General features: G+C 49.9%; 2 protein-coding genes across 3 annotated transcripts; one reads left to right on the top strand and one right to left on the bottom strand.

Moving 5' to 3' along the window:
* Positions 1-2,691: 2,691 nt before the first annotated feature.
* On the bottom strand, positions 2,692-60,042 carry Rnft2 (ring finger protein, transmembrane 2). Of its 2 annotated transcripts, none has more exons than XM_075981987.1 (11): positions 59,771-60,042; positions 57,610-57,781; positions 57,086-57,144; positions 51,868-52,337; positions 48,270-48,346; positions 45,825-45,925; positions 40,331-40,484; positions 13,305-13,454; positions 12,060-12,125; positions 11,851-11,952; positions 2,692-5,610 (listed from the first exon to the last, which is right to left on the bottom strand). In XM_075981987.1, the coding sequence occupies exons 2-11, from the start codon at positions 57,631-57,633 to the stop codon at positions 5,476-5,478; spliced, it is 1,338 nt and encodes a 445-aa protein (XP_075838102.1). In that variant the 5' UTR covers positions 57,634-57,781; positions 59,771-60,042; the 3' UTR covers positions 2,692-5,475. The 2 variants fall into 2 exon arrangements, with proteins under 2 accessions (XP_075838102.1, XP_075838108.1); XM_075981993.1 differs by having other exon boundaries at positions 59,611-59,790.
* Positions 60,043-60,124: 82 nt separating this feature from the next.
* Spring1 (SREBF pathway regulator in golgi 1) lies at positions 60,125-82,961 on the top strand. The gene is made up of 5 exons (XM_075981997.1): positions 60,125-60,257; positions 71,767-71,923; positions 75,229-75,380; positions 75,615-75,728; positions 77,933-82,961. Exons 1-5 carry the CDS (start codon positions 60,147-60,149, stop codon positions 78,014-78,016), a joined length of 618 nt encoding a protein of 205 aa, XP_075838112.1. The 5' UTR covers positions 60,125-60,146; the 3' UTR covers positions 78,017-82,961.
* The last annotated feature ends 60,072 nt before the right edge of the window (positions 82,962-143,033 follow it).

The following is a 143,033-nucleotide window of genomic DNA, read 5'->3' on the forward strand; positions in this document are numbered from 1 at the left end:
GTGGGCCACTACACCTGGCTTATGCTGGACTGTTTGAATGTCCACAGTGAACTGTTAGAAACTGCAGTGACCGGAACACAGACACTCTGCTGTGTTCATACTATTTTCTTTTCTGAGCCTGAAGTCAAATTGGGGGAGCCCAGGTGGTCAGAAGTTGGTTGAGGATTTGGGGAGTAGGAGAGGAGCAGACTATTCCTGCGTGAGCTGATCCAAAGGCCCACAAAGGGGGTACGCTGACATCACAGTGTCTTTTGAAACCGTTAGCCAAAAGTTTATCTTTTTAAAGATTTTGATCAATCGTTCGATACCTATTTACTGAGCATCTAGAGTGTGCCAGCTGGAGACCTCCACCTCGGAACGAACTTAGTTATGGTACAGCAACGGTCCTTTTGGAGACCAGATGCTGTGAAATGTCCCTTTGCAGTCTGGCTCACAATTTGTAACAGATCTGCCAGATCACCATGGTGACCTCACGCGTTGCTGGCAGATTGCTATATAGTATTTTTTTTTTGCATGCCATGCTCTGGGCTGAATACAATTAAAAAGCTTGCTGTATTGTCTCCTCAGTGGGAAGATTGGTCCCTTTGTACATAATCAAAGACCCCTTCACAGAACGAGTACTGCCCACCGTGGAGTACTGCACGAGGTGCTTCCTGAGGCTTCGCCCGAGAGATCCTCACCCTAGTGGTAGTGCCACTGAGCCCATTTTACAGATGAAGAAGCTGAAGGCCCAACAGTCAGTGGCTGATCTAAGGTTTGCATTTGAATCCGTGTGACGCAGGGAGGCACTGGCATTAGATCAAGGGGCTCTGGTGTTGTTCATTTGAAAGCAAGCATTGTGTTTCCTTGATCGTGGGCAGACAGTGCTAGTCCAGAGGCAAGGATGCACCAGTGGGCCAGCAGGGCGTGTCTACGTTTGCTCAATGGAAAGAATGCCTTATCTGCAGGCACTTGAGGGCAGGCTGAATGGTTTCAGGAGGTTGCTCCCAGCTTCAATAAAGTCCAGGGTGAAGGGTGTCTAATGTGCAAATGGCTTGTCCCACTCATCTCCTTGGCTCTGGGAAGTTTTTCTTACCTCTCTTATCTATCTTCTCCCCCAATCCCAGACTCCCCCAAAGTCTTTGCACTGTAAGAGTCAAGGAGCCCATGTACATGGCAGAGATGGTTGTGAAGGGCATTTGGAACCTGGGGGACATTCTGTCTGGGTCCTGACATTGTTGCCTTGTGCTCTTTTCTAAGTGGAATTTCCTACCTGGACGCTTTGTACATATTTGTTACACTTTTAATAAAAAATTGATTGTGCACCTCTAGTGAAGACCTGTGCGTGTTCATTTCCCTTGGGAAGGTCGGTCCTCGGGGACCACAGGGACCACGGGATGAGCATAGCTGCACGGTGACAGGTGACTCCTCTCTGCACAGGCAGTGCTAGCACATAGAGGTCAGAGGTCAACCTCAGGAACTGTCACTTTTTGTTGACAGGATCTCACAGGGCTTCACAGCCCTGGCTAGCTGGAACTCAGTAAGTTGACCAGGTACTCAGAGGTCCACTTGCCTCTGCTCCTAAGTGTTGGGATTACAAAAAAAGTATGTGCCACTATGCCCAGCTCCACCTTGTCTTTTGAAACTGGGTTTCTTCATTGACCTGCAGCTCACTGAGGCAGCTAGACTAGGTGCCTAGCAAGCCCCATAGGGGCACGATTGTCACCTGAGACTACTAATTTGTACTTTGTTAGATCCCTGGCAAGTTCTGGGTTTATTTTTTTAGATTATTATGGTTTTTGAGATAGAGGTTATGATACAGTCAGGGACCTGCCTCGAACTCTCAATCCTACCCTCAGTCTCATTAGAGTTGTGAACCATGACATCTAGACGAATGAGTCACTCTCCCCGCTACCTACCAGTGCTGTTATGGGACCTGGAGCCCTGTGCATCCGCAGCCAGCATTCTCCCACTGAATTACGTCCGCCCTCACTGGCAGAATGTAAGCAGATTCTCTGCTGATGAGCAGAGCCCTGGCCAAGCAAGTGTTTCCTGATCACCACCAATTCCACACCCCCAGTCAGCAGTGGGGTGTGCTGCGCGGGCACCCAAACAGCAGTGAGATGTGGGGCTTCCAGGGCACACAGACTAAAGTGCTCTGATGATATCTCTCAATTCAGAGTCAAGGACACCCTTGTGTGTTTTTGTAGGCACTAGAGTCAGAGTGTGGTAGTCTCAGATGCAGCCTATGCCAGCAGCCTCTTTTGGGATGTCCCTAAAGACTGTCTCCCCAGAAGTCACTGTCCAACATGGCTCCCTCTCTCCTCTTTTGTGTGTCTATGCTAGTGCGTATGTGCATACATGTCTGTCTATGTAAGGCCAGAGGTCAACAATCAGTGTCTTCATCTGTCCCTCTCCTCTTCATTTTTGGAGGCAGCATCTTGGACTGAATTTGGAGCTAGGCTGGCCAGCCCCAGGAATCCGTGTCTTCCCTGCCCCCACAGATTTGCTGCCACACCCCATGGGTTACATGGGTTCTAGGGATCCAAACTCAGCTCCTCATGCTTGTGCGGCAAGCATTCCACCTACAGAGGCACCTGCGCAGCCAATCCACTTTCTATTTCTTTCTCGGCTTCTCTAGGGAGAAGCATCCGCTGTGTCTCCACAGGCGCTGCACCTCAAAACACGTCTATTTGACTTCAGGAGGCGGACTGACCGACAAATATAACAGAGAAGGTTTATTGGCAGAAGGTTCTCAAAGACACCGAAGACAGCCATGTGCCAAAGGAAAGCACCACAGACCTCAGGCCTGCTCCTGTTTCATCCTTAGCATCAGGATGGATGGTCCCAATGCTCCATACCTGTATGTCATTCCCTTTGGAAAATGCTGGCCCTGTCGAGCTCAGTCCAAAGCAGGCCTTTCTTCTTCCCACACACTTCTTGAAGATTTATTTTGTTTTAAATTATGTGTGTGCATGTGCCCCCCCATATACCCTTCGTGTATGTGTAGGTACCTGCGGAGGTCAGAAGAGAGCCCCCAATTCCCTGGAGCTGGAGTCAACAGTAGTGAGCCCCTTGATGTGAGTGCTGGGAATTGCACTCTTAACTGCTCTGGCTTCTCTCCAGTCTCCCTGTAATGTTATTCTCAGGTTCTTATGCACAAACAAGACTCTGAGGATTCAGTGCAATTTGAGTCTCTGTCTCACAGTTACTGGGCATCAGACACAGAACCTGATGGATGCTCCACTGATCCCCTCTCCAGGGGACACTTCTCCATAGCCCGGTTTTTGGGAAACTCTGCCCTAGCTAGGACAGAAGCAGAGTCATCTAAGCTGGGAGAAAGCCCCTGATGAGATGTCCCCCTCACAGCGTGGAAAATGAACAAGATCCTAGGCTGTCTATCATCTCACTAGGGAACGCCCCCACCTGTGCATTCTTTATATGGCAGGGGGACAGTTTACAGTTCCACAATGTTAGAGAAGTAATGGGGGTGGTAAAACCCCTGCAGCATCCGCCAGTAACCCACACTGCTTTCCTCTTCTCTCCCTTTCAAAATGGAGTCTCAGGTAGCCCAGGCTATCCTGGAACTTGCTTTGTAGCCAAGGAATACCCTTGAACTTCTGATCCTCCTGCCTCTACCTCCCAGTCTGGCATTACATGCATGCACAGCCATGTCTAGTTTATGTGGCACTGGGCACGGAACTTGGGGCTTCCTGCATGCTAAGCAAGCACACTACTCGTTGGGCTACACCTGCAGGCCTGCTAGTTTTCTCGGTCCCAGTAAGTAACACAACATGCTATGTTTTGTAACCCCACTGATGGCTACAGGGTATAGGGATGTCACATCATCATGCAGAGCTTGGGGTCAGGTTTTCAAGCCCCACTCCCAATAGCTGCCTCTGCTCCACCCCATGCTCCACTTCTGTGAGTCTCCCCCAGCTCCAATCCCTCCAAAATGCTGACAGATGTTTCCAGACAAAGTGATCTCTGATGAAAACCAGCTGCAGGCAGCCCCACTGCTCTTCCTAGTTACCCTTTGGGCCAAAGAGAACAGAGGAGCCCATCCTCCCTTTCCTCTTAGAACATCCAGACAGCAGGATTGTTTAACATCATGACCATTGCCATAGTAACCGAGCTTGAAGGATGCTATGGTCTCCTGGAAAGGGTGTCTTGCTGGTACCAGGGAAGAGCCGAGGAGAAAGGAAGAAATCCAGGCGACGGGTTACCCAGGAGCATGAGTCCTGGACCTCCTGGGGGAGGGAGATGGCAGTGAGGCCCCCATTTCCCCCAGGGCATGAATGCTGCTAATCTGCCCACTAGCTATGCAGAGTTTTCTCAAACTTGGCTGGGGCCAGCCTGTTGTGGGGACATCAACAATGAGAAAACAGAGTTGGAAGAGGGTGAAGGCAGGCAGGCAGGCTTCTGGAGGCTTCTGCGTGGTCACCTGTGCTATCTCAACCCAGGTTTCCAAGCAGAGTTTCCCAACGGAAGCAGCAGCTGTGTCCTGGGGACTGGCATGTGAAGTGCACCTGCGAGCCTGCTCCCAGTGCTCCCTGTGGCCCCTCTCCAGCATTTGGTTAAAGATATAAAGCAGTCTTTTTAGAGGCTCTGGAAGGGCTGTTGTTTCTCTGAGCTAATTACCTCACTAGAGAGAGGGAGGGGAAAATGAATTGATAGTTCCTGAGCCGTGCGCCATCTAGGACAGGGATTGAACTGTTAGCTTCGAAGGCTCCCAGGAGAGGCAGCCATGTCCACCAGAGCTCTGCACAGGCCTGAGCTGTCAGCGAGGGAGTTACAGAAGAGGATGAGGAGAGAAGAAATGACAGAGGCCCAGTAGCATGCACCCAGGAAAAAAAGAAATCAGGACGGTCAAGTCTTTCCATGGCTCCCACTGCTTGACCTCAGGAGGCAGCATCCCCAGCCTGTGTGCTCAGTGCAGGCCGCCTCTGCCGTGCCAGACACTTAGGCCACTGATCCTTGGCTACTGAGGGACAGGGACATGAGCCCGGCCTCTGCACTCCTGACAAGCTAGCTCTGCTGGCGTCTGCACGGGAGGCTCATCAGCCTGTGTTAGATGGGACCACATCCAGCTTCTCACCTCAGTCTCCTCGTGTGGTGGGTGAAGCCTGGTGTTCGCACGCTAAACATTCTCCCCAGACCTGGGTCACGTCCTGAGAGGCTGTACTCTTTCAGCTTATACCGGTCTGTAGCATGGAGTGCCAGCAGCAGGAAGCAGGTTAAATGGGGGGAGATTGAGGGGACGGACCACCTACCTGCAGGAAGCTAAGCCTTAATGAGGAGGGCTCCCCTATCTGGTGGGGCAGAATGCACAAACTGTACCAGGGCGATGAGGAATGTGTTGGTGGGGAGACCCTGGGCCATCAGGTAGAGGTGGTGGAAGGCAGGAGAAAGCGCTGGAGGTTGTTTCCCAGGAATCATCAGGGCTGGGCTCAGCAGTGCTGGGCCCTCTGGCATCTCCAGACACTTGTGTTCCCCTCAGTACACCTGCAAGTGTGCAGATGTGGCCCCATCCTTCCAGCAGCGCAGGGTATCCACGGCAACTGAGCGGCAGAGCGGGCAGGTGCGCTCGCGGTCCAGCCACAGGCAGAGGCACTCCTCGCAGAACACGTGCTGTGGGCACAGCGGTAGGAATGAGTGTGATCCGTGAGTTTGGGGACTGGGTCATCCATGCCCTCCAGGAGGGGAGACAATAGGTCCCGACACATCTAAAACAGCAGTATCAGTGGTTGGTGTTCTGGCTGGAAGGCAGAGGTTGGGGCCTGGGGAAACATCCCTGGGAAAGCAGCACCTTCCGTGGGAGGGTGGAATTGGCTGGGGATAAGAAGCACACCTGAAGAGCACGTGCAAAGGTCCTGAGGCCAGGATGTGTGGCTGGGTCGGAGGGGCAAGGGGATGCTGAGGCAGACAGGCACACAGAGCAAACGAACATGAGGTCAGAGGACTGATGGGGCACAGACTGTGTGGACCCTGTGAACCATGTGAGAACTTGGACAATTTTCTTTTTGGTCTCTTTCTCTAGTCTAGACTGACCAGAACTCACTGGAAAAGCCAAAGCTGGCCTTGAACTGTTGACCGTCCTGCCTGTAGCTCCTCAGTGCTGGGGTGAGTCTCCAGTACTGAATAAACCCGTGTCCCCTTGCCGGGTTTATTCAGTACTGGAGACTGACGCCAGCGCTTCGTACCCGCCAGGCGAGAACTCTGCCAACTGAGCTCATTCCCAGCAGACAGCTGATAATTTTATAAACGTAAAAGACCCATTTGCTTGTTAGGTTGAGAACATGCTGGTCCACGCAAGTCCCCACACAGGTCACACAAGCTGGGTGAGTGACAACCTCCTCGCAACTCACTTTCTTCATCTGCAAAATGGGGGTAGTAACCCTGTCTGAGCACGCTCAGCAGGCATGTGAAAACGGCTCAGACAAACAGACAAACACAGGGGTTTTCCATTGGCTTCTGGATGGCATATCGGATGTCTGTGTCCATGAGGGCACAGCCTTGATTAGCTCTGTCGCTGTGTCTGAGAAATGTGGGTCAGGGCAGAGACTCATGGGGCTCTACGGCGAGGAAGACCCTGAGTCTGCCTCCTCAGGGGAGAAGCGACAGAGTCCAGGGCCAAGTGCAGGAATTCAAGGAACCAGGTCTGCCTAGAGTCCTAGCTGAGGAGTTCACGAGCCTTAGCCTGCCTCTGTCCATCTCTGCAGAGGGAGGAGGTATATGGAGAACAAGATGAATCTGAACCCCTCCCCAGCCACACTACCCTTACCCACCACCGTGGACGACCTGAGGGTGGCCGGTAAGATCATCACACTCTTCAGGAGAGTCCTGTTCTTCACCAGTGTAAGTGCCTGGCCCAGGGCCATCTGCCTGCCCAGTCTTCCTTTCCCTCCTCCTCTCCTTCCTTCTCCTCTTCCACTCCCTCTCTCTCTCCTCTCTTTGAAACAGCTTTGTGTAGCTCTGGCTGTCCTGAAATTCACTCTGTAGACATAGACCAGGCTGTCCTTGAACTCACAGAGATCTGCTTGCCTCTGCCTCCTGTGCTGCAATAAAAGGCGTGTGACACTAATGCCCAGCTAGATACAGACTCTAAAGCAACAAGCACGAGCGGTTTTTAAGCCCCAGTGGGCGTCACAGTTCTCCTGACTTCTTGGCTGTTCATACATTCAGCCAGGCTCACAGTGGTCAAGAATGTTCACACTCAGCCAGGTTCACAATTTTCAAGAATGTTCACACTCAGCCAGGCTCACAGGGGTCAAGAATGTTCACACTCAGCCAGGCTTACAATTGTCAAGAATGTTCACACTCAGCCAGGCTCACAGGGGTCAAGAGTGTTCACACTAGCCAGGCTCACAGGGGCCAAGAATGTTCACACTCAGCCAAGCTCACGGGGGTCAAGAATGTTCACACTAGCTAGGCTCACAGGGGTCAAGAATGTTCACACTCAGTCAAGCTCACAGGGGTCAAAAATGTTCACACTAGCCAGGCTCACAGGGGTCAAGAGTGTTCACACTAGCCAGGCTCACAGGGGCCAAGAATGTTCACACTCAGCCAGGCTTACAATTGTCAAGAATGTTCACACTCAGCCAGGCTCACAGGGGTCAAGAATGTTCACACTCAGTCAAGCTCACAGGGGTCAAGAATGTTCACACTAAGCCAGGCTCACAGGGGTCAAGAATGTTCACACTCAGCCAGGCTCACAGGGGTCAAGAATCAGGAGAGTGCTTTGTTATCTGACAGCTCTCTGCTCTTTGGCAAAGGAGTCCTTTAGAAGTCCAGGTGTGTGCTGAGCACCTCTGTTTCCTGAGTTTCTGTGGGTCTTGATGGGCAGCACACCATGAGCACATGAAAGGCTAGATGGACCAACATGGGAACAGAGCTGTAGCCTCTGTGGACACTCACTGTCCAATGACCTTATATCCACAATCTGTTTCTGGGGCACTACCTCAAGGGGGGCACTGAGGGCAGAGGAAGTAATGTGCTGAGGTTCACCCTATAATTCTTTGAAAGGGAGACAGGTGGGTTCTCCACCCACCCATCCATCCTTCCATCCATCCATCCATCCATCCATCCATCCATCCATCCATCAATTTATCCATCCATCCACCCATCTACAGAACTATTTATATCCATTCACTCATCTTCATCCATATCCATATCCACCCACCCACCATCCATCCCATCTATCCACCCATACAACACTCACTGTGCCAGCACTATGTCTCTGCAAATACAAGACAGTAATAACTTCCACTCTCAAGGTTCTTGCAGTCTGGCCAAGGGAAGACAGACCTTACATAATCATTAACTCCATAAATGATCATGCTGACAACTGGGAAGGGATCTGTGGTGAAAGTCCACAGTGTCTAAGACCATGGTGTGTAAGACCACAGTGTCTAAGACCACAGTAGCCAGGAACATGGCTAGTCCGGGGACAAACGAATGGGGAACATTTCTTAAGTGGTGTCTGAGCTCGCTCATTCATTTGTTCGTTCGTTCGTTCGTTCGTTCGTTCAGTATAGAAAGGCACTTTCACCTGCATGGGTCTCCTCTGCCCTTGCAGGCCCAGCACACAGCAGACGAGAAAGGTGGAGATGTGAACTCAGTCAGCCACTATATGTGGCTGCCACTCATAGATCTAAGACAATGGTGTCTTGTTCCCCCCCTCCCAAGAAGTCTTCATCCACCTTTGGGAAGATGTGGTACCAGGAGAATGGAAGAGACAGACAGATTGAGGCACGGAGAGGCTGCCAGGAGAATGATTTCCCCTCGCCATCATGTTCAGATAATCCTCGTCACGGAGAAGGAAATACAGATGGCTCCAAAGCACGAGCAGAGATGCCCAGCCACACTCATAATTAGGGAAATGCAAATGAAAGAGAGCTGAGACAGCACTGTCACCTGTCAGTCTGGCAAAGCAAGGGGTCTGGTGACGCTGTGTGCAAGCGAGGGTAGGGGCAAGAAGCTGGCCACACTCCATATGAAGAACAGGCACACAGTCACTCCAAAGAGGGCAATTTAGCAAGATCCACCAAAATGGAGGACCCTCTGACCCCAGTAATTATACCACTAGGAATTCACGCTACCATCCGAGACAGAATGCCTGCTGGGAACCCCAATCACAGGCCATGTGGGGCTTCAGAGGCTCTCTCTACCTGAGTGAACTCCTTTAATCAACCATGGCTCAGGTGGGCATGATCAATCTATTTCAGTCACCTTTGCAGCAACATACGATGCTACGAGATGGGGTCTCAGTGGGGAAATAGCTAAACAAATGATTGTCTGTCCCCATAATGTCAGATCTGCGGCTGGAACACAGAATAAGGATGGACCTCTAAGCGCTGGCCACAGGTTACAAAGGTGCAGAGCAACACACAGCTCAGGGAAACTATGCCACAAGTTCAGTTTGTCTGCTTGTTTGTTTGGTTTTGGTTTTTCGAGACAGGGTTTCTCAGTAGCCATGGAGCCTGTCCTGGAACTCCCTCTGTAGACCAGGCTGGCCTCTGTTTCCCAAGTGCTGGGATTAAAGGCTTGCGCCACCACTGCCCAGCCGGTTCAGTTTGTTTTAAAAGATGTTTACGGGTGTGCATGTTAACACGTGCACATGCTGTGTTGGACAAGGCTGCGAATTCTATAAAATATCCATGGCAAGAAATAAAGGAACTGGCTACTGAGTTGCTTGTGAGGACAGGCACAGGACGAGAGCTGAGAATGAGGGCACGTGGCCTCTCACTACACTTTGCGTTTGTTTGTTTGCTGTGTGTGTCTGGGGCACATGTGGGAGTCAGAGGAGAATGCACAGGTTCCGAGGCCGGAACTCAGGCCCGGCAGGCTGTGCAGCAGGCTCCGTCACTGGCTCAGATACCTTGCCGCCTTACTACCTCCATCTTGGTGTATTTTGCAAAACATTTTTTTTCTTAAAAAATAAAGCATAACCCTTTGTTCTGGAAGAAGTTTAAACTAGTGGAAAAGTTCAATGATGGTCCCCACCCAGGCTCAGTTTCTCCTCGCATTATTCATGACTGGGAAGGGGATTTGTCAAAGCACAAAGAACTGGATTGACACGTGACTACTGAGGGATTCGAGGCTCAATTTAAATTTGATCAAACAGGCAGTTTTATCCTCCTCTGTCCCAGGATACAAATGCAGTTACAAATTGTATTTTGTTGTCATGTCTCCTTTCTGGAGTTTGACTCAGGTAAACTAAATGTCTTTTTTTGGGGGGAGGGGGCTTGCCTTGGAGCTCAGGCTGGCCTTGAACTTCTGGACAGAGATTCTTTTGCCTCTGCCTCTCAAGTGCTGGGATTAAAGATGTAAACCACTACACCTGGGTACACTATCAATTTAAAAACAAATAACATTAGGGGGATGAGGCTGTAGCTCAGTTAGTAGTTAGTTGCAGCTCACACGAGCTCTGGGCATGGCAGTGCGTACCTACAATCCCAGCATCTGAGAGGCAGAGGCAGAAGATCAGGTCAGTCATCCTTGGCTCCATAGTGAGTTTGAGACTATGAGATTAGTCTGAGCTACACGAGACCCAGTCTCACCAAAAAGAAAAAAACAAAACAACAACAACAAAACAACGGACATTAAAATTTCACTCAGAAACAAGCTCCTATGAAGTCTCTCAGGCAGCAATAACAAATTCCTTCTTGCTAATGCTAAAAGAGGACCCTAGCTCCAATCCCATCTTCTGAGGGTGTTAGGGGGACCATCTGCCTTTCTTCTCATTCCTTCTGGAAGCAGGCTTATGCAGAAAGCCTCCTCAGACTGGGGCATGTCACTCTGCCCCGTCCCCGGGGACTCTGCATGAATCTCTCTTACACAGCTCTTCTCACTGCCTGCCTTGCTTCATAGTTATTTATGACTATGTGTCTGCATCCCTGAGGAGGCCGAGAGCTTCCAGAGGAGGGACAGGCTCTGTGCATCTCCCTCCTCGCCTCTCAACTCTGATCATTGCTCAGACCCAGCTCACAATCACCGAATTGACACCTGGCCCCTAATGTCAGGAAGAGGGGAAGGGGCACATTAGGGAGTCAAAGCACTTATCACCACGGCTTAGGGACCCCCATAGCAATGGAAACAAAGGATACTGATAACTGCGCAGAAAATAACCAAGACAAGGCTGGCGACTGCTGTTGTTCAGCGATCCAGGTTTAGCGCTGCACAGATGACCTCATTTAAATGCAGCCAGAGCTGACGCAACAGGCAGTATTCGACTTTTTTTTTTTTTTTTTTGGTTTTTTTGAGACAGGGTTTCTCTGTGTAACAGTCCTAGCTGGCCTGGAATTAGCTGGCCTCAAACTCAGAGATCTGCTTTCCTCTGCCTCTCAAGTGCTGGGATTAAAGGTGTGCACCACCACTGTCTGGCAGTATTAGACTTATTGTAACTATGGTAGGACACATACGCAGTAGGCAGTATAGTGATCATTTTATACTTGTCATGGGGAGATGAATTTGTCCCCCTCCCACACACTGCACCAGGGATCAAAAACACACATGTGAGCCCAATGCTGGGAGGCGGAGGCAGGAGGATCCTGTGTTCAAAGATTCCTGAGCTAGTCCCGAGTTAAATCCACAGCATGGACACTTTTAAAGAACTGTGGCTGGAATTCGCACTCGCAATGCTCTAATTTCACACACCAAGATGGACATTTACCAATGACACCAAGGCTCAGAGAGAAACGCAGCCTGCCATTGGCTACCCAGCCAGTAGGGGCAGGGGTGGGATTCAAACCCTGGTCTAGCCACCTCTGGTCTTGACAGGTTGCCCCCATAGACCACACTAGAGCCCTGAGATGGGCTCCCAGGATGGGCATTCTGTGGAGCGGAGTCCCAGTGGACACTGCCACTCACCTGGCACAGGAGAATCATAGGGTCTCGGAACTCAGCCTGGCAGATGGCGCAGATAGCGCCCGCTTCTGTGCACTGCTGCCCCGTGGCTCGGACCCCATAATTCTGTGTGAGGAAGAGGGGGAGGGGAGACAGACAGCATGAGCCCTCAGAGGCAGTGCCTGTGGTTATGAGGACCGGCTACCCCTGCCTCGGGGCTGAGGCTCACTCACCTGTTTGGAGCAGAGGAGCTTCAGCGCTTTCCTGACTCCACCCACGCGACCACAGATGTCGAAAGACTGAAAGCAAAGCAGAGGGAAGGCTGAGCACCTTCGCCCGGAAGCCCCCATTTTTGCCTCTGATCATTTTCAGGAAACCTCTTTCCCTTTCTATCCGTGTTGCCTGACTTCTGTCCTGACGCAGATCAACAGTCCCCTCTGCTACCCTGATCAGATAAATAAACAGCATATAAACTGTCTTTCCCCTTGCCAAGCCCAGGGCAGGCACTACTAATCAATTACAGCACTTTTCCAGCACTAGAGCCGGCCACTGGTAGCAGATCACAGTGAGCAAGATCAAGCCCCAAGGCTGATTCTGCACGAATTGCCTGACTGGCCCTGCTGGAAGGAAGAAGACTGAATGCATTCACTGTCCCTAGAGCCTTTAAAGACAGAAAGAGAGAAGGAAGAGAGAAGGGAGGGACCAGTTGGACAGTTTAGTGAGTAGAGCACTTGCCATCAGCCTTACTTTCTGAGGATCCCTAGAACCCACCCGGGGTGGGGGGAGGAGAACCCGACTCTGGCAAGTTGTCCTCTGACCTCTATATGTACACTGTAGCCTGTGTATGCCTCATCTGTATAGCTAAATAAGTTCATTAAAAATAGTATTGGTATATACTATGATGCTATGATGTGGGTTAATCTCAAAACCATATGGTAAATCAAACAAGCCACATCCCAAAGGCTGCTGCACACACACACACACCCCACTGATATGTAACACCCAACACCAGCACATATGTAGGCACAGGACATGGGTTAGTGGCTGCCTGGTTCTGGGAGGGGAGGAACGGAGAATGGCTGCTGCCCAGGAAGGCTTGGTATAGCAAATGCCACTGACTGCACCTGACATGAGGTTAGCAGCCACCAGGCCTGGTGATGCAGGCTTGTAATCCTTCCCGGCTTCTCCACAGGCTGAGGCAGGAGGATTGGGAGTTCAAGGATGGCTTGGGAGCTTGGTGAGAGCCTGTGTCGGAGTTTTAAAGGGACACGGCAGAAGGGCAGAATGCCCGCCCACCATGAGCAAAGTCAGGGGTTCAGGTCCCAGCATGAGAGAAAGAAGGAAGAGATAGATTGACTGATGGCTAATTCTATGCTATATGAAAGTATTTTGATTTGAAAACCAGAAGATGTCAGTGGCTGGCCCTAGCTCCTCAGCAGTCCCTCAAGTCAGTCCCAGCATGCCCTGGGCCAGCTCACCTTGCACAGACTGTAGAGAATGATCAGGACCCCTCCCAGGAAGTAGCTGTTGGAGGAGTCGTCCCCCATGATGTATTTGTACCACAGCTGGATGGGAACAAGTGACCTGAACAGCTGGCTCAGCTCCTCGATGACCAGATAAAACTTACCCTGCAGCCACACAAAAAGCATCAATTAGTGTTAGCAGCCAAGACCCAGAGGACAGAGCTGGGGCCCAGGCACGGCCATAATGACAGTCCAGGTCACAGGCAGGCCATTAATCAGCTTTGGAAAGCACTCAAGCTGGCTCTAATGGGGACCGATGGATGTGGCCAGGGAGACATGGCTCCTGCCTGAAGTCCTTGTCCACCGCCCACTGCCCACTGTTCACCAGATCAAAGTGCCAGGATCAGGTGTCAGGGATGGAGAAACAGAACACTTTGGACATGGGGCGGGTGTGATCACTGTCTGACTGAGTACAGTATGAAGGGTGGAGGACAGTCGCTGCCTCCTCCACGCTACCACAGAGAGCCGACTCTGGTACCACAGGGTAGGAGCAACAAAAGCCAGGCTGGGAGCCAAGGGCAGGCACCCACTTCTGCACTTCTACCTCCTGTGGCCCCCAAAGCGGCCAGATGTTATCTTGTGAAGGATCTCGACATGGGGCCTCACTCTTTCTGGGTTGACTCTCATCCTGACAAGCCCCAGAATGAGATTCCCATTTTTCACTCCGCGGAGTTACTCTAAAGACAATGAGTAGGAAGAGGACCAGTTCAGTGCCGGGCCACAGGGTTAGGGTCCTTCTTCCCTTTGGCTGTGAACAAGTCTCATGAGGGCCTGAGCTGGCAGAGGGGCAGAAGTGAATCCCCTCCTCATGGAATCCAATGAACGCGAACACTCGCTTGATGGGAGACCCTTGGCACCCCTCCAAGGAGGTTCCCTGGGAGAAATGGACATGGGCCCATTTGAAGGAAATGTTCTTGGCTGCTGTAGTCACAAGACCCACTAGCTGAAAACTGCCCAAATGTTTCACCCATAGCTGAACACATAACACAAATTCAGACAATATTTATAAAATAGGCGAGTACTTGGCTATTGAAGCTAACAATAACAGATGACTGGTATGTCTACCAACAAGGCTGGATTTCACAGGCATCATGGTATTTCAAAGGCTATAAAAGACTCCATACTGGGCTGGACAAATGCTCTAGTGGAGAAAGTGTTTGCCAAACAAACATGAGGACTGGAGTTCAGATCCCTACCACCTGCATTAAAGCCAGGCAGGAGAGGCAGCCCACTATAATCCCAGAGTTTGGGGATCAGGGACAAAGGATCCCAGGGAAAGCTGGCTAACTAGAGTAGCTGGATCAGTGGGTTCTAGGCTTCGTGAGGAATTCTTTTTTTTAAATATTTATTTATTTATTATGTATACATTATTCTCTCTGTGTGTATGCCTGCAGGCCAGAAGAGGGCACCAGACCCCATTACAGATGGTTGTGAGCCACCATGTGGTTGCTGGGAATTGAACTCAGGACCTTTGGAAGAGCAGGCAATGCTCTTAACCACTGAGCCATCTCTCCAGCCCCTTCGTGAGGAATTCTGCCTCAGTACATAGAGTAGAGAGTTAGAGGAAAACATTCAACATCAATTTGGAGCCACCACATACACACACACACACACACACACACACACACACACACACACACACCCCACACCACACCACACACACAAAGACTCTACATGATAATTCTTGTTTATAGAAAATCTAAGAATAGGTAACACTAAGCTATGGTGATAAAACCAGAGCCCTGATTGTCCAGGGTGAGGATGGGACTCTAAAGGGACACCAGGGAATTATGGGAAATAGCAGCAGGTTCTTCATTGATAGTGATGGTACTTATGTGGGCATGATCATGTGACCCGGCTCACAGAACTTTATAATAAGGAAATCACACCTGAATAAGACTGAGTCACATACACATAGCCTTCCTCAGTCTCCACAGACTGAGAAACCTGAGTGAGCTCAGTAGCTGCAACCCTTCTAACAAAACCACAGGGCTCCGCACAAAGATGTGCCATGGAGTGTCGCCAGGACGACCTCTGTAACGGCAGAAGGTCACAAAGGAAATACACACGCAGTGGGGTCTGACTGCCGGCACTCTAGGTGGACAACCGCACAGCTATGACAGATCATCCCGTGAAACAGCAACTGTGTGGTTAACCAAGCAACCAAGGTCAGCACCCCCAGGAATAACTCACCCCAACACCATGAACCGTAGGGTATGACACACTGGGAAGGAAAGTGTCACTTCTGTGGTCCCCAAAGAAACCATCAGAAAACAATAGTTGAATTTAAATAATTGAACCTACAGAATAACCGCCCAGAGCTTTTCAAAACAAAGATCAAGGACAGCGCCGCAGGAGAAGGCTAGGAGAGATTTGGTAAACTAGCGCGTGTGTAAGGCTGAATTCTTTAGAAAATGATCATATGTTATTTAGTTAGTGTACAAGTGCATGTGTGAGCCACAGCCGTGTGGAGGTCGGAGGACAACTTGCAGGAGTCGGTACTCTCCTCCCAACCATGTGGGCTCCAGGGGTCAAACCCAGGCTGTCAATCTTGGCAGCAAGCACTTTTGCCAGCTAAGTCATCTCCCCACCCAAAGGGAGACTTTGTATCCAATTCTTTGCATTGATCATGGCAGTAGGGCACAAGGCATCCAGGAGGTGACCCCTTGAAGCAGATGTACATAAGGACCAAGAATGATCATCCAGTCATCTGCTCCCCTTTATCCTCATGACTGGCTGAGTCCCTGTGTATGTATGGGTAGGTCACTGTTTTCTGAAGAGGCCTTCCTTTCCCTTCAATACTCCTTCCATACGGCCCAGAAATATCACCTGGAGGCAAATCTAGTTCCTACATCTCTACATAAAGTAGAGAGTTACTGAGGAAGACCCTTGACACCAATCTGTGGAATGTGGAGGACCACTGCCATGTGGCAATGCTACTGAGCCATGGATGACAAGGAAGGCTCCTGTCTGTCTCCCACAGCAGGTCCCACGCTCTGCAGAATCCCACTACTGTCCTGGTTTCCCAGACTCAGCTGTCCCATGCTCCCCTCACACCTCCCAACTGTTGTCAGTAACTTGTCTCACTGCTTGGGCCAAAACATCCTGGCAGAAACAGATAGAAATAAGAATTATCTTGGTGTCAGAAGGCTCAGCGCACGGGCACTTGGCTTGTGTTTCTAGGTATACTGAGAGGACCAATACCATGGTGGTTAGAGTGTGATGGAGTCGCTTCTTCATGGTGGACGGTAAACAGGCAAAAGGTGCCAGAGCGAGATGTATCCTCCAGGACGTGACCCAGTGACCTATTTCCCCCAGATGGGCCACACCCATACCTTTTACCACTTCCCAATAATGCCACACAATTATGTGTTCATGAAGAAATCTATCCATCCACCCATCCATCCATCCGTCCGTCTGCCCATCAGTCCGTCAGTCCATTCAACCACCCACCCACCCACCTACCCATTCATCCATCCACCCACCCACCCATTCATCCATCCATCCACCCATCAATCTATCCCTCCACTCACCCACACACTCACCCACCCATCCCTCCATCATGTGGGCCCCTCAGACATGTCTGGAGACATCCTTACAGACACCCCTGGAGGTGTGCCTCAGTCAGCCTCAGATTACTCGTGTGTGTGTGTATCCATGGGCACATGTGCACATATGTATGCAGGTGCACACAGGTTTTTGTGCATGTGTGGAGGCCAGAGACTGAAGCTGCGTGGGTGTCTTCCTCAATCATGTCCACCTTATTTTCCGAGGCGAGTTCTCTCACTGAATCTAGGCTTTGCCTGCTATGCTGGCTCACCACCTTCTTGTTGCCATGGGCCCACGTTGGAATTATGGGTGCACTGACTGCCCTGACCAATGCATGTATCTGAGTGTGGAGCCGGAGAAGGAATGCAAATCCTCATGCATTCATGGCAGGCCGTTAGCAACGGAGCTGCTTCCAAAGCCCCTGCTCACAGTTCTTGATCCAGTCTGGGTGATAATCTGCTCACATGCTAGAGCATGTCCCTTGTCTACCTCTAGTCTCCCAACTTCTAACAGTGCTTTTCTACTTCTTCCTGAATTCAGCTTTCCTCAGAGAACTCCCCTCTCTTCCCTCCCATGTATCTCACCATCCCACAATCCTCCTTTCCCTTTTTAGGAAAATGTGTATGTGTGGTATATGTATAGCTGCATGTGTGTTCATGTGGATTCATATAGAAGACAGAGGTTGACATCGTGTGTCTTCTACAGTCTTTCCTCTCTTCATTACTGAGGCAGGGTCTCTTGCTGAACCCAGAGCTTGTCCAGCCAGTCAGTGTGCCCTTGACATCATCTGTCCCCCTCCTCCAAGTTCTGAGGTTAATGGGCTCCAAGCCCGCCTGGCTTCTATGTGACTAGCTGGGAATCTGACTCAGGCGCTCATGCTTGTGTTGTGTCCCAAGTGTTTATCCACTGAGCCCTCTCTCCAGACCCCTTTATCACTTATTGTCCTTCCTATGCGTCAATCCACCTACATTTCTTTCCTTTATATCCTTTCCCCCTCCTCTCTCCCAACCTCAGCCCCCTGCTCTCCCACTGGGCTCTGACCCCATCAGAGGAGATCCGTGGGCATCCATCCTGCATCTTCAACTCAGGGCATATCCTTACACATGGTGGGACAGGGGTCTCTAAGGCTGAAAGTTCCACCCTGGCTACTCCTGGCGCCTTCTTCGAGTTTGCTGACAGCGAAGTGGAGTGGGAACATGGAAAAGAATCCACTTCATCAGCAAACTCTTGTGTCACGGAAAATGAAACCAAGGGAGAGAGTGCCTGGCGGCACCATCTTAAAAGTAGCAATTAGCCGCCGGGCTGGGTGGCCACCGGGAGCTGTGCACATCCAGGGAGAGCATCCTCCCTAATTAAGCAGTTTCCTAATTCCAGGTTTCTCGAGCTTGTTACTTCTGACGACCACCGAACAGAAGGCGGGTTTCTATGGCACGTCCAACAATGAGAGGGGCGATGGATGTGGGCACCTCTTCTTCCTGTCACCAGGAAAGAGGCACGTGGAGATTGCCTGAAGGCTTGTGGGGCAAGGGGTGGGATGGTGAGAGGGGTGGTTCTGGGCTTGGATTGTGATGGGGCGGTACCAGGCGAGCTACAGTCTGCCTTCCGGCTGTCAGGATGATCGGGACAGTGAAAGCAGGGAAACAACAAAGGCTTGGAGACAACCTGGGGCTGAGGAGGAGGCTGGGACCCTGAGACGACCTGGGGCTGAGGAGCAGGCTGGGACCCTGAGACGACCTGGGGCTGGGGAGGAGGAGGCTGGGACCCTGAGACGACCTGGGGCTGGGGAGCAGGCTGGGACCCTGAGACGACCTGGGGCTGGGGAGGAGGAGGCTGGGACCCTGAGACGACCTGGGGCTGGGGAGGAGGCTGGGACCCTGAGACGACCTGGGGCTGAGGAGCAGGCTGGGACCCTGAGACGACCTGGGGCTGGGGAGCAGGCTGGGATACTGAGGAAGAAGATGAACAGATCAGTTCATCTGAGAAGCGGGGAGGACAGAGGGGAAGTACCATCCAAGGAATCAGAATGGACATAGAACAGAGAGGAAGGGTTGGTTATTCATGTGTCCCTGGGAGTAATGAATATTCGTGAAGAGTATTCATCTATGAGGTAGGGCGGCAGGACACTCAGAGCTGAAGGTAGGAGACTTGCCATGGTCTGCCATCCACTAAACTGGGTGACTTTGGACAATAACACAACTCCTCTGAGCTTCAGTTCCTTCTTCTAAATACAAAGATATACATATTTACACACATACACACACATACACACCTACCTACCTTCAGTTACACACAATGTTCACTAGCACACTCCCGACACTCATACAGATACTTACAACACACATACATACGTGCACACATTCACACACACACACACACACACACACACTCACAACTGCATGCAGTGGCATTCTGGTAAACCAGGTCCCTGGGGGTAAACGGTCCCCGATTTGTGTGTTTGCCAATTTCTGTGGTATAAATATTCCCATAAGGTCCACTGCAAATATCCTGAAAGTTCAACCTTCGGCTCTCAGGAGCTCAGGTGATCTGGATCCACCACACCACAAATACCATGCAGATCCAAGGGAATAAAAGGTCTAAATACAGGTTCACAGCAAGAGTGCAGGCCAGGGCGGCAGCCAATGCTCAGCCTCATGCTAACCCTGGCCTGGTAGTGTGACATAAGGTGCCACATTGGGTAGAGGCACAGGTTAAAGGAGGTTCAAAGGAAATAAGGGGTGAGGGGCTCAGTGGTACAGTCTGGGCTTTACATATGAAACTGTGGGTCCCGGGATCCCTAACATCACAGAGTGGGAAGAAGAAAGCGGGGGTGTGGAGAAAGGGGGAAAGAAAAGAAAGCAAGCAGGTTAGAACTGAGGCAGAGAGATGTCTGGACTGTCCAAGCCCAGGCCTGTAGAGATGAGACAGTTTTCCCTTCCCTGCTCTTGCTGTCTGTGAGACTGGCTGAGGGAGGGAGCAAGAGAACAGGCTGTGTGGAGGGTGAGGACCTGGACCCTGGGCTGGTCACTTCTGTTTCTTCAGCTGAGATAGCAGGTTTAAGAGACAAAGCCCGTATGGTCTGCCCAGCCCCAGAGGACATCATATGGCAGAGAGATGAGCTGTCCGCAGCATACCCCAAATGAAGCTAGGATCACAGAACAAAGAGGGTTAAAGGATTGCAATTTCAAGCCAAGGACAAAAAGGAAGAAGAGAAGGGGCAGGAAGAGAAAGACCAGGAGGAGGCCACAACAGCATTCAGGTAAGGGTGTCTGGCTGCCTCTGGAGTGCACTACTTCTCCTCAAACTCATGCACCAAAGCCCTAATCCCCACCGGTCAGTATCCAGGGCAAGATTCCAGAATTCTCCAAACAAAACCTGGTCAAATCTGCAACCCTCAAGTCTCTCACATAAAGCAATAGAATATCTGCATAGACGCAACACCCTGTAGCCTGCAGTGGCTTCTACTGTGGATACAATGTAAATACTATGTAAATAGACTCTGTTGCTTAGGAAACTGCAACAAAAAGTCCGCCCACTTCAGGATAGCAGCAACTCCCCCTCCCCCAAGTTATGTGGCACCACAGAGGGTCTAAATGGCCAATATGGAACCTGGAGACATAGCCAGCTGCGCTGAGACACAAGACCCCTGGGAGGTGATGTGGATGGGAGGGTAGCACCATGGGCTGGAGAGGTGGCCCAGCAGTTAAGAAAGAGGACTGGGGTTTGGTTCCTAGCACCCACATGAGGAGACTCACAACCACCTGCACTCCGGCTCCAGAATATCTGACATGCTTTTCTGGGTACCCATATACACTCAAGCAAACACATATATAAAAATAATAAACCTTTTTTTTTTTTTTTGGTTTTTCGAGACAGGGTTTCTCTGTGGCTTTGGAGCCTGTCCTGGAACTAGCTCTGTAGACCAGGCTGGTCTCGAACTCACAGAGATCCGCCTGCCTCTGCCTCCCGAGTGCTGGGATTAAAGGCGTGCGCCACCATCGCCCGGCAATAAACCTTTTTTTTTTTAAGTTGCTAGGTTCAGCTCTGTAATTTCAACCTCATCCTCTTGAGGTTCGTGGGGCTGAGACAGGGGGATTGCCGTGAGTTTGAGGCCATCCTGTCCTACACAGAGAGAAGGATGCTCAAAAGCCAGATGAGGGGTCTCACTGGGAACAGAATCATTCAGGAATTTGATCATGGGTTCTGCAGCCTTTAGCACTGTGAAAAATCAGCCTCCATTGAAGCCATCCAGTTTCAGGTTGGTTGCCATAGCAACTTAAACAGATGACTTCTGGCCAAGAAGTGGACCTGTGACTCAAGCTTAGGTCTCTGTGTGTTCCTATTGGCTGGACTCAACTCCTAACTCTGCCCTTTCCCGGCTGGCACCTTTGGTGAAGTAAGTCCCCTCCCTCTCTGTGATCAAACCCCTCCCATGCACTTGTTCCCCATGGCTCTCATGACCAACATTCATCTCACTTAGAGATCCTGCTGCACAGAGCTCCCCAATGGCTCTATGCTATAAATTCCTCACATGGCACCCAAAATAAGCATTCGAAACACAAGGCCAATCCTGGGTCCAAAACTGCGCCACACGCTGCTCAGATCAGGGTCTCCTGCCGCACTCTGAGAGGTGTCAGAAGCCCTTATAGTGTCTCCCATTTGCTGCAAAATGCACCATCTGCCCGCATCCTATGAGTCAGGCACAGTAGAAGCCCAGGGCCTTTGCACTGGCTCCCCCTACCTGCCCAGAGCACCTGTTCCCTGCCAGGCTGGCTCCCTGGCTTTCTGCAGCTTGGCTGAGAGCCTGGGTGATGCAGTGGTTAAAAGAGCTAGCCGGATTCCTATGGCCCCAGGCTTCAGAACCCTGATGCTGAAGATGCTACCAACAGGGATCTCTGCCCGTAAGGCGTTTTACAGAAAATGACTCTGAGAGCTTGTTTGGAGGGTCTAGCAGGAGACACAGCTACTCGCAGACCTTTGACCAAAGACCAGTCCTCGTCAGTTCAGAGAAGAATGTCCTCGTCTGCTGATCGAGGGCACAGTTTTACAAGGGACGCACAGGAGTGGTGAGGGAGAGATGGAACACCCACCCACCCAGCCAGCCAGCTCATTCCTATCACCCCTGGTGATCAATGGAGTGACAGAAGTCACAGCCAGACTGTCCTTGCATTCAAAAACGACTTTGAAATGAAACCTTTGAAGGTTTATTGGCTACTGATGAGCTGGACACAAAATTATCATGAAAAGGACACAGTGAATAAAGGAACAGGACTGAGGTGTAGGTGGGAGTCACCTGGGATAACTCCTGGTACCTGAGCAGGTTCAAGGCAAAGGTGTGGACTTACGGTCCTATACCCTGGGTTAGAGTTCTAACGCTCTCCTGTTGAGGCAAATATCAACAATGGAAGCTGCTGACGTTGGTAACACAGGGCCAATGAGAGCCCCCCTCTTAGGACTGATGGAGGCAGTGAGCTAGGGCCTGAGAGGTGAAGGGGCCATCCAGATACATGGAAGGACTCAACAAGGGTCAGCTGTGGCTATATGGGCAGTCTGCCAAGTACAAAATGCCCTGTGGTAAATGCACTATGCCTTCCCGATTGGAAGACAAGGGTGGGAAAGAAACGGCGTTCTTGCAACGACACCAGCAGCATGAGCTCAACATGAAATGTGTATAACTCTGAGTCCAAGAGCAGAGGGAGCATCCTTCACTGACTGGTACCCTGAGCGAATTGTTCTCTCTCTCTGCACCCCACTGTCCTGCTCTGTATGCTGGGGGTATTAACCTAGGTCTGACCTTCTGAGTCTTTAGTCACTGTTAATTCAAGTACTGCTGTCTCCTGGGATCACAAAGGTCAGAAAGCCAGCCAAGTAACTTGAGAAATAAAACCCTGGGGACAAGCTGGCTGGAGCTTCAGGTACAGGTGGATCCAGGAGCTCAAACGTGGACTCAAGACTCTGCCACTGTGTTTCCTCATTCACGTCCGCATTTACCAGCAGTGGCTGCCTGTAATCCTGTTTGGTGTCTTGGCCCCGGCAAGGCTATGTGCTGGTCACCACTGTACACACTGCACCAGGAGCAGGCACCACTGATGTTCTCGTTGTACAGAATGGGTAACGGAGGCAGGGTGAGCACTAGGGGGTCCTGCTCAAATGCTCTCCAAGTCACACACCTAGAAAATGCTAACCCTAGTACATCTATCAAGAGAAGCCAGTAGACAACAGTCTTGACAGCTTTAGTCCCCAGAGAAAGGACAGATTTTGTGTTTTTTCCCGAGTCCAGGCACCAAAGTAAGTAGCAAGTGTTAGGGTCCTGTTAGTGTCAAGCCTCCCTCTGGGAATGGAGGGCTGAGTCTACACTCAGCCACCTGCTTCTCTGAATGGCCACTGTGGGAAGGACCCATGCCAGATAACTCTTTCAAAGCTGCAGAGAGTCAAGTGGGTTCCCCTGGTGTGCCTAGGATCCAGCAAAGGTAGGCAGACAGCTCCACTGCCTGAGCCCACAGCCTGGCTGCACCCCAAAGCCTCCTTTAGTAAACAGACAATGTTGCAGCCTTGAGGACAGAGAGCTTTCCCAGCTTCAGTCCTTTTGCTTTTTCTTCCAAGCTGATATACAAAGGCTTCTGAGCTGAAAATAAAGGCTTGCTTTTCTTAGGTTGCTGGGATGCTGGGGACTTAGCTGCCAGCAACCCCAGGAAAACAGTCCCTGGCAGTCATCAGACGGGCAGAGCCAGGAGCAGAGGCACCCACCCCGACTTCTCCAAGAGAGGGGGTACCTAGCAAACCTCTGAGCCCTGGGAGAAGGCACTGGGAAGGCTGCTGGAGAGGAAGGCAGAAGAAAGAGGGAACTGCAACAGGCAGGAAAGACTGGGCCCAAGACATGAGAGAAACAACCCAGTCGGATACCTAACGGGAAAGGTCACTGGGAGTTAGTGGCTGAGCAGGTTGGCCTCAAGTTTAAAGTCCTCAAACTCATGATCACCGGCCTCAGTTTCCCAAGTGCTGGCCGCCACCAGCTGCCGCCTGGAAAATTAAACTTAGCCCATCCCAACAGGAACTGTACAGCCACAGCCCCTCTGAGCGGGAAGGTGGTTATGATCAATTCCAAACCTGAGATAAGACAACTTAAACACTGGGCTAACTAAGTCCTTGGGCAGAGAAAAACGGGACAGAAAAGGAGGAGGGCTACCTGTGGGGCCAGGAGAGGCTGTGGGAAACAGCACCCTCATGCTATCCCCAGGGCTGATCAGAGGCCTAGGTGCTATTTTTTTAATATTTATTTATTTATTAAGTATACAATATTCTGTCCGTGTGTATGTCTGAAGGCCAGAAGAGAGCGCCAGACCTCATTACAGATGGTTGTGAGCCACCATGTGGTTGCCGGGACTCGAACTCAGGACCTTTGGAAGAGCAGGCAATGCTCTTAACCGCTGAGCCATCTCTCCAGCCCCCTAGGTGCTATTCTTTTTTTTTTCTTTTTCTTTTCTTTTTTTTTTTTTTGGTTTTTCGAAACAGGGTTTCTTTGTGGCTTTGGAGCCTGTCCTGGAACTAGCTCTGTAGACCAGGCTGGTCTCGAACTCACAGAGATCCGCCTGCCTCTGCCTCCCGAGTGCTTGGATTAAAGGCGTGCACCACCACCGCCCGGCCCTAGGTGCTATTCTTATTAGCACCATTAGCAAGTGAGGAAAAGGGATCAGTTAGGACAGGAAGAGGAGCCAGGACTTAAAATTCTGTGGGCTGCTTCGGAAAACCGTGAGGAACACAGGAAAAAAAGAGCCTTGGAAATATAATGAGATGTGGGGAAAGGGAAGAGGAAGGGGAGAGGAAAAGAGGAGAAGGAAAGGGGAGAAGATGAAAGTAAGATAGGCAGAAGCAGGATTTATGAGGAAGGAGGAGGAAAAAGGGAAGGCGGGAAGGAGAGAACAACACAGGGCCTACGGAAGCTGGGGTGGGGCCAGCGTTGCCTGGCAATGGGCGCTGCAATGACGTCAGCGGCGGCTCAGTCTCTCCCGAGTGGATGAGATCATCATGGCCTCCCAAGCACCCCGCCACAGGCTCCTCGCCAGCGTCTGGAGAGCCCAAGGTCTGCGGGGCGGCGCCGACCGATGACGTCACTCAGCGCCTGACCGACTGGTCTCAGTGTTGTTTCAGACCTGCTGTGACGTTGGGCCCGCAGCAGGTCCCGGATTTAACGCCCCCCCCCCCCCGGGTTGTTCCAGTTCGCAGGCTGGGGCCAACCCCACTGCAGAGAAACCTGATCATTGTAGTTACAGCTCAAAGCCCCTCCCACTGACCCAAGCCAGGCCTCCAGGGCGGGGTTTTTGTGTATCCATGTGTGTATGTGTGTGCATTATGTATGCGCACCACATGTATGCCTGGTGCACACGGAGGCCTGAAGAGGGAATCAAGTCCCTTGAAACTGGAGTTGCAGATGGTTGTCAGCCTCCATATGGGTGCTGGGAGCCAAGGGAGCCAAATCCAGAGCCTCTGCAAGAGCAGCCTGTGCTCTTAGCCTCTGAGCCATCTCTCCAGCCCCAGTGTTTTAGTAGAGCTATCATCTCAGATCTCACATTTAATGCCCCGCCTCCTCGACTAAGTCCCTTTTATTCCGTCCCTGTGCCCACACTAGTGTCCATCAGATTGTGCATATTTTGGAGGTGAATGCAAAAAAAAAAATTGTTGGCTTGGGCAGTGTTGATATCCAAACTTAAGTCTGGCTGGGGGTAAAACTGGGAATATTCCATGCCTGCTCAACCCATGATCAATAAGTTGGCAAGAATGGAGACAGAAAATGTATAAAAGGCAGGCATGGAACGATTTCCTGTGGGCAAGGAAGGGAGTTTGATGGCTCCAAGAGGGAGCATGGGAGTTTCCAAAGCGTTATGCACTCTCTTTAAAATCTCCCTTTCTTCCCTCCCCTTTCTTTGGAGGCAGAGTTTTTACTGTGTAGCCCTAGCTGACCCGGACCTCACTCTGTAGACCAGGTTGGACCTCACTATCTAGACATTGACCTTGAACTCCAGAGATTCACCTGCCCCTGCTTCCCAAGTGATGAAGGCAGGAGACACCAAGCCTGGCTTAGAGCCCAGCTCTTTCCTACACCTTAGAGTCTCTGTGAACAGGCAAGAAAGTGGAGGCTCACACCAGTGGGCTCCTGGGCCAGCCTCAGCGCTGACTCCCTTTCTTGTACCAGGGAAGGAGGGTACATGGGGAAATGGGATCGAGGCCATGCCCTGGCCACAAGCTACTTTCAGCTGGAGGGCATTTGGATTCTCTCAGTAAGCCACACCTGGGAGTCGCCACCCTGTACCCACAGTGTGCGGGGCATGGTAGCACATAGTTGATTCCGGGAGCCCAGTCCTAAGTTCAGATTCATGACCGGCCTTCCCTGGTCACTGGATACTGTGATACCTGTGTGTGGAGTGAGAGCTCGGCAGACGTCATTGCTGGCAACGAGACTTCCTACTGTAATCCTGAAAATCACCCCCGTGCTGTGGCTGCTGGCTCCTCTCTGTGGTAGGCCCTTCTGGCCTCACATTCCACTTTGGCCCCATCCATTTCATTCCTCATATGGTGACACACACCTGTAATCTCAGCATTTGGTAGGCTGGGACAGGAGGCCTGCCAGGAGTCGAAGGCCAGCCTCGGCCACAGGGTAACACGAGGGAGGCCTTGTGGGTGGCAGTTTGAGAACACAGGCTTTCCTACCTGCCCCCTGCTGCTAAGGGTCCTTCTCCATCACAGGACCAGCTGACTACAGGGTGGAATCCAATCATAGCAGAAAGAGTGTGCCTGGGGGCGAGTCACGTGACCCATAGCTAGCCCGGTTTCCTTTCCAGGCTCTGAGTCTACGTCAGTGGACAAGAAAGCAAGTATAACACCACCTTTGCAGCGTGGGGAGGTCTGTGGGGTGAGCTCTTGGGGTGTCTATCAGCTTGGTTTGGCCTCACCAAGACCATGACTAACTAGGCCAAAGCCGTCTGCCTCGTTGCCCAGGGGCTCCTTCAGAGGTGCAGTCTCTTATAAGAACAGCCACCAGTCAAGGCCACCTCAGCAAAAGAGGGTTGTGAAGAATCAGGACCACAGAAGGCCCCACCAAGGCCACAGAAGGGTGGGTCCCAGATAGCTGGTCGGATGTAGAAGGTTTTTTCTTGCTCCTGTTGTTTGTTTTTGAGGAGCACGGGAGCCGAGCCGCTGTGGACTGCCTACTGATGCATCCGCAGGTTCCGGAGTTAAGGCATGCAGTTGGACTGTGCCCAGCTCCAGGTGTCCTGTCCTCTCCTTGGGACAGGGCACCAGGTGGGTCCTGCTTGCCAGTACTAAGGAGGAGCACTAAAGCAGGGACAGTAGCCCGGTCCGGGACTCTAGTCAATTCTCCATTGGGGCCACCCTTGGATGGGTGATGCAGTTGGGGCATAGGCAGGCCTCCCCTCTTGACAGCCACCATCCAAGCTGGAAGCCTATTTCCAAAGAAGATGGGGTGGGGTGTGGTAATTGGGGGTTGGGGGCCAAAGGAGCCAGGATTTCAACAGCAGCTGTGAGCCTGATTCTCCCCTAGGATTCCGGCCGCCCCTCCTCCGTGCTGAGTGTTTGCCATTAAAAACAAACAGTATCATTTGGTTCAATATAAAATGAATTAAAGGAAATTAAACTGCGGGGGCCATGTGGTCTGTCTTGTCTGCTGTTCTCTGAGGCTGTTTTTCATTTTTCCCAGCGGGGAACGACAGCTTGCGGGGTGTGGATTAGGGCAGGAGGGATAGATAAATAAATAAATAAGTAACCCCTCCCTTTCCCCCACACACTAGTGCAAACTGAGGTGTGAGAAGTCCCAGGTGTCCACTGCGCCCCGTCCTTGCTGTCTTCCTTGGTGGCTGACTGTAGTCTTTGGGAGTCTCCCAGAGGACAGAGTAAAGAGGCAGGGGGGGAACAAAACAAAACAAAAACAAACAAAAATGATAGGCAGGCCCTTGAGAAGAGGGTGCTGGGCAGCCGAGGGCTAGGCTGTGAGTCTGAGAGGACAGGATGAGGGTATGGGCCTGGGTCGACAGGGGGATTGCTATGACTATGTCCCCACTTCACAGAGTGGCGGCAGCTGCCACTGCCCTGTGATAGTTGGCATGTGTGTGGGCTGGAACGTGTGCATGTGCACAGGTACATGTATATATGTAATACTTGTAAGTGTATGTGTTTGACAGCATGTTGAAGCCCCGAGTTCCGAAACTAAAGAAACAGGATTCAAGTGTCTGACCTACCGCTCGCTAATCCTCAGTAAGCCTGTTAGTTCCCTTCTCTGTGTCAGGATCCCTGTCTGCCAAGTGGAGCACCTGATAATGCCTGCTCACAAGGTGTTCCAGGAATGCCTGGTGCTGTGAATGAGAATGGCCTCCATGGGCACAATGCTTGAATGCTTGGTCCCCAGTTAGTGGGACTGCTTGGGAAGGATTAGGAGGCGTGGCCTTGTTAGAGAATAATAATAAAGACCAGAGCGTGAAGAATCCAGACGTCTGCTGGAGGCCCTGACATCTTGGTGGTGGCACGCTCTCTGTGGGAATGTGGGATTTATAAAAAAAATCGTATGATTCCATCAAGCAGTGCTTCCCAGTCACAGAAGGACAAAAATGAGATGCTTTTCATCAAATTCAATGCTGATAATTGGAATGGGCACTTCCTGTATTTTTTGCCCTTTTTCCTATGGTTAGTTTTTCGAGGCAGGATCTCATTATGTAACCTAGACTTGTCTTAAACTCACGGCAATCCCCTGCCTCAGTTCCCCCTGGTAAAATGAATATGTACATCACCACCTTCTGATACTTTTTTTCTGAAAGGTTCTCTGTTGTTTGTTGGGCTGGGGAGAAGGCTCAGTTGGTAAAGCTTTTCCTTCATGTCCATGGAAAAAGTCAGGCGTAGAGACAAAGTACTCATAGTCCCAGTGAGTAGGAGGTGGGAGGCAGAGACAGGCAGACCCCAAGGCTCAAAGGCCAAGGTGCTGAGTTCCTGGCTGAGGAGAGAGAGATCTTGTTTCAAGAAAAGCTGGATGGTAGTTGAGACCTGACAGCGGTTGTCCTCTGAGTTCGCATCTGTGCCGTGCATGCATGCACGCACAGGTGGGCCCAAACCCCAACCACACATGAATAAAAATAATAAAAGTACTTTGCGTGTTTGTTTAAGCCCAGGCTGGCCTTGAACTGGAGACTTTCCTGCTGGGATGAGGAGTGCCCATTTGTGCTTCTGGACACTTCCCTGCTTAGGGAAAAGCATCACCTCAGCCCGAGGCTGTCACCTTGCATCCTCTTTGCTAATAAGGCCACAGTGTTCACTCCGTTGTTGAGTACTCTCCTAGGCATCACTGTGAGAAGCAGATGTGATTGACACTTCAGCCAGGAAGTGGCAGATTGTCGACTATCATGTGCGTGTGTCCTGTCTAACCCATGGAAAGGTCATAGGAGCAAGAGATGGCATTTCCTGGTGGCAGGAGGGACTCTTGCCCATGGCTACAGTGCCACCCCTGCCCAGGCTTCCAGGCTATTGTGTAGACTTCAGATATGCCCACCCTGCCACCACTGAGCCTCTTCCTTGCAATGAAACTCTCAAAGCACAAGTGTGCTACTGGCTCCATTTCTTTCTTTCGTTTGTTTTTAGAGACAGGGTTTCTCTGTAGCTTTTGGATCCTGTCCTGGAACTAGCTCTTGCCGAGGAGGCTGACCTTGAACTCACAGAGATCCCCGTGCCTCTTCCTACTGAGTACTGGGATTAAAGGCGTGCATTGCCACCACCACCACCCGGTGGCTCCATTTCTCTGGAAAGAGATCTATCTGTCTGATAGAGAATCCTTGACTGATTCCCACCAAAGTCGTGGAGACAAAACTTCCCACTGCACTCAGGCAAAAACGAAACAGCAAGAAGGGAGCTACTGGCCAATAGAGGCTGGGAGAGATGGGCAGACGAGAGTGATGCTCTGGATCCACATTTAAACCTCAACCTTTTCAAAAGACAGTGACTTAGCCTTCATTGGGATTGGCTCCTGGCCCACCCTGAAGACGAGGCACGTCACAGTCCTGCTAAAGCAGCAAGAAAGACATGGGAAAGTGCAGCTTGTATGCAGCCTTGGAGGCAATGCAAACCGCTATAATCAACTACGGGGGTGGGGGGCAACCCACTGGGATTCCATTAAGTGGAAGATACTCAATCCAACATTCCCATCTTGGCTGGCCACGTTAGAGAAACCTCGTGCGTGTCTGCAGGGATGCTGGACATTATATTTGTCTCGTTGGTAAAAGATGAAGAAACAGTTTTACCATCACAACTCAACTGTGTCAACTAACCCTGGGAATATTACACTGAAAAGGAATGAACTGTGCAGGCCAATGGTGTGTGCTCAGATCAGCCAGAGCGCTTGCTATGGTCCTGACAGCAGGGCACATCCCGAGGAAGGTGACTCAGGGTTGGAGGTAGAGCCCAAGGGTGTGTATTTCCTGCTGGTTGCCAGCAGAGCTAAGGCCAAGCACGCACATGTGTGGGAGTGTGTATGTTTGTGGTGTGGGTTTGTGTGTAAGCAGATACCTGAGGTCCACGTTAGGTGTCTTCTCCAGGTGTTCTCCACCTTATGTTTGGAGGCAGTCTCTCACTGAACACTCACCAATTGCCTAGACTGGACCAAATGAGATCTAGGGGTCTGCCTGTGCTGTGTACCCTTCTCCAGGGCTGAAGTTACAGGTGTGCACTGCCATGTCCAGCTTTTAGCTGGGTGCAGGGACCAGAACTCAGAGTCTCCTACTTGCAGAGCAACAACCTTCCTGACTGAGTCACCTCCCTAGACCCTGATGGCCGTCTTTGAAGCTGCTAAATCAGCAGCCATTTCCTGGGCAGTGACTGAAAGTGACCAGCAGGGGCTCTAGTTTACAGATATGACAAGGAAGGCGGGAGAGGCCACGCAGATGGTGAATGGCAGCAGGACTCTGACAGAAAATGCACAGCCTCTGGGTCCCATCTTTCAGTCTCCAGATCGTTTCCTGTGTGTGTTTAGTTGGAGCCATCTCCAGGGTCAGTGAGATAGATGGGAGCCAAGAAAAGCATGGTGGGCTGGAGAGATGGCTCAGAGGTTAAGAGCACTGGCTACTCTTCCAGAGGTCCTGAGTTCAATTCCCAGCAACCACATGGTGGCTCACAACCATCTGTACTGAGATCTGGCGCCCTGCTCGGGCATGCGGGCATACATCGAGGCAGAATGTTGTATACATAATAAATAAATAAATCTTTAGAAAAAAAAGAAAAGCATTGTAACCTGGAAGAACGAACACACACACACACACACACCATTGCTTCTGTGTGCCCACAGCGGCTATAAAAAGACTCAAGGAGGGCTGGAGAGATGGCTCAGCGGTTAAGAGCACTGACTGCTCTTCCAGAGGACCTGGGTTCAATCCCCAGCAACCACATGGCAGCTCGCAACTGTCTGAAGATCCACTTCCAGGGGATCTGACACTTTCATACCAATGCACATAAAATAAAGTTAAATAAACCATAAAATACATTTTTTAAAAAAGATTCAAGGATGAGATTTTTACTTCCAGGAGGAAGAACTGGGTGTCCAGAAGAGGAAGGGATAAACACAAGTGAGCATGTATGTGTGTGAACATGTGAGCATGTATGTGTGTATATGTCTGTGTAGGTTTGTGTATCTATGTGTACATAAATGTAGACACTGTTTTGACCTTTAAACCCCATGATTCTATTAATAGTAACAAAATAATTCTATGGTAGTAAAAGGTAGACATCCAGATAGATACAAAAGATCTTGTAGGAGGAGCAAAGGGCTCTAGGAAGGCATGTCTGCAGGGTACGATTCTGTCTGTCACAAGGTCTCACAGAGTGGCTGGTTTCAAGACCAGAAACTACTTTCTTTTTAGAGACAGGATCTCACTATGTAGCCCTGGCTGGTGAAGAGCTCACTATATAGACCAGGCTAGCCTCAAACTCAGAGCTCCTCTCTGACTCCTGAGTGCCCAGATCAAAGGCCTGCACCATCATGCCCAGCTCAATAGCAGAATTCAGTTCCTCACAGTGCTGGGATCTGGGGGCCAAGTGTCTGGAGGGCTGGATCCTTTGGAGATCTGCCTCCCACCTCTACACCCATCGACATCCCAATTTCCTCTTGACATAAAATACTAATAATGATCACACTGGGTCAGGACCCTCCCTGTGACCTCCTGCTATATCTGAACCTTGCAACTGTGTATTTAAACACTCGGTCCCCATCTGAAGGTACTATTTTGGACAAGGAATGTGGGATGAAGCTTGATGTGGGGTGTGATCCCACTCTGTCTTTGCTCCCTTACTGCCTACATTATGTAACCTCAAGCTCTCTCTGCCCCATTCTGAAATGTTGAGTTCCATTCCCTGGGCCACATGTAGAAAGTTGTCCTTTCACCCCCACATGTGTGCTTCGGCATATGCACATATACACACTAAACAAAGAAATATAATTTAAAAAGTTAAAAGTGCAAATACACCCATATGCCGGGGGACACATTTCAGGCTGTCATGGTAGGGGCTGACCCAGGGGCGAGCACCTTGCTAAGTGGGGCTGGAGAGCTGCTGGCAGTGGCTTTCTCCTCCCTGACCTTCAGGGAGACAGCGGGCAGCCTATCAGTGGGTCCCCTGGAGCAGTCAGATTGGCAGAGCCCTTGCTCACCCTGCTGCAGCGTGCCCTGTTCTGCTGTCTTGTGCTGGCATCATAGATGCCTGGCTCTGTCTTCAGTGTCCAGTGGGATAAATGGTCCCACCAAGAGGAAGAAGCTGAGCACTAGGGGAGTAGCTAAGGTCGCCAGCAATGAACAAGGAAGCCAGGACTGAAGTTTAGCTCTGATGAGTCAAGACCTGAGTGGTATCTGACAAGTGGCCTGCAGAGCTCTGAAGACAGCTTTCTGTTTTGATGTGTTCTCCATCAGAGAAACTAGCAGAATGACCCCTGCCAGCTATATGTATGCAGGGATCACCTCCACAGGTGCTGTGACCAGTACCTGAGAGGAAGTATCTTAAGAGAAGAAAGATTTATTTCAGTTCACAGATGAAGATGCAGTCCACTGTGACAGGGAAGTCATGGCTACAGGGGCTTGAAGTGCTAGCCACATTGTATCCATGGTTAGGAGCCAGAGGTGAATGCTAGAACTCAGTGTGCTCTCTCTTTCTCTCTCCCGTTCCCACTTTGTCCAGGACCCCAGCCGACAGATGGAGCTGCCCACATTCAGAATAGGTCTTCACACCGTAATTAACCCAGTCTAGAAACTCCCACACAGGCATGCCCACATGATGTAGACTATTAGTTTAACCATGTAAAGATGCGTTGGGTTTGCTTGTGTTGCACCTTCTTACCTTGCCTGCCTAAGGCACATGACTGCTCTAATAAGAGGATGAACAGCCAATAGCTAGGCAGGCGATATGGGCAAGGCTCCTGAGCAAAGACAGTAAGTAGGAGGAAGAGGAATCTAGGCACAACAGAGACAGAGGGAGACGCCGGGGGCCAGTCAGCCAGACAGAAACGGACTAAGTGGGAAAGCAGGACATACAGAATGAAAGAAAGGTAAAACGAAGAAGAATAGAAACAGGTTAAGTTGTAAGAGCTAGTGGGATAAGCGTAAACTAAAGACCAAGCTTTCAGAATTACTAAGTCTCCATGTCATTAATTTGGGAGCTGGCTAAAAGGCCAGAAAAAGAGCTTGGATACATCCACAAATGTGTCTCTTAGGGGATTTTAGATCCGGTCAAAATGAAAATCACTATTAACCACCATAAGCCCGCCCCTGTCAACTAGACACCCCTGAACATGTCACTTGTTCCCATAGGCTCATGGCTATCTCATAATGACAAACTCATTTACCGTATTAGTGGGAAGTTGAAGTAAACCCCATTCTAAGAATGTGCTAGAATGGTACTGTCCAGCAGGAATTTTGGCAGTGGTGGTAGGGATAGAACTCAGAGTACCACAAACATTGGACCAGCTCTCTGCCACTGAGCTCCGGCCTCAGCCCTGGAGACATTGTATCTATGTTGGCCGCACAGGGATAAGCTGCATGTGGCTGCTGAGCTAATGTGGCTGGTGCAGAGAGGAACATCTAGGATTCAGCTACTTCACATGCAGAGAGCACACGTGACCTGTATCTGCCACATGGGGCCAGCACAGCTCTAAATCCTGGGTCAAGAGGCATCCATTTATTCCTAAGAACAGTAGGGGGTGGGGAGATGGTGTTGTGTGAATTCAGGTTATTTCAGCCTCTTAATTAGGACAGGGTGGGCGTGGGTGTGAGGAGTGATGTCCTTGGTCATAGAACTCAGAAGGCTGAGGTGGGAGGACTGAGAGGCCCAGACTAGCCTAGACTACATAGCGCTACCCTGTCTCAGGACCAGAAACAAGGCTGGTCAGATGGCTCAGTGGGTAAAAGGGCTCATGTCTAAGCCTGATGTCCCGAGTTCAACCAGGGACCCACATGATGGAAGGAGAGCAGTGACTCCTGCAACAGTTTTCTGACAGCCCAGTGTCCTCCGTGGGCGCATGCGCCCTCCCGTAAATACATGTAGTACAAAACTAGAACAAAAAAAAAAAAGCACAAACAAACGAGAAACCACAGAATGGCATGCTGCGTGTGTTGGCAGAGGAGTGAGCAAGCAGACAATGGCTTGGAAGGCGTCTGCTCAGCTTTCAGCTTCCGGTTGCAGCATGGCCCTATAAGCAGACACCTTCGAACCCTCAGTGAACTGGAACCAGACAGGACTATGGGGAGGGAGAGGCTGGTCCAGCCTCAACCCTGACAAGCGTCTTCTTCTCAACTCACAGCAACTATACTGTGCTCGGGACAGAAACTTCTAAGACACAAGGTTTCTGGGCATGGAAGCTCACACTTCAGTGGAGGTGATGCAGGGCAGAGCAGAGCAGGGCAGGGCAGGGCAGGGCAGGGCAGGGCAGGGCAGGGCAGGGCAGGGCAGGGCAGGGCAGGGCAGGGGTGGCGGACAATCAATGTAGACAGAGCAGTCTGATACATATGAGGAGAAAGTTCATGATGCTGACAGGGCAGGTCACCATGGGAAGGATACAGCCGTGGGACCAGCAGGGTGATGCTACCACAGACAGAGGGGACAAGAAGTATGAAGGGCTGGTCTAGGTGGAGGGAGGGAAGAAGGATGGTGAGGAGAGAGGTGGAGGAGAAGCCAGATCTGACAGGCCCAAGATACATGAGCTGTATATATTACACGTGGCTAACTAATTGATTAATCTGATGTGGACAAGCGCTCTACCAGCTTACACCCCAGCCCATTATACGGCCTTCTGATGACACATGATGGTTCAGCTCAGGGCCAGCACTCAAGAGGCTGAGGCAGGAGGATCAGGAATTCAAAGCCAGCCCAGGATACACACTGAAACTCTTTCTAAGAAACAAATAAATAAAAGCAAATGGCAGCTCAGGACCCAGGCCTGACGCTGAGGGGCAGTGGCCGCCATCTTTGACTTATTTGAACCACTATTTTTAACCCAAGGAGCCTGACTCACGAAGGGGCTCCTCTGTGAGGGTTCCTGACAGATCCTCTCATGCTAGGAGGCATGAGGGAATTTGGGAATTGGTCACAGCAGAAGGATGATTACGAAAAGGAAGAAAATGAAGACACTCCCCAAGTCCCCAGGCAAGGTGTCTCACTCAGCCTCACGTCAGGCCATCAAACGGGGCCAAATACCAGAGGCCTCCAATATCATAATTGCAATATTCCACCAGCCCGCTCTCTCAGTGGATGGCATGGAGGCCAGCACAGGAGCATCTGTGCGGAGGGCCATTAGGGGTCCCTGACAGATGTGTCTCCCCCCACCCACCCCACCCCAGCTGCAGAGGAACACCCGTGGCTTTCTTCCTCCCAGACAAGGATTGATGAGGATTCTCCAGAGCTCTCAGACAGGCAAGGAGAGGCTGCGGACCTTTTCCCAGCCTGCAATTTATCTTGGGAGGGCCATTCACATCACTTGTTACAGGCCGGATTATGCTCTGACCCGGCACATTAATCTCTCCGAATAAAATAATAATCATCAAGGAAGGAGCTGGACAGTTGCCAGGGAGGCATTAATAACTGTCACCATACCTCAGAGGTATGGGAAAGGGTGTCAGGGCCCACATCCACCCCCTGGTCCAAACAGTGCCATCTGAAGGGGAGGTAAGACCCTCTAGCCTGGATTGGGGGTAGACAAGGATTTTGTATCCATGAACCTGACTCTTAACTAGTTCAGAAGAGCTCACTAAAAAATCTAGGACATTAAAATCACTCAGGAAAACCATATTTGCATTCCTACATGCTAGAGACTCCAAGTAACATCACTTACACTAGTCAGAAGTTGGGATGCAGCTCAAGTCTCTCAAAGAGCAAATGGCTAAATGAACATGTGGGATGGGAAATAGTCACGGAAAGAATGAAGGTTGAGCCATGCTACTGTGTGACGGTGGTGTGTTTTCTTGTGTGTGAGTGAATATGCATGCATGCATACGTGTGTGCCTCTCTGTGGGTGCGCATGTGTGTGAAGGGTGTGTGTAATGCACTAATATGTGGGGTACTCTGCCAGAGAGGGCAGGAGGGTCTTAGGAGTTATCCTCTATCGCTCTCTTTTTTTTCTGCCTGACAGAGTCTCTCACTGAACTGGAAACTCGCTGTTTTGGGATCTGTCTATGCCCTGCAATGTTGGGGTTACAGGCACCTCAGTTCTGCCTGGTGTTCCTGTGGTGCTAGGATTTGAACCCAGGACCTATTACCTACTGAGCCATCTCTTAGTCCTATTTTGCTTTGTTTCTTTTGAGTAAGGTTTTACTGTTCCCAGGCTGGCCCTGAGCTTTCGATCCTCCTGCCTCTGCCTCTCAAAGGCTAGGATTCCAAGTGTGTGGGCTGTGTCAGCCTATGCTACAATGCAGATGAACTCGAAGACGTGAATGTTGGTTAACAGCTAGGACAAGATTCTGCATGTAGGAAGTACACAGAGTGGGCAAATCCACAGACAGAAGGACTGGTGGGAGGAGCCTGGGGTGGCTGCTTCATGAATACAGGCTTCCCTCCAGGGTGATGGCAACATTCTGGAACTACACAGGGGTGCTGGTTGCACTGTCACCGTACAAAACGTCACAGAATTAATGACACCCTTTGAAATGGTTAGTGGTTAATTTTATGGGAATTTTACCTCAAATAAAATACTTTAAAGGTCTAAGACAACTAACTGCCCTTGCCTTAAGAGACCTCTGTGCACAAGGACATCTGAGAGAAGGGCCCTGCTCGTGGAGGGCTGAGCCACACCCCCTCTTCTGTGACTGACCTGTGGTCATGACAAGGTCTATAGTCTTTGCTACATGACTTAGTTCAGTCTGTGTGATGAGAGGTCAGAGCCCCTCCTCCCTGGGGACTGAAGACCGAAGACGACAATGTGCTGGGAGTCTCTAACTGCCATCAAGAAGGGCTTTGTCCCTGTTTGCCTGAGATGTCCCCTGTGCCTTAGACACAGCCCACCCCAGCAGCCTCTCTGTAGAGTTCTTGAACAAACAGCCTGCCGGAGACACTGTCCAAGAGGACAAGGCATGTGACAGTGGACACTACTGTGTGTCACCACAAATGACGGTACATGAGCTGCAGGGAAGCCCCCTGCCTCTGGTGTCACACTCTGTCACTGCCTACTGTCGGAAGCAGGTGGGCACAGAGTTTATGTCCACCCACAGTAGAAAGTCACAGCGTTCAGACATGGGGGTAACATGGAGGAGGTGACTTCCAGTCACCCAGAAGTCACAGGAACAGTCCTGACTGCTCTTCAGTTTCTGACTGTAGTCCTGGGCAAGTCACTAACCCCCCTGTACCACCGTCACCAACCCCCCTCCCCGTATCACCGTCACCAAACCCCCCTGTACCACCATCACCAACCCCTCCGTATCACTATCACCAACCCCCACCATACCACCGTCACCAAACCCCCCTGTACCACCATCACCAAACCCCCCTGTACCACCATCACCAAACCCCCCTGTACCACCATCACCAACCCCCCTCCCCGTATCACCGTCACCAAACCCCCCTGTACCACCGTCACCAACCCCCCTCCCCGTACCACCATCACCAAACCCCCCTGTACCACCATCACCAACCCCTCCGTATCACTATCACCAACCCCCACCATACCACCATCACCAAACCCCCCTGTAGCACTATCACCAACCCCCCTGTACCACAATCATCAAATCCTGTGTACCACAGTCACCAAACCCTCCTGTACCACTGTCACTAATACCCCTGTACCACAGTCACCAAACCCCACGTACCACCATCACCAACCCCCCCCCCCCCGTACCACCGTCACCAACCCCCGTACCACTGTCACCAAATCCCTTGTACCACAGTCACCAAACCCTCCTGCACCACCGTCACCAAAGATATGAGAAGGGGTGAGAGTCATGACGAGATCAAGTCCACAAGCAGCAAATGCCAAGTGCCCTACAGGTGGTTGACAATAGTCACCAGGATGGGCAGGGAAAATGACCTCTACTGACAGTCTGTCCTCAGGGTCATTCAGCATCAGTTGCGAGCTCTGGTAGGGAGTCTGCCTCTCCCGCCTTCCAGGCTGACCCTGCAGACTGTATAGAGCCAGGAGGCTTCAGCAGTGATGGGTGCTCCAGTGAGGGGGGTGGTGGTAGCTGTGTCTGCTAGCTTCTGCCATAGTTCCTCCCTAGCCTGCACTGCTGTGCTCCAAGCCTGGCTGTGGGACAAGAGAAGAGTCCTGAAGGCAGAATGCCCTGTGCCTGCAGGTGGCTGGCCGAGGCCTGTATTCCTGTAGGAAGTGGCCTATGTTGTCCAAGCAGCTGATGGCTGCAAGCTATTCCTGGCTGAGGATATGGCCTCCGTGAGGAGACAGGAAAGTAGAAGCTTCCAAAGCCCTGGCTTTTCTAGTCTCGGAGTACAAAGCCACCATGCAGTAAACACGAAGCCTGAGAAACAGGCACTTGCCAGGACTCTGAACATAAGGAAAAGCCCCTGGATTAGGTGTCATGAAGATTAAGTCATATACCTGGTGCAGGTAGAACACCCCAACCCAAAACGACAGCATCCCAAAGGCCCCCAAATCTGCAACTGTTTGAGCTCAGACATGAAGACATACACAAGTAGGAAATTCCTGCACCACCCTAACCTCCCATGACACACCGCAAGGGAAAGCGGGTGTGCCAACAAGATTGTCTGGCGTGGGTGAGACAGGTGAATGCCATGTTTATGCCAACAAGAGTGTCTGGCGTGGGTGAGACAGGTGAATTCCATGTTTATGCCCAGATCACATTCCCAAATACCTCCTTATGAATATGCATATAGTCTAAAAACTGAAAAACAAAAAAACAAAACTGTGATCCAAGCATTTCTGATGGAGGACAATGAACCTGTGCCACGAAGCATTCCTTGTTCAGTTTCCCAGGCACCAGGCCCAGGCAACCGCTCCTACGAGGTCAGCACCATTTCCAGCAGTAGACAGGTGAGAAGCTCAGAGAGGTTTCATTATCTGACCAACCTACACAGACAGAGAAACCTAGCCAGGTCCAGACATAAATGTGCCTGAGGCTGGAGACCTTGTGTCTAACCACTGGCCATGCTAGTTTTGGGGGTCAAGTTCACGGTGTCTATAGGAATATGGCATGAACTAGACAGACAGAGGGTCATAGTTACTACGACTGGGCCAGTGTGGCGAGGCAGCGGCTCAGGGCTCCTAGTGCCGAGTGGTTCCTCTCCCTACTTCCCTCTCTCTCTGCTATGCTTCCTGACCCTGCTTTAGGGGACAAGGATGTGGCCTCACCTAAGAAAACCTCAAAGTCTTGCACTCACCCAAGTCAGTGCATGGTGGGGAACGGAAAGAAGCTGCTCAAAGTGTAACCCCTAGTAAGTTGGGTCAGTTGTCACTCAAGACTGAGGGCCAATTCAACCCGCTGTCCTCAGAGGTAGTGAGAGTGCCGGTCCTCTGAGCTCTAAGGTCATTCCTCGAGACCACTACGCCTAGAAGCATACCCCCCTCCCCCGTACCACAAAGCAGCACCACTCCCACTCCTGCTTCTGCCCGTGGCAGGCGTTACCCTCTGAGAAGCAGTCACTTTTACAGAACGAGTTCGTGGACTGTACGGAGTCAAATACTGTGACTATTACCCTTTTCTGAGAGATGCAGGACTCAGGAATGTGGACAGGCTTTGTGCTCCTCCCTCAGGTAAAATCAAAAGAAAACTGTCAAGGAAAGCTTTGAAGAGAAGGTACTGAGGGGTGTGGATGCAGGGGCATCATGGTGGGTGGAGGGCAGGCATTGCATTTGCTTTGCTTTAGTTCTCTCCTCCTCTGGGAGGTGCCTGGAGCCCCACACGTGCCTGCACAGTGACTAGGGCCTTGGGGTGGCAGCAGCCAGAGCTTACCTTGGACTTAACAGCCAGGATGATCTTCGGCAGGGCAACAACGAGGCACTTGAGGGCGATGGTGATATACTTCAGCACGAAGTCGGCGATCCCGACGATCCAGAGCAGGTCAAAGAAGTCCAGGGTCTCCAGGTTGGGCTTCAGAAATATGAGGCTGGGGGTGTGGTCAGAGATTAAGTCACTCGTTTAGACCCTGGTCCTATCAGCTTTCCCTCAGGAGGGGACCTTGGAAATATCACCAAGGAAAGCACACTGGCCTTGGCATCACACCTCTGCGGCTGCTTCTCTGCCACTGACCTGCTGTGTGACCTCTCTGAGCCTGAATTCCCTGGAGGATTAAATGACAATATTGACTTGGACCATCATACAGGTCTCCTCCATTTGCATTTTGTTATATGTATTCTTGTGTGTTCAGGTGCATGCGTGTGCAGATCAGTGCCTGTATGTATGTGGGTGTCAGAGGTCAACTTCAGGTGTTCCTCAGAAGCCATCCACTTTCTCTTTTCCTTTTTGTTGACACAGGATCACTCATTGACCTGGAACTCAGCAATCAGGCTAGGCTGGCTAGCTGGTGAGCCCCAGAGCAGTCAGTGCCCCTTCCTCCACCTCCTCAAGGCTCTGGAAATCAAACACAGGTCCTTGTGTTTGCCTACTGATGGCCACTCCCCCATCCTGTCACCCTCCCCTGTATTTTTTTTTTTTAAGAAATTTTATCTAGGGCTGGAGAGATGGCTCAGTGGTTAAGAGCGTTGCCTGCTCTTCCAAAGGTCCTGAGTTCAATTTCCGGCAACCACATGGTGGCTCACAACCATCTGTAATGACGTCTGATGCCCTCTTCTGGCCTGCAGACATACACACAGACAGAATATTGTATACATAATAAATAAATAAATATATAAAAAAAGAAATTTTATCTATTTTTTATGTATACAACATTCTGCCTCCATGTATGCCTGCAGGCCAGAAGAGGGGGCCAGATCTCATTACAGATGGTTGTGAGCCACCATATGGTTGCTGGGAATTGAATTCAGGTCCTCTGGAACAACAGCCAATGCTCTTAACCACTGAGCCATCTCTCCAGCCCTCCCCTTTAGTTTTATGTATCCAAGATAGTCTTCTTAGAAAGGATGGACAAGAGGAGGCGTGGCGGGGAAAGCCCTGTGCTCTGTGCTAAGGTCCTTACTTCATGTGTCTCATTAACCTCATACCATAAGGGGCTCTGCAGGGAGCATGGCTTAACTCCACTTAGACTGGATAACTCTACAAGGGCGTTCAGGACCAGACCTGCATTCACATCTAGGCTGGTCAAATTAACTCAGTGTCATCAGCAAATCAGGGCTCACTCCCTCTTCCCTAGCTTAGATGCCAGACCTGGATGATCACAGATGTACTACAGAAGACCCTGCCATACAGTGGTGATGGGAGGGGGGGCAACAGAACCCTGAGGCCTGTACTGTCATCTATTCCATTTTTCAGATAAGGAAACAGAGGCATATGGTCAAGTTGTCAGAACACAGTCAAAATGACGACCACAGGGAACTGTGAGGAAGGCTCCAGGAAAAAGGCTTTTACCTCAGGTGCATTTTGTTTCCTGGTTATTCTTAGATGTGATTTTATGCCTCTTGCAACAAAGGTTTACATTTAATTTATAAGACAAGTTTATTCCCGTTGGATGTCAGAGCATAGCTATAGAATCCCATCTGGCGAAAGGATAAGCGGAGTGCTGTCCTCGGTGTACCCCGAGTCCGGATACGGCCCTTTGCCTTGCTTCCCTGCTCTCCCAGATACAATCTATACTGTGTGCTGCAGGTGAACACGAATGGAGTAGTCCCCCACTAGCTCAGAACTGGGTATAACAGAGGATTCTTTATTTAGGGGGCAGATTCACAGATCACAGTCCTCTGTGCGAGTGGGGAACAGGAACCGAATCCAGCAGCCAACAGCGAGCGAGCGAGCTCAGATGTTTTTTGGGTACATGGCTATGTCCAACCTGGTCCAGCATCTCAAAGGCCATTGGCTGAAGGGGTTTCCCCAGCAATGTGCCAGCCGATTGTATTTAAATTGGTGTGTCCTGAGAAAGTTCTGGGAAAGGGCTGCCCTGTTACTATTTAGTAAGTGTTTACTGGTATTTGTTTACATACTTTTCTGAACCCAAACAACCTTCCTTGGATCATCGTCTTCTTTGTTACATTAGTGTGTATGAAGTACAATGAAACTGGAGTAAGGCTGTCTGCAGCATTAGACTGTATTAGACTGTTGTCTGCCTCATTATTTCAGATCCTAAAATCCCAGGTCCAGCAGATAAAAGATCTGCCTAGGTCACCTGAAAAGTAGACAGCAAGGGACAGAGGTGGATGCAGCCGGGCAACCTGGCTGTGAGGAATGCTGTCGATCAATTCACGCTGCACACTACAGCTACTCACTGTGCAAACCTGTGGCACCTGTGCATGTCCAGACACGATGTAGGCCCAGTGTACCTGTCTGTGCCAGGCAGGTCACAATTTCATTTGCCTGTATGTGGTCCTGTAAGCTACAAACCTATGTTGAGCATGCTGCAAACCCAGCGCGCTGTCTAGGACCCTGCATTTGGAATCTCATGCTCAGCTGCTATACTTATCTCACTGCAGGCACACAACTTCCAAACTGGTCCCTGTCCATGGCCCACACGTCGGCTCTGCTCTCCAGCGTCCCGTTCATAATTTCAACAGTAGTAAAGACATCTTGGCTCCTCTGTCATTCCAACCCTGATCTATTTACTTTGTTCATTTCACCTTCCCAAAGGTCCTAGGAAGGATGAGCAGGTACAAAGCTTATCCTGGTCCAAGCTAAGGGCACCTCGGCATAGAGAGGTGGAGTCACCTGCTCATGCTGCCTCAGCTAAAGTATGGCACTAGGATCAGAGTCAGGCTGGTGGGCACTGGCTTCTCTCCTCTCTTCTTGCTGGATTTGAGGCTCTGGGCAAGGGGCCAGCAAGGCTCCTACCTGCCTCCTCCATCACTGGGAAACTCACAGTACACACAGAGAGATGTTTTCTAAATGCCCAGCAAATCTAACGGGGCAGAGAGGGGTGCGGTGTAAGGCCCATACTCTAGTATCCTGAGAGTCCATGCTGGTAACACTTCCTGCTGACTTCTGCACCTCCCATCACAGCCCTGTCTCTGTGGGGCTTCTCGGTCCAGCTGCAGCGGCCATTCCTAGCCTCCAGGAACAAGTCTGAGGCACTGGCCTCACTCCCAGGATCTGCTCTCACCCTTTTCTGGGGACCTCAACCTCACTGGCTGATCTCCATCCACCTCAGGTAGACCTTGCTGCTGAGACATAGTCTTCCTACGTGGCTCAGGCTGGCCTTGAACTCACCATTCTACCGTTCAGCTTCAGCCACCCTAGTGAGGGGATGACAGGTATGTGCAACCCTCTGTCTGGATGACTTTTCTTCTTTGCTTGGTAGTGGTGGTGGCGGCAGTGGTAGCAGCAGTGATGGCAGGTGGGACAGCAATACATGTGTGTCCCCACGGCCAAGCCCCACGTCCACTCATCTCCGAAGTTGTCTTTGCTCATTAATGCGCTTACTGTTACTTTATTACAAGTCTGTCTTTTAGGTGCCACCAAGAATGGCAGTGAATGCATATAAAATATTAGGGGGAGGAAGGTGGATATTAGTATTTTTTAAAAAAATATTTGTTTGTTTATGTGTATGGAAGTGTGCCCCTGCATGAGTTTATATGCAATCCCTGCATGCAGGTGCTCACAGAGGCCACAAAGCATGGCGTCTGCAGAAACCAGTGTTGCAATCTGCCTGCTGTGCATGCTGGGGACTGAGCCTGGGTCCTCTACAGGAGCAGGAAGCTCTAACCATTGAGCCAGATCACAAGCCCCTATTTTTATTTTTTGAATGTCCTGCTATGTAGTCCGGGCTGGGAGTTAAAGGTCATCCCCAACTACATCGTGAGCTTGACTATATGAGATCCTGTCGCAAAAAAACAAAGTGCCTAGCTTCAAGTACTTCATTACAGTTCCAGGAAACAGCAGGCTTTGTGAGGCTTTTCCACTGTAATAACAGGAGTAACAACAGTGCTTGTGGAAACCACTCATATACAGCTGGATCTGTGCCCTCTCTGCCGCCCTCTCTGCCACTAGTCCCCTGTGTTGACAGTTTGACTCGGGCTCCGTCTGATGGAGGCACTGAGTCTGCATCCAAGAACACGATGATGCCTACAAAACAGCATGAGTGGGAAACTGGTCCCAGCTGCCGGGAAACTCCACCTCCTCTGCCCTTCAGCAGGACCTCAGCATTCAGGACCAGGGAGCACAGGACAAGCGCAGAGAGTGACAGCGTGGGCACTTAGACTATCAAGACTACTCACTCTTCCCCAACTTCTCTCTTCCCCCACCTGCTGCAGGCATGTTTTTCACAGCAAGGGGGACCATGATAATTCAAGATTCCACCTTGAGTTCACACCCTGTCCAGAGCCCACCCCCACCCCCAGGAACCCTTCTGTCACCCCGTAGTGAGAACATTCTGGTGAGCTTCTCCTAAGATTTCCCCTTTCCTACAATGAAGTGATGTTCACTCCGCCCACAGCACCATGCTTTCTTCTTAACAGTTGCTGTTAAAACACCTACCCCTCAGGAAGGGATGCTGGGACATGTGTGATTTTTCCAACCTGTGGTAAAACCTGAGCAATGAGCAGACTGCTTCCTTGGTCATTTGTGTGTGTGGCTTCACGTCCACATTCACACTGTGTGTGGGGCTTCACGTCCATGTTCACACTATGTGTGGCTTCGTGTCCACGTTCACACTGTGGACCATTCTTACTAGCATCAATGTCTCCTCTCACAAAACACCAGAACCAATTAAACAACCAGACATGGCTTCCTCTCCCCTCCTTTCTCCTCCCCTTCCCTTCCTACCTCCCTCTCCTTCTTTGAGACAAGGTTTCCAACTTGAAATCCTCCTGCCTCAGCTTCCTTGTGCATCAAAGCAATATTCTGGATACACAGTCATCACTAGGTGACTGTGAAGGATTTGCTCCAGGGAGCCCCAAAGATGCCTAAATCTAAGGATACTTGCCTATAATTTGCAAATTATCTCACACACCCTCACGAGCCGAATTTCAGAGGACTTTTAATACCCAATGCTATGTAAATGCCAGTAAACATTTGTCCTCTTGTGTGGTTCAGGGTTTAGCAGCCTGGACAGAGCCTGCAGGCATTCAGTCCAGACTTAACTGTTTCCTGAGTATTCTGTATCCGCAGCTACTGCTCCACAGGGGCAGAACCCACAGCTGTGGAAGGTTGATAGTTCAATAAGATTATTACTAAAATTAATTCCACATGGTCTTACTCTTTGCCTTCTGGTGATGGTTGGAAAATGTGAGGTGGAATATCCACTGGTGTCCTAGGTGAATCTGAGTTTAATAAAGGCCCGAGGCTGGTGTCTTGCTCACTTACAGTGTTCAGTTGTGCACCCCAAGTCCGGCGATGGCCCCCTCACCTGCTGTAGAGCTGCTGGGAGCTGAAGGTGTAGAGGACATACAGTGTGTTCCCTGCCAGGAAGGCCAGAATCCACAAGATGACCAGGACCGATCTCTTCTCCTGAACAAAGTAAAAGAACCGTGAGGATGTGGGGAAGCCAATGGTGCATGCAGCAGAACTTTCTAGAATGTTCTGGGATGAGTGGAAACTTCGCAGTCTCAAAGCTTTGAAGGAAGCAGGGCTGATGGTGAGGGGAAGGTTGCTGGTGTCTTCCTTCCTCACTGAGACTCACACAGAAGTGACAGGAAGGTGGATGCCTGCTTGAAGAACCATCTACAAAGGTCAGAGCTCACATTCACAGCAGTCTCTGGAGTGGTATTAGCCTGCATTTGACACACTCCCATTGGCTCCACCCCTCCTGGGAGCTGCCCAACCCAGGACAAGCTACTTAAACAGTTTCGTAGCAGCATCTACCGCACAGGTTCCTAAGAATGCGTGTCCATACACTACTTAGAGTGTTTGGCACGAGTGTCTGCTGTTAGGAACTGGACACACACTTGGCATGGCGGCACACAACTGCAGTCCTAGCACCCAGTAATAGAGACAGGATGATAAGAAGTCTGAGGTCACCCTGAGCTGGGTGAGACCCTGCCTCAGAACAAGCAAACTAGGGCCAGTGAAATGGCTTTGCAGGTACAAAAGTCTGCTGTCAGGCCTGGGGTCTTGAGATCAATCCCTGGGACAAACACAGTGGAAGGAGAGAACCAACTCCTCTGACCTCCATTCATGTGCTCTGCCGTGTGCCCCACCCCAATAAATAAACTGTAAAACAAACAACAAAGCAGTTAAGTGTGGCTAAGAGTTAGGCTGTGAAAGCTGGGAGCAGTAGCCACGCCTTTAGTCCCAGTACAGAGAGGCAGGTAGATCGCTGAGAGTTTGACGCTAACCTGGTCTACAGAGTGACACCCTGTCTCACACATATGCAAAGGCTCCTTTGTCTCTGCCCAGTAGCTTCTGGGCCTGACAGCAATCCCTGAACACATCCAGAGTCTGCAGAGAAGGGCAGGCTCCTGTCCTAGTGCCCTGGGAGGCGGAGTCCTGTGCTGCTGACCCTCCAAAGTCAGTTTCTTCCTGGCCCAGGGTGGCTGCTTTGCTGGAACAGATGATGTCATAGCTTTCCCACTGATCCTTCCTTGTGTTTTCAGTAAATGCCCCACACACACTGTCTGAGACCTGACCCAGAATCCTGTGCTCTGCTGCGAAGCCCATTTCCAGAGAAAGAGCAGACAGACCCACCTCGAGGTTCCCATTATTCCAAGAGTCAAGGTTAATGACTGAGGAAGCGCCTCCAGGGGCCAGGAGTGGGTCAGTAAAGTGCTGGCTGCACCAGCACCTACAGAAGAAGCCAGGCGTGGTGCTGCCTGGAGCTGCACTGGGGAGGCAGACACAACAGTGCCCCTGGAGCTCACTGGCACCAGCCTCGTCCAATCAGTGAGAGACCCTGTCTCTAGAGATAAGGTGGACAGCAATGGGAAGCCAGTACACAGATGCTGTCTCTGGTCTCCACACACGTCCATGTATGCATGTGCACACACATACCCAGAAACCACCACCAACTAACTGACAACTCTTGTCGGTGAGATTTGGCCCTTGGCAGCCCCTGCTCCCCAGCTTAGATTAGAAAGGTCCCACAAAGGCAGGAGGGGAAGGAGGAGAGGCCAGGTTCTAAGCTTAAGGCCGGTCATGGTGGCCCTGCTCACAGAAAAGAAAACACGCATGTACAGTGTGTAATCCTGGCACTCATGCTGGGGAAGGAGAATTGTAAGTTCAAAGCCAGCCTGAACTATGCAGAGGGCTAAGGGTCAGTCTAGGCCACATGGTGAGACTAGGTCTCCTCCAGCCCCCCCCCAATTCAAAACAAAATATGCATGTATAGACATAATATCATCTGTGTATTCATGGAGCTTAAGCATCCCAGGGGGCTGATCCATGGATCTAGGCATTCTCTTGGTCCTTTACAGCTAAGCTCAGGCACCATGGTGATGACACTGCATTGACACAGGGCCAGTCCCCAGGTCCCTCTCTATGGGAGGTTGGTCACTCTGTAGATTTTTTTTATCAGAAGGGTTGGCATGAAGGTGAATGGAATTATTGACAGTTCCCGGGTACCCACCGTGGGCCTGACAATCATTAGAATTATTGTTTTTTTTTTAAGTGTGTGTGTGTGTGTGTGTGTGTGAGAGAGAGAGAGAGAGAGAGAGAGAGGTGGGGGGGGTGTACTTGAACGGCAGGCGTGTATATACCGGAGCGAACATGTGGAGATCAGAGGACAACCCTGGGTATAGCTCCTCATCTTCACCTTGTTTGCTCCTCTGACCTGGGCCTAGGCAGGCCTGTGTCTCATCTCAAGTCTGCAGAGCTGTTAGCTGGGAAATCAACCACTTTGGCAGTCACAGGGACTCACCTTCAATGACACCTGCTCCCGGAGGGTGGAGTTTGCATATGCGAAGGTGCTGGCCATCCCGATGCACACGGCAATACCTGTAGGAAGGGCAAGGTGACCTGGGGGACGTGTTGGCTTCCACCCACTCAGACCTCTCCAGCCTAGCCTAAGACCCTGAGCAATGCTGGGGGAAAAAAAATCACCCAACATGTCCCTGGAGTTGACAAGTTAAGAATTGAGGGGGGAAAGACCAACTTCCAGGGATTAGGCTGCGAGGCACATTGGCAAGAATGCTGAGCCGTTCATCTGGGGAGTAGGTTTAGAGGAATGGGGGTAACTGTGTGGTGTGACCAGACCAGAGTTCAAAGTCCAGCTCTGTCACTTCTGCTGTGTGAGTGCAAGCAAGCTACTCGCCCTCTCTGAGCCCAAGTTCCCTCATCTATGTGACTGACAGACAGACAGACAGTTCCCAGCAGCCACCTCACAGAGGGGCAGGCACACAGGTAACCTCCAGCAGTGACTGTGGGAAACCCTGTCTACTGTAGAACAAACCTGGAATGATTGGTGACACAGACACGGGAGGCCCCGGGGAAGCAAAGCAAAGCTAAGGGAGAAGATGAAACTCTCAGCCGCAGGCAGCGGGCAGAGGAAGAATGGGATTGAACTGGCTTCCTCACCACTGTCTGCAGTCTGCAGCCCGGGCGGGCTAGTTCCTGTGGAATGACTTGAATGACTTTTAAATCCTGCTAGGACGTGACTGGCCTAGGACTGATTTCTAGTGTTAGGTGTTCTCGAGGACTCTCAGATCGACCGAATAGAAGTGTTTCTCTTCATTAGAAACAGGTAAGAACGGTTAACTCTAGTCCTTTTTCTCTTCTTCTTTCTTCTTTTTTTAATACGTTCTTTTCTTTTTGGATTACACAATAAACAGGGCTGGAGATGGCTCAGCTGGTAATAAAGGTGCTTGCTACCAAGCCTGACAATCTGAGTTCAATTCCCAGAACCCACAGTGCAGAAGGACAGATCTAACTCCTAAAAAATGTCCTCTGACCCAACAGGTGCCATTGTACATATTTTTGTGCACATGTATGCACACATCAAACAAACAAATGTAAATTAAAAACAACCACATAGTTCACTGGAGCTGGGCATCATGGTGCATGTCTGTTATACCTATGACCTTAGCACCGAGGACACTGAGGCAGTAGGCACCAAGTGTGATGTCTGTTGAGCTACAGAGCTGATAATGAAAAAAAAAAAAAAAACCACAACACTCGAGAATCACACAGCCGCAAGGTTGGGCTTATGGCACATTCTAGAATTCTAGCACTGGGGAGGTAGAGGCAGGAGGAGCCCTGCAAATTCAAGTTGAGCCCCAGCAACAAACATACAGTTATAACGACAGCCAAGGCTACAAAGAGACCTTGTCACAAAAAACAAATAAAACAAAGCAAAAACAAAAAAACCCTTAGACACAAGCTTGGCAGGATTCAGGGTGAGACTTGAGGACATGCTGGCTTCCATGCTTAGGGACAGCAGGGCAGAGCAGTGACATTGGGGCTCCAGAAAGGAGGGGGTGATAGAGCTGGCTAGAGCTCCAGAGAGTGGAAAATAAGAAACAAAAGTGACCTCATCTTGAGATTTTCTTTTGTTGTTTATTTTTTAATTGTGTGTAAGCACCTGACTGTGAGCTCACGTGAGCACGCATGTGTGAGCACCTGACTGTGAGCACCTGACTGTGAGCTCACGTGAGCATGCACGTGTGAGCACCTGACTGTGAGCTCACGTGAGCATGCACGTGTGAGCACCTGACTGTGAGCTCACGTGAGCATGCATGTGTGAGCACGCACGTGTGAGCACCTGACTGTGAGCTCACGTGAGCATGCACGTGTGAGCACCTGACTGTGAGCTCACGTGAGCATGCACGTGTGTGAGCACCTGACCATGAGCTCACGTGAGCACGCACGTGTGAGCACCTGACCGTGAGCTCACGGACCATGCATGTGTGAGCACCTGACTGTGAGCTCACGTGAGCACACATGTGTGAGCACCTGACCGTGAGCTCACGGACCATGCATGTGTGAGCACGCACGTGTGTGAGCACCTGACCGTGAGCTCACGGACCATGCATGTGTGGTCAGGACAACCTTCAGGAGTTCTCTTCTTCCACCATGTGCTCTGGGGACTGAACTCAGCAAACCGGGGTTACAAGGCAAGCACCTTTACCCACTGAGTCACCTTGCTGGCTCTTGAAATTGTCATGTATGGGAAGAAGCTATTGAGTCACAGCCATAATACTGCAGGGCAGAGCGGCGCCATCAACACTGCAGAGATCATCATGAAATGATGAGTATGTGCCAGGTACTTGGCTAGGTACTACACAAGTCACTGTCATACTGAGTACCTGCGATGTGCCAGGCTCTGTCAGGGGTGTGTGTATGTGTGTGCATGTGTGTGCTGGTCAGGAGAGAACCTGTAGGAGTAGGTTCTCTACATGGGTCCAGAGGACTAAAATCAGGTCATTAGGCTTGGTGCCAGGTGCCTTTACCTGCTGAGCCGTGCCGGTGGCTCTGGTTATTTGAATGTGTGGTGGTAATGAACAGAAATACCACACACTTGCAGTGCTTCCTCCACGTGTTATATATGTGACCTCAAACACAGCCTCATCATGATTCCAAGAAGTATATCACCCCTCAGCATTTGTGGGGAGTGTTCTGAGATCCCTGTAGACACCCAAATCTGCAGTTGTGTCAGTTGAAGGTGAAATGGCACAGTATTTGCATAAAATCTACACACAACCTCCTTTGTTAAATCATCTCTGAGCATACAGTGACAGAAACACCTGTAACATGGATGGACTATGGTCTGGGCATGTTCAGTACAGACACCCCCTTCTTTCTGATTGTTGTGTCTTCATGCATATGTGGATGTGTGGACATGCACCTGGAAGTCACACGCTGACATCAGGTGTCTCCACCTTAGTTTCTGGAGACAGGGTCTCTCAGTGAACCTGGCCAGTGAGCTGCAGGGATTCCCTGTCTCTGCCCCCCTCCCCATGCTGGGGTGGTAGGTGTGCACCACCTGGCTGTTTATATGAGAACTGTGATTGAAGACAGGTCCCCTGCTTACGGGGCAGGCACTTCACTCCTGGAGCCACCCCAGCCCTTCCTCGAATGTCCCATGTGCAGTTGGTTAAATCTATGGATGCAGAAGTGGGGTTTGAGAAGAACAGCTGTCTGTACTCAACTCCTATTTGAAAGACACGTGGAACCAAGGCAGAGAGCTAAATAACACCCAGTGTCATGCAGCTGGGACAGGCTGGGGCTGTGGTTCTGACCCCTGAAGTCTGAGTTCTTAGTTATGCCACACAGCTCTTTCCAGTCTACTGAGAGTCCAGCTAAAGAGGGTTCTATCTCAACCCCACTGGGCAGAGGAGAAAACTGAGGCTCAGAGAGGCCAAGTCACCTGCTCAAGATCATACAATTGGGCTGGAATTTGAACCCAGGTCTGACTCAGAACTTCATGCATGCATTCAAGCATGGTGCATCATGGTTCCCCTACTGTCTGATCCTGGCTCTGGGCATGCCCAGCCCTTCCCTGGAGCTGCACGGGAACTCACCCAACTTGTGCTGGAAGCACAGTTTGGCCAGCAGAATGAGGATAAAAGGCAGTCCCTTCTGCAGCCAGCAGATCACAGCCTTCAGCTCGGACAGTGCAGGTGCTGGAGTCCCTGGCTGCTCGTCGACCCCTTCTTCCGAGTGCCCACGGTGGTCCCCACCCACATGCTGCAGCAGGGAGCCCCCACGGTGGGCGGCGTGGTGGAAGTGGTGGTGGGGCTGGCGGTGGTGGTAGCTGCTTCCTTCGGTGCTGCGGCCAACGGCCTCATCCCTGGTGGCTGGCATCGGGATGAACACGTCCCCGCCCCCTGCTGTGGAGCCCAGCACCAGACCTGCTGGGAAGGGGTTGGCAGGCAGACCACCTGCCAGGCCTGAGAAGAGTGCCGGAGGGGACGCTGTCTCTGCCTTCAGGCTCTCAAATACGCCACCCTCATCCACGCTGGCCTCGGGGCTGAGGGCCTGGCTGCGGCTTCTGCAGGATGGGATGGCAGAAAAAGCCCACATCAGACCTGGCCCACAAACTCACACTACAGGTGCAGACTTAACTCCACTATGGTGTCTAGAGGGAAAGGGAGCTTGCACAATGAGAATTGGATGAGGTCATCAAATATAACCCCCAGTGTTAAATCCTGGGATCTTCATGTTCAGAGTGCGTAAACCAGAAAGAACCGGATGGCCAGCTGCATCACTAACATCCAGAACTGTCAGTGAAGCACACTTCTTTATAATCTCTCCTAGCAGGGAGTGGCCCGTTTTTGCAACAGCAATGAGGCTGAAAACTACCACCCTCATGGGATGGTGGGCATGAAGTGCCAACAATGTGACTGACCCAACTGTGTCTCCCCTCAAAATGCTGGGTGTAGCCTGAGCCCTTGAACCCCAGAATGTAACATTATTTAGGGGCAGGACCCCAATCCAGTATGGCAGATGTCTGTGAGGAGGGGTCAGGAAGAGACTTCAGAAAGCAAGTCTCTGGGTGAGTCACTAGAGGCACTGGCTCCACTCGGCTGGTGATCCCAGCATTTGGGAGGCAAGACAGTAGACCCCTTAACTTAGGGAGACCCTACCTTGAGGAAGTGGGAAGAAGGCTGGGGACTGTTGCTCAGTGGTAAGGCTTGGGGTCCACTCTGTTTCTGAGCCATGAACTCTTACCCCAGCCCATGTTAGGTATACACAATATGCCCATTTCACAGATAAACCAACGGAGGCACATACAGACACAGGTACTGGGCAGAGGTGAATGGCTGGGGAGGGATAAGAACTAAGAACTTGGTGCCAGGTGGACCAACTCTAGAACCTACACTTATGTGTTTATTTTTGAGACAGGCTCTCATCTATCTTAAGCTGGCCTCAAACTTGCTATGTAGCTGAGGCTGGCTTTGAACCTCCCAGATCCTGGGGTTACGGATGTGCAGCACCACGTCAGGTTTTATGTAGTGCTGGGATTGATGGGGCTTCCTGAGTGAGGCGAGCACTGTGCCCACTGACCCACAACCCAAGCACCCCACTCTCCACAAAAGCTGCCGGATAAGCACCCTACACTCTAATCTCACAGTGGACGTCTCACCTCTCAAGGGCCTCCTGCTTGAGGCTGACATGGTCACTACGCTGTCCCCTAGCCCTGCCTCACCCCATCTAGGTGACCTCACTCTACCTCCATCATTGTCAGCTGACACATCCCGTCCTTGATGGGAAGGTGGGGGCCACCTCTCACTGACCCCAGGACTGCCTGCAGAGGACTGATCTCAGTGGTCAGTTTATCGTCCACCTTTTCCTAGAAACACCCTCCATCCTGGTTGTGTGGTGTCCTCACTGTGGGGAGCCCAGGACAACTGCAGGTGGCCTAGACCCATCAAAGACCAAATGTGTCAAGATCTTTGGAGTAGGCCCTGTACCTCGACTTCTCAAATCCGCTGGAGATTGCAGCATGCAGTGACAGGGACAAACTTGAGTGCTTAGTCCCATTTGTACCTTTGCTGGAAAGCACACTGCATCGTGTACAGAGTATGCTTCACCAATGTACTTTGAAGGAATGAGTCAGAGAGTCAGAGCTAGTTCCAGAACAGTCAAGGTTACATAAAGAAATCCTGCGTCTCCAGAGGGAAAAAAAAATGTTTAAAGCTTTGCTTGAGCCTGGTATTTACAAAACTCATTTGATCCCAGAATTGTTTTTAACCCTGGAAAACCTATTAATGTTTACAGGATACTGAGGCACACAGCAAGGGACAGGCTGGTCTGGAGAAGTCTCAGAGCTGTTTCCTTCACAAACTGGACTATGAAGTACATCAGCCTAAACCTGGCACAGCTTGAAGATGGCTACCTCATCACTCTCCCCACCGGGCCCCTCCCTGGTGGCTCCAAGGTCTGGGAACTGTGTGGTCCTCCTCCCTTGGGCTCTGGATAAAAATACTGATGACAGAAACAGCAACAACAACAGGCACCATGGCTATGTGTCTCGAAGGAACTGAGCTCTCTCTGCATTTCAAGAGCTTGGCTCAGAAAGCACACATTCTGTCAGGTGCCCAGGCCTGTGTGGATGACCCTACCATCCCAGGGGATGCTGGAAAGCCTCCCCCAATCCCTGAGCTCACCTGAGCTCCTGAGGCCCCAGGGAACTTCAGCACAACTCTGGAACGCTCAACCCACCAAGGGCTTTTTTTTAGTTGGCCTCCCTCCCCTCAGCCCTTCTCCTGTATCCAGCTGGGACTGTAGCCAAAATGGGAAAGAATATTCCTTGGGGGGTTGGAGCTGCACCTCCAACTTAACCACTTAAGGGCAACGGCTCAGACAGCCCAGGGGAATGGATCCACTTGGATAGAAGAAGGTAAAATATGACATCTAAAAGGGGCCAATAAAATGGGTTCAGAAGTGAAGGTGTCTACTGACAATGCTGCCAACCTGAGTCTGATACCTGGGGCTCAAATGGTGCAAAGAGAGAACGGACTCCCACAAGCTGACCTACCCACCTGCCATGACACAGGCACCTGCCCGAATAAATGCGGAATGTAATTAAAAGTTAAAGCGCAAATTTTGATTGGAACAAATAGACCAAAGGTCAAATCTTAGTCCTGCCATTTCCTGGTTGTGTGACTTTAGCTAATGGACTTGCCCTCTCTGAACTCCAGTCTCTCGTCTTCAGGCTGCTCTAACTGAGACAAAGCATATGCCCTCAATGCATCATGGACAGTATTTTTTCTGCCATGATTTCTGTCCCCAAAGATGTCTGGGTTTACTTGAAAGAAAAGTTGGCCTCAGCTCAGGAGATCTGATCAGGCATGCTAACTAACTGTAAGAAAGATGCTGCCTCTGTGCCTCCTCGTGTTCAGGAAGAAAACACATTCCTTCATCCTCAGCAATGCTGGCATTTACCACCTTTCTACAGCTGGAGAAACTTAGACCTGGAGGTGTGTAGGGTTAAGCCAGCCCCTTAGGGGCGGATTTGCCTAGGGCGAATGTTGACTGATAAATCGGGCACGCGGGAGCCTGCGCGTCTCCTTTTTTCCTGCTTCCTGTGCTGCGCGGGAACCTCGGTTCTGTGAGTTTGTTTCTTCATTAAAGCTGTATATATTTCTTTACAATCTGTCTGCATTTATTTAAGCCGCTACAGAGGTGTTGCTTCCTGCCAACGGCAGTACAGCTGCTGTATCTGTCCACTATGTGTGCCGATGAAAATGCCCGAGACTGGATAAAGGCGTGGCTGTTCCTTCCTAAAATCAGGACTGCTGGACCCAATCCGCATAAGATTGGGCCTCACAGAAGGAAAAGCAGAAACCACTCCCCTGCTTCCTGTGTCCCCGCAGCTAGGCGTGGTTCCAGGGGAGCTGGTTGTATATATATGTGGGTGCTGGAAGGTCCCCTGAAGGGAAAACTCCAGTGTTGCAGCCCTGCTGGGATGGGCTTTTTGGTGATGCAACTTCCTTTGAATCACTCAAGGTCCCCAGAAAGTGACCCCAATAAATTCAATGGTTCACACACAGCCTTCTAGGAAAGAGGAGGCAGCTCTCAGCAGGCACTGGGCTACCAGATCCCTGATCTTGGATTTCCCAGCCGAAAGATAGATGCCTGTGCGGCAAGAAGCAGGATGGACCCCGTGCGGTGTGCAGTGTGCAGTAGCAGCTGGCAGAGGCCAGGCGTCTCTGAAGGAAAACCCGGCAGGAATGATCACTCATCTGAGCCTCGTGGATCCTTGTGGATCTGTCCTACAGGGTTTGGGAACGGTCCTAAGACAACAGCAGCTGCTCTGTCAGTCCCTGCTGCAAGGCTGCTGCACTCTAAGCAGAAAGTCCCCTGAGAGTCACAGGGTGTGCTATTGGGGGTGCTGTGGGCCTTTACGAGGTGGAGCCTAGTTGTAGTCTTCAGGTCCTTGAGGGTGCACACCGCATGGGGAGGAGCACAGTCTGAGCAGAGCATAGCTCTCCACTGTATTTATTTCTGCAGGCAGCATCTCCCGCTGAACCCAGAGCAAGCTGACCCCCACCAGTCTAGTCAGATGAGGTGACTGGAGATTTACTGTCTCTGCCTCTTGGGTACAGGGATTCCAGGTGACTGCTAAGCTGGCCTGTCTTTTTTTTTTTTAATGTTTAGTTTTTTTTTTAAATATTTATTTATCATATATACATTATTCTGTCTACATGTATGTCTGCATGCCAGAAGAGGGCACCAGACCCCATTACAGATGGTTGTGAGCCACTATGTGGTTGCTGGGAATTGAACTCAGGACCTTTGGAAGAGCAGGCAATGCTCTTAACCTCTGAACCATCTCTCCAGCCCAGCCGGCCTGTCTTTACATGGGCTCTAGGAACGTAAACTCTGGTCCACCACTTGCTGGACAAGCACTTTCTCCTCCAAGGAGTCCACCTGCTCCTCTCTGCCATGTGTGAGAAGTAAATCACTCCCACCCACACATGCAGCCAGCCATCATGGCCACCCATGACCTGAGGTGATGAGGTCATAGGTGGCCACTGAGGCAGCCTTGCCAATTGCTCTCTCATCCTCCAAGACTGTGAGCTACAAAAACCCTTTCTCTTTATGAAGTCACACGCCTCAAGTGTACTCTTAGAGGAACACAAAGCTGCCAAATACGCCGCAAAGCAATTTTCCATTGGGTCTGTTTTATATCGCCAGCAACTGATATCGAGAAGCGGGTATTTTTCAATTCATTTCACCATCCAGAGTGTAGGGCCCCCATATGTTGGGGAGTTGGGGGAAGAGGATTCTTACCTTTCAGGTGGAATATTGTCAGTGTTGCTACTGTGGCGCCTCTGCATTTTCCTTAGCACCTGAAAGTCAACACGTGTGTGTGAGTCACATCCCCGGACACAACCCTTGCCTGTTGCCATGGTAACTATAAACAAGCATCCCTCCTATGTTACATGGCTAGGGCTCTCTGACAACTTCCAAACCAGACTTCTATCATTTCTGCCATGCAACCCGAGTATCCCACAGGAGAGAGTTGTTACCCCACCTCACAGGGAGGTCCTGAGAGCCACAGGTAGAGATGGCTCTTATGTCAAAGAAGAAAATAGCTCATGCGACTGCGGACAGGCGCTAGATGGGGTGCAGTGAGAAGCAGACAGCGCCCTCCCTTTAACTTGCTGTGTGACCTCAGACAGATCAGAAACCTCTCTGTGGCCTTCTGCTCCCCATCTGTCCCATGGGAGGGAGTGGCACGGTCAGACTGAAAGCCTCCTTCCCTCTCACACATTTGGCAAATGAAGGCACGACTTCCCGTGGAGACACAGCACCTGGTGCACCGCAAGGAGCCACATGGACTTCAGACCTCCATGTTGACGAAATGGGCCGTGGACCTTCAGGGCTCCTGCTGCAATGTGGCTACCGCATCCCAGGGACAGCAGGCCTTTTTTCCTTTCTCTTCAGAGGGAAGCGCAGGGCAGGGGCTCCTCCAACACATCAGACCTTGGGTGGCACAAAGCACTTGGGTGAACAGGTCATGGGACAACTTCTGCCATGCAATAAACTGAAGGATGCACCTGGTAACTATAATGGATGATCCCATTTGCCCAGTAGTTCTGTAGCTACCCCCCTCTGAGGCACTTACAGCGGGTTATGGCTTCAATAGATTTGGCTTATTAGCAAACTATAACTCCTGGGGGTTGAGGCCATAGTGCTGTTGATAAAGTGCTTGCACAGAGGCAGGAGGACCTCTGTACATAGCCGGGCATGGTGTTGTGCCATGTAATCCCAGCACTGGAGAGGCTGAAACCACAGGATTCCTGGGACGCCCTGGCCCAGTCTTTCTAGATGATGAGCCCTAGGTCTCAGTGAGAAATCCTATCTCAAAAATAAAATAGCTGATTCCCAAGGAATAATACCGAGGGTGACCTCTGACTGGCATACACGCGTATGCACATCCACATCCATGTGCAATCCCGCATGTGAGCATCCAAACACCCCCGCATATGTATGCATGCACACACACACTCACGTGCACGCGTGTGTGCACCCCCTCCTCCCACACACACACACCGGCAGGAAGAAAATGAAAGAAAATCATGAATCCTGATTGGGGAATACAGAAAATAATTTTTGAACTTCCACTGGCTTCCTAGTAAAACCACATTTGCCAGAAGCCTCCAGGTTTTGCCCAAAACATCATCAGTGCTTACAACCTCAGCTCTGTGAGTCGTGCCTAGACACTGTCATGTTAGCCTTTCCCAGGCTCCAGGTCTTCACACTTGCTATTCCTCCCCCGGGATGCTTTTCCAGCTGAGGGTTACATAGCTGACTTCTCTGATACAAATGGCACCTCCTTCTGGAGGCCTTCTCTTCTCCCCCGGTTCCTGTGGGGTCTGGCTGCTGTCTTCACAGCCTTTACCATTTACATGGATGTTCATTTATATGAGCCATGAGGAGACCAGTGTCTGGTTTGCCCTCTACCTCAGCATTGCAGAGATGGAGGGTGATCAAGTACTTGTACAAATACATTGGGTTTCCCAGATAGAGTTTTCTTAGATCCCTGCACCTTGTCACACCTCCCACACCAATAAAAGATCAAGAAAAAAGGGGACAGAGCCTGGAGAGTGTGTACACCGCTTCTGCGGAGTCCAGTTCCAGTACCCACATGGGCAGCTCACAACTTCATGTAACTACAGCTGCAGGTGATTCAGCCCCCTCTACTGGCCGTGGTAGGCACTTGCACTCACATGCACAAACCCACACTCACATAATTAAAAAAATAAAAACATCTTTAAAGAAAAAAAAAGCCGATATGCTCCCACGAACAGGTTCAGCTTCCTGGAGTATTTCCCCCTTACAGACTGTCTGTTAGGCCAGGCCAACACAACTGGCCGTTGCAGGACTTCTTACTTCTGCACAGCCTTCCAAGACCACCAACCTAGCACGCCACCAGCTAAGTCACTTATCGCTTTTGCAAGGTTAAATTAGGTGGGGAAAGACTCTTTGGCACCATCTTCATATACAGGCAAGCGCTCTATCAACGAGCTACACCCTCGACCCCGCCATCTTTATAAAGAAAGGGAATGTCATCATGTAACAAGTCCCCAGAACTTGCAATCTGGTTTAATACTCCCCCTGGCCCAACTACTCATCCTCGGGGAAAATAAAACACAGCATCGACATGTTTCCATCTACAAGCTTGACCCAACGTCCTAAATTCAATGCCCACGACTCTGCTGCAGGCGGGCGGTACAACAACGAGTCCTGGTGCATATCTTGCAAGCAGGATGCAATAGAATGAATGAATGAACCGGCTCGGTTCTACACACCCTAGCCCTCCTTATGAGGCCACACACATTCTACAGGACGCTTGGGCTCAAGCGGCGTCCCCAGGCCGGTCCAGGGCCGCACCGCGCGCACAGGGGAAGCCTCTCTGGCCAGGCTTACAGGGCGGCAGGGGAGCGAAGGGCGAGCTTCGCCTTCGTTTACCTTCCAGACACTTCAGCAATCACGGCCTCCTCTAATCCAGCCGAGCCAATCACTGGCGTGGCCCGGGCGGCACGTGACTTCCGGCCGGCTCATCTAGGTGCGCAATGTCGGCGCTAGGACCCAGGCACAGCAACGCCGGCCTCTGGTCTGCGACGGCCTGCCCCTGCCTCCGGATTCAGCCAATAAAAGGCCGTGTCTCTGCAGGGACCAATGGCAAGAAAGCACGGAGAGGGCCTGGCGGAGGCATCACTGGGCGGGGCGGAGCGTGCGGCAGATCACGTGGCCGGGGCGGCTGTTGCAGGGAGGCTGGGCAGGGGTAGGAGCGAATTTAGAGGGTCATGCCGCGGGGTCGTCTCTGCGCCTGCGCCGCTCCGGGATGCAGAACCTTGCAGAGCTGCTGTGGCGCCGGGTCCTGCGCAAGCGCTGGGTGCTCGCCCTGGTTTTCGGACTCTCGCTGGTTTACTTCCTCTGCAGCACCTTCAAGCAGGTAAGCAAGCGCGCTCGGGACCTCTGTCCCTCTGATCCTTTCCTCTAGCCCTCCTCCCCCACATCTCTCTGTCCTCTCCCAGATCTTCGTCCTCCCCCAGATCTCGGTCCTCCTCCAGATCTCCTCCCTATTTCCTACGCTCCTCTAGTCCTCCTCCCCCCATCACCCAGCTCTCCTTCCTCCTCCCTCGCTTCCCCCGTCCTCCATTGGCCCTCCTCCCTCTGACCTTTCGTCCTCCCCTGCCCTCCTTCAACCCTCTTCCCTCCCATCATCCATCCTTCTCCAGCCCTCCATCCTTGATCCTCCGTTCTCACACTTCTTCCCTCCGATCCTCGATCCTCTGCTTTCTCTGGTCCTCTGATGCCCCTCCCTGCGGTCCCACCTTGTAGTCCTTTTCCTTATAATGTGCAGCCATTCTGTACCCCCTGCAGGCCTCTGATTCTCTTCCTTTAAGTCTTGGATCATTCAGTACTCCTCCTTCTGATCATTTGGTCTTCCCTCCACCCCTCTTTCAATCCTCTATCCTCTGTCCTCAACTCTGTAGTCCTCCTCCCTCTGAGTGTTCCCCTCGCTCCTGTCCTCTGACCTTCCCTCTTAGCCTCTTGTCTATTGAAGGCTATATGGAGGGTCAGGAAGGGGGGACATCCCAGGTCTTTGTACCTTCCCTCTCCCTATGCCAGACCCGGCTGGTAGGCCAGGCAGAGCATGGACTCAGACCTGTGCCCAGCATTTCATCCTCAGGCACATTCCTGCTCTGCACCCAGACCTCTCGATGGACAGGTGCGCAGTAGGTAGAGGTGGCTAGGCCAGGAAGTGTCCAAGGGCTCTGTGCTATGTTTGCCTGGGTGACCCAACAGGCTCCTGGAGGTGCCCCTTTTTTTGCACACCTTGGTTGGGTGGATTTTTTTACCCCCTTAACCTTCTCTTTTCATTTTTGTGCAGAGTGAGAGTTCCTAGAGAGTTGCAATCCAGTTTTAATAGGAAACAATACCCACAGTTTCATTCTGGGTTACCTTCTGCCTTTCAGCTGCCCCCCCCCCCAATTTATCCTTTGATCCGGTTTTACTTCTTTTCTCTTATCCATTCTGTTTTTATGTCTCACAGTCTTTGCATTGTGGGTTTTAGCTGTGCTACAGCCTGTCTTGTATCTCCCCCCCCCCTTTGATACCTTGTGACAACAGGTGCAAAGTGTTCTCTCTGCAATTTTGTTGCCATTTTCAAAGGTACAGAACTTAAGGGCTACTTAAACCTTCCTTGGAGGAAAGTCTCTTCAAATCTCTCCCTGTTTCTTTGGAAAATCTGAGGGAGGCCACTGTCCTGAGAGGTCAAGTTCATGCATTAAATGTATAGAGGAGTAGTGTGTAGAAAAAAGTAAATGTCACCTGGGGGGAGGCAGGAGAGCTATGGTGGGGGGGAGGAAAGTACATCTCATCTCTCACCTGGTTGTAAGCACAGGCCAAGTATTGCAGAGGCATGTGTGGTCACGTGAGCAGCTGGCCTTCATGAGTTGTGTCTGTAGACTAATTTCCACACCCCATGCTCCTTCCTTTGTCTAGGGGACCTTAGCGTGTGCTGCGAACTGACCTAGGTTTTCTCTCTACGCCTGCCTGGGTGTGGACTAGCTTTGTTGTTCCTCTGAGTGCCATTAACATCTCAGTATGTTACTTAGACTAGCCCTGTCCAGAAAGTCCCAAATTCTTCTGTCTACTGCATCCTTTTCTTTTCTGAATGGTGTGTGTGTGTGTGTCTTCTTACCTTGTCAAGATTTGACTTGAACTTAAAATCCTCCTGTCTCAGTTTTCCAAATTCAGGTAATTGTTTCCTTTACGCCCCCTGGAACAGAACCCTTGGCTCTCCTTGGCCAGTTTTGTACCTTTCCAGTCCTCACCATCTCTCTAGGTGATTTTACTGTTCACAGTCCTGTCATTCTTTTCTTTCTGTCACTCCTGTCCCCAAAACATTGGCTCTGGCTCTGCAATGTCCTGTGCCTGTTCATTGGCCAGAATTATGTCTGTCACCCACTTGGGGCCAAGACACTCTGGTCTATTGCCTGGACTGGTGCACAGCCCAGCAGGTCTTCTTTCTGTTTGTCTCAGTCTGTTCATTGACAAGGTTTCCACCATGGCCTTCCCAAATGGGGAATTCTTTGCTCAAGTGAAAAGAGCTCCTTTGAGTTCTCTGTGTGACTGAATGAATTTTGGTCACTCGGGGCCCAACTGATCACAGTTAATGACTCAGGTCATGCTGGTGACCCAGTGTCACGCACTCGCCTGCCTGCCTATCCACCATTTGCAGGTGTGGCAATCACAAACCTGGTATTTCTTGTTTGTGTGCCTGCTCACCTGTGTCACCTCACCCTTCTTTTTCAACACAATTTTCTCAAGAACAGAGACCTGTCTGTCCTGTTCGGACACTCCAGCCTTCTTCTCTGTCCCGACCCCCAGGACTTCTTGGGGACCAGATATTGGTTCAAGTGAGTCTTCTTGATGGGGGTGATGACTTCTCAGCCACTTTATTCCTTTTTTTTTTCTTCTTACTTTTGGCTCAGATGCTGTCCACCTGGCAGCCTTCCCTACAGCCACATTTTAACTACTCTGTGTGTGTGTGTGTGTGTGTGTGTGTGTGTGTGTGTGTGTGTGTGTGTGTGTGTGGTGGGTGGGGTGTGTGAGATGAGGGTAGGCTGTGGGCATCTTTTTGTTGTTGTTGTTTTTGTTTTTGCTTTTCTATTTTCTCTGACACCAGGAGCATTGATAATCATTGCCAGCCTTTGCTGCCCTATTGTTATGACAGGGCCTTTGACTAGTAGATGACGAAAGTGTGTCTGTGTGCAGAGCCTACGTGAGACTCAAGTCCCATCAGGGTGGAATGAACTTGTCTTCTTAGTGTGGGTTACTGCAACACCACATGAACTCTGGTGGCCTGAACAACACACATGCATCCTAGCAGCTAGGAGGTCCCAGACTCAGATGCCTGCAGATTCTGCATGTGGTGTCCCCCTGCCCCCCTGACCCAGCTACACACTGGTTCCTTCAGCCCCTTTCAGATGTACCAGTCCATCCATCCCTGGGGACTCCACCCCATGACCTCACAGAATTCTAGTTCCCTCACAGACACTCCACTTGTCAGTCTGTGGATGCCACTATCCACTAATGCCATCTTGGGAGTGAAGGGTTTGGCATTGATTCCAATGTAGCGATGGGTATTCAGTTCACAACTGGGTAGCTACACATAACTCTGTTGGCCCTGGGATGCTATCACCTGTGAAATACAGCTCTTAAAAGTGGCTGGTAAGAAGTACTGTCAGGTTGTGAGGTGTAAGGCATACTTCTGCATACCTAGCCAGCCCAGGGTTGTTAGCCTCCGCTTTTGCCCTTGGGGTGCTGAGAGCCTGTGTTTCAATTCTGGTTCTTGGAGCCCTAACCTGTGCTGCTCTTGAAACACCCTCTTGTGCGGCTCTCGGAGCACTCTCCTGTGGGGCTCTCGGAGCACTCTCCTGTGAAGCTCTTGGAGCACTCTCCTGTGCGGCTCTCGGAGCACTCTCCTGTGCGGCTCTTGAAACACCCTCTTGTGCAGCTCTTGGAGCACTCTCCTGTGCGGCTCTCGGAGCACTCTCCTGTGCGGCTCTTGGAGCACTCTCCTGTGTGACTATTGGAACATTCTCTCTTGGAGTACTCTCCCATATGACTCTTAGAGCACTCTCTTGGAGCATTCTCCTGTGCGGTTCTTGGAGCACTCTCTTGTGCGGCTCTTAGAGCGCTCTCTCTTGGAGCACTCTCCCATATGACTCTTGGAGCACTCTCCTGTATGACTCTTGGAGCACTCTCTTGTGCGGCTCTTAGAGCACTCTCTCTTGGAGCACTCTCCCATATGACTCTTGGAGCACTCTCCTGTATGACTCTTGGAGCACTCTCATGTGTGGTTCTTGAAGCACTTTCTTGCAGGTTGTCGGATTGCTTTGCCTAAGCTGTCACCTCTTCCTTTCTCGGGTTTCAGGCCGTTTTCTTCCCGTGTAGCTTGGCCTCATGTCTATGAAGTGGGACCAAAGGCTGGGCGATGCTCATCTGTGTCATCCTCAGATCCTGTGGCCATCTTACTCCTCCACCGAGTCTCCTTCACAGGACTGGAGTGTGATTAGGAACTGGACCTCTTCGAGAAGGGGTGGTGTCTGACTGTGTTACAGACCAGCCCAGATTTTCAAATTGAGGTTCTCCATTTGTGACAAGGTGACAGAAGTAAACCGGCTAACATTCTGTGCGTGGTGATTTAAAAAAATGGGATCATGCTGTGGGGAGTGGTGGTGCTCATTTTTGATCCCAGCACTTGGGAGGGCGAGGCAGTCAGACCTCCGTGAGTTCAAGCCAAGCCTGGTCTACAAAGTGAGTTCCAAAAAGGTGGGGATTTCAAAAATATAGATTCCTCTGGCTTCCCCCGAGAATTCAAGTCTCACGCTTACTGGTGGCCTCCAGCCGGGGTCTAATGATCTCCATTCTTTAATCTGTGCTGTGTGCGCTCTCTTTCCGTCTCCTGTTCTCTCATTCTGCTTTTTCCCTGGCCTCAGAGGGCCGGGGAAGCATAGCCCCTGTGGAGGCGGCTCCCCTCATCCCTCCTTCTCTTCTTGGGTTCTGGTCTTGGTGCATATGTAGTTCCCACCCTATAGGCTCACTGTGGGGTACTGGGAGCACAGGCCAGACATTTGTACTGTGAACTTCTGGGGCTTTGTGTTTCAGAGCAACCTAGCTGATCAGCTTCTAGAATATGGTGTGCACACCCCAGGAGAATCCCCTTCAAGAAGTCTGTGAGGTCTAAATTAGATTCAGAATCACTTAAACCATGTTGGCCATGTTCACCTGTGGTGACACTTACCTCAGCTGTCACCAAGCATGGTGGAAAGCGCTCTAAGACCCTGAGTTGGAACACAGATGGTAGTTCTCAGCACACCAGGACACGAACGGCATTTGCCCTACATCAGTGATTCTCAACAGGGGTCATCTTAGACCGTTGGAAAACACAGATATTTACATTACGATTAATAACAGTAGCAAAATTACAGTTATGAATTAACAATGAAAATAATTTTTATGGTTGGGGTCACCACAGCATGAGGAACTGTATTAAAGGGCTGCAGTGTTAGGAAGGCTGGGGACCACTACCCTAGATAGAGCGTAATCTTTCCGGCTGCTTAGGCAGGTAGAGCAGCTGACTCACTGAGAAGGAAGTTGGGAAAATAACTAATTTTAAGTTCCTATCTGCTGTGCTGAGGCAGGAGCTAGAGAGCCCATGCTGCCTTCTGCAGGCTGAAGTCTGGCTGAGTTACAAGCTAAACTAGCCACCCCCACTCCCAGCCACATTCTTGTCTGAAAGAATGAGTGGTCAATGGTTTGTTCACCTCAGAGTTTCGCTTGAATGGAGAGAGCCTTCTTCCTCATAGAGGTGTTCTGACCTTTCCCACTGCCAGGGATAAAACACGAGCTTCCAAGCGAAAGCTCGGATTTTTGGAGACTGTGTTCCCTCCCCGGAGCTTGCTGACTTTCCTCAGTTGTGATGTTTGTGGCTGTGAGTTTGGGGTGTACTGTGACAGAGTGGGCACCATTTGGCAGCTCTGTGAAGATGTGTTCACAGAACAGTGCCTATGGGCGAATCCTACAGGCTGCACTCAGAGTCCAAGTGTGCCCTCTGAGACACAGCTCGCCTTCTGAAGTGGCAGTTCACTTGGGTGTGCAGCCCCATGGTTTTCAGTAAGGGCACAGTGAGGTAGCCTGATGGAGGAAGGTCATTGACTGTTTACTCCACCTACCTATGTTCTAACCAATAAAATGGGCCAAGGCAGTTCCTTTATTAGCCAATGACCTTCCTCCATCAGTAGCCGTTACCACCGTCATAATTTAGGGTGCAATCATTGACTTTCCCCTTCTTGTCAGCCCTCAACAATCTCTAACCCACTTTCTGTTAAAAGAATGTTTTTTTACCTTATTATTTATTTTGTGTGAGAGTGTTTGTATGATGTTGGGGGAAGGCAGGGGTGTGCGTAAGCCCCATTGCTCATGTGACCATTAGGACAGCTTTTGGGGGCCAGTTCTTACTTCCTTCCCGTCACGTGGTTCCTCAGTTGTCAGGTTGGAGGCCAGCATCTTCACCTGCTGAGTTATTGCAGTGGCCCACTGGGTCCAGGAGCCAGACACTGGTCATCGGGCTCGCGTGACAAGGGCTTTTACCCCTGAGCCATCTCTCCCATCCCCACCTGGGTATTTCATATAGATGGAATCGTATGCACGCGTGATCTTCTGTGAGCGTGGTGGTGTTTCCAGACTCAACTGTGTTATCTCGTGACCCAGTGTTCCCCTGTAGGTAGCTGTCACATCATTCCACGTCACTGATGGGCATTGGGGCTCCATCTTTGGGCAGAAACACCCACTTGATGAGTTTTTGTGTGGACGTGTTCCCATCACTCACTAGCACAGGCTTTGCTTGGCTTTTTGAGGGTCCTCATGGCTACTTTCCAGTGGTCGCCCTGTAATAAACGTGTCAGAAGGACATCTGTCAAGTTTGGGTATAGAACTTGGCGTCTCGTATGGTACAGGATCAACCATGGTGCTATACAGAGTTGTCCATTCGCACAGAGACTTCACAGGAGGGAAACGCCCATCCTGGCTCCGGTCCACATAGTGGCCAGCAGCAGCTGTCTGGCCTGTCACTCAGTGTGTGTGTGTGTGTGTGTGTGTGTGTGTGTGTGTGTGTGTGTGTGTTGGGGGGTCATCTCACTATGTAGTCCTGGCCGTCCTGGAATTCATTAGGTAGACCAGGATGGCCTCAAACTCACAGAGATTCACCTATCTCTGCCTCCCAAGTGCTGGGATCAAAGGTGTGTGTCACACCGTACCCAGCTTATAAGATTTTTTAAAAACATTTTTAACCAAAATCAAAAAGAAAAACCAGTGGCTAATATGCCATGAGTTCATTAATAAATACTTGATTTAAAATAAATATTTTCAGAGTTACGTTTTAGTTTTCCACCAGTAGACACGAACTCACAGTGTGTGGGTCCCCCACGGCTTGGGCTGTTCTCACACAGGCTCCCTGCCCGCTGCGTCTTTGTGGGTCAGTCCTGTCCTGAATGTGATTTCCGGCTTGGCTGGCTGGCTGCTGCCCTGCAGCTGGGTGTCCAGCTTGTCTGACCCAGCCTGGGCTCCACCTCTCTTCTATGAGGTGGAGGTGGTGAGAGGAATGCCCCCAGGTGATGTTTATCACAGATGGAGAGGAGGCTTGTGGTGCTCAAGTCCCCTGGGCTTCTCGACTCTTCATCCCTAAGACACCTCAAGCTTGTGTAGCAGTCTTTGCCCAGACGGCCGCTGCTGGCCCAGTTGCCTTGTAGCCTTGGATGCCTCTTTTCTTTGGGTTTCTACCTAATTAATGCTTCAGGGGATAATTTAAATTGTTAGAGATGGGAGTGCAGGAGAGGATGCTATCGGGGGAGAGGTTTGGGGATGATGAGTGGCGCCAGGTGACCTGGGCACAGCACTACCCACAGGTGCAGTGGTGGAGCGGGCACTAGGGGCACTGAGGTCTACTCCCTGGGTGCCTGCCATCTGTGGGAACGCGAGGGAGGGTAGGAGATGACTTCAGACACCGATCTAGAATGTGGGGTACACTAGCACAGTTGGGTCAGGGCATGGCAGGGTGGGGCACTTCTGGGGGCATCTGGCCTCAGGTGAAGGCTAAGGTTCTCTTTGTACTTAGGTGATGCAGCGCTTTGTAGGGCCGGGCTGTCTGCTGAATCTCTTGTAAATGCATTAACCCCTTGTGCTGGAAAGCAGTTACCTATGTGGATGGGTGCCCGCTTATGTTGTCTGCATTATTATGTAGATTGGCTCTGCTTAACTTGTCTGCGGTACTTTTTTATTGCTGTGATCATACACCATGACCAAGGCAACTTCTAAAAGAGGTTGTTTGGGGCTTGCAGTTTCAGAGGGTTAGGGAGCCTGGCAGCAGACAGGCGGGCAGGCAGGCCGGCAGGCAGGCATGGTGCCGGAGCAGCAGCTGAGAGCTCACATCCTGATCTACCACCACAAGGCAGAGAGGTAACTTGTGCTTTTGAAACCTCAGAGCCCCCACCCCCATGACATGCCTCCTCATCCTTCCCAAACAATTTCACCAACTGGGGACCAAGTGTTTAAATATGTGAGCTTTGGGGGCCATTCTCGTTCAAACCACCCCATGGTCGTTCTAGGAGGTATGGCTGAGTACTGAGAGCCACCTCACCCCTTTTGAAACTGGTTACCAGCGAAGGCTTGTTCTCTGCAAACATTACAGAGCATGGCACTGGCATAGGGTTGGTGACCAGCAGAAGGGTCACATGGCATATAGGTGTGGCTTCTTTCTGTCCTTCCTTTTTTTTTTTTTTTTTTTTTTTGGTTTTTTGAGACAGCGTTTCTCTGTACCTTTGGTGCTTGTCCTGGAACTAGCTCTTGTAGACCAGGCTGGCCTCAAACTCACAGAGATCCGCCTGCCTCTGCCTCCAAGTGCCGGGATTAAAGGCGTGCGCCACCACCGCTCGGCTTCTTCTTGCCCTTTCATTGGAATGTTTTCGCTTCTCTTACTTGAGGTGTACTGGCTTCTCCCTTAATATACAAGTGATTTCTCCGTCTTTAAAACCTCCCAGCACCGGAAAGGTGGCTCCATGGCTAAGAGTGCTTGCTGCTCTTGCAGAGGACCCAGGGTCTGTTCCCAGCTAACTCCAGTTCCGTGGGATTGGACACCCTCTGCTGGTTACCATGTATACCCCTCCCCCCACACACAAATAATAAAAATAAGTTGTTTTTTTTTTAAAGTTCTTTATGATTCTTTATAACTGTAATCCCCTGCTTCCGGGCTGCAGTTCTCAAGCTCAGATGTTTGCAGCGGCCTTGGTCTGTCTCCTCCATTGTTCAGACTCCTGTGCAGATTCCTTAAGGTCAGCTGTGCCTCACGTGGGGAGTGCTGTGCGTCTCTAGAACATGCCTTTCATTTGACCCTTCTAATTACCCCTAAGACCTACACAGCTTGCTTCCTAATTAGCCTTTTAAAAAGCTGAGGCCAGGAGCGCGCGGGTGTGTGTGTGTGTGTGTATGTGTGTGTGTGTGTGTGTGTGTGCAGGCTCCACAGCTGTTTGCACTTACAAAGAACGTTCTCTTGTGTCTCTGCCCACTTCCATTTCCATCCTTCCTCAGCAGTGGATCTGTGTGGACTTCTAACATCCCGAGGCGTCGGTGGCTCTGAGTCACGACCATAGCCTTTGTCAGCCGCCCCTTGGAGCACTCCAGTAAAGTAGGGCACTGTGTAAGAATCCCCTTTGAATGGATTTTTTCTACTATCGCTGACAGGGCCTCTCTATGTAGCCCTGGCTGTCCTGCATTGTCTTTATGTAGACCAGGTTTCTTTGAATCCGCAGAGATTCGCCTGCCTCTGCTTCCTGGGCACTGGGTTAAAAGTGTGCGCCACCTCACTCTTGAATCTTGAATGAAAACAGTACACATATTTGTGAAAGCCTTGAAGATGAGACCACCCAGAAGGGCAACAGGAACTCTGCTGGAAAGCCCGGAACCCACTGGATGGAACTGGTCTTCTGTTCCTTCCACATGCTTGCCACCTGACTTTAAAAGTGGGCCATGGCCGACTTTTCACCCATAGAGTACTCTTGGCAGAGGTTTCGAATGTTCAGGGTTGGCAAGTTCAGGTGCTGGAGAGCCACAAGGCCTGGGGGCCTGTGGCAGAGGGTCTCCTGGGGTACCCTGTCAGGGTCTGCTCCTGAGCGACTTGCAGGGTGAACCTAAGAGACCCCCTGCCTCCCAGGGCTCCTGCAGAGTTGACACCTGTCCTGTCCTGTCCTGGGCCTGCTAGCCACGTCTCTTATGAGAAACAGAAAGGAGAGACAGCACACAGGGAAGCCATCTTGGGGGACTGTTTTCCATGAGCACATTGAAGGAGGGGAGATCCAGTCCTGGTGGTGGTGAGAGAGGTCATCTGGGTAAATACTGGGATATTGCTGTGGTGGGTCAGACTTTGGGGCAGTTATCTGGCCCAGCCTACCACTTACCACTGTGAGGGACTCACGGGACTTTTCCAGAGCCCCACACTGATCCGCAGTGCCATTCCGAAAGCAGAGCCAAGGCTTGTGTCTGGTCTGTGGAGGCTGTGTCTCCTTAACGATAGTGCGCCAGCATGATAGATTATTATGCATCCGTGAGGATTTGATTATCTAGATAATGTGGGTCCTTGGACATGTTTAACCACCCAGTAGCGTCGAGAGCAACTGTAAACATGGTCAGAGGTGAGCATGCCAAAACCAAACGTGCACACCTTTAATCCCAGCACTCAGGAGGCAGAACCAAATGCACTTGTATTTAAGTGTTGGGGTTGTAGGTAGTGTGTGAATTTCATGTTGCTAAGCACTGTTTTTGAATGAACCTTTCCTTTTGGATAATGATGTACAAGGATGGCATTGTTTCTTATTTAGTTTCTCCTATGGTCAACAATCAGGGTATTTTCATGTGTTTTGGTTTTTTTGTTTTGTTTTTTCCTACTATTGAAGCAGAGTTGTGGGAAAGCCCAGTGTGTGGTTTCTGTAGGAAGGCACTCACTGAGGAGTTTCCCAGAGCTAGGTGTGTGTGGACATGCAGGCATGGCGGTGCACACCATGACCCTACAATCCCAGCACCTGGAGGCTGAGGCAGAAGGATTGCTGTGAGTTCCAGGCAAGCCTGAACTGTAGGATGAGAAGCTCTGTCTTAAAACCCCCAACAGGCCAGAGGGAGAGGGTCATTTAGAGTTGTTTTGTTACTCATTCATGATCAGCTGCATCCAAACGTGGCTGCTCTGTGCTTGGCTTGTTGGCAGCTGGGCTTGTCCTCTAGTTTAAAGATGTGGCTCCTGTCTAAGAGAAAGATCCAGGCTCACCTCAGGGCCGCTCCTCCCTTGCTTTGCTAGGCAAAGGGCGATGTAGCGAGAATGGCGTCTAGGAGCAGCTGTCAGACGGCTGGTCTGTTTTTACACACAGAAACACCTTTGCGAGCTGTCAGGCCTTGCTTCGCCCTTAAAGTTATGCCCTGGTTCGGGTTTTCTACACAAGTCCTTGTCACGGCTGAGGCCTCGTGGCGACAGTCTGAGATGATCAGACTAACATGTCTCCTCCTGGTTCTAAAAGTGTTCGGGCTTTATGTTCTGTTCCGTGGTGTATGCATTTTAGTATTTCAAAGCTTAAATTGCCGTGGTGGGGAGGGGGAGTTTTTCTTCTAGAATTCCATAGAATCTTTTATCTGCTTCTGGGGCCTGGAATGATCAGCACAGCCATCGGGGAGGATAGCTTTAACTTACCACATTTTCCTGCTGGCTTACTTTGTGACTCTGCTCAGATGGTATGCCCATGCCAGGAGTGGTGGGGCTGGGGTGGAGCGGGGCGGAGGTGTATTCTCCTGCACGGCAAGTGAAGCTGGAAAAATGCCTTGAACCTTCCTTTCCCCCTGTGGTCTCATTGCAGGAAGAGAGGTCGGTAAGAGACCGGAACCTTCTCCAGGTTCAAGACCGCGAGCAGCCCATTCAGTGGAAGGTCCAGTTTAACCTGGGCAACAGCAGCCACCCCAGCAACCAGTGCCGAAACTCTGTTCAAGGGAAGGAATTCCTCACGGACGAGCTGGGTACGACCTCCCTTCCCTGCTCTCAAGGCCCTGAAACTCTGGATAGCCTTGCCTCACAACGCTTTGTCCTTCCCGCTCCTCTGTGTCTTCCATACCGTTCTCTCTGCCCCAGGCTCCCTGCAGCATCTGGGAAGCTTGGGCTGAGGAGCCAAACTCCTAGCAGGTTCTCTTTGCTTGCCGCTCCAGCCTTGGCCTCAGGCCCAGGCATAGGGGTTCCTCATCTTGTTTCTCGTGGTGTTTGTGGTGGCCACAGGCTAACCTGTAGGAGATGTTTTTCTCCTTTCGCCATGTGGATCCCAGGGATTGAACACAGGCCGTCAGCCTGTTAGCAGCCTCCTTTACTGGCAGAGCCATCTTGCTGGTCTGTAAGTCTTCCTATCAGAAAAGAGAAATTACACACCAGTCTGTTACTACTCCAAGAAGGTGCAGTTAGCCGACAGCAAATGGGGAGGGGGCAGGGGCTCAGCTTGGAGGTTAGGGCTTGTTTCTACAGACTCAGAAAACAGGAAATTGTAGTACAGGTGGCAATTGGTCATTTTATTGTCCTGTAGCTACAAAAACAGTGTTTTCCTTCTAGTTAATTTAGATCAGACAGACTCATGGATTCCTTTAGTTAAAACATCCAATATTCAGCTTCTCAACCCCTAAAAATCCCACAGAGGCCACAGGTTTTATTTTGCCTTTACAAATATGGGAAACATGGTTTTAATAGAACAAAACAAAAACAACTTACAGCTGTTGATGCTGTTTAGTAACAAGATGCCACCGTGTCGCTAGGGTAACAGCACTGTTAAACCAGATAGCTAATTAGAGTCAAAAACTTTTCAGAAGCTGGAAGTTAATTTTCTAGGCAAGATCAACACATTTGCTGGCCCTGGTCTCACAGGACTTGGCGGAAATATTATCTGCAGAGCTCATCGGCACCGCAGTGTGTGTGTGGACTGAAACATCACAATGCCCCGTAAGGTTTGTGTAGGGATTTTTTGTTTTTGTTTTTTCAACTAAAAATTAAGAAGCGCTGGAGAGATGGGTTCGTGGTCAAGAGCGCTGAGTGCCTTTGCAAGAGGGCCTGCCCAGGTTTGAGTCTCAGCATCCACGCAAGGCAGCTCACTAACTGCCTGTGACTTCAACTCCCAGGGATCCAGCGCCCTCTTCTGGCCTCGGTGGGAATCTGCACTCACACATGTGCACACACATATAGTTAAAAATTACAGGGGGAGAGGTGTGAGTAAGCCTGCTCTCCTCAGAAGTTAGACCTGGTCACTGGGAGGTGAGCACCGGAGTTGAGTGCTGGGAGTTGGCAGTGGGAAGAAAAGGGCCTGTAGCTTAGAGAAGGAAAGGGCAGGCGGTGTCAACAGGTTGCTCTTGGGGTTCACGGTATTGTCCATCTCCATAATACAGAGCTGCTGTATTGTTATCATCTGGGGTGGAATCTCTCTGGGAATTCCGTTCAGAACCCTTGTCAACAGCATGAGCGGGGGCAGCTGGGGAGGAAGCATCTCCTAGCACTTATCTCTTCGCTCAGGAGACACTGTAGCAGAAACAAAACAGAGCCAGTTCCCAGGTGGTGGGAGTTGTTCGCTCCTGGTCTCCCCAGTGTGGAGTGAGGGCCCCCTAGTGTCCCTTCGGTGTCAGTGTTCTGCTACTCTGCCCTCTCCTGCACAGACCTTGTTTTCCAGAGCAGTTCTGAAAACAAGTTCTCCTCCACCAGCCTCATTCTCTGGAGACAGAGCTGGGGCACTCAGATGGGCTGATGCTGGGGACAGCTGCTGCGTACGCATACCTGAGGGGCCCTGCACACACCTGAGGACCACACATATACCTGAGGGACCCTGAACACACCCGAGGACCACACACACATACCTGAGGGGCCCTGCACACACCTGAGGGCCACACATGCATACCTGAGGGCCCACACGAATACATGAGGGCCCTACACACACACCAGAGGGTCCCTTCCCACACCTGAAGACCCACACATATACTTGAGGGGCCCTGCACACACCTGAGGGCCAGCATGCATACCTGAAGGGCTCTGCACACACCCAAGGGCCATACACGCATACCTGAGGGGCTCTGCACACACCCGAGGGCCACACACGCATACCTGAAGGCCCACATGAATATAGGAGGGCCCTATACACACACCAGAGGGCCCCTTCCCACACCTGAAGACCCACACACATACCTGAGGGGCCCTGCACATACCTGAGGGCCCCCACATACACACCAGAGAATTCCTGCACACACCTGAGGGCCAATATGCATACCTTAAGGGCCCTACCACCACAAACACACACCAGAGGGCTCCTGAACACACCTGAAGGACTACACATATACCCAAGAGTCCCTGTACAGACCTGAGGGCCCACATGCATACCTGAGAGCCCCTGCATAGACCTTGGGGCTAACATACATACCTGAGGGCCCCTGCATACACTTGAAAGTCCGCATGAATGCCTGAAGGCCCCTGCACACACCTGAGGCCCCCACAATACACACCAGAGGGCCCACACACATACTTGTTTCCAAAGGGTACAAGGAGTTGTCTGCCTAGATGCTCTGAATAGTAAAGCGGCCCCAGAGCGGAGGCCTGGCTGACACTGGACATGCTTATCTGTGTGATAGGTTTACTCAGCTGAGTAGTGAATTGGGTTTTTCTCTCCCTCAAGGGTTTGAGAGCGTCACCCCCAGTTCTCGGGGGGTGGCTGTGTCCCTCCCCCACCATGTTTGTGTACACTGGAAGCAGAGTTATGAAGGTGAACTGTGACTTCCTGTTTTAACAGTCCCTTCAAGTGACCACAGCAGCAAGCATGGAGAAGCCATCAAAAGCTGTGTGCTTGCTTTTTAAATCCACAAAGTACTCGTTTTTTATGAATGGGTGCCTTGTTTCTGTTTTAGACTTTTTATTTATATATTTTGTGTATATGAGTGCTCTATCTGCATGTACACCTTCATGCCAGAAGAGGGCATCAGATCCCACTAGAGATGGTTGTGAGCCACCATATGGTTGCTGGAAATCGAACTCAGACCTCTTGGAAGAGTACTCAGTGCTCTTAACCGCTGGGCCATCTTCTCCAGCCCTATCTTAGTCTCTTTAAAAGAGGCCGAGGTGAAAGATTGCTTGCTTATGTTAGCACCCAGCCGCGTGGGCGTGGCATGGCGCTGTGATGAGCTCACACTTATGCAGTAGACTGGAAACTGGTTGAATACAGTGACAGTGTGGATCTAGTTAGTGGTGACCGAGGAGCCCAACTGCCTAAGTGAAACCAGCCCTAGTGCTCAACCGTGTCCCTGGCTTTCAGGCTATGTCTGCGAGAGGAAGAACCTGCTGGCGAATGGCTGCTGCGATGTCAAGGTCCCCAGCACGAAGCAGTACTGCTGTGAAGGGTGCCTGGTCAGTGGTTGCTGTGAAGTCTACGAGTACTGTGTCTCCTGCTGTCTGCAGCCCAGCAAGGTAGGGACTCCAGCTTCCCGCCGCTTTGTCTTCCAGGCATTTTCAGGGGTGCTCAAGAGGAGCTTTATAGGTACACTGGCCTCTCCTGAGAGCGGAGCTGGTCCCTGGCTTATGGTTCCTTCGCAGAGAGGACCATGCTATTGCTAACCAGGGATCTGGTGAATGAGAGAATCCCTCCGGGCAGGCTGGTTTGGCCTGCCGTTACTACCAGTACTTAATACCTTGTTTCCATAGCAACCTCTGCTGGAACGCTTCCTCAACCGGGCAGCTGTGGCCTTCCAGAACCTCTTCATGGCAGTTGAAGATCACTTCGAACTGTGCTTGGCTAAGTGCAGGACTTCATCGCAGGTCAGACGTGGTGCTGGCTCTCGCTGGGGGAGGTGGGAGGGAGGCAGAGCTGGAGAACAGAGCCAGGGTGGAAAGGGTCTTTGTTGGTACCATGTTCTGCTGCTTTGGGGGGTGCAGGATGAGACATTTAGGTGCAGTAGGCGGTCATTGAAAGGAGGTAGTCACTTGTCCTGAGGCAGATCTGTGGCTTCCTTCAGGACCCCAGGGGTAGGAGGTGGGAATTTAAAGGCGCATGGATCATATCTGAGGCCTGTAAGGCTCTTGGTGAGCATGCACTCAACTGCTAACCCTGAGCGCTCTGCTCACTTGCCATGCCCTGCAACCCGTGAGGTGCCCTGGAAGGCTTCTGCCCCCGCCTTTGTTTATTTCCCCTCTTAAGTTTATTCTGGCCTTGGGGAGGCACATGCATACACGCCGGGACAGCTTTTGTATGTCAGTTCTCTCCATACACCATGTGGGTTTTGAGGCCCGAACCTAGGTAATCAGCCTTGGCAGCAAGCACCTTTCCATGCGGTGCCATCTTGCTGGCCCAAGTTCCCGGCCTCTGTGGCTGGGCACTTGTCATAGCTCTTTGTAAGGTGTCTCTTCCACAAGCACACTCCGCTGGGCTAGCCGGCTCGTGCCTGTCTCTGGCCCTTTGTAAGCTTTGGGTTTGTGTGGTAACTCCCTTTTGCACCTCTAGTTCACTGTGAGAATGTCTGGGCCAGAATAGAAGGAACTCTGGGATGTGAAATTCCACTGGTCTTGACGGGGGCCGGGCTTCCCAGGTCAATGGGTGTAAGGGAAGTGTGAGAGGGGCTCAGCCTACTCGCTTGCTCTTCCTGGCTAGTGCTGGAAAAAGGGACTGAAATTATTATAGCAGCTTCCTGTAGCCAACAAAGCGGAAGGTACTTCCTATTGTGCAAGGAGAGACCGTTCTCAATGGCCACTTGGTTCACGTGCCCAGAGACTGGGCTTCCAGTCTGCTAAGTGCAATTAATAAAGTGCATAGCTTTGGTAGAGGCTGATTAATGAGCTCTAGAGCAGCCAAACTTCAAATGGCTCAGAGGACAAGAAAAGTTTGGGAAATCTGTTGTCGGGCAGTGTGGGGGGATTGTCTGGGCTCGACCTCACTCTCTGTGCCCAGCCAGAGAGGCTCTTGGAGGGTGCTTGGCTTGCACACAGGCCCTTAGTGCATGACGGCCATTTGAAGTGGCGTCTCTCAAGTCCCTTGCAGGCCTCCTCAACAGGGACCGGATCTCTCTGCCCACAGTCAGGTGCCGATCCCACTGCATCTCCATCTGTTTCAGATCGTTTTGTTCTTTGTATACTTACTGTCGTGTGTGTGTGTGTGTGTGTGTGTGTGTGTGTGTGTGTGTGTGCGGCTGTGCCACCACATGTACATGGAGGTCAAAGGACAGCCTGTAGAGTTTGCTTCTCATTCTTCCGTGTGGGTCCCGGGGATCAAACTGAGGTCTTCTCAGGCTTGGAGGCAAGCGCGTTGTGTTAACCCCTGAACCGTCTTACCTTGTCCTTGTTTTGGGGTTTGAGACGGGGTCTCATGTAGCTAGGCTGGCCTCAAGTTCACTGTACTGCTGAGAATGACCTTGAGTTTCTTTTCCTCCTGGCTCCCGTGTTGGCATCACGAGTGTGCACCACACCACCCATTTTTTAAAAAATATTTATTTATTTATTTATTTATTATGTATACAATATTCTGTCTGTGTATATGCCTGCAGGCCAGAAGAGGGAACCAGACCCCATTACAGATGGTTGTGAGCCACTATGTGGTTGCTGGGAATTGAACTCAGGACCTTTGGAAGAACAGGCAATGCTCTTAACCACTGAGCCATCTCTCCAGCCCCCGCACCACCCATTTTTATGAGGTGCTGAGATCAATCCCAGGGCTTCATGCATATTAGGCAAACACTCTGCCAGGCTGCGCCATACCCTAGACCCCATTTCAGATGGATTGAAAAGCAGTCTCAAAATGTCCAGCTTGCAGCCAGGTTGTTCAAAAACTCCCTGGTAGACAGAAGAAGAAAAGACACAGTAGCAGCGTCTTGTCTGTTTTTGTGGCCCTCAGAGCTAAGAATCCTACTTCATTCCAGAAAGTTTCTCAAAACCCCAAGGCACCCTGGTTTTGAGGTGGAGTGGGCGGGGAGTATGTGGCGGTCACTGCAGCTGACCCTCTCTGTCCTTCTCCCGTCTTCCTTCACCAACAGAGCGTGCAACATGAGAACACGTACCGTGACCCCATAGCCAAGTACTGCTATGGAGAGAGCCCACCCGTACTCTTCCCCGCATGAGGCCTGTTGGAGAGACACCCAGAACCAGCCTGGTCCACGTGAGATGATGAAGGAGGGAGCCAAGGAGGACCCTTGGCTTTGAGCCTGTCCTGTGGCATCCAGTGTCTCTGTCTCCCTCACCTCCAGCTACAGCAGACAGAGCTGTTCTGTAGAGCAGGCCCAGTGAGGCCCCCGCACCTTGCCTGGCTGTGGCCGTGGGACGGCTGCAGGGCCAGGTGCTTGGTCCCGTGTTGTAGTTTTTTAATGACTTCTCAGTGGGGGAAGTCGTACGGTTTTGTTCAGGACACCTTTGCCCATGCAGTTGGATCCACTCACGGAGGTGACTGCTCTACATGGTCCCTCACTGTCACAGTGACGTCGTTGCCGCACCAGACCCCAAGTGTGTCTCCAGGAGTGTGGGTGCACGGACTTATTTTTGGTTGTTTTAACACCTGGCCAGCAGGCCTTGTATCTATATCCCAACATCTAGGGGTGTGTAGAGCCTCAGGGAGGTGCTGGTACCCACTGAGCCTGCGTAGAGCTGCCCTGGTATGCTCATATCCCTGCAATGGTGGTCGGAGGCTTGAATCCCCCGATGACTCTCCCGGTGGAATTTGCTGTCACTGTACCCCTGTTGAAACCCCTCAGCCTTGGGGCAGGGGAGCCTTTCCCTTGTCTGTCACAGAAGCCGATGGGGACCTGGTGAATGCGGTCTACGGCACTCTTTCATTCTTACCGCTCGCTCTCCGCTCCTGGTTGTGTGCCAGAGGAGAGCTTGTTAAGCTCCGACTCCAGCCTAAAGTTTCACATCCACTCTCAGTGGGAGATGTATGCGGTAGCCATGCCGTAGAGCATCCCAAAGGCTGGCCGGTGTTCAGTACTTGCAGGGGTGGGCAGTTGTCACCAGTAACTGAAACTTGGGTTTCAAGCATGGGGCAAGACCCCTCCTTCTCGACTCTCCTGTCTTTTTCTCCAGTCTCCTATAACACACACGGCTCCCGGAGACCCTTCACTGACCCTTACAGAGGCCACAGCCAGCATTTGTGGTTTGGGCTCAGGTTGCCCTGGTGTCAGGCATGAGTCTCCAGGGTTTCTCTTAGCAGCTTCATAAAGCCGTGTCTCCCAACTGTTTGCCTTCCTGATGGAATTTCCTTCAGCTTCCTCCTGCTTCCCCTTCCTGCTCACCTCTGTGGAAGAAAGGACAGGCTGATGGGAATTGTTCTCGTTTGGGGTCGCCATGCTGGGATAAGATCCAGGACTTTGTGTGTGATTAGTAAACTTTCTGCTACTGAGCCCTGGCCCTGGCCAGGGAATTGATTTTTACTGTTAGATCCCAGTGATTCTGTTCCATTTGCTCTGGACTTCTCAGTGTGTGGATTCAAAGTTCATGAAAGAACTTGGTGCACCTGCACATTCCTGTGCATTCTGGAACATGTTCTCACATGTTCTGGCTTGCTTGCTCATTTTTTCTGGTAACTGGGAGATATATAATTCTTTTAAGACAGGGTCTCCCATTGCCCAGGCTGACATCCAGCTTCGTATGTGTTTGATACCAACCTTAAACTCCTGATGCCCTCTGCACCTGCCAAGTGCTGGGGTTATAGGTGCATGCCAGCTGCATGGCTCATCAGCCTTGTAATGCCAGTTTACCCTTGGTCAGCGTTGGAGTTGGTCAGTCACTCCCTTGGGTTCATTTTCACTCTCAGGAGTGGCGACACGGGGTTAATGTAAACATCATGCCCGTTGCCAGCTCTCTCTGACCTGGCACTGGAAAGGCATGTTTGTGCAGTCCTTGAGTTTATAGACCCCGAACAGTTGAGATCAAGATTCCAGTTTACTTGTGTTTCACTCGGCAGATGAGGAAATAACTTACCCTCCCAAGTCCCTACCAGGATAGAATAATCAAAACCCACAGAAGAACTTCACCTCGAATCCCTCTCACATGTCCTCCGGGGCACCTCCACATCATCTCCCCTGAGAACGGATGGCTTCAGTTATCCCAGACAGGAGAAAGCGGCGTCTGCATCCATGCTGAGTCAGTAATGCAGAGGTCACTTTTGATTGACTGTGGATGTGGGTTTTGTGTTTTAATCACGTTGGGGAACACACACACACACACACACACACACACACACACACACACACACACACACAGAGCTGGGGAAGTCTGGGGAGGGGGCTGGGTGAGAAGAGCCGCAGGTAGGAGTGGTATTGAGGAAGCCGGGAGGCCAGTGTTCACGTTGGCATGCTAATAGGCACCATAGATTTGTCCTCAGTGGTTTTTTTTTTTGACCTGATACTAATGATAAAATAATTACCTAAAAATCACACAGCCTAGAGATAACCACCAGCTATTTTCGACTTCTCTGTGACTTTCCAGGCAGAACAAACAAAAACCCCAGGGTGTTCCTCCCCTGTGGAAACACTGCCTGTGAGTCTGTTGTCTGCAGGCCCGTGTGATACCTGTTGAGGACATCTGGTCCCTTTCATGGGGGTGACCCGCTCTTACTGAGCACGATTGTTAGCTCAACTCCTGCAGCCACTTCTCCACAGGGGTTGGAGGTGTCTGTCTGTCCATCCCTCTGTCCGTTTCGTAAGCTGTTTTCAGTGTTCCAGTTTGTATTTATTATTATTTTTTTTTATTTTTAAGATCATGAGCCTGTGTGTACCAGCTCAGACTAAATAATGAGTTCTGGGTTGCAAAGAGGATTTTTTTTTTTAACTTAAGATGTTTAAGGGGCAGGTGAATTAGCCCAGTGGACCTGGGTTCGGTTGCCAGCGCCCACACAGGGGACTCACAGCTGATGGTATGGGATGACCTCTTCTGTCACAGGTACCCTAATATGTGGCATGCGTTTGCACAGACACTACAAACACACAAAAGTAATGTAATAAAGATAAATCTTTTAAAAACTAAATCACATTTTATCATTGGGGGGGGTACACATGTGCCATGGTTTAGGTCGGAGGAAAAGTTTTGGAAGTTGGTACGTTTATCCACCATGTGGGCATGGAGCTCAAGGTGTCCGTCTTGGTGGCCTTGGCCCACGGAGCCATCTTGCTGGTCCTGCCTGAGTCTGTGTCCATAAATTAAATGATAAAATACACAAGTGCTATTGATTGTGTTTATTAAGTCACAGTGAGCGGAACCCCACATGGTCTGAATGGCCATTTATTTTGTCTTTCTTCCCATTGGTTACTACAGAACATTTTGAAATGAAGCCTTAAGTAATTCTCCCTCTCCCTATCCGTCTCCTTTTCCTCCTTTCCCCTCTTTTTCCTTTGAGACCTGGTATCTCTGTCCCATGCTAGCCTCACACTCTCCATCCTCCACCCTTAGCCTCTGGTATTTAAACCTCAGCTGAGCTTCTCGCTTAACTTGCCCTTCTGCGACACTTTCAAGCAATTAGCTCAAGTTCACAAACCCATCTTTCTAATAGATCTCAGGCCGTGGGTTTGTAACGGGGGGCAGCCCTTCCCCCCACTCCTGACCCTCAGGAGACATTTGAAAGTGTCTAGTCTCCTCATAGCTGGAATGTACCAGCTATATAAGTGGGAAGGTACCACTTGTCCCGGGGGGAGGAGGCCACAGCGCCTCAGACAGTCACACCATGTAGGCTGGCAGTGCTGAGCTAACTGAGCCCAGCTCTGGGTCACAGCTGTGCCCAAGGCGCTTCCCTACCCTGGAGTTCTACCGAGCTGAGTGCTGATTAAATTACCTGTGTTCCCCACAGGACGTGCTCACAGCAGTGCATTCCCGCCTCAAGGCACAGTGTGGTTACCCTGCACTGTGTCCTTAGTGAGCTCACTCTCCACCTAGCAGACCCTTGTCTGCAGAATGAACTGGAGGTGTGTGACCTGATGGTAGAACGGGGCTGGGGGTAGGACCGGGACTGTCCCTGCAGATTCTGTTAGACGTGGCATAGTGTGAGTGCAAGACAAGAATGATAACAATCCAAAGGGGAGCTACCTAGGGCAGCTTTCTCCCCTCTGTCACCAAGGTGTCACCTTCCAGGTTCTTCCTGGGCGTTTGTGACATGGTTCATCCTGGTGTGACTGCAGCTCTGGCTGCCAACGTCACTGGTTTCTCTCAGTCTGCAGCATCCCCCATCCAGACGTGAAGGTGATTTGGTCTGCCACTGTGCTGTGAGCAGAGTGGTTAGATCTGTGCCACCAACTCTGGACTCTCAGCTGGGCCTCAGCAGCCCTCCAAAGACATACAACCTAGGGTTGTTCCCATCGAGAGTCCAGAACTAAGAACCAAAGACACAGCCTTAAATATTGCAAAGAAACAGATCCAGCAGCCTGTGGTGATAGCGTGGGGTTGTAATCCACTCACTGGGGAGGCTGAGGCAGGGGGATTGTGCATTCGAGCTCAGCCTGGGTTTTACAAGATGAGACCCTGACACTAAATATATAAGCAACCACAGAATTGAGCTGCCAGTAAAAATAGGAGAAGCAGTTGTTCAGATGTCTCCATGTGCATGTCAGTTGAATCTCTCAGGACCCTGCATCCCGTGGGTGAGAGGGATCAAACAGCAGAACTAGAAACAGGTTGTTTTGTGTGGTGTGGAATGTAAGCCTGCAGTTGGAAAACAGATAACCTGCAGTGCAGGCACGTGTGGTGTGGGCTGAATGGGAGAGAAGTCCGTGTTATGGACAACGAGTTCTAGTCCACTGGCCATGCCTGTTCCAAGAAGATGTGCGTGTCTGTGTGTGTGCGCGTGCATGCATGTACATGAGCATCACACGAATGCGTTTGTCCTGTCCTGTGTGGACAGATCTATTGGGTTGTAGGTGTTGAGCCAGGTATGGTGGCACATGGTTTAATTGCCGGTACTCAGGAGGCTGGGGGAGGAGAAATCCAAGTTCAAGGATAGCTTGGGCTTCATAGTGACGCTTGTCTGAAACACACAAAATCGTTTTTAAAGTTTAATAAAATACTTCCTTGATCAGATGTTGGCAATTGGGATAAATGTGATAATCTATGTGTTACTCTAGGCATGTCCCATGTACTGGCCATGTGTGTCTGTGTGTGTGCATGTGTTTGTACATAGTGTGTGAGTAGAGGTGGCCTGAAGTCTGAACAGCACCCTGACCCACTTCACAGGAGCCCAGGCATCTGCGAACTTGGGTAAACTTCTCATTGTCACTGTCTGCTGGAGTGATTGCCAACACATATACTGATCCTAGATCCTGATTCTGACCACCCAGAAACCAAACATGACCAGAGCCGTGTCTCTTCATTGCCCTCTGTGGACTGCAATTCCCACAGGGTAGGTGGACACCAGCCATCCAGACCCCAGTGGTCCTCAAAACAATCCCTCCTCAAGGCATCCTGAAGACAGATCAAACCTGGCCAAACATTTTCTCCATTGTCGACCTCTGGTTTCCCTGGGCACCATCTGCTTGTCACCTGTGCTGTCCATGCATCTGTGGAGACAGCTGCCTTTTGGCCGCGATGCCCAGGGCTGTGTGCATGCAGATTCCCTCCATGCAGCCCAGAGATACTCAGAGGCCTTAAGATGGCCAGAGCATGTCATGTTTCCTGAGCAGTGACTTTACTGGGTATGAGCACAAGGCTGTCTCTTACAAGGTAGAAACAAGCCTTCAAAATTACATTGAGCCAGAGTAGGTTCCTGGTTCCCAGAGGACAGCCACAGCTGCAGTGGGAAGTTTGCCACATCGTGTGTCTAAATGTATGTTTTATATTTGTGCATAAATAGGAATGGACTCCTACTACCTGCTCTTTTACAGTGCTGTGTTCTGGCAGGTTGACTTTATCCAGGTAGTCAACTCCTCCCACACAGAAGGTCCAACCTGGAGAAGTGAAACCTGTGAGAAGCTATAGCCCTTTATAATGGCCTCCTGTCCGTTCTTCACCCTTTCTCCTTGTCTGAGTTTACCCAATGGGGAGAGAAGTCTTTGTCTTTCACAGACAGATTCCAGGCATTTCCCAAGGCCAGAGCTGAGCTGCATCCAGCATCTTCGGGGACTGGCTGCATTGTCCTGGGAGGGCTGGGTAAGAAGTCAAGAGCACACCAGATCACTTGAGCGTGTTGTTGGTTCTGGAAAAATCACTAAAAGCAGGCATCAAAAATAAAAAGTGGAAGCCGGGCGTTGGTGGCACACGCCTTTAATCCCAGCACTCGGGAGGCAGAGGCAGGTGGATCTTTGTGAGTTCGAGGCCAGCCTGGTCTACAAGAGTTAGTTCCAGGACAGGCTCCAAAGCTACAGAGAAACCCTATCTCGAAAAACTAAAAAAAAAAAAAAAAGTAATAAAAATAAGAAGTGGGGCTAGTGAGATCGCTAAGCATTAAAAGGACTTGTTGCTCCTCCAGAGGACAGCGGTTGCTCCCCATCTGTAACTCCACTGGGACCCAGCTTCTCTTCTGGCCTGTGTGCACCTTGTATAGTTGTGGTGCATCTACATACATGTAGGCAAAACATCATACAAATAAGATTAATTCTTTAAAAAATTAAAAATAAGATTTAAAAAGGCCCAGGGAAGGCTCTGTGGACCATCGTCTTCCTGAAAAGGCTGATCCGTGTTCGGGACAGCCCATATCTTATGCCAGCAGCAAGAGCCTCATCCACAGGGTAGGTTTTCTTTTTTAAAGGGTCAAGGCCTTCAGTATGTTCCTTAGGGTGCTTAGAGATGTGCTGTCTCCCCTCCCACACGCTAAACACAAATGTTCCTACTGGGTGTGGATCTGGACAGCTTTCCAGGTTCCTTGGGCTCTGTCCATGACATCCAAATCTGCCCAGGCTTTTGCCTGCCGTCTGTGCTTAGCACTGACCCAAGACAAATAGTCTCGAGGCGGCTCTCCACTTGGCTCTGCTGATTTATTTGACGTAAATAAGCTCGCTGACCTGATTTAGCATCGTGGGGGACCACAGAGTGAATCAGGCTGCAGCCAGCGCAGCCCAGGGCTGGTGGCAAGCATGCTGACAGTTGCTGACTGCGCCACTTGGGGGCACCAGCTGCATGGTTTTTCCATCCCCAGTGTGAACCCGTTGTTGACTATGGCTCAGGCTTGCCCAAGATCCCCCTGGAAACAATGACTGTGGGCAGAGAGCCAGCGGATGGGACAGCAGATCAGGACTCCTTCTTGGGCCTGGCATTTTGGGGACCAGGACCCTCAGGGACGCGAAAGCAGATCTGCAGCTGACACTGTGCTACTGTGCCCTGCCACCCCCTTCTCAGCCTCTGCCCGACCCCAGGACAAAATGTAGGTGAATCTTCTTGGTTGTACTTGGGTGGCAGCAAACAGGAATGCGAGGGGACCATTCACACCACCCCTCCTTTGCGTCCTCATAGATAGAGGAGAGTTCCTGTGCTCTGATTCTGGTTCTTGTTGGCTCAAGGTCATGCACACCATCTGCCTTATAGAAATTCCAGGCCAGGCGTCTCTGGGGGGCACATCATGAGCATTCTCCTGTGACATAGTGCTCAAAGGCTGCTTATGTGCTCACCTGACAGCCAACCCCCTGAGCCAGGCAGGCCTTCCCATCTCTGTCTCATGGACAAATGCAGAGGGGTTTAGAGCTGTTCCCTGCCTTCAGCCAAGACGATACCCTCTACTGTGAAGAGAACTTCCTGTCTTTGCTGCAGTGGCGGCAGGGGTCCTCCGTGGAGCCCAGGAGGGTAGCAGGTTAATATTTGTCCTGAAATTTGTTCTTTGGCCCTGGGGTCAAATCTATTATTTAAGCAAAAGTTTCCACATTAAAAAAAAAGACTTGTTTATATTATTTTTAATGTTGTGTATGTGGGTTATGGTATTCATGAGTGCAGGTACCCACGGAGGCCGCAGGTCTTGGAGCCCCTGGAGCTGGAGTTCCAGGCTGGTACCCACGGAGGCCGCAGGTCTTGGAGCCCCTGGAGCTGGAGTTCCAGGCAGGTACCCACGGAGGCCGCAGGCGTTGGAGCCCCTGGAGCTGGAGTTCCAGGCAGGTACCCACGGAGGCCGCAGACGTTGGAGCCCCTGGAGCTGGAGTTCCAGGCAGGTACCCACGGAGGCCGCAGGCGTTGGGGCCCCTGGAGCTGGAGTTTCAGGCAGGTGCAAACCTCCTGAAGTAGTGCTAGAAATCAAACTTGGGTCCTAGAAAGAGCAGTACAGGCTCTAAACCACTGACCCACCTCTCCAGGCTCCTCTTCTGTCTTCTGTCTGCTGGTCGCTGCCAGGAAGGAACTTGGGAGAATGGACTAGAAGGGTAACTTAGCATTTTAGGGTAGTTCTGACAAGTGGACCACACCTTAGTCCTGTGGTTCTCACTGAGTGCTGAGTTGTGACTCCCAAAAGCCATAGGTTGCAGCCTTACCCCGGTCCTGTAGAATGTGGCCCTTTGGAGGGCGGGCCTTTAAAGAAATGATTGATGGGCCAATGAGATGGCTCAGTAAGTAAAGACACTTTCTGCCAAGGCTGAGCGCCTGGTTTTGATCCCTGGGACCCACATGGTGGAAGGAGAAAAACCACTCCCGTAAACTGTCTTCATACATACACCGCATGCTATGTAAAGAATTGGCGTGTTTGCAGTGGTGCACAAATACATACACCACATGCTATGTAAAGAATTGACGTGTTTGCAGTGGCGCACACATACATACACCGCATGCTATGTAAAGAACTGTGAATTTCAAAGTTTTTCAGTAATGGAAGCAACTGAGTTGAAAGGAAGCATCATGATAAACCCCGACCCAGTGTGACTGGTCCTTATAGGAAGAACGAGAGACACATAAGCTACCACATGCAGAGGGACGACTGTGAGAGGACATAGGGAGAAGGTGGCCACCTGCCAGTCATGGAGAGAGACCTCCGGAGAAACCAGCCTCCCACCGCCTCCATCCACGAGCTCTGGAAAAATAACTCTGCTGTTTGAACCACCCAGCCTATGGTCATTCTATTGTGGCTAACCAATGCTCAGTCTTCAGAGGTGCTGACGTCTGGGCTGATCTCCAAATTCAGAGAAATGCTGCCTCCTTACCTAAGTCTGAGGCTCTGCTGGGTCTCTGCATGTCTTGGCCTCTATGTCTTTCTGTGATGGGTGAAACAGAGTGACATCCAGGGTCCTTCCAGTTTAATATTCTAGGATGGCAGGTGGCTCCAGGACCTGGGAAAGATTGAGCTAAGCTGTAGACCTAGAGGGAGACTTTGACTTCCAGTGCAGAGTCCAGTAATGCTTGCAGACTTTTTCTTATTATATGTCATGTGTGTATAAGTATGTATGTGGATGTGTGTGTGTGTGTGACATGGAGTTATTGTGGAGGCCAGAAGACAACTTGAAGTAATCTGTGCTCTCCTTCTGCAGTGTGAGTCCCAGGGATTGAACCCAGGTCCTCAGGTTTGGCAGCAAGCGCCTTTACCTGCTGAGACATCTTACCAGCCCTGAAAATGTTTTTTGTTTGTCAGAGAATATGCTTTCTGGCATCTGATGCTGGAGACCATGCCACTGCCCAGCATCTCCCAGTGATCAGACCAGCCCACCCCCAAGAACTTGGGTCCAAGGTGCTGATGCTGGAAGCCCCAGGAAATGCTCTGGCACCCCATGGCAGTGGGCACTGCAGGGCACCCTCATAACTTGTTCAGTAGTTCCTCTATGATGAACATTTGGATCTCTTTTGCCTTTTGGCTGCTTTGAATCACATTGCTTTGAAATTTGTGTGTGGTTTTATATGGGGATCCTTAGCAGTGGGATTGCAGGGTCCAATTTAGTCCCCTTTGTTTCTCTTTTGGGGGGACCTGCCAGAATCTCAAAGTCATTCTACTCCATGGCACCCTATAGCTCAGGCTGGCCTCAAAATTGCTATGTAGTCGAGGCTGGATTTGAACTCCAGATCCTCTTGCCTCCAGTTCCCAGATGCTGGGATTACAGGCATATACCTCTCTATTAGTTGCTTTTCTATTGCTGTGATAAAAAACCACCGTAATAACACCCACTTGCAGAAAAAGAAGTTCAGTTTGGCTCTTGGTTCCAGTGGGATAAGAGCCCATCTTGGCAAGGAGGCATGGCAGGCATGGTGGCAGAATAGGAAGCTGAGAGCTCACGTCTTCCCAGGGCAGAGAGGGCAAACTGGAAGGGATGAGAGGCTTTTAATTCCAAAGCCCGCCCCCAGTGATGTACTTCCTCCAGCATGTCTACCCTATCTAGCCCTTTCCATACACACACCACCAACTGGGGATCCGGCGTTCAAATACTCAAGCCTATGGGGGGGGGGCATTCATTCAAACCTCCACACCCATCCTTCCCCAGATGTCTTTATTTTTCTAGTCGAATGCCTTGTGTGCTCATAGGTTTGCGAATATTTTCTTTCTATGGATGGCCCCTTTGCATTTTTAAAAACTGTGTTTTTGGAATCATGGGAATTTAGTGTTGATCATTTATTTCTGCATTTTCTCTTCTTGCCTATCATGTCCCATCTTGAGTACCATGTGATTTTAATGAATAAGTGGCCATATGCTTTTCAATGGACAGATAGTCCTAAGGGAGCAACTACGTGACTCCAATTTGCATGGGGTTCTTGACTCTGACCACTCAGCCATGTGCCATATTCTGGGGACTGTCTCAGAGCGTGGACCCCAAGCCTGTTTTGAATGTCACTGGATTCTTTGAGAGCTCCTGGCTCTGCATGCTGCTTTTTTCCCTCACAGACGTGTCTGGCCGTCTGTTTCCGGGGCCTCTGCAAAGCCATGGACAGAGGTTCCCAGGCTCCATATCTGCAGCCTCTCACAGAACTGCAACAGTGTTAGAAAGACTTAGAAAACCCAGGCACCCCACAATGCAGTTGCTGTGTCCCACTTTTACACGTGAGGGTAACGAGCCGGAAATGGTGAGGTGATGTGCCCAGGGCTGAGCTTTTTTTTTTTTTCTTTTCTTTTTTTTGGTTTTTCGAGACAGGGTTTCTCTGTGGCTTTGGAGCTTGTCCTGGAACTAGCTCTGTAGACCAGGCTGATCTCGAACTCACAGAGATCCGCCTGCCTCTGCCTCGCGAGTGCTGGGATTAAAGGTGTGAGCCACCATCACCCCGCCCAGGGCTGAGCTTTTTAGAAAAAGAGGTGAGACACACAGACAGTCCATGCGAGTCCATGCCCTCTCTTCCCTCCCAGCCTCCTAGGCCCCTGTCCCATCACTTTAAGTGTGTTAATGGAGGGTGAGCCAAATGAAGGCAACCCTTGTTTTTTCTCAGATCCTCTTTCCTACCTTCAGTCTAATAATATCCCCAAGTCACTGCCTGGTTTAGAAAGTGATGGTTGGACATATGTAGACAGCTTAGCACTGAGTCCAGCAAGTGTTCTCTGTAAGGGGAAATACATTCAGCTGTAAATGGGTTCAGTTTTGTGGACACTGAGAATTATTAAAGTCAATGTTGCAAACAAATGAGTCTGGTTATGTACCAATAAAACTTTATTTATAAACACAAGCTAAGGGCCAGATTCAGCCTTCAACTCTAATTTAGAAGCCCCTGGCTTAGTAGACCGGGCTTTGTGTCCAAGATCCCTCCGTATTGTCCCTTTTATAGATTCCAGATGTGAAGGAAGCAGGGATCTTTTCTAAAATGCTTTTGGGCACGTTGCTCAAAGCAACAAGGAACAGCCTTCAGGAAACCTTGACCAAGTAGTAGGAGCAACAGGAATTTGGATTTTTAACTCTAGACAGATGCTTAGAGATGAGGATTCCACTCTCTTCCCACTACCCCTCAGTGGAAGGCCGGGTGTTTTAATTAGCTAATGTTGGCAAATTGCTTTTCAGAAAATTGTAAAATGTTTCATGTTCTAAGTGCCAAGAGCCCTAATTAGCTCTCCTTAAAGATACCACCTGGAAGTGTGATATTTTGTTGCTTGAATGTCTAAGCAGGCGAGAATAACCTGCAGAGGAAAACGTGTTTTTTAAACAAGCGGACCCCAATAAATGCATCTCTGTGATGATGTCACTTTATTTCCTTCTGTGGAACGCGATTCTCCTCACCCTGCTGCGTTAGAGTTGCGCTCTCTGCAGGGGTGGCTGGTTCTGTGTGTATGGTTATCTGATGGGGACAGGGCAGGAAACAAATTAACCTGTCCATTTGTTGTTGCAGACACTGCCCTTTGGATCTGCAGCCTGTACATGGGAGGCTGTGCTCCGGCGTGTCGAGGTTATGGAGAGGAGGGGGCTCGCAGCCGCTTCATCACCGGGCAGCCAGCTCTCGCGAGGCGGCCGTATGGGGAGAGCTGTGTGCCTGCCTAGCTGCTCTTAACAGCTGGGTAATGAATTGTCCCCAGCACTCCTGTTTCTCACGTTGTTGCGATGACAGGAGCAGCTGATCTGTGTCGCTGTCAAGAGCCCGTGAGATGGAGTTAATGTGGCTCTCCACCACGAGGTGCATGCGTGAAGACGCCTCCCCAGCCATCTGATGAAGTACCCGCTAAATTAACCCAAGTGGCAGGACCAGGCTAGGCAGGAGAGGAACTGGCAGCAGGCAAGAGCCCAATTCAGGGTGGAATGCTGAACCCGACATTGGGCCTGATGGTCAGTACTGGTTGGGACCATCCTGGCTAACCTGGGGTGATGAGCCATCTCCCCATCCTAGATGCCATCAGCACCTCCAGAAGTTGTCCCATCTGGACAACAAATAAGGTCACACAGTGCCTGTTGTCATCAAGAGGGACCCAACCGTTCCTGCTTGAGAATCATGGGGTCAGGGTGATGAATGGCCTAGGAGTCCCCTTTTCAGGGACACGTGAGCAGTAACCTCCTAGAAAGAGCTACAGAGCCTATGGACTTTCCTTTATAATCTCTCCCAGAGGGCATGTGGGAGTCCAGGTGATCTTTCCCTGGCTCCTGCTCTCCCACGAGCTCCCATTCCTTGCCTAAGTCATACCAACGCCTTATCAGGTTCTCCCAGGGCCCCCCACAGACTGTTCCTCACCAGGGCCAGAGGAAGCCTCAGAAGGTTTGCTGAGAGCCACTCACTGTTCCAGGGTCCTCCCAGGCTGTACTTACACCCCCATGCCTCTTCCCTACCTTGTTTCTTTCCTTTCACACAGAGTCTCATCGAGTCAACTGGCCTTGGCTTCGCAAGCACTGGGCTGGCAGGTGTGTCCCACTGTGCCTGGTGTCTTCACTGGGACACAAGCGTCACCATGGCAGTGACCCACATTTATGCCTGGCCCTATCTCCTGGGCAGAGTGAAGCTCTGTGGGTGGTGATGGCCCAGACACTGTTGAATGTAGGAACTTGGTCATTCTCCTGAACTACCAGTGGGGCATAGTCACTGGGTTAGGAGCAGGATGAGTCCGTGGGACGTGTTGGCTGGTCACGTATCTGAATCCTGTGCCCCGGACTTCTGTAAGAACTTACTTACACAGAAGTCCTCAGATAGCCTCGTCCAGGGGCACTAGGAGACATGGGGTACTGGCTATATTGCAGCTCCTGGACAGCTATAGACTTTTCCCTTGACTTGCTTTGTGGGAAGGTTGGGCAGAGCCCAGAGAGTGTGTGTGTGTGCATGCCTGCCTGTGTGTGCGCACATGCATGTGTGTGTGCATTTATGTATGTTTGTTGTAGTGCTGCAAATTGAACCTAAGGCTTCCTTCATGCCATGCAAGCACTCTACCACTGAACTGCACCCCACCCTAGAAGCTGTTTTATTTAACACCAGCACTTGGGGAACCCTGCTGACCATTCTTGAAGGCACACCAGATTCTGCCGGGAGTTAAAAACGGCTGGTGGTGAGGTCAGAAAATGTAATGGAGGAACTTGTAGAAATGGGAAAGACTGCAGGAGGGGTTGGGGGAGACCTCCATCCTTAATCCGTCTGAGCTTCATTCGGTTAAGAGAGCATGCTTGGAAAAACCCTGCATTTATGAACTTGGGAGAGGTAGGTACTGTATTAATGACATATAAAGGGTAACTAGAGATCTCACCTTAGGCCTTATCACCCACCTGGAGTCAGGTCACGGGGAGGCATGGTACACCTCAGGTCCCTCTATGTCTCCCCTTTAATGATCTATGTCCTTCCCTGTAATTAATCAAGTTAATGAATTAGTACAGTTCATTGCAAAGAGGCACAAGAACCTGGAAACTGGGGTTGGAGATGCGGTTCACGGGTTAGAAGCTCCAGCGGCTATTCCAGAGGACCAGAGTTTGATTCCCAGCTGCACCCTTGTTGAGTAGCCCCTGATGGAGGAGGGTCATCTGTATATGTGTTACTTTCATTGGTTAATAAAGAAACTGCCTTGGCCCTTTGATAGGACAGAAAATTAGGTAGGCGGAGTAGACAGAACAGAATGCTGGGAAGAAGGCAATGAGGCAGACGCTATAGCTCTCCTCTCCAAGATGGACGCAGGTTAAGATCTTTCCCGGTAAGCCACCACCTTGTGATGCTACACAGATTATTAGAAATGGGTTAGTCAAGATGTGAGAATTAGCCATTAAGAAGCTACAGATAACGGGCCAGGCAGTATTTAAAAGAATACAGTTTCCGTGTAATTATTTCGGGTAAAGCTAGCTGGCGGCCCGGAGCCGGGTGGCGGGAAGCGGCTCGCAGCTCCATCAACAAGCCTCCAACTGTCTGCAACTCCAGTGCCCAGGAATCTAATGTCTCTAGTCTCTGCGGTGCCTGCACATACCCACGTGGGTGTGCATGTACATGCACACACACATAATTAAATATAATCAAAAACAGTTCTTGACAATGACACAGAAACTTCATTCTGCCGGCTAGACTCACACCAGTGCCTGGAACAGTTGGGGTCGGGGTAACCAGGAGTTTGGGAACATGAGCGTTCTGGGCACATTACTGATGTCACTGTGCTTACACACAGCCTCTAGAGCCTGGCTTGTATGGATAACTTCCTCCCTTTCCTTGGCTCTCCTCTCAGGCTGGCCAAGTCAGCTTATTGCATAGTTGTATCTGTGGTTTAGGTGACCTGTGCCCCTAACCCACTGCCCTGGTGGACTCTGTGACAGTGACTGCTGGCTCTGGCTACCATCCAGTTTGCCTGCATGCTCATATCGGCCAGAGTGGACTCTCTGGTGACAGTGGAGCCCTGTGACCCCTCCATTGAGGCTTTTCCTCTGGCTAGCTCTTCGAATGTGTCTCAACTCAGTGCTCAGAATCTGTGAGCCTGCACGATCCCCCCTGCCGCCCCTGCATCACTTGGGTGCAGATGAGGAGGATACATAGGTGACTTCCCTCCTGGCCTGGCCACTCTCAGCAGACCCTTGCCCTGCTAGGACCCATCTCCAGAGCCTCTGTCATGATCGTGTCGCTTTTTCTACGTCAGGTGGGCCTGACTCTGAGACCCCCTTCCCAGCACCTCACCCTCCCCTCCCAGCATGCAGGCTTCATCACTGTGATTACAGCGTATTAGCCACAGTGATTGTTCCAGGCCCGGCATCTCATTACTGAAATAAAGTTACCGTTAATGGGGGTCCCGCAGTTCTGCTTGGCTCACCTCTCCGGAAATGCATTCCGGTGATTAACATGAAGACACACATGCATATATTCATTTTGTAGCTTGGCCCTCCTCCCATCAGCCTTGCTTCTGGAGACCAAGACCAGGGCCCCTTTGGCTGCTGATGGGTGAAGGGCAAGGGGCTAAAATTGTTCTGAATGCATACACTACCAGGCATCAAACTGCAGCTCGTGTCTCTGCTCCCCAGTGAAAGGAGACCAAGGCCTTTCCCTTTGGGATGTAGGTGAAAACCAAACAATGGACCTCCGAGGGGGATAAGCCTTGGGTCATGTCATGACGCTGCCATATAGGAGCCAGGCATGTTGGCACAGTGCGGCATATCCTTCTTGATCCTCGGTCCCTGCCGCTGCGTGCCGATATGGCTTAATGCTGATTGGTGGCTTAACTTTCTGTATCGGACAAGGCAGAGAGTGAGGGCGAGGATGGGGGTGGAGAGTGGAGGGTGGGGGGAGCATCAGATAGGTGTACAGGATCCCTATTGTCCCCTCCACCCCCAGAGCCTCCTCTTCTACTCCGGCCTATGCTGAGAATATGAAATTCTGCTGCTTGGTGGTAGTTTCTTAGCATTTGCTATAACTATCGACCCCTAACCCAGACAGGGAGGTGCACACCTGTAAGTTGTTTGTGAGGTGCAGGCAGGAGAGACTGAAGTTCAAGGTCATTCTTAGCTACATAGTGAGCTCAAGGTCATTCTTAGCTACGCAGTGAGACCCTGTCTCAAAACAAAAACAAAACCCGATCCAGAACTGCTGACCCCAGGGCAACAGCACCCCACCCACGTCAAACCTGCAGACCCACGAATGACCCTCCAAGTGGGACCCAGGAACTGGCCCCCTGGGTCTGCCAAGTAACTACACCAGGTCTGCAGAGCAACTGAAGTGGGGAGCAGTCTGCGCCCCATGAGCTCTTCTGGCAGCAGGCAGGGGAACGTAGCCCAGGGAGACAGGGGACCCTAATGAGATTCCCAGGCACTGTCTCCACCCTCCTGTCAAGGAGACATTTCAAAAGGGTTTAACACCGAATCCTTACCAAGCTGTCTGCTAAAACGCAAGGTGCAGGCCTCCAGAGAACCCAGCGCCTTCCATGTGCCTGGGATAATAAGGATGTGCCAGAGTCCGCTGAGCAGCTGTTCCCACCAAGAGGGACAATGGCCCGGCCCCACCCCTCGAGGAGCTGATTTCAGCCCTGTCTTCCCCGCTGCCAACCCTTTGATCACTTTTCACCGCAGATCTGGAGGGCACGTTACAAAGTGCTTTGGGCTGTCTGCCAACAGGCACCTCACTAGAACATGACAACAGTCAGAAGTGTCAGGGTGCCGAGAGAGGCAGAGCTCACCGGATGCCTTTTAAAAAATAATTATATTTGAATTTTAAAAGCAATCTTCGTATATGTAAGTAGTGTCATTTATATGGAAAACTATTCCAGCTGTTCTACCCTTTTAATATTTGATGGCACTCTGGCTCCCTCATAGTAAGGGGTCCAGTGGCTTCTCAGGGGCTTCAAGACTCCTAGACTAGGGAAAAAGCCACAGGAGACCCGAGTTGGCTTCTTCCTTGTTCCTCTATATCCCTCTGCAACCTCCCTGCAGCCAGGCACTTTGTTTAAACTGATTGCAGAGCAGTGCAGGGTCAAGGTGGGAATGAATATTACAAAATAAATTGGGGAGAGGGGAAAGTGGAGGACACGGAGCCATGAGGGAGCAAAATGCAATGACAGACTTTTCTGAAAATCTCATAATGAAACACATTACCTTATATGTTAATTAAGACCTTAATTAAAAGAAGAAGGAATTTTGTTTGCTGTTGTCATCAGCGATACAACTCATCGTAGAAACATACACAATATTGCCATTTTAGCTATAATTAGGTGAACTGCGCAGCTTCCCTGTGGCACAGCCAACACCAACATCTCCAGTACCTTCGTACATTACACTGATTAGGTCGCCTGTCACACACTAGCTAACTCCACTCTCCTCTCTCCTGCCAGCCCACCAACCTTTCACCTTTCCTTCCTGCGATTTGGAGACAGTAGGTTCCCAAGACCTAGAATCACACAGTATTTTGTATATGATCTCTTTCCATTAGTACAATGTTCCCAGGGTCCATGAATCTTGTATCAAGGTCAGAATTTCGTTTCTTACATTTTTTTTAAAAGCTTTTATTTTTGAGGCAGAGCCTAGTATGCCCAGGGCTGGCCTCGAACTCACTGTGTAGATAAATGTGTCCTTGAACTTCTGATCCCCCATCTCCAGCTCCTAAGTGCTGAGATCATAGGTTCATTCCACCAGCCCAGGCTTTCTGTGGTTCTGGGGATGGAACTCAGGGCATCTGTGCACGTTAGGGAAAGCACCCCGCCGACTACCGCCGACTACCGCCGACTACCGCCGACTGAACTACTTCATCAGTGTCTGTTCGTGTGCCCCCCACACCCTCGTTTTTTTCCGTTTTTAAAATGGTTGCACGGCATTCCATTGGATGGGTTCTGCTGTGCCTTTCTCTGTCCATGAACAGTGAGGGTGTTTAATTTCCTTGTATATGACCAGTTGCGAGCTGACTGTATTCTCCAATATAGGACACCTAATTTAGTCTGACCCCGCGCCATCAGATGGCTGAGTAAAGAAGGCCCAGCAAGAGAAAAAACACACTATAAATCGGGGGAAACTGAGGATTCCTTAGGAAAACCTGTGGGAAACGAAGGTCCTAGGGTGGGGAGACAGTTCAATGGATAAATTACCTGCTGCACCCAAATAAAAAGTGGGGGCCATGGCATTGTTAACCCTAGTGCTGGAGTGTGTGTGTGTGTGTGTGTGTGTGTGTGTGTGTGTGTGTGTGCAGCAGAGGGACACACACACAGGAGTTCTGGAATGGTATGGAAATGAGCTAGCTCCGCTCCCACACAGAGTATCGCAGAACTGGCTCTTGCTAAATGTGTTAGAATATCTACGGTTGTCACACTACTCTGTGTGACCTAGTTCCTCAGGGAAGTGGAGGCAGCCGCCCACGGAACATCTAAGAGAAACAGTGGGGCATCTCGCCAAGGAGACAAAGCTGTCCTGGAAAAAACGGGGACAAAGGCCCCGAGTCACCAGGCTGGGACTGGCAGGGGGCTGTTTCTTCAGGGTGAGCCACAGCCGAATATTTCTGAGCTTCAGAGACAAATCAAACTATTGCATGTGGCCATGGCCTTCCTATGGCTCCTCCCTGCTTCTTCTGGGTCTCCAAGTCCAGCGATGCAAGACCAACAGGGGGCCAGTTGCCTTCTGGGTAAAACTGCTTGCCCTGAAAGTTTGTAGTGCCTGAGGTCTGTAACCACTGGCCAGCTTGGGCCTCTTTCCTTCGGCGTGCAAAAAAAGCCGGCTGTCTGGTTGAGTGAGCAGCGCTATAAATCACAGTGTCACCACTTAGCTAGCCAGAGTGATTTAATTAATCTGTGTACTGTCCCCCGAGCAGCTCCACCTGACTGCTAATCAACCTCCATCAGCAGGAAGAAAATGCGGACCCCCCCCCCCTTTGAACTGCATGAGATGCAGGCAGAGAGGGCAGAGGAGGGGGAGTGAAATGCGAGGCAGTAGTGGCGCGCAGGGGGTATGTGTGTGTATGGGGGGTCTCCGACTCTCACGGGACCAAAGTCTCTGGTATCTATAGCCCAGCTCTTCCCACCCTGGCCTTCCTGTTCCCGGTGAGCTGCAGGAGAGGCACACCTTTTTTTTTTAGTAATATTAATATAGAAATCATCTATTGTCCGTCTCTATTTATCAGAAATAATATCTTGCCTTGAGACCTGTGACAGGTTGCATATTGCAAAAAACCTGGGGGAGGCTGCTCTTTGATCAAGCATGTGCCTGCGCACGCACACACCCTTCATTGATGACTAGCTACAAAGGAGAGGATAGGCCCCACTCAGGCAGAGGATTTTGACAGGTGACCACCCCAATTTCTGTCACACAAGGCCAACACATGCAAGCCACATTCTGTAATGTGAAGAGTCAGGGCTTGTCTAACAGCAGAACACTTTGAAGGTGACATGAGCTTCGTCACTTGGTAGGAGTGACAAATCCAGGGTTCTGGACACCTTGAAGAGCCTTAAAGTACCTTTGAATCCTTACCAAATGGCTCCTTTTTGCAGACAGGCGAAACTGAGGCTGGCCAGGGGTTGGGAAATTCCCAGGAAACTGCAGGCCACAGAGTCTTTGGAAGTGACTCATCCCACAGAGGAAGCCTGTTAAACATGTAGAAAGTCTCTCTGGCAAAACAAAGACCAGAAAATCTTCCATCTGATTCAACAATACAACACTTTTCATCAGTTACTCGGAGGCTTTGGTGTATCCCCATCACTCTCCACCCCCACCATGCTCCTGCAGACCGACGTGGAGTCTCTGCCTGGCCTCATGTCTTATGTCTATTAAAAACAGGGTGAGGACAGCGTTGGCTTGTCTTGGAACACGCTCAGTACAGACGTGTTGGGAATCACGGAGGTTCACTGTGCTGCAATCAATAGACGTGCCTTTTAAAAGATAGACAGGCTCAGAATGAAACACAAGTGTGGAGCGTGGGTGGCTTGCCCAGCATCCTGGGGGGCAAGTTCATATATAGCCCCATCTTATGCATCGTGATTTCTGGGCTAGTGCCGCTCCTTGAATTCGGGATGGGCACAGAGAGAATCTCAGAGCGAGTCTCTGTTGGTGAGAAGTACCTAGCTTGCAGCCCAGGGTACTGTTGGCGGGAGGAGATGTGGTTCCCGCATGCGTGTAGAGTTGCAGGTGTGCGCTGGTCCTCCCAACACAAGGCGGCAGTCTAACCCCTCTCCATCTGTGTGCATTCCTGGCTTCTCTAGGGACAGGCATCTTCCCGCCTGGGGAGAAGAGAGACAGCAACTGTTTTTACCCATCTCGAAGCTCACGGCATCCGAGGGGCATGACTGTGGGCGGTCTGCCAGCATTTCAGGGCATAGTGTAAAAAGGCTGAATTGGATTTGGAGTGGGGTTGAATTCTGGTTATACTTAGAGTGTACACACACACACTCTCAGAGTTTCCTTCTCTGCCCATCTCACCTAATGGATATCAAGGTGAAACAGGGCCAGCCAGTTGACTCAGCAGCTAAAGGCATGCTACCAATCCCGATGACTTGATTTCAGTCTCCGGAGCCCACATGGTGGAAGGGGAAGGAAGGAATTTCCCACAAGTCTCCTCCAACCTACACAAGAGTACCAGGACACAGGCCCTACTCCCCACCTCATAAATAAGTACGTTTTTAAAATAATTAAGAATAAAGTGAAATGAAGCAATCGATACAAAAGACCCCAGCAGAGCACGGGGTACAGAGGAGCTGCCAAATTAATCTTGTTTCTTCCGCATCCTATTTCAAGGTTCCCAATGGTCAGGAAGCGTACTCCAGGGTGACTCTGGGCCCCAGGGACCAGCCAGGCAGCCATTCATGTCTTGTTTATTTTCCCCCACAATTTGGAAGCATCTGTTCCAACATTTTCCGGCTTGTGGGCTGGAGGAACGCAAGGACCGTTTTGGAGACCTGCACATCTATAATTGGAGGCAGAATGCTTCCCAGCGCCTCTGGATCCACAAACCTCGCATTTGAAAGGGAAGGTGCCGTTATTGCACCCAAGGGTCACATTGCGTGTAAACAGGTGTGCGCCAAGATGAACGCTTGGGTGTAGGAAATGGCAGAACATTTCAGAAAGTCGTGAGCAAAGGTCTGCGTAACTTTCATCTAGATAAGAACCCAGTGGGTGGGCACCGGGGCACTCCCTGACTGCATTCATGTGCTGCCACCGTGTTTTAATTTCTCTTATCCAATCTTCTTGCAATGCACATAGTAAAGTAGGCACCCAGAGGGTTATTGAGAATAGGTGGATAAATATATTCATTTGAAAAAAACGTATACTAGTTGGTCACGTGAGAGGTGACGGCAGCAAGATCAAGAGTTCAAAGCCACGTAGAGAGTTTGTGACTCCGCAGAGTTCAAAGACAGCCTCAGCAATGTAAAACACCGTCTCAACAAAACCAAACAAAAGCAAAATGTACTGAAGGCTGTACAAGGTGCTCTGTATCTGTAAATCCAGCGCTCGGAAACAGAAGGAGGGGATCACAGGCTTGAGGCCGTCCTGAGCTACCTGGTGACACTCTGCCTCAAGAAACCAAAGTGCTCAAAAACAGAGAAGCGGCACACACACAAACACAGGACAAATACAAGCTGAACATCTGTTCTGCTCAATCTGTCCTCTGTCTGAGTTTATACCAAGCGGTCCAGAAGCCACGACCCCTCCACTGGGGACCACCAGAAGCAGATCAACACGGAACAAAATCATCATCAGTGTTGCTGTCACCATGAGCCAATGATTTTACCCTGTGGGAACTACAAAGTGGGGGGTCAGGGAAGGGTTTGCAAGGAGTTCGCTGGCCAGAAAATGAAGAAGGAAATTAGGAGACGCAAGGAGGGGCATCCACAAAGACCAGAAAAGCAAGAAGACCAACGCAAAGAGTCACAGAGAGCATCCTCTGGGCACTGTATTCCATGATGTGCAGTGTGCAAACTGTTATCATACACCACCATATTCCGTGGTGTGTGGTGTGCAGACTGTTATCATACACCGCCGTATTCCGTGGTGTGTGGTGTGCAGACTGTTATCATACACTGCCGTATTCCGTGGTGTGTGGTGTGCAGACTGTTATCATACACCGCCGTATTCCGTGGTGTGTGGTGTGCAGACTGTTATCATACACTGCCGTATTCCGTGGTGTGTGGTGTGCAGACTGTTATCATACACTGCCGTATTCCGTGGTGTGTGGTGTGCAGACTGTTATCATACACCGCCGTATTCCGTGGTGTGTGGTGTGCAGACTGTTATCATACACTGCCGTATTCCGTGGTGTGTGGTGTGCAGACTGTTATCATACACTGCTGTATTCCATGATGTGCAGTGTGCAAACTGTTATCATACACCACCATATTCCGTGGTGTGTGGTGTGCAGACTGTTATCATACACTGCCGTATTCCATGGTGTGTGGTGTGCAGACTGTTATCATACACTGCCGTATTCCATGACGTGCATTGTGCAGACTGTAGACATACATCACCGTATTCCATGACATGCAGTGTGCAGACTGTAGACATACACCACTGTATCCATGACATGCAGTGTGCAAACTGTAGACATACATCACCATATTCCACAATGTGCCGTGTGCAGACTATAAATACACACCATCTCACTGCCTCCTCTAACAACCAGGTAGCAATAGCCCGCTTTTTCAGATGAAGCTCTCAGATGTTGCTGGGAGAGGCTGAATAGCCAAGGTCATGGGCTAACAAGTGGAGAAAGGCTGTTCCCAGGTCTGCTTGTCACAGCTCTCCGGACCACCCTGCTTGTTACGGTTTGAATGTAAGCAGATGAAATTGGAGAGGATGGGGTGAACGGGGTGGGGTGAGGAAGCAGGCTGCAAAAGAGCTTTCACGGTGTGGTACAGAGTTGGGACAGCTTCCTATAGGCAGTGGGAGGCCAGCAGAGGTTTTTAAGTGGATATTGATTCTGCTACCAATGGGAGATGAATGGGGGAAATAGACTGCGTGGGACTGAAGCCTCGAGCCTCGGCCACCCATCAGTTTCTCATGCTATCTGCCAGCCACTCTGCTGATAGAACCAGACTCCAGGGAGGACTGGCCTTGCACGTCCCACCAACGGGAAGCCATTTTCTCCTGTGTCATATTGGCTTGGGTGTGGAGTTTTCTATCATGGTACAAAGCTCACATAACATATATGCACAAGTTAAAACACACATACATCACACACACGCACACACACATTAAGTGGTAGAAGAGAAAAAGACAGCAAACAAACTCACCAGGCATGGTGGTGCATGCATTTAATCCCAGCACTTGGGAGGCAGAGGCAGGAAGTCTCTCAGAGTCTGCGGGCAGCCTGGTCTGGTCTACAAAGTGAGTTCCAGGCCATACAGAGAAATCCTTTCTCAAAAATAAGTAGATAGATAGATAGATAGATAGATAGATAGATAGATAGATAGATAGATAAAAATAAAGTGCCTTCTAGTCGTTCCTTAAGGGATCCTTTCCTTGAAAGCATCCACGTGGCTGGGCGTGGTGGCACAGGCCTTTAATTTTAGGACTCCAGAGACAGAGGCAGGCAGATCTCTGTGAATTTGAGGCCAATCTATTCTACAAAATTAGTTCCAGGGCAGCCAGGGCTGTTATACAGAGAAACCCTATCTCAAACAAACAAAAACAACCCAAAACAACAACAAAAAGTCCAAAAAGACAAACCAAAATTATTGTGGAATATCATCATCATTATATTATTATTGTTATTTATTACTTTTCGAGACAGGGTTTCTCTGTAGCTTTGGAGCCTGTCCTGGAACTCACTCTGTAGACCAGGCTGGTCTCGAACTCAGAGATCCGCCTAGCTTCTGCCTCTGGGATTAAACGTGTGCACCACCATGGCTCAGCTAGGAATGTTATTTTAACTGGGCAAAGATGCGTTACATTTGTTTCTGCTGTGGAACATTACTCTAACTGTGTAAAGGTTGTTACATTTGTTTCTGCTGTGGAACATTACTCTAACTGTGTAAAGGTTGTTACATTTGTTTCTGCTGTGGAACATTACTCTGTGTAAAGGTTGTTACATTTGTTTCTGCTGCCTTAGTTAACTATGTAAAGATGTGTTACATCTGTTTGTGCTGCACTTGTTTAATTGTGTAAAAACGTGTTGCTGTTTCACCTTGACTGCCTAAGGCACCTAATGGTTTAATAAAAAGCTGAATGGCCAGTAACTAGGCAGGAGAGGGATAGGTGGGGCTGGCGAGCAGAGAGAATAAATAGGAGAATTCTAAGCTTGAGAGAAGAGAAGAGAAAGAAGGAGAGGGACACTCCCAGGGCCAGAAGCCAGGCAGCCAACAGCCAGACACTGGAGGAAGCAGGAAAGTAAGATGTCAAAATGTAGATAAAGAGAAACAGGTTAAGTTATAAGAGCTAACAAGAAACTAGCCAAACCTAAGATCGAGCATTCAACTCTGTGTCATGATTTGGGAGCTGGTTGTGGCCCAAAAGAAAGTCTGCTATACAAAACAAGCTCTTCACCTAAAGTTTTACCTCATGTTTTCTTAAGAGGTGCCCATTTCTGGAATTTTCTACTCCCATGTGAGAGTATATGTATGTATAAACTTTTTTCTGTTTTCATTTCTTAAAATTTATTTTTGTTTTATGTGTTTGGGTGTTTTGCCCACATGTTTGCCTGTGCACCACACATGTGCATTGCCCTTGGAGGCCAGAAGAGGACATCGGATTCCTTAGAACTGGAGTAACAGATGCTTCTCAGCCTCTATGAATGTGGGTGCCGGGAACTGAACCCAGGTCCTCTGGAAGAGCAGCCAGTGCTTTTAATCACTGAGCTATCTCTCCAGCGTCTGTTTTATTGATTAAATTATGCTGATTTTATGACAACTAATACATTTGATTTAACTTTCAAAAGGGCTTATGCTGAAAACTTGAATCCCACAGCTATCCTGACAGTCTTCTCCAGTGTTACATTTTCTTGTGATGGTTGGTGCTAATGCAAATCCCTGCATTAGGAATGGAGGCCATTAACATGCTCCCTCCATGGGTCTAATCCTCCCTCTTCTCGTTCATAAAAAATTTGATTCCTGATGTTTAGATGATGTTTAGGTTCCACTGAGGCATTAACAGTCAGACATCCAAAGGAAAGATTAGATGAAGCACGTAATGACGATGCCTAGCATCCAGCTCTCAGGAGGCTGAACCAGCTTTGGTTACAGTGAACCTGTCTCACAGAAAACATTCTAGATTAGACTCTTAAACCTATGTCCATTGATTTGTCTTTAAAGAGCTACTTTATTGAAGAATGATTGACATACGAGGAATGGCATATCTTTAGCGTCTATGTCTGGGCAAGTTGGCAGCGGAGCACAGGCTCACAGTTCTCTCTCCAGTCAGAGTCAGGAACATAACTGTAGCTGCAGATTCCCACTGCAGCAGAGTCAGGAACATAACTGTAGCTGCAGATTCCCGCTGCAGCAGAGTCAGGAACATAACTATAGCTGCAGATGCCCGCTGCAGCAGAGTCAGGAACATAACTGTAGCGGCAGACGCCCGCTGCAGCTGTTCCCCATCCTCTCCTCCCCTCCCCCGCTTCTTCTTGTCATCTTCCATTACTCAACATGTCATCAACTCTGTTAGTTGACTGTCGCTGAAACAAATGTGTAGAGTCAATATAAGAGAGAAGATTTGTTTTGGCTCAAGGTTTTGGAGATCTCTGCCCATAGTGTCTGTGGTGTGTGTGTGTGTGTGTGTGTGTGTGTGTGTGTGTGTGTGTGACATTGGGTATGGAACTCAGAGCCTTGTATAAGTGCTTGGCAAGTGCCCTGACACTGACCACACTCAAAACCCAAGTTCACGAGTGACATTCTTTGCTTTGGGTTTGGGTGGCACATCTTGGTGGAGGCCTGTGGCAGAGTAAAGCTGCCCTTGCCCACTCTGTGCCAGGGAAGTGAAGGAGAGGAGAGGGAGGCACTGGGGTTGCACATCCCTCTGTGATGGCCAGGTTCACTGTTGGCCCACCTGAGAGGGATTCTTTTTTTTCTTTTTTATTGATTTTATTGAGCTCTACATTTTTTCTCAGCTCCCCTCCCTGCCTCTCTGCTCCCCTTCAACCCTCTCCGATAGTCCCCATGCTCCCAATTTACTCAGGAGATCTTGTCTTTTTCTACTTCCCATGTACATTAGATCCTTTCTAATCTAAGAAAGTATGTCTTTCTTAGGGTCCTCATTGTTGTCTAGGTTCTCTGGGATTGTGATTTGTAGGCCAGTTTTCTTTGCTTTATGTTTAAAAACCACTTATGAGTGAGTACATGTGATAATTGTCTTTCTAGGTCTGGGTTACCTCACTCAATATGACGTTTTCTAGCTCTACCCATTTGCCTGCAAATTTCAAGATGTCATTATTTTTCTCTACTCTGTGGTCCTCCATTGTGTAAATGTACCACATTTTCCTTATCCATTCTTCGATCGAGGGGCATTTAGGTTGTTTCCAGGTTCTGGCTATGACAAATGATGCTGCTATGAACATAGTTGAGCTCATGTCCTTGTGGCATAATTGAGCATCCTTTTGGATATATACCCCAAAATGAGGAAGGTTGTTTCCTAATTTTCTGAGAAATCGCCACACTGATATCCAAAGGGGCTGTACCAGCTTGCATTCCCACCAGCAATGCAGAAGTGTTCCCTTTTACTCCACATTCTCTCCAGCATAAGTTGTCATCGGTGTTTTTGATCTTGGCCATTCTTACAGGTGTAAGATAGAATCTCAGAGTTGTTTTGATTTGCATTTCTCTGATGGCTAAGAATGTTGAACATTTCCTTAAGTGTCTTTCAGCAATTTTAGAGTCCTCTGTTGAGAGTCTGAGGGGATTCATATATTAGCCTCTAAGACTTATCCATGATCACCTGGATTGCTTTAGCCAAGGAAGTCCTGAGCATTGTGGGTGGCACCACTCCCCGGGCAGGTGGAGGAAGTGAGCTGAGCACTGGCGTGCCTGCCTAAATTCATTATCTTTGCTCTTGACTGTGAGTGTGTTGCTTCCGTCTGCTTTGACCTCCCTGGAACAATGGGCTGCACCCTGGAATTGTAAACTAGAGAAGCCTTTCTCCTTTAAGCCATTTCCATCAAGGTGTTTTTCACAGACATCCCCTAAGACCAGGAAACTTCTGATTGACTGCATCACTTAAAGGTCCACCACTCTGGGAGTAAACTTCTAACACAGGCCCATGTGGCATGTCTAACTAGATTGTCTCCCTTCTTAGTGAGGGAAATCTAACAACTGGGGCAGAGTCTTGCTATGTAGCCCAGGCTGGTCTTGAGTTCACCATCTTAGGACTGGAATTACAGACATGTGCCGTCATGCCCAGTTCCTTCATATGTTTTAAGCGTGCAGCACAGTTCTGCTGGCTGTAGGTACCATCCACAGATCTGGGATTGAGCATCTTGCATTGTTAAAGCTTTGTGTTTCTTGGCAGCATCGCCCCTACCCTAGCCCCAGCCTCTGGCCTCCATTGTGCCAATCCCTGCATCTGTGAGTTTGACATGTTTTTTTAAGACTCCTCATATGAGGGTCCCTGTAGCATGGGCCCTTTTGTGTGCAGCTCATTGTAATTAACATCATGTCTTCTGGTTTGTCTTTGGTTTTTTTTGTGCCTGCTTTGCTTCTGTTTCAACGTTCCGTTGTGCAGAATGCCGCATTGTCTTTGGTGGACTCGGGTGGCTTCTGTCTGGGCTGTTGTAGAGCATGCAGTGGCCCTGGGTGTAGAGGGAGCTTCGGGGTCCCAACTTCAAGTCCTCCGGACACACACCTTGACCTGGACTATCTTTTTGCAACAGTTAGAAGAGCATTGTTGAGATGTTTTTTAAGAGATACCAAGAGTTGGAGAGGAGGCAGAGAAAAGGTCGTGACTGTGGTGATGTAAACTGGAGCAACCACTGAAGAAAACAATATGGCGGGTCCTCGTAACGCCGAAAGGGGAACAAGTGAGGTGATGCCCATCTGCAATCTTAGGCACTCGGGAGGCAGAGACGGGCGGAGCTCAGTGAGTTTGAGGCCAGCCTGGTCTACAAAGTGAGTTCCAAGACAACCAGGGCTACACAGAGAAACCCTGTCTCAAAAAAATCATAAGGAAAAAAAAGCAAGAAGAAAAGCCATCTGAGAGTAGGGAACCTCAACTGAGAAAATACCCATCCGATCGTGTTGTAGGCAAGGCAAGCCTGCTGGGCATTTTCTTAGTGATTGATGGGGGTGGGGCCAGCCACAATGGCATCTCAAGAGCCTGTTCCAAACAAAACTAAGAAACACAATCAGGTCTCTGGGGCTGCTTCCTCCTTCCTCCATTTGGCATTGTGTTCTCCACACTGTCACATCCCTGCAGCAGCTTGTAGTACCGCAGACTTCACTTCCACAGCCAAACACTGCTCCATTGTCTGCTTGTGCCCCGGCCCCAGGGTTGTCCATCTACAGATTATTTCGACTTTGTTTAAAAATTTATTTTATTATGTTTATTTATTTACTGCGTATGTTGGTCTGGAATTCTGTCTAGTGTACCAGGCTGGCCTTGAATTGCCCCTGCTCAGAGTCAATGTCCCCCTACACCCTACTTGGCTGACTCTATTTATATGAACTGCACAGAACTGGCAGAGGTGTAGAGATGGAGGGTCTAGCGGGGTGGAGGGGTGGGAAACCTGGGCTCACTGCTATGGATGGGGTTTCTTTAGGGGACCCACAGACTTTCCAGAATTAGGTTGCGGAGATGACCATGCAACCCCGTGGGTTCACCAGAACCCTTTTGATACCATGCCTGTCTCAGTGCGTGGATCCTGTGTGAAAAGACCATTTAAAAGAGAACAAAGGTTCATGCTTTGGGAAACTTCGCCACGTAGACAATACCAGTGTCACCCTTTGTCACAGAGGACAAGGCTGCAAGTGCTGACGCCGACCTCCTGCTGAGGCATTAGCAATTGGTAGCCATCAGCAAAAAATAAAATAAGATTTTGTTTTCCAGTATTGGATCAGAGTGTCCCTCCTGTATTGTCCCTCCTGTATCATTTACTAATACGGCATTTCACGCCGGCAGCCAGCACCATGAAAAGGCACATTGATTTTTAGCTCGTGATGGCAGAGGGATTTTTAAAACTTCTCTTTGTGTACTGTATGTGTAGGTGTGCACAAGGCACAACACGTGTGAGGTCAGAGGAGAGCTCATGGGAGTCGGTGGTCCTCTCCTCCCACCAGATGGGTCCCAGAGACTGAACTCAGGTCAAGTTTAGTGGCAAGTGCCTTTACCCCCGCGGCAGGGGACTTTTAACAATGCCAGAGCTGCACCTGATAGAGGGAGGTCCCAGCTACCGAACCGAAGTCAAATGTGAACCAAGGGGTGGGTGCTGGCATTTGGACACCTGTTTGTTCTGTTTGTCACTAGCTCGCTCTCTGCCCCCACCCCCGCCTCTGCGTGTGTGTACGTGTGTGCGTGCATGTATGTACGTAGTGCATGCACGTGTGTGTGCGTGTGGTGCATGCACGTGTGTGTGATTTAATTCCCCTTGGGGCTGACAACAAGCTCTCTACCTTCTGACTCCATCCCTCCCAAGGTGCTGGGATTCAGTGATAGGGTGGATTAAAAATCGTTGCTGTCTGCCAGAGGCAGGCTCTGGTGGCAGCCTTCCCTCCCCGTTCCTGTGATGCCTGCAGCCACTCTCATGGGTCTGACACAGCTGCTCTGGGAGAGAGTAAGTGGTAGCCACACCCACCAGAGCCCCTCTTGGAAGAGCCAAAGTCTCCTTTAACCTTCTTTAGCCTTCTTTCCTCCAGGGTGCCCAGCACAGGACTTCCTGCCTGGATCTCCCGTGTTCATAGACTCTTTCTGTCCCTAACTTCTCTGTACCCTAGGTTAGCCCCCTTCTGCTGCCTTTTGATGTCTTCCCTGTTTCTCATCACTGTGACACACCGCAGCCTGGGGCTTGGATAGAAGTCCCCTTTGCTGGCTCCTGCAATCAGACACCACCCAGCTCCTTAGCTAGAAAGCCCTTGACCTGCGTGTTGTTTCGCTAAAGGACAAGGAAATGTTTGTTTCCGTGAAACCTCTGCCAGTCCCACACCACTCCCCGAGGGAGACCTTGGCATCGGTAATTCTCCCACGCACATTGTGAGGCTTCCTCTGGGGTTTCATCCTGCAGTTCAAGCAGGCAACTAAATGCAGCTGGCAGCTGTGTTCTTGTTGGGTAAAGTGTGACCCTGCTTGGGCACGGCTACAGCAAGTGTTTACTGAGCACACACCGAGAGGCAGGCTCTCTGTGCGATGTGGTAGCTTACAAGGAAGTCTAGCTTGAACTTGCTCGTGCAGAGCTGGCAGTCCAGGGCGTGAGTGCGAAAGAGCAAGCGTGGTCAGGGCTCAGACACAATGCTTCGGGACACAAGGAAAACATTTTACAGGGAGACCTGACCAGGGTGGCGCTGGTACATGTTCACAAGGCCCTACGGGACTTTTCGCCTTGGCAGACCTCTTTCTCATTAAGGAAAAACATTTTTTTTTACAAGTTCATTAATAGAAAGCCAGGTGGCCAGATTCATCATTACATAGCCACCTTTTCATTCTCTTAATTTTAAATGAAATCAAGCTTTTTAAACTCACCAACCCTAGATATTATAACTGCTGTGCCCAGAGCTTCCGGGAAAGCCTATTCCTGAAGAAAAGACAACCAAGCTGATGGGCCAAGATAGATAGAGCTAGCTCTCGACTCCCCAGGGGTTCTTAGGAGTGCTGGGGTCACAGGCATGCAGGACTGCTGGCTTTCAATTGTGTGTGTGTGTGTCTGTCTGTCTGTCTGTCTGTCTTGTCTGTGCATACAGGTATGTAGTGCCTATGGAGGCCAGAAGAGGGCACTGGGTTCCCTGGAGCTGGAATTAAAGGGAGTCACGTATTCCTGTGTCTTCTCAACTCCACAGCCTGTGGATAGTTCCTGATTTCTTGTCTGGAGATAGGGTCTCATTCTGTAGCTCTGGCTAGCTTTCAATCCTTGATCCTCCTGCCTCTGACTCCCGAGTGCTGGAATTATGGGTGTGAATCACTATACCTGGCCTCTGCTTACTGATTCTTGTTTGTTTGTTTGGTATGGTTTGTCCAGACAGGGTTTCTCTAGGTAACTGCCTTGACTGTCTCTTAACTCAAAGCTAAAATGGAGGTGGACATCAAGGCAAGCGGGAGACTGTCTACAATTCCCAGGCCTTGTTCAGCTGAGTCTTCTCCGAATCTGTTGGTCTGGGAGTGGAAAGTCCACAGGCCAAGCTGGCAAGAAGACTCCACAGAGAGAAGCCCGATGTCCCACACTCAGTCCCTGGACGAATGGTGGACCTCCACAGGCACACCGTGAGATGTGTATACTCACACACACACACCAACACACATCCTACGTCCACACTGAAAAGGGAAAGAAGGAAGGAATAAGGAACAGTCATGAATTTAGCACACAGCTTCTCTTCTAGTTGGAATCCTGGTACAGAGCCCAATGATGATGGTACCTGGCTATGATCTTGGTTACTTGGGAGTCTGAGGCAGGGGGATTGTGAGAGGGGGGGGGGGCAAACAGGACAAACAGGTGGCAAGATTCCGCCTACAAAGAAAGAAAGAAAGAAAGAAAGAAAGAAAGAAAGAAAGAAAGAAAGAAAGAAAGAGTTCTGTGTGGTGACAGGGCTGTAACCCCAGAGCTCAGTAGGTGCAGGTAGGGGGATCAGAAGTTCAAGGTCATCCTTACCTCACATAGGAAGTTTGAGGTCATCCTGGAACAAACCTACTAAAGCGACATGCTGTTTACCGGTGACTGGTTTATAAACAGGACTTCGTTCCCACAGGATTTTCTGTTTTTTTTTTTTCTTTTCCTTTCTTGACAGAGTCTTATTTAACCCAGGCTGGCCTCAAGCTCTCTAGGTAGCCAAGAATGACCTCGAACTTCTGCTTCTCCTGTGGGCTGGGATTACAGACCTGTGCCGCCACACTCTACCCACTGAGCCACACCCCCAGCCCCCTGTTGGGTTTTCCTGAAGCAAGGCATGCCTGTTACCTAGTCAGTAGTCTAAAGAGGTGAGTGGTTGGGACCTGGCTAGATCAAGGAGCATCCCAAACCTTTGTCCACATGTCCAGGAGAAGGAAAGACAGATGCTCCAGTGCACAGAAGGTACCAAGCACGGGTGTGTATAGTGGCTCACGTGGCCCTTATATACAGCCTCAATTAGCTTGCCCTGTACCTGTCCATCCTCCCGTCTTCTCGTTCCCTCACGGGCGTGGACAGACCCATGGTGCAGAGGCCTTTCTGAAGGGCCTGTCTTTCTGTGGCACATCTGTGTTTTTGGACAATTGTCACCCAGGCCATGGCTGCATTTCTCAGCACCTATCCTAAAGATGCCTCCACACAGGAGGTGGATTGGGGTGTCAGCCACAGTGGCACGGGTCAGTGCTCTTTAGATTTGTCACTTCCCCCGGTGACTCAGGATAATGAGATCTTTGAGTTCAGTTCCATGCTGATTTCCCAGCTTGGAAACAGACACTCTCAGTGGATACTCACCCAGTCTAGAGCAGCAAGCTTGAAGCCCAGATTTGTTAATGTGCTTGGCCCCACACAGTCCTGACAACAGGTCACTGTGGTCATCGTAGTCACACACCAGGAGGCTAAATGTCCAGCCACCTACAGTGATGTTTACAGCTGTCTGCCTTCAGAGTGAGACTCCAGACAACCTAGATCCAGAGTCTTCAATTCTAACCACTGCACCCCAAGATAAAGCCAAACTCTCTTTTAGCCTACCCAAAGGTCTCAATCAAACCGTCGTTCTGATGCTGTCAAACACTGGTGAGGTCACTGAGAGACATCTGCACTGGATCACCAGGAGCCTGTGGAGTTTGGGGACACTTTCTTCTTACCTGTGCCTATTTTTGCAGTCTGGGAAAGAGTCACCCATGGCTTGAGTGCCTAGCTCACTTAGAAAGTGGTAAAGGCCCATTATCCCAGTTACTCCGGAAGCTGGGAGGCAGGAGGATTGCAAGTTCAAGGTCAGCCTGGGTTACTGAGCACAGTCCTGTTTCAAAATGAAAACTGCCAGAAGGGCTGGAGATATACCTCCGTGGTAGAGGGCTCGTCTTGCGTTCAGCTTCCAGGACAGGAAAAAACAAAATAATAATTTAAAAAAGAAAGAAAGGAAAAGCGAGGGCTGGAGAGAAGAAAGATGGTAAGTTTTGCATGCACAAGGGCTTGGTTTTGATTCCCCAGAACCTATGTGAAAAAAGCCAGAGATAGGGGGTTGGAGAGATGGCTCAGTGGTTAAGAGCACTGCCTGTTCTTCTAAAGGTCCTGAGTTCAATTCCCAGAAACCACATAGTGGCTTACAACCATCTGTAATGAGATCTGCAGGCAAGCATGTAGGCAGAATACGGTATACACAATAAATAAAATAAATCTTTTTTTTTTTTTTTTAAAGAAGAAGCCAGAGATAGTAGTGCCGACTTGTAATTCCCAAATTAGCAAAGTAGAGAGAGTTGCTCAGTGAGGCTCTCTGGCCATCTACATTAGCCTACTTGGCAAGCTCTGGCCAATGAGAAAGCCTGTCTCAAAAACCAAGGTATTCATGAGCTGATGCCCTGATCCCAGGGTCTGTGCTGTGGCTTCCACATGCACACACAGGGATACGTGTGTCATTGTGTGTGTAGACACGCACACCCCTACACTCACTTACATCTTCCTTTTTTTTTTGTTGAAAGTGAAAGATAAGACTATGAGAAAATGGCAAGAAAGCGATCTCTGGATCAAGAACTCCAATGCCAGCTTTGAACTTGGGCTCCTGACTGCAGTGTCTACATTAGCTTCCATCTTGGGGAAACCTATTTTTTTTTCCTCACGGCACAAAAGATTGCCTGATGTCCCTGGTGTCCTGGACTCTGTGCCAGGCCCCTTTGCTATTTCCAAAAGAACCCTGGGGCACATCCCCACACTGTCCTGGGCCCCTCCCCCAGGGCCACAGTGGCCATAAAGTGGGTAGAGATCCCAGCTGCGGAGCGGGGGTGGGCCGCAATTCCCCCCTCAGCTCTGATGTGCGATGGGAGGGGAGTCCCTGCTGGGACAACATTTACTTTGTACAGTGGCCAGGGGAGAGGGTGAAGGGAGGGGGGTGGAGCTCTGAGCGTACCCCATTCCAAAATATTTCTGACAAAACCTGGCACTTCTGGTTCTAATTAAAACCCTGAACTTTGGAACAAATTCCATCCCACAGCCCTCGCCTGGAAAGGGGTTCAGCAGAGACTTCGCTTCATAACCACAACAAAAATAGCTTCTCCGGGGGAAAGTACACCACACTAACAAGGCCACTTTTGTTTTTCCTCCCCTGCCATCTGGCTGGGGATGCCAGGGGCTGGCGCTGGTCCTGACTCTTTTGGCAGAGAGGGGACTGGAGCTGGGTGGCGCTATGGACAACTTCTCAGCCTCCTGGCAGTGAGGGCCGTGTAAAGGCCGCCTTCAGATAGCCAGTCGGGAATCCAGGGCAGATGGAGCCCTCGTCCAGCCCAGTGCTATGCCCAGTGTGCAGGAAGTGTGGGTCCAGTGGACAACAACAAGCAAGTGGAGAAGGGTCTCAGGCTTGTAGAATGTTCTAGAGCGGTGGCTCTCAACCTTCCTAATTCTGCGACCTTTTAACACAGTTCATGAATGTTGTGGTGACCCCAAACCATAACATTATTTTCATTGCTACTTCATAACTGTAGTTTTGCTACTGTTATGAATCGTAATGCAAATGTCTGATACGTGTGCTCCAGTGGCGCTTCAGCCTCAGGTTGAGAACCCCTGATCTAGAGCGTCGCATCCTGCTGGCTCTGGAGAGCTGGGAGTCTGAGTCCTAGGGGAGCACAGACAATTATATTACTATTATTTCCTCCTCTCCCTTCTCTGTCCTCTTATTCCTACCCTGCTATCCTTTCCTCTTTTCGTCCACCTATTTTTTTCTCCTTTTCTTCTTCTCCTTTTCTTGCATCCCCAGTTCCTCCTTTTCTTCCTTCCTAATTTTTCTCCTGTTTCTCTGCCTCCATCTTGTTTTGTCTCATCCCCTTCCTCCTTCTTCCTCCTTCCCCCTCCTCTTTTTCTTCCTTTTCTTGTGGTTCAGCCTTTTTTAAGCTACTGGTTCCGTGACCTTAGGAACACGCGCTTGTCTTGGCCTACGTGAGTTCACCTGTGGGACAGCCACTTGCATGGGCCTCATGTAGTGATGCAGATATGAAGAGACCCTGAAGGTCATTGCTGAGCACCTGGTTCTCCAGAGAGACACACCAGTGTGCTGAGCTCAGTGAGGAGGAACCTGCACGGCTTCCAGAAGGCTTGAGCGGCCTTCCTCGAGTTCTCTGTAAGGCATACAGATGGGACATGAACATTGGAGTTTGGGTAACAAAAATGACCCCGTGACATTTACTCCTTCCAAGAAGGACCTCCCCCCCAAAACATGATTGTACACATCAAATGTCACGCACCATGTCCAGGGGTTTATGAGCTCTGAAAGCTATCCATCTCCTGTGGGGACCACAGGGAGTCCAGGGAAGGAAATACAACTTAGGAACACAGAGCATCAAGCCTTACACCGCCTACTCCAGTGGTTCTCCACCTTCCTAACCCTGCGACCCTTTAGTACAGTTCCTCATGCTGCGGTGACCCCCAATCATAAAATTATCTTCGTTGCTACTTCGTAACTATAATTTTACTACTGTTATGAATTGTAATATAAATATTTTTGGCGATAGCAGTTTGCCACATGGGTGTAGACCCACAGGTTGAGAACCACTGAGAGACAAGATCTCTAGAATAGCTCTAGGATTTTATCATCCCCCACACCTCATGCCAAGCACAGGCGAGGCTTGGACTTTAGGACGAGAGGAATCTGGTCTCTGAGGTTTGCATCTGGGTATTGAGGTACCGTGGGGTTCCACAGCCGTGAGAGTCAGGTGGTCATTGGGATGCTCTTGTCCATTATCCCCGGATCAAAGCAGAGTGGGCTGAGGAGCCCTGAGGTCAAGCGCTCACTGCTTAGAGGACTGGACCCCGAGGCACATGGCTTGGCGGGGTGTATCTGAGCCAGCTCCTGTCCATCCCTAGTCCACGGCCCATCCAGCTATTCATAGGTCTTTAAGTTTTTCTTCATGTGTGTGTAGGCATGTGAATGGGTGTGCTCACCTGTGTATGCACATGAGGAGACCAGAGGCTGACATGCTTGCCTGCATCTCGCTCCGTCTGATTTTCAGGGTCTCTCATTGAACTTGGAGCTAACTGTTTTGACCAGACTGGCTAGCACCCCCAAGGATCTTCCTGTCCCTATCTCTTCCCCAATCCTGGGGTTCCAGGTACATGCTACTACCTGGCTGGGGGTTGAGCTCAGGCCCTCATGTGTGCTCAGCAAGTTCTTTACCCGTCAAGCCCCCTCCCCAGTACACCCAACCTATTTCTTTTTAAAAAATATTTATTTATTATTTATTTATTTTGTATACAGTTAGCCAGAAGAAGGCACCAGACCTCACTACAGATGGTTGTGGGCCACCATGTGGTTGCTGGAAATTGAACTCAGGACCTTTGGAAGAGCAGGCAATGCTCTTAACCGCTGAGCCATCTCTCCAGCCCCCAACCTATTTCTCTGACACATCTTTCTGTCACTTTCCATTTATGTTGGAAGGTGAGCAAGCAGGGCCCCAGAAGGCAAAGTGCTGGGGCCTAATGTGAGGGGTTTAAGTTTGGGGACCCACTTCCATGAACAGGTTAATGAACGAGCTGGAGGTTGCGCGTTCATTTTTGCTTCTTCCCATTTTTTCCTTCTCCAGGCCCATCTGCCTACTCCGTGGTTAGAATCTCTCTCCACAGGCAGGGCCCTGGGCCTTGAACAGGAACCCTGTCCCAGTAGAGGAGCAGGCAGTTACATTTGCTGTGTCTAAAGCCATGGTTCTCAATCTGAGAACGAGCCTTTCACAGGGGTCACCTAAGACCTTCCTGCCTATCCGATATTTACATTGAGAAGATAGCAGTAGAAAAGTTACAGTTATGAAGTAGCAATGACAAGAACGTTATCGTTGGGCTCACTACAGCATGAGGAACTGTATCTAAGGGTCACAAAGTTAGGAGGGTTGAGAACCCCTGGTTTAAATTCTGTCAGGCAATCTGCTAGTCATTAGACAGACAGAAAAGAGCTCAGGGTTAGAGATTGCTTAGCAAAGGTAATATTCTGGGTTTGATCTCCAGTGTGGGAGAGAGGTGAGGGAGGGAACATAGGACTCTGGCTCTCCCCACATTTTTGGGACAGCAGGGATCTAGATATTCAACATACATAGTCACCCAAAGAATGGCATGAGCTGAATTTAGGAAATTCTAGGTAGGAAAAATCCAGCCCATGAGAACATCTTGAAACAGGAAAGAATCTTGGTGGTTCTGTAATTTTCTTTGTCAAAGAACCCCACTGATGTGTTGCAGCTCAGCTTAAAATAGCTAAGGAGACAGGAAAGGCACAAGGGAAAGACAGCCACTGCTGAGGCAGGGCAGAGCCGGTGGCCAAAGTCTGTGCCTGGCCCGCTCCAGTGCCTGGCTCTGGAAAGGACTGGGGCTGCCTAGAAGAAAGACAATCCCTGTGGAAGGTGATGGGGGTGGCAAGTTCCACCAGGCAGGAGGAGAGGCTCTGGGCAGAGTGGTGGTGGTGGTGGGGCAGAATTTCTAAAACAGGATCTGTGGGCCATGGGGTGAGGTTTACTGTGGGTCATGGCACTGTGCAGGCACTTGGGGCCATCTGAGTCCTGCAAAGCCAGCATCTCTGGGCAGCGGTGTGGAGCCTGCCACGTGGTCAGGAGCCTGCAGGGCTGTTTCAGGCCAAGGGAGGACTTTTTGAACCATCTCTTCAACACCAGCAGAGGGCACCTCTGACATCAGTTCCTTTGGGCAAGAACCAAGTGGCACGATGGAGGGACCGAGGTGCCTCCACCACCCTCTGCTGCCCTGGGGATACTTCCACACTACCGAAAGGATCTGACCATCTAGTCCCCAGGCAGTGGTTGGGGTCTCAGATGGCCCAAGGCCTCCTCCTCGTCCTGAAGTTAGTAGCTCACTGGCAGCACAGGGACTCCCCCTCCTCTACTGTGCCGTCTTTCATGAATGGCACATAGTGGGTCAAACCTGGGAGAAGAGATGGATCTTTCTGTGATTTTCCAGGCTCCTCCGGCCCTGGGATTTGAGCTGTCCTTGCAGCAAGGAATCATATTGACAGTGCCTATCTGATTCCCTAAGCATCTTCGTCCTTCAGGGCTCCTGGGCTGATATGGGAAAGAGGAGCCTCCTGCCCAGCTACACTAGCCTGGAGCCACACGCACGCTGGCCTCTGTCTTCCAGGCGGGGCACAGGTTTTCAGTCCCTTCATTTTACCAAAGACCAACGGAGACAGAAGAGGGGAGGAGAATTGATCTGAAGTCTTCTGCTGTCATTGACGAAGCAAAAACCCACAATCCCGGTTGCCAGCTGCATGGCAATGGAGGACTGAGCCAGCCATGAAGACTGCTAATCCGAGAAGCAAGCCACGGCCTGGCCCAGCTCTCACACTCTGAACTGCAAGCATGAAGCAGAAAGAGAAAACCGGGAGGAGAGTGAGCTGCATACTCTTGTAGATTATATTCCAGGGACACACTTCCTCCAGCAAGGCTGTACCCCTTCCACCTCTGTGACTAGCACCAGAAGCAGGGGGCAAAGTATTCAAATGCCTGAGACTAAGCAAGACAGTTTCCCCTGGAGCTTTAGTTACAGGTGGTTGTGAGTTTCCATGTGAGCACTAGAAACTGAGCATAGGTCCTTTGCAAGAACAGCCAGTATTCTTAACCACTGAGCCATCTCTCCAGCTACACAGCTGGATGTTCTGCCTCAGCACCATCGGGACTTCAGACTGTGCTACGCCTTGTGTTGAAGGATGTTCTGAGAACTCCAGTCTCTACCTATGAGGTGTGTTGGCACCCACTTCTCTAGCTGTCTCCACACATATTGCCAAACATCCCCTGCTCCCATGCATCCTGCACTCCCCAGTTCCCAGAGATGACTAGAATAACCATAAAGGGTAGGAAATCTTAATTTAAAGGCTATAAAATATATAGCTCATATAGCCCAGGCTAGCTTCAAAAGTGTAGCCCAGGACGACCTCGGACTTGGGACCTCCAGTCTCCACCTCTGACGAGCTGGGACAGCAGGCATGTGCCACCAGGCCCTGCTTTGTAATACTTCCCTCATGGTGTGCTGGGGTTGCTCTCATTGCTGGCACCATGACTGGGAGCCAGGCTTGATTTGCTCCAGCTCCCGTCTTTGTACACCTGGGGTCCATGGTGGCCTCCATTACATGGAGGAAAAAGTCATCTCTCTGCTTTAGATCAGGACATGGCGTTTGGGAACAAGGCTGGTGCTCTGACATGCCATGAGCACTGCGCCCTTTGTGTTCTGGAAGTCTCCGATTGGTTCCACCAAGTTCCTTGAACTGGAAAAGGTTTGTGGTTCCAGAAGAGAGACTGAAATGCAAAGGCCAGCACCATCTAGAAGAAATTTTTAAAAACCAGCGTGTGGGTTTTCGAAGGGAAGGGAAGATTGTGGAAGGACCTTCGAAAGCTCTCCGCCTGCCCAGCACGAAGTGTGCTTCTGGCAGGGGCTTCCCAGTGACGAATCTGCAGTCAGCTGGAAGTGCGCATGGAAGGCTCTGAGTCACAGGCTGATGGTATAATGGCCCTCCTCGGGGTTGATAGAGCTCCCTGTCTGGAGCCAACCTTGTCCCTGCCTACCGTTAGCTTGACGTTTAAAGTTTTAGTGTGGCAGCAGCAGGGAGCCCTGCACCCTGGACCCTGCTGTGGGGCCTGGGGTTTGCTCTATGATCCAAGCTGCTCAGGTTGTAGGAGAGATATTCACCACACCAGGAAGCTGTACTTGTAATGTGACTTTAAAGCTTCAGGTCTGCAATGCCTGTGCTGGGAAGAGGAGAGAGGCAAACCCCTGGGGCTCTGTAGCTAGCCAGCCTAGCCTGCTCAGTAAGTTCCCAGCCAGGGAGAGACCCTGTCTCAAGAAAACAATGTAGACATCAGAAGTTGTCCTCTGGCGTCCACTTACACGCATACATGCACACATGCCAATTCACGCACACGCACACACACACACACACATATATATACATACCAATAATTCAGGGAAAATAAAGATGACATAAATAGAGCAGTTTAAAATATTTGAGCGAGTGCCTTTTAGCATGTTCCATGTAGTACCAGCAATGCCTCTATTTCATTCAGAACATACGTAAACTTATGCCTCGCTTCGTCATCCGGGTTACCCTCTCCGTGGACCCTTGACAACCCCTCCTCTGTGTACTTGGCCTGTGGATTTGCCTGTCCTAGAGTCACGGTCCATGTAGGCTGTAACTGGCCACTGTCACTCAGCGTCGCTTTCCAGGCTTCTTCATGCCACAGCACGCCATTCCATTTCATGGGGAGATAGTATTCCAGCCCGTGACCTGATGACATTTTATTAGTCCATTGGCTCGTTGGTGGACACGGGTGTTGTTTCTACCTCTTGACTTCTGGGAATATTCATGTGTCTCAAGGTTGGGGAGAGTCTGTGGTCTCAGCATATCACACCAATGATTTGAATGACAGTCTTCGAGAGCCCCCACATTTGTCTCCCTGCTACCTGGCATGTGCCGTGCATGTGCACGTGTGTGTGCGTGCGCGCGTGTGTGTGTGTGTGTGCTTGCGTGCTGCGTGCATGTGTGTGTGCCTGCGCACATGCACAGGGAGGCCAGAGGTTGTCATCAGGTGTCTTTGTCAATGGCTCTCCACCTTAGGTAACCCTCCCACCCCGAAGGCCTTGACTTGCTCACACTTTGTGCTATTTAGGGAGACTTCACAGCTTCCTAGAATCTACTATGAAACATTATTTATTTATCATTACATGTATATAGGCATCTCCTATGTGTGAGAGTGCAGGTTTATGTGTGCCATAACACATACGTGGAGGAAGAGGAGAATTTTGTGCTTCTCTCCTAACTTTCCATGGGTTCTAGGTAGAACTGGGTCATCAGCCTGCACAGCAAGTGGTCTGAGCTATGTTTTTCAAAAACCATTGAAAAAAGTCCCAGGCTGCTCTTAAACACATGATCCTCCTGCTTCCACTTTGCGGGTTCTGGGGTACAGGTGCCTACCGTGCCCAGCTTGGATGCACCTTTGAAGGGCCAACTTCTCAGCCTGCCTCATAGGGGCAGGGGCTTCTACCTCTCCAGTGCCACGCTGATGAGGCAGCTGCCACCTTTGCTGGTAGATGGGAGCTTGAGGTCCCTGGAATTTTACTAACTTGCTGGTATTCCTCCTGTAGCTGGTACCTGCACCTGGTACCATGACCCCCAAAGGAAAGAACAGGGCAAGCTAGGTCACTCACACAACACCGAGGAATCCTTTTTGCTTCTCAGGTACTTCAGCGTTTTTATCTAAAAAATGAGAAGCAAACCTCCCCTGGCCCTGTCGGCTGAAATGGGATCATTTCCGCAGAAGTTCTTGGGGTGTAGTATGTATTGTGCAGCAGCGTGGGGCTATTTTTTACCTAAAGTCGGTTCACTAGGACGTCTGTACATCAGTCATGACTTGACTGAGCACTGTGAGTGAGATGCCAAATACTTCTAAAAATCCTCAGGGGCTCAGAGAAAATGTTTACCAGAGAGACAAAGGAGATTCTGATGTGGGCGTGTTTTAAAACAGACCCTGGCCGAGGAGTTATACCTGGGATCCAGGTCCAGAGGAAGACAGCGGGAGAGGAGGAACGATTTCAGATGGAAAGAGAGTGAGAAGGGCAGTCTATTTCTCATGCTGCTTGGTTCTTTGTGAGCTACTGAGCAGTGTGTGTGTGTGTGTGTGCATGTGTGTGTGTATACGTGCGCTCACAATTGCACCCTTCACTGATTTTGTCTGCTAATTCCCTGCACTTTCTTTATCTTCTGTAATAGACAAAGGGTGATATGGAGCATATACACAGATAAGCAGTAAAATGACTCCAAGAAAAGAAAATCAACATCTTCATCAAAATTGATTTTTAACTGGACAGGTCTCGACTCTGAGTATGTCCTGTATTAAACATCTAGATCAGGTGTGGAAAAAAGGCTCACTATGAGTGGAGCTCTCTATGCTGTGCCATGGCAGACATCACTAATCAATCACCATGACCCTGCACTACAGACAGCCAGTACAGTCAATGAACTCATCTATTGCCTCTGTACTTGCTGATAAGCCTAAAACATAAATTCCCCTGCATTAATTAATTTACTTAATTCTAAAGTCTTTGCCCCTGGTGTTTGTACATGAGCAGAAGCAGCTCATTAGCCATCTTAACAATGTCTGGTTCACTTGCAACGTGGCAATGCCAGCCGCCAGCCACACATTCTGCAGCAAGTTCTCTGCCCTTTGTTCTTACAAAAGTTCATTTTTGAGGAAACTGATGCCCCTCGAATAAGAAGCTGAGGAAATTCCTTCCAGGGTGCTCGTTCCTTCAGTTTATTATGGTGATTGTTACTGTGTTTAGTGTTAGGAGGACTGGGGACATAAAAGTTGTGAGTAGCCTCATGAACAGTCAAGGGAGCCAGAACACAATTTTGTGTGTGTGTGTGTGTGTGTGCACGTGCACACACACACACACACGTGTAAAAGACTTGATGTTCATGTAGGAAACCCCACCTCAATCACATTTCCACCTTATTCCACCCCTGGGTCTCAATCAAACCCAGAGTTCACGGATGCCACTGGTCTGGCCAACCAGTTTGCTCAGAGAATTGCCTCCAGCCCCTAAGTCTTCCAGTACGGGTGAATCACCACATGGAACTGGAACCCTGGGCCTCTTGCTTGTGCACCGGCTGCTTTGAACCCACTGGGCCATCACCCAGACCCCGAGTTTACATTTTAAATATTGAAGTGTTGCTCAGCCAGATGTGGTGGTATACATGTGTGAGCCTCAGCTGGTTGAGGCAGGCAGACCTTGAGTTAGGGGCCAGAAACAACAAGACCTGGGGATGGAGCTCAGCGGTAGGATACCTGCCAAGCCCACGAGGCCTGGGTTTGGTTCATAGCAACACACACAGACACGGAATCCAGGAGGGTCTGGCTTGGGAGCCTCTTCGCTCCCCAGTGTGTCCCCCTGCCTTTGCCTGGCTTGATCTGTTTTAGCTTCTGCTGCGGATGAGCAAACCAAAAGTCAGATGCACGCAGACTTTCTTAGCCCAGCCGCGGCTGTCCTCTAAGGCAGTGGGTGTCTCCTTCCCAGCAGCCAGCATGGACGCCTCACTTCGGCTGACGGCGGTGTGTGCTCCTGTGACCTCAGCTCCTCCCATCTTGTCTCTATTCTCTTTAAAGTAAATAATGACCCCCAAACAAAAATTACATCTATTTCTCACTTGTTTTCAAATTTGTTGTTGTTATTTAAGACAGGCTGTAGCCCGCGTTGCCCAGGCTGGCCTAGGCTTCACGTTGTAGCAGAGGATGACCTTGCGTTGGGCAAGCTGTGGCTTACAGGCATGCTCTGTTGTGTTCCACTGTCTGCAGTGCTGGGGATGAACCCAGGGCTTTTCATTGGTCTGCATCATCACGTAGGACCAAGTTGCTTGACTTTTGACAAAAGGCTCTTTTTTTGGTTTTTTAAATTCTGTCTCTCTCTTTCACTGGCTGTGGCATCCAGTGTAACACACGCCTAGGCAAGGGCTACACTCCTAGATCAAGCGACTTCATTTCTCTGTCTTTGCCCAAACATCTGGAGGAAAACCGAAGGTGGGAGGGGGTGTGTGTGTGTGACATCAGGGGACACAATAATGCCTTTCAAGTGCTCCTGGTAATTGGGGCTCAGTTCATGTCGGCAATTAAGACAGAAGCCAGGAGCGGGGAAATGTGTCACCAGAGGCTACGGTGAAGGGCTCTGGCCTATTTGCAAGGCGACAGTCATGTCTCTTCACTGGCTGTGCTGCTGTGGATTGTTGACCAGTTGGCGCTAATTCAGAGCGGGCTACAAGGTCCAAGGAAACACATACACATTAATATTAACCACAGGACAAATATTTGTTCGACTCCCGTGGCCCTACATGTTTGCCTTCGCTCTGAGAGATGTAGTTATCGGAAGTAACATCAAATAGAGACTCTTCCCATTATGCAGGGAAGGGCACCCTCCAGACTTCCGTGGAGAGGGCTTCGGTAATTTGATATCCCTACAACAAGCAGCGTGTACCAGCATTTAAATGCGGCAGTTTTAAATCTCAACATTTAGTTTCATTTCTGTTTTTTTTTTTATCTGAGCTAAAGTCCTATTATATAGCTCAAGCTAATCTCAGACTTGTGATTCTCCTGCCTCAGCGTCCCAAGTACTGGAAGTGAAAGGTGGCCACAATGTTTTGCAACACCCGTCCCTTTGTAGACCCCTTGTCCCCGTGTCCGCAGGGGTGATAAGCACGGGCCCTTGCAGGTCCTAGGCTGAGTTAGTGCTCCTGGCAGAGACATGCTCCTTGCATGTGGGATGAGCAGTTTTGTTTTCTGTCTGGAAACAGTCCCGCTCGGGGAAAATATTCCCAAGGAACCGCCATGGAAGCTGAAGTCTGGTGTGGTTTGGCTAAGGCTATACCAGCATCTGATGCAGATCTTACCAGCTCTGACCTCCTCCTGCTGGAGACAGACTTCGGTGGCTCTGCTGACACACACATATTTGCCAACATGAAAGTAGGCACATGTGCATTTGTATGAATATGCATATGCACACACATCCAGGTATACATATGCTTGCATGCACACATGTGCACACACATGCATGAAGGCACACATGCATGTATATGTGCTCAAGTACATGCATACACACATGTAATCAGGCAAAAACATACAAGGAGGCCTACACACATGTGTATGCACATATGAAAGCAGGCACACACATGCTGGAACATATATATATACACACACACACACACACTCAAATACATGCACATACACATGAAATCAGGCACAAATATATACAAGCAGGCCTACATACATGTGTATGCACACATAAAGGCAGTCACATGTACACTTGTATACACACGTGCACACATACAAGTGTATGCACACACGTGCACATGTATGCAGGCACGCGTGCACATGTATGCACGCACGTGCAGGTGTGATTTGCTCTCTCACTGTGAATCATTGGTTGTCTTTCGCTCACCCACTCTTCTCCCATAGGGTGAAGAGAGCCAGAACATGGTACTCCAGGGCCTCCCCAGCTCCATCCTGGGTCCTCTGTCATCTGTCATGGTCAAGGATACTCAGTTTCTTGGTTGTTTCCACATGTCTCCTGATCACTGACCAGCCAATTTGCTTTTGACACTAAAGCAGAGGTTTTCTGGTTCTCCCGTCTGCTGCCTCCATGAGCCCTTTTATCCGATTGTTCTGGATCATCGAGGTTCACCCCAGTTACACAGGGCTGCCCAAGGAAAGCGCTGGTGAGGCCGGGCCTGATGCCAGCAAGCTGCAGCCTGTGCAGGTCTGTCAGGAACTGGACAGCCCGGCCTCCCTCTGTTGATTCACAGGGTAGGGCAGAGCCAGGGCTCTGAGGCGGGAAAAGACCATCTCTCTTTCACCAGTAGGGGATTAAAAACCACTGTCCCAAGAAAGCCACCACAAACAACAGACCACAGGGATGCCACCCAGACGGACACGGGGGAGGTGGTGGTTCCTGCGCGCTACTTGAGTTGGAGCAAGGCAGATCTCCAAAATGGGAGTAGGGGAACAAACTGCGGTCATCCCACTGCTATTGTTAGCATTCTTTATGTGTATATGTGGGTACGTGTATGCATGTTTGCAAGCATGTGTGTGTGTGTGTGTGTGTGTGTGTGTGTGTGTGTGTGTGTGTGTGCACAAGCACTCGAGCAAGCCACAGATCACATATGGCGGTTATGTGAACCGACTTTCTTGAGCTGGTCTTCTCCTTCCATCATGTGGGTCCTGAGGCGTAAACCCAGGTCGTCAGGCTTGGCGGCAAAAGTACCTTTACCTGTTGTGGCATCTTGCTATTTTTAAGGTACTTTCTGATAAGCCATGTGTCTGAGGCTGGACACTCTCTTAAGACAAGTCTAACGAACCCACAGAGCCTCCTGTGTGGGGCGGAAACCAGTGACGAGAATCCATCGAGCCTGCGGCTGGCACTTCCCATTCGGCGCAGCCCTAGATCCTCATTTTCAAAAATAATCTCTTATTTTTGTTGCGCGGTACCCACACGTGTCATTTCTCACCCCAGCCACCGTGCACACACAGAGCAGCGACACCGTGTGCACTCCCGAGGCTGCTCGAGTGCACAGAGACCTCTCATCTAGAACCGAAACCCTGCACCCCTAATGCACACACCACACATCTCCAGGCCCTGCAGCTGCCCACCGTCCTCCCTCCCTTCTCTCTCTGAGTTTAGCGAGGAGGCTCAGGGGCTCCCAGGTGCTTCCTGTCATTGGGAGCTTCCACCGTTTGTCCTCTCAGAACTGGCTCACTTCACAGGAAATGTTTTGTTTCTTCTGTGTCCTATTGGGTGTCAGAACGACCCTCTCTCTTTTTTGAGGCTGACTGATAGTCCCTGCTATGACAGACTCCCAATTCATTCACCTGCTTACTCACCAATTGGGTTGTCTCTACTTCCTGACACTGTGCTGTGAACCTGAGTGTAGTCTCTCTCTCTCTCTCTCTCTCTCTCTCTCTCTCTCTCTCTCTCTCTCTCTCTCTCTCTTTCTCTCTCCCTCTTCCCCCCTCTCTCTCTCCTATACCAGAAATTCTAAAACAACCCAAAATGAAACTTTAAGTTGGGTGGGTAGGGAGGTGGGGAGGATCTGGGAGGAGTTGGTGGAGGGGAGAAACATCATTAAAACATACTGTATGAAAGAAAAATTTAACTAAAAAAAAAATCCTACTGTTGGGGCTGGGGAGATGGCTCAGTAGTTCAGAGCACTGGCTGCTCTTCCAGAGGACCAGAGTTTGATTCCCACTGACCACAGGGCAGTTCACAGCTGTCTGTAATTTCAGTTCTGGGGGAATCCAATGCCCTCTTCTGGCCTCCATGGATACTGCACACACATGATGCACAGACGCATGCAGGCCTATAGATATTAATTTTTTTTTATTTCTAATGTTTATCTCTCTTCCCTGTCTCCTCACGGGTTGTTTCTCGGAGGATACAGTCAAAGAGTGCAAAGGCCAGCTATGGAAGTCACATATGACCTTGGGACGCATTGAATACACCCTCCCTTCTAGGATAAGCTTGTGTTAAATGTCCCCACTCACTTAGGAAAGGCTGAGCCCACACCTACTGTCCCTGTGTAATTCAGAGGTCCACCTCTGCACTCAGAAGGACCCGGGTGGACAGGAATATATATGGTCACTCTGTGGAGCAAGTTAAAAATGGAGCTAGAACAGAAGGCTTGCAGTGTGACTGCCGGGTCCAAGACAGTGGTTACCACCAAGGATTCTGCATCCCAGCCACAGGACACTGGGCCATAGCAGGAGACACTTGTCATCGTTCGTTACAGCATGTCTCTATAAGCATCTAGTAGGTAGAGACCACGGCTTCTACTCACCCTAAGACACACAGTACAGCTCCCGTCCCAAAGAAGTGCCCAACAGGAATCAACAGGGCCCAGAAAGTGCATACATCTTAGAATACTAAAATAAACCCTGATCAAGGCAGGCAAAGAGAAAAGAGGATGAGAAGGGATAATTTCACCAAGACAGAGGGAGTGCAGAGAGAAAGGCTAAGCCTGTTGACTACTGGGTGTGCTGGCTCACACCTGTAATCCCAGCACTCAGGAGGATGAGACAGGAGGGTTGGCACGAGTTTGAGTTAGCCTGGGCTACACGATAAACCCCAGGACAGCCTAGGCTATTAAGTGAGACCCTGTTTTGAACAGATAAACACACACAGTATCCGTGTGCCCTTTGTAGCAATAGCCATAGCCAAACGGCAGCTCCCAGCCAGGAAACAAACTTGGCTTTCCTTCTGGTGATATTGGACAACTTCAAACTTCATAGTGTCTTGTCTCCTCTCCCTCTGCCTTCTCCTCTGTACTCTCGAGGAGAGGGGGGTGTAATTCAGACTTTGTCTACCTTACACAGTGGCTGGGAGCAAGTTCATAGGTGCACCAGGTTATTTAACGGGCCTGGCAAATGTAGAATCCGTAGACACTGGGCCACCCACCAACTCTGAGCCTCGCAGAGGTGGGGGCATCTCTCACCAATCTAAATCCCTGAGGAGGGAAGCAGGGAGGGTGAGGAGGACCAGGCTGTATGCCAAGGGCAGCTCCGGAGTGCCTGGTCACCTGCTGGGGACAACAATTATCCACTGTTTACTCCTGAAGTGGGCATTGCTTCCGGTGGCTTGCTAGCCCCAGATGATGTGTGGCCTTTTCAGGTCCTGTTGTGTGCATCCTAGCTTGTGTTTGGAGCCAGGGAAAGAATGCAGAGAAGACCTCCAGCCCTGTCCCTTCCTGTGACACATTTTAATATGCGTGCACATTCCCTGCACCCCATTACGTAATGGTCTTGCTTGCCAGTACTTACCTGTCTAGTCAGGACTCAATTAGCAAATCATCCCTCTCTATGAATATTCATTAACGATGAAGTCAGTCAGAGCAGTGGAATCCAGAGAAAGATCATTAAGAATCCTATCACAGCCTCTCCCTCTCCTCAGGCCTGTGAGGAAGACAGGCCAAGGGCAAGCCGGGACTCACATGGCAGGAACTTCCAAGAAGCCTGGTGGAGGCTGGGGAGATGGCTCAGGGGATAAAGGAGTTGCCATGCAACCCCAAGGACCTGAATTTGAATCCCACAGAATCCTTTAAAGCCAGCCTATCTGTAAGACCAGGTCTCCAGCAGCAAGATGGGAGGTGGAGACGGGAGAGTCCTTCAGACAACAAAGAAACCCTGTCTCAGAGGAGATGGAAGGTAAGGACCAGCATGCAAGGTTGTCCTCTGACTGCCGGGTGTTCCGTGACACATGCATCTGCACATGCACACATGTGTAGGCATGTGCACACACACACACACACACACTCACACACACACACACACACACACACGAGCTGGAGTCAGGTCAGGCCAGGACATGCTTAAGATAGTAATAGTGGGGACCTGCTCACGTGCACAGCACTGAGTGTCCATCCTGTCTTTGGTGTTCCAGAGCTCAGATCTTCTCTCTGCCAATGAGATTCCCCCCAAGTGCTGTGGAGTCTGTTGGGAAACCTTCGTGCGAATAAAAATACATGCAAGGCTCTTAAATTACCCATGTAGATAGACCTTCAGAGCTTGCTTCCACACAGACACACCGAAAATCCAGACATCCACTGGATTCACCTTCCACGGGGGCAAGGCTTGCATTAAAGCCAGGCAGTACTCGCTTCAGCCCACGGTCACCTGTGGGCAGCATATGGAGGCTGAAGATTCCCCTTGGGGGAAAAGTGCACTTTCTCAGAGACAGAAAGATGAGGTCTCTTGGATGGGCAGCTTCGTTATTCTGGATGCTAAGAATAGGAGAGACCAGGGCCAAGGAGATGACTCAGGGGGTAAAGCAGCTTGCTGCTGAGCCCGGTGACCCAAGTTTGATCCCTGGGAAGCCCTGTGGTAGAAGGTGAGAACAGATAAGTTGACCACTGACCGCTACACACATGCCATAGCTCTCATGTACGGGTGTCATGCGAGGACAACCAGCTGGAGTCAGCTCTCTCATTCTACCATGTGGGTCCTGGGGCTCGAACTCAGGTTATCAGGCTTGACAGCAAGCTCCATTACCTGCTGAGCCATTTTACTGACCCCAACTGAGGTTTTGAGTTTGATTATAGAGTATTTATTACCCATAGGACTTAGGACCAGAAGTGTTTTCAGTTTCTCTCCTCTCCTCCCCTCTCTTTTTCTTCTTTCTTCTTTCTTCCTTCCTTTCTTCCTTCCTTCCTTCCTTTCTTTCTTTCTTTCTTTCTTTCTTCCTTTCTTTTTCTTCCTTTCTTTGCTTATTTTTGTTTGTTTTCAGTTTTTTCTTTTCTTTTCTTTCTTTCTTTTTTTTTTCTCTGAGTAGTCCTGGCTGTTTTGGAACTCATGCTGTAGACCAGGCTGCCCTTGACCTCATAGAGACCCACCTGCCTCTGCCTCCTGAGTGTTGGGATTATAGGAGTGCAATACTTCTGCCCGGTTTGAATTTCCTTTTTATTTTATTTTATTGGGCTATACATTTTTTTCTGTTCTCCTCCCTGCCTCTTCCCCCCTCCTTCAAACCCTCTCCCATGATCCCCATGCTCCCAATTTACTCAGGGGGTCTTGTCTTTTTCTACTTCCCATGTACATTAGATCTATGTATGTTTCTCTTAGGATCCTAATGTTGTCTAGGTTATCTGGGATTGTGATTTGTAGGCTGGTTTTCTTTGCTTTATGTTTAAAAACCACTTATGAATGAGCACATATGATAATTGTCTTTCTGGGTCTGGGTTTCCTCACCCAATATGATGTTTTCTAGCTCTACCCATTTGCCTGCAAATTTCAAGATGTCATTATTTTTCTCTGCTGTGTAGTACTCCACTGTGTAAATGTACCACATTTTCCTTATCCATTCTTCAGCTGAGGGGCATTTAGGTTGTTTCCAGGTTCTGGTTATGACAAACAATGCTGCTATGAACATAGTTGAGTACATGTCCTTGTGGCACAATTGAGCATCCTTTGGATATATACCCAAAAGTGGTATTGCTGGGTCTTGAGGAAGGTTATTTCCTAATTTTCTGAGAAATCGCTATACTGATATCCAAAGGGGCTGTACCATCTTGCATTCCCACCAGCAATGCAGTAGTGCTCCCTTTACCCCACAACCTCTCCAGCTTAAGTTGTCACCAGTGTTTTTGATCTTGGCCATTCTGACAGGTGTAAGATGGAATCTCGGAGTTGTTTTGGTTTGCATTTCTCTGATGACTAAGGATGTTGAGCATTTCCTTAAGTGTCTTTCAGCCATTTTAGATTCCTCTATTGAGAGTTCTCTGTTTAGGTCTAAACTCTATTTTTTTTATTGGATTATTTGTTTTTTGATGACCAATTTCTTGAGTTCTTTGTATATTTTGGAGATCAGACCTCTGTCTGATGTGGGGTTGGTGAAGATCTTTTCCCATTCTGTAGGCTGTCGTTTTGTCTTGTTGACCATGTTCTTTTCTTTACAGAGCTTCTCAGTTTCAGGAGGTCCCATTTTTTAATTGTTTCTCTCAGTGTCTGTGCTATTGGGGTTATATTTAGGAAGTGGTCTCCTGTGCCAATGTGTTCAAGTGTACTTCCCACTTTCTCTTCTATGAGGTTCAGTGTGGCTGGCTTTATGTTGAGGTCTTTGATCCATTTGGACTTGAGTTTTGTGCATGGTGATAGATATGGATCTATTTTCATTCTTCTACATGTTGACATCCAGTTATGCCAGCACCATTTGTTCAATATGCTTTCTTTTTTCCATTTGATATTTTATGCTTCTTTGTCAAAAATCATATGTTCAAAGGTGTGTGTATTAATATTCTGGTCTTTGATTTGGTTCAATTGGTCCTCTTGTCTGTTTTTATGCCAATACAAGGCTGATTTCAATACTGTACCTCTCTGTAGTAGAGTTTGAAGTCAGGAATTGTGATGCCTCCAGAAGTTCTTTTACTGTACAGGATTGTTTTGGCTATCCTGGGTTTTTTGCTTTTCCATATGAAGTTGAATATTGTTCTTTTGAGGTCTTTTAAGAATTTTTCTGGGATTTTGATTCGCATTGCATTGAATCTGTAGATTGCCATTTTTACTATGTTAATCCTACCTACCCAAGAGCATGGGAGATCTTTCCACTATCTGGTGTCTTTTTCAATTCCTTTCTTCAAAGATTTAATGTTTTTGTCATACAAGTCTTCCACTTGTCTGGTTAGAGTTACTCCGTGATATTTTATGCCATTTGTGGCTGTTGTGAAGGGTGTTGATTCTCTGATTTCTTTCTCAGCCCTTTCATCATCTGTGTACAGGAGGGCTACTGATTTTTTTTTTGAGCTAATCTTATATCCTGCTACATTACTGAAAGTGTTTATGAGTTGTAGAAGTTCTTTGATAGAATTTTTGGGGTCACTTATGCAAACTATCATATCAGCAAATAGTAAGAGTTTGACTTCTTCTTTTCTGATTTGTATCCCCTTGATCTCCCTTTGGTGTCTTATTGCTTTAGCTAGGACCTCAAGAACTATAATGAATAGACATGGAGCGAGTGGACAGCCTCATCTTGTTTCCGATTTCAGTGGGATTGCTGTGAGTTTCTCTCCATTTAGTTTAATGTTGTCTGTTGGCTTGCTGTATATTGCCTTTATTATGTTTAGTATGTTCCTTGTATCCCTGCTTTCTCCAAGACCTTTATCATGAAGGGATGCTATATTTTATCAAAAATGTTTTTAGCATGTAATGAGATGATCATGTGGTTTTTATTTTTCAGTTTGTTTTTATGGTGGATTACATTGACAGATTTTCGTATGCTGAACCATCCCAACATCTCTGGGATGAAGCCAACTTGATCATGGTGGATGATGGTTCTGATGAGTTCTTGGATTTAATTTGCCAGTATTTTGTTTAGTATTTTTGCATCAAATGTTCATGAGTGAGATTGGTCTGTAATTTTCTTTCTTAGTAATGTCTTTATGTGGTTCTGGTATCAGAGTAACTGGAGCTTCATAAAAGAGTTTGGCAATGTTTCCTCTGTTTCTCTTGTGTGGAACAATTTGAAGAGTATTGCTATTAGTTTTTCTTTGAAAATCTTGTCGAATTCTGAGCTGAAACCATCTGATCCTGGGCTTTTTTTTTGATTGGGAGACTTTTGATGACTGTTTCTATCTTTTTTTAGCAGTTATAGGTCTATTTAATTTGCTTATCTGGTCTTGATTTAATTTTGGTAATTGATATTTATCCAGAAATTTGTCCATTTCCTTTAAAATTTCCAATTTTGTGGAGTACAAATTTTTTGAAATATGACCCAATGATTCTATTTCCTCCATGTCTGTTGTTATGTCCCCCTTTTTATCTCTGATTTTGTTAATTTGGATATTCTCTCTCTGACTTTTTCTTAGTTTGGATAAAGGTTTGTCTATTTTGTTGATTTTCTAGAAGAACCAACTCTTTGTATCATAGATTCTTTGTATTGTTTTCTTTGTTTCTATTTTGTTGATTTCAGCTCTCAATTTGATTATTTCCAGCTGTCTACTTCTCTTGGGTGAGTTTGCTTCTTTTTGTTCTAAAGTTTTCAAATGTTCTGTTAATTCACTAGTGTGGGATTTTTCCAGCTTCTTTATGTAGGTGTTTAGTGCTGTGAACTTTCCTTTTAACACTGCTTTCTTTGTGTTTCATTATACTTTTATATTTGCAAACATGTTAAAGACTTGGGGAAAGGACCCAAGTCTAATCCCAACATCCACGTCTTTCATCCACACCTTACACAGCTGCTTGATGGTCTTTCCATCTGTCCTCTGCAACAATGGCTGCAAGGCCTGGAACTTCTCACTTGACATCGCGTCAACTCCCAGAAAGTTTCTGGTTCTGAGCTCTTCTGATTTTGGATTATTGGATCCGGAATACACATCCTGTATGAAACTGGTGCAGACATAAACACTTGGGTTTCTCACAGCAACAGATTCCAGTCTGCCCTCCTGGCGTCCTTAAATGGTCTTAATCATCCTCATTTCTTATGAGCCTCTTGTGTAATTTCTCTAGGATTTCTCCTGTAATAGGAGAGTCTTTGTTACCCACCAACTCTCTGCATGCATCTAGGGGCATGCTAAAATATAGATGTTTGATGGGCTGGAGAGATGGCTCAGAGGTTAAGAGCAGACAGCATTGTCTGCTCTTCCAAAGGTCCTGAGTTCAATTCCCAGCAACCACATGGTGGCTCATAACCATCTGTAATGGAGTCTGGTGCCCTCTTCTGGCCTTGAGACAAACACACAGACAGAATATTGTATACATAACAAATAAATAAATATAAAAAATATAGATGTTTGAGGACAGGGACAGTCCTCAGAAGGTCTGTGTCCACATGAGAGATGGCCCTCTGGACTAGCCTGGCCTCTGGGGAGGATGTGAGACTGGACACTTGAGATCAGCCCTTTAGTAGTGATTCAGTCTGCCTCACCTATGAAAGGAAACCAGATACAAACCCTTGCACGTGAGCTCTGGAGCTTCCTGGTAGGGGTGAACACAGAGACATGGCCAGAGGTGGCCTGCCTTAATGGAAGGCTCACAGGAGCTCTGGGTTCAGGGACCTCCTACCCTCACCTTGACCATCTTTCCCTTGTTGGTCTTGGCTGTGTTTTCTATGATAACACACAGCGAGTATCCGGTATGTATGGTGCTTTCCTGAGATCTACCAGCTCTCGGGGTGGTCACTGGAGCAGCCACTCTCTGGTTTTATAGCCACTGGTCAGAAGTGTGGGTGGCCTGGAGACCGTGACTGTAGCTGGTGTTTCATGTGAGGTAGTCTCACCAGGAGCTGTGCCCTCAAAACCACCTCGGGTGGTTGGTTGATGCTAGAGATGAACTGAAGTGTGCCAATTGTCAGAGTAACAGCCCTCTGCTGTTCCCAAACTCTGCCCTTCGGACTCCAAGGTCAAGATGAGGAGCTACAATGGTCTCCAAGAGACCACTAACAACTTACACAGCCCTAACAGCCTCAATCCTTGGAAGGTGCACAGTCTCTCTCTCTCTCTCTCTCTCTCTCTCTCTCTCTCTCTCTCTCTCTCTCTCTTTCTCTCTCTCTCTCTGTCTCTCTCTCTGTCTCTCTCTCTCTCACACACACACACACAACATACACACACATGTATATTTGCACCCCACATAAGCACATACACACATGCATACACAGGACACACATACATGTACACATTCACAAAGTACACACATGCACATATATACACATGCAGATATGGACACACATATGCACGTATACAGATGTGCACATGCATATGCACACACATGTCTGTTCACAACTACATGACTCATCCTGAAAAGATGTTAAGAAACGTCTGTTCACCCTGAAGAGAAGGTTCCATCCAAGCTGAGAGATGCTTTCAGGTGACTCAAAGCCACCACTAGAAGTCCCCTGGGTGTCTTGAGGGATGACTCACAAAGAGCTGTACCACCCTCCCAGAGTCCCCTGGGAGGTGGACGGGCAGCTACACCCTCAAGATTCCTGCAAGTCAATTCGTTCGCATTACCTCAGGGTCTCACGAGAACCTCATGAGTCCCTTGGGCCTCTTGAGCCCCATGAGACAAAAGCTAGCAGGCCTGATGGCATGTCAGGAGCTATAGCGGGAATCCTTAAGACTGTTTTACCTTCTATTAAATCAAATCCATGCTCCATGATTACAAGAAGGGAGGAGGAATCCAAGCCGTGTAGCTGGCTGCTCCGCTGATCCAGCTCTCCACCACTGCGACATGACCTCGTTCCTCAAGGGCAAAGGGGAACCCCAAACTGTAACTCTGCCAGGTCCCTCACTGTCCCACAGAGAGTACACAACCCTTATCCTCAGTTCTTATCTGTTCACATATCCAGAGAAGATTGTGCCCATATGGCTAATTCACCTCAATACCATTGGCTTATTGGACCAAATTCCCACAACATTTCCCCTTTTTGTCTAATTAAGAAGGTTCTAACCCTAACATAAAACTATATACAAAAAGAATAATTATTAAGTATAGTCCAAAAGAAGGAAAAGGTAATAAGATAAACAAAAATGAGACTATAACCAACAGGGGACACAGCTGCAGTGATTAAAGTGGCCATGATCACATCCCACCAGGAGGAAAGTTACAACCCATACACCTATGTGCATGTGTGCACAGATCTGTGCACCGTGGCTCTCCTCCACAGATTCACAGTTCCCACCTGCTCCACCCAGCACCCTCTGTGGTCCCTTGTCATCTACCCACCATGCACCTGCCATTGGAGACCTGGGTGCTGAAGAGATGGGACTCTCAATTCTGCAGGCACATGGGGTGTGAACATCACCACGGAGCTGGCAAAGGAAGGGTAGGACCATTGAGATGTGGGGTGAGGTTTGGTTTGAGGAAGCTGGCACCGTCTGGCTGCAGATATCTGGAGGAAATTCCCGGGGACCAGAGTCTGAGTGAGGAACCACCAGAGGCCTCGCCTGGCCAAGTGTCTCTCTGATACATGTTCAAACCAGACAACCCCAGTACTGCATGTAATCTTCCTCCTGGTTCTTCATTGTTTCTCTCTTCCAAATTTTTATTTTATTATTTGACAATTTCATATATGTGTATGTAGTATTTTGGTTATCCCATTATCCTCTTTCATCTCCTTTTCATTTCCTCAGAACCTCTTCTTCCCAACAGACTTCATACTATTATCTTGTGGGGGTTTTTGTTTGTTTGTTGTTATTATTATTATCGGTGTGTGTGTGCATGTGTGTGTGTGTGTGTGACCTGTTGAGTTGAGTTAGGGTGAGTATGGCTACTTAGAGTGGCCACACCACTGACAAATATGCTTCCCATTCCCCCAGCAGTTAACTCCTCCCAGCGGGTGGGACCCCACGAGCTCTCCCACCCCCACCCCAGAGGTGACAGATGTTGACAGGCTCATTCTTGTGTAGAAGGCACCGTCCATAGCACCCCTCGCCTTCGGGCTCTTACCCTTCCTTCCTCTCTTTCTCCATGTTCCCTGAGCCTTGCAGTGGTGATGCAGATGTTCCTCTCAGGGCTGAGTCTAATTTGTTCTAGAGACAGTGTCTCACACTGTACACCAGGATAGTCTGGATGTTGTGGCCATCCTCCTGCCTTAGGCCCTGGTGTTGGCCTCAGAGGGCATGAGTGTCCACACCCAGCTCCCCATTGTGTGCCTCCCCCCAGTGCTACAGCAGCAGCCGCACGACCAGCCACGTGGCATCAGGTGGCCACCAGACATTCTCTTTAAAGCTGACAACCCACGTGAGGCTGTTATCAAACCCATTTAACAGATGAGAAGTGTAAGGTTGACAAAATCACACGCTTGGGTAGAGGGGCTGTACAAACATATCCTGCAAATGGCAGAGCTTGGATTCTGTCTCTAGTCTCTCTAATTTCAAGTCCAGGCTGTGTCTTGACCTTGACCTTCCAGCAGCCCAGCAAGGCCCTTCTGTACCCTTGGGACTAGGTGAGGCATCGCCACGGGTTCCTAACATCTGCCGGGCTCACCTTCTCCTGCATGGCCCTCTCCTACCCAATGAGAAGAGAGCGGAGGGAAGGGAAGTGTCCCCAGCTCACCCCAGCTTTGGGTGTAGCCCTGGTTATAAATATCCAGCAGTTTCTGGAAACTTCCAGTTACACAAACTCGGGTTTTGAACCTATCTGGCCAGCCCGCCTCCAGAGTCCCCGCGCAAGCGCAAAGCTGGCGTTCGGTTCTCGGGAGCCTTGCTGACACAGCCACTGGGCTGACGCAGCCACTGGGGCTCCATTATCACGGTTGTCTCACCCAGTTCTGTCCTGTGACAAGATTTTTTTTTTTTGAACGAGAAAGGCTTACCTTCCTTCCCGCGTGACATTCGTTTTAAAATAGCTTGGGCCCAGCTCTGAGCACTGTAGGTGGCACGGTGGAAACGCTTTTGTTTTGCTGTCTTCGTTTTTCCCACTTCTTGGGATTTAACGCTTCACACAGGCAGATTGTCCCCTGGCAGGAGGAAGATGCGCCTCGCAGGGAAGACAAAGGGTTGTGGCGGGTGGGCTAAGAAGAGCTCCCATGGGGCTGGCTGCGGGCAGCCCTGGTGAAACCGAACTGGACCGGGACATGTCTTCCTGTTTACCTGGGGGTGTTTCTGAAATTGGGGTCACTAGGGTCATTTTCCTGTGATTTAAATGCTGGATGTGGGAATGGCAGAGGGAGCAGTGTGCCACCTTCCTGGTTTGGGTGCAGTTGGGAATGAGGGCCCTTGTCTGGGTTGGAATTGAGGTATATGTCTGTCAATCAACAGGAGAGCTACCCTGCAGAACCCTGGGAGAGTAGCAAGCCCCGCTGATGTGACTGTTTCCAACATGAAGTCTCGAAAGCCACCCAAGTCAGGGCTGTTCCCTTTCTCTCTGGAGAAATTGCCACCTCTAGTTTACGCCAGTTCCTGTGGTCCTGATCTTTCTTTGGCAGCTTGAAGTTAGGAGTTCAAGGCCTGAGAGCAACTGCCCTGAAAATCTGCAAGATTCTTTTCTTTTTCTTTCTTTTTTCTCCCTTCCTTCATTCCTTCTTGCCTTCCTTCCTTTCTTGTTTTTATTTTATTTTTGTTTTTTTTGAGACAGGTTTTGCTATAGCTTTGGAGCTGCCCTGGAACTAGCTCTTGTAGACCAGGCTGGCCTCATTTTTTTTATTTCTTAATACAAAGATTATACAGCCCAGACTGGCCTTGAACTCACAGTGATCTTCCTGCCTCAGCCTCTTGAGGGCTAGAATTACAGATATGTGTGGCTATACCTGGCTTGAGCTTATTTTTTCGCTCCACTTCCTATTTCTTTTCTTTTCCTTGTTTCTCTTCTCTTTCCCTTCCTGCTGCCCTTCCTTCCAGCTTCTGTGGACACACTCAGCTTGATTTTCCATCCCCAGTCAATGGATGTGTGCTCGCTTGCCGAGACAGTCTTCAGTGGAGAAGCGGGCTCCACCATCTGCTCCTTCCCAGGAATGTCTGCCTGCTGCTGTCTCTAGGAAGAATTGTTGATGCGACAGGCACATGGCTTCCTATAGATGCCGAGACAAGTCACCACTGACCTGGTGACCTCAGAGCCCAGACCACAGCTCTGTAGGTCAGGAGTATGAATGAAATTTGACTGGACTAAGACAGGGCTCATTCTGGTCCCTGGCCAGCTGCCTTCCATCCTCAAAGACCACATCAGCCAGCAGCTCCCCAATATCCCTTCATGCTCTCCCCTCCCTCTGCCACCCTCTTCTGAGAACACATGGTTATCCCAGCCCATGGGGAAATTCTGTGTTTCCTTCCCCAGGCAAAAATTTTAATTAAAAAAAAAGGTATGGGGGGGATTGAGGAAAAGTAAGCCACACCAGTTTGGGGGAGTTTCCTGTCTGCCGACAGAGAGAATTGGCATTTTATGGAGTTCTTTGAGGGATCTGGGGCATGAACCATGAGGTTGCCTGTTTGTTTGTTTCAGAACTATCTTCCTCGTGGTTTAAGGATCCCCTGCCCTCCCCAGCAGGATACAGGGTCTGTTGTCTTGGGGACATACCCGCTTCATCTCTTACTTGAACTCTTCCCCTGGGATAGCGTAAAGGAGTAAGTGACAGACATGTTCCACACATTAATGAAGGGAAGTGCTTCTATGGCTCAGGAGTGTTTGAGCCTATAACTCATACTATGTATATATATCTATATACACATGTATGTGTACATGTGTATGTTTGCATATGTATATTAGTATGTATATATGAACATATATACATGCATGTACACAGAGAGAGAGAGACAAAGAGACTAAGAGAAAGAGACAGACAGAGGCGGGGATTTCACACAGCGCAGGTTTTGGCTGAAAGTTTGCTATGTAGGTGAGATTGACTTTTAACTCTTGATTTTCCTGCCCCTACCTCTAGAGTGCCAGATTACAGATGTTTGGCAGCACACCTGGTTGATAAGGTCTTGAGATGGAGTCCATGGCTTCCTGCTAGGTAAACCCCCTACCCACTGAGCCACACTTATGGTAAGGGGTGACTTTTGTGTCCTAGAGTTTGTAACAATTCATCTGAATTTGTTTGCCCCTTACTAATACAGTTCCACTCAACTGGTCTTTGCCAATTTGCTAATAATAATAATAATCTTTTTGTTTTTGTTTGTTCATTTGTTGTTGTTGCTTTTGCTTTGAGACAGGGTCTCACTGTGTAGCTCAGGGCTGGCCTGGAACTCACTATGTAGATCAAACTGACCTCAAACTCACAGAGACCCTCCTGCCTCAGCCTCCCAAATGTACCACCACACCCAACTTCAGTTTGATATCAGTAAGGTTGAGAGTTTGTTTGCACATTCGAGAGCCTTCTGTATATTATTTTATTATTTGTGTCCTTTGAATTATCCCACTTTCCCATTGACTTGTGACTCCTTGGAGCAGAATTGACCTTTGAGTTGAGTAGCCAAAAGAGCTGTCATTACCAACTCATTGTCACAGATGAAGAAACTGAGGCTCGATGAACTGTCATTACCAACCCATTGTCACAGATGAAGAAATGGAGGCTTGGGACTTTACATAACACAGTCAAGACTACAGAGGGAATCAAAATCATGCCTTACCTTGGACTTCACTGTGCTGTGGTCCTATCAGCTGGAGACCCAGTGGTCACTGTATCAGACCATATGGTAGAGACAGCAACTAAAGCCAGGCACAGTGGTATACGCTAGTCATTCTAGCACTCAGGAGGCTGAGGCAGGAAGATCGTGTGTTCAAAACTAGTCTGAGCTACATAGTGAGACCTGTCTCGAAATAAACAAATAAATAAACAAAACATCACACACACACACACACACACTGGACAAATAAATCTATTGTTAGCAATATTCTAGGAGCTTTAGTTCATACAGAAAGAAACTGAGACTCAGAGAGTCTCCGGAGCCTGGCTGAAGTCATGTGACCACTGTGTGGCAACCTTAGGTCAGAACTTGTCGCCAGCAGCACTAAGATACAGTCACAGCTTTCCACGGTTTCTAGAAGAGGATACGGAGGCTCAGAGACGTCAGGCAGATTCTCCAGGGTCACACAGCTGGGACGTGGCAGAGCTGCGATCTGAGCTCACATCTTTCCAAGGTCGTACACTCCCAAGCCTCGTTCCACATTTGCTAATCACAAAGCTGTCTATGTCTTAGTGATTACTACCTGGGATGCCAGTCAACCCAACATGGCCTTTAGCTATTTCACTTGGGCAGTGTTAGGATCGCAGGGCCAGCCCACCCAGCGCTTAAGGGGCCTTTCCGCTCTGCCATTAATTGTTTTAGCTGCCCAGCACCTCCACGGTGCAGGCAAATACAATTAACTCATTTACAAAGCAGCAAAGTGGAGAGGTTCCATGACTCCCTAGTGCTATCCGGTAAGAGAGTGGCTCAGCCAAGAATAATAAATAATATTATTTCAAGAGACTCAAATACAGCGGACCTCATGGCTTCCTGGAGAGCCAGTAGGCACTTCCTGGCGCAGGCCCTTCACAGCTCACACTTCCCACCGCAGCAGAGGCAGGCACACCGCAGCAGAGGCGGGCACACCGTAGAAGCCTCGAAGTTGTTCAGGCTATGGCTGTGAGCTTAGGACCCCGAGCTATTTTTTAGTGTGTGTGTGTGTGTGTCTCTCTCTCTATGTCTCTGCATCTCTCTGTCTCTCTCTGGGTCTCTCTGTCTCTCTTTGTCTCTCTGTGTCTGTGTCTCTTTTTGTCTCTCTGTCCCTCTGCATCTCTATGTCTCTCTCTGGGTCTCTCTCTCTCTGTGTGTGTCTCTCTGTCTCTTTCTGTGTGTCTGTGTCTCTCTGTTGTCTCTCTGTGTCTCGGTGTCTCTGCCTCTGCCTCTCTATCTGTGTGAGTGTGTGTTGTGAATGCCAGTGCACGATCTCAGGTGTTTTTCTTAGTCACTATCCTTTTATTTTTCATTTTATTTTATTTTATTTTATTTTGGCAGGGTTTCTCACTGGACCTCACTGATTAAGCTGGCAGGCCAGCAAGCATCAGGGATCCTCCTGTCTCTGCCTCCCCAAGCTGGGGAACAGGCATGCAGCATGATACCCAGCTGTCTTAGTCAGGTCACTGATGATGTGATGGACCACGATGACCACAGCAGCTTGAGAAGAAGAGTTTGTTACGTCCACAGGTCCATCATCAACAGCAGTGAGGGCAGGAGCCCGGAGGCAGGAGCAGAAGCAGAGGCCATGGAGGGGGGCTTGCTCTCTAGCATCTCAGCCTGCTTTCTTATAGAACCCAGGACCAGCAGCCCAGGGATGGCACCACCCACAGTGGGTTGGGTCCGTCCACATCAATCACTAATTAAGGAAATGCCTTATAGACTTGCATGCAGCCTGGTCTTATGGAGGCGCTTCCTCCCATCGAGGTCCCTCCTCCCAGATGACCCTAGCTTGTGTCAAGTTGACATAAAACCAGCCAGCACAGCAGCCTCGTTTAACACGGATGGACGCTGCGAATTGAACTCACGTCCTCCCTGCATGGCAAGAGCTTGACTGGCTGAGCCACCTCTCCAAGCTTCTTTTATTTTCCGATCAGAGTCTGATGTATTTTTTTGCATCAAGAGGATGCACAACACAGCACTTTGTGTGTGTACGCATGTGTGTGTGAATGTGTGCATGTCCATGTGTGTGTGTGTACATGCGTGCGTGTGCACGTGCATGTGTGTTTGTGTCTGTGTGCGTGCATGCAAGGGTTTGTATGGATGTGTGTGTGAATGTGTGCACATGTGTGTGCATGTGTGCATATGTGTGTTTGTTTGTGTCTGTGTGTGTGTTTGCATGTGTAGGAGGGCAGTAAAAATAGCTCAGGCATTGCTTAGCTCCCACAGGGCAACCTTGAAGGTGGATTAGCCTTGACCACGTGCTCTGAGCCCCACACTGGCAGAGGGGAGGGGAGTGCAGAGGCCGCAGAGGCTGAACCTTGGTATGGATTCAATTCCCTCCCCCTGGGCTCCACCTGGCCACTTCCCTGGAGTCTTGGCTATGTTTGCAGTTTCCAATGACCAGTGTGACATTCAGGAATAAAGGTGACACTGCCCGGCGTCCATCCAGTAAGCAAGGACCCTAAGGAAGCTGGTCATCAGAGACGCAGCTGGTGAGATCGCCTTCCCTCCCTCCCTCCCTTCCTCCCTCCCTCACTCTTTCTCCCCTGCTTCTCTTGCCTTCCCCTCCTGTCTGGTTTTTTGTTTGGACAGGATCTCACTGTGTAACCCAGGCTGATCTCAGACTTTCAATCCTCCTGCCTCAGTCTTCTGAGTATTGGGATTGCCTCTCTCTGCCTGGCTCCTGACATATTTATTTTTGAGCAGCCTTCTAGAACTCAGGTGAAGTTTCAGAAATGGTTCTCTCATTTTGCAGAGAGAACCATTGAGAACTGACTACTCGGTTTTTATGTGTTCCACGTGCTAAAGAAAACACCAGTGGGGCTGGAGAGCTGGCTCAGAGGTTAAGAGCACTGGCTGCTCTTCCAAAGGTTCTGAGTTCAATTCCCAGCAACCACACGGTGGCTCACAACCATCTGTAATGAGATCTGGTGCCCTCTTCTGGCCTGCAGGCAGAATATAGGCAGAACATTGTATACATAATAAATAATAAATCTTAAAAAAAGAAAACACCAGTGTGTTGGACCATCTAAGACCTGTTTCCTCATTCCCAGGTCCCCCCAGGTTCCTCGGTGTTCCCCTGGAAGAGGATTCCTTTTTAATTATTGGGACTCCTGTTGGCTTGAGTAAGAGTTGGGGGTCTTCTCTTTTATTACATTTTTAAGTTGTGTGTGTGTGTGTGTGTGTGCACGCATGCACATGTGGAGGTCAAGGAACAACTTGTAAGAGTTCTCACCGCCCAGCATTAGAATCCTCTGGATTGAACTCACATCACCAGGCTTGGCAGCAAGCACCTTTACCTGCTGAGCCCTTTTGCTGGCCCAAGTCAGGTCCTGTGGGCCCAATGGCCAGGACTGGGGTCAGTTAGGATGTGTCTCAGGCACAGGAAATTCAACTCACGTCTGAGTAGACAGGTATAAAATTCTCCGGTTCTCATTCATAAAACCCCATCTAGATCCTTTTGCACATTTTGGCTTGTTTGAATGTGAGGAGCCCCTGAGTCCGGGCTGTTACTTTCATTGGTTTCTGTTGGCTGGGACTTTCCCTTCTCGCCCAGCTCTATCGACACCTACAAGCGTCTTTAAACGTCTGTGTAACTCGCATTTCTTAAAAAAGCGTTATACTAAGGAAACCGTTTCCCCCTGTCTCTGGATTGATTACTTTCAAAGAGCCCAACTCCAGTTTGCGCCTGGGGAACGGTGGGCGGCGCTACCCTGGTTCAGCTTGGCTCCCCAGCACTTCTCCTGACCACAGCTGATCCTCTGAGAGCCCATCTTGTATCCTCTCCAAAATAAATGATGGCAGCGATGTGGCTCCAGTGGCGTGGAGAGCCCGTCTGCCGGTGCCATCTGACGACTCAGCAGGCAGAGCCGAAGAGCGCAGGATGCGGCAGCCACTAACTAGGGCGCGTTTACAGGCTTCAGGCTGAGGTGGGGGAGGATGCGTCAGGCCCGCCCCTCCGGAAACTAAGCTGGGACGGAGGTGTGGTTTGCACCTCTTGTCCTTAGAACTTGTGCCAGCTATTAGCCTGGACCTTGCTGCCTATGAGATGGATTGCCCCCAGTGTGCTGTGTGACCTTGGGCTGGGCACTTCCCCTCTCTGCGCCTGATTTACCACCTTTGTCAATGGAAAGAACGTTATTAACGGGCACATTCTAGGTGCTCTCTTTGTACGCCTGAGGGTTAAGACAGTTGCTCACGTCACAGAGTTAGCTGGTGACAAACCAGAGTCTGATCAGGCACTCTGACAAGCCCAGGCTCTGACCCCATCCCAGTAGCATAGTGTGTGTCACCCGGGAGTACCCAGAGCACACAGTCCTTAGGGTCCTCAACCTTCCTAACGCTGCGACCCTCTAATACAGTTCCTCGTGTTGTGGTGACCCCAACCATAACATTATTTTTGTTGCTACTTCATAACTGTAATTTTGTTACTGTTATGAATCATAAATATCTGTGTTTTCTGATGGTCTTAGGTGACCCTATGAAAGGGTCATGGAACCCTCAAAGAGGCTGTGACCCATAGGTTGAGAAACGCTGGGTTACAGGCAAGCAGAGGTTGCCTGGTTTGTTTCCACCCGTGACAAATCCTGCTTTTCAGGTGCAGGTGATACACATGTAAGACGAGGGCTGGAGAGCTGGTGCAG

Source organism: Microtus pennsylvanicus, chromosome 1 (assembly GCF_037038515.1).
Source record: "Microtus pennsylvanicus isolate mMicPen1 chromosome 1, mMicPen1.hap1, whole genome shotgun sequence".
Lineage (NCBI taxonomy): Eukaryota > Metazoa > Chordata > Mammalia > Rodentia > Cricetidae > Microtus > Microtus pennsylvanicus.

Bases quoted from the DNA above. Each gene is read 5' to 3' on its own strand.
- Rnft2 (XM_075981987.1), bottom strand. From the start codon at position 57,633: ATGTGGCTCCTTGCGGTGCACCAG. The intron at 48,347-51,867 runs GTGAGTTCCCGT...CCCTTCCTACAG, and splicing joins GTGCTTCCAGCACAAGTTGG to GTATTGCCGTGTGCATCGGG. The intron at 12,126-13,304 runs GTGAGCTGGCCC...CTTTGCTTTCAG, and splicing joins TTCTCTACAGTCTGTGCAAG to TCTTTCGACATCTGTGGTCG.
- Spring1 (XM_075981997.1), top strand. From the start codon at position 60,147: ATGCAGAACCTTGCAGAGCTGCTGTGGCGCCGGGTCCTGCGCAAGCGC. The intron at 75,381-75,614 runs GTAGGGACTCCA...TTGTTTCCATAG, and splicing joins GCTGTCTGCAGCCCAGCAAG to CAACCTCTGCTGGAACGCTT. The intron at 75,729-77,932 runs GTCAGACGTGGT...CTTCACCAACAG, and splicing joins AGTGCAGGACTTCATCGCAG to AGCGTGCAACATGAGAACAC.